Here is a 119411-nt window from a genome sequence, read left to right on the forward strand (position 1 = left end):
GGGGGTGGCAGAGCTATTCTGGCACCCTGCAGCCACCTTTCCCCAGGGCTCCTCACTCTTGCACACGCTTGGGAGTGGTGCATATCCTCGATGCACCCGCGCTGAGGCCTTGGGACACCAGGAAAGGTGGTGTTAGAAACAAACAGCTGCTGGTGGTGATTCAGTGACCTTTTAGCTCATTCGTGGTGGGCCCTGAGGGGTGTGCGGTGCTCAGGGCTGCCGCAGCACCAGGACGCCTTTGGCTCCCGCTCCTTCCTGCAGCAACCTGGGGCACAGCAAAATCGTTCCACCCGCGGTGTGTGTGCAAATAACTCCATCTGCACGTACAGATTAATGCCATCAGCCAACATATAAATGGGCATCTATAAATTGGGTTGAGTACTTCTGCTGAGATAAGGTCAGTGGAAGGGGGTGACAAAATGGCAAGCAAAGAGAACAACTTTTGCAGCAGCCCTGTGAATAAATAAATGCAGGGCAAACGTGTATAGGTCTCACAACCAGAGAAAGGATGTTGCAGCAACCAAGGTATAAGAGAAGGAGAGTCTGGCACAGTTTTGGCTGTGAGGCTAGCTAAAAAAAGACCATGTCTTGTAGATATTATCCAAAAATAGCCTGCAAATCTGAAAATAGCAAGGCTGTATCAAGGTTTAAAAAGAGACCAGAACTGAAGCTTGCGAAGATTGAGAAAGTTGTATGAGATACAGAAAATTACCATGAACTTCACAGCTTATAAAAGACAGAGAAATGGAAATTAAATTATACTAACTCACACTACCATGTCTCAGTCTCCAGTCACCTGAGCCAAAACAAGCAGACAGTTTTATTTACTGGTTTTTAAATTTTTCCTGGGATGTACAACCTGAAGGTGCTGCGTGCCAGACCTCCCATGCTTCTCGTGTACAGACCATGTTTCTTGCTTGCACAAGCCTCGCTCTTCTGCCAGCACCTCAAACATGTGCTTTGGTGGCCACCTCAGAAATTGCCTGGAGGACTGAAAAGGGCAGAAGCAAGAAACTAGCTGTGTCTGGAGCAGAAGGCTGTGTGAATCCCACTGCTTGCTGCAGGTCAGATACCTTCCTCAGGTTTGCAGGGTTTTGCAAAGTATTTTGTGTGCTACTTACTCCTGCTGGTGCGTTAGGATGCCCACCAAACTGAGACTGGTGTCCTGAACAGGCAGGTGCCAATCTGCCCAGAGAGCAGCAGCTCTGGCTATGAACAGGGACGGGCATCTCAAACGGGCAGCTGCCTAGCAAGTCTTGGCACCACCAGGGATGTAGCCAGCTAACTGGGGAACTTTGGGACTTTATTTTTAGTCTCAGGACCCTTAGTCAAGCATGTATCCCGCTCAGGTACCCTAATCTTTCATCTGATTTAACTCTCCAACCCTGCTCAGGGGTATTAAGGGTTTAATTCAGCATTTGCAACAGAACCCAGATAGATTAAAAGCTTAAGGTAAAAGGGCAAGGTAAGTAGAGGGGCTGCAGCAGAGGCTGATTCTTGTCCCATCTGGGGGACAGCACAGAGCCCTGTCATTCATGCTGTGTGCTGCTGCAAGCACCAGACGCACCAGCTCAGCATGCTTTGGCTAGCCCCTGCGTGAGGACGCAGTGCTTAGTCCTGGGAGAGGCAAGGACAGCCGCGGGAGGAGCAGGCAGGCTTGCTGGGGCAGCTGCAGCACCTTCTGGAGTGGCACGGGGAGAGGAAGGGAAGGAACAGCCCTTCTGAAAGCCCTGCTTGGGCAGCCAGAGCCTGTGTGCAGCTGCATGGCCACAACCAGGCTGGAGACCCAAGCCTTCTTCCAGCTGTAGTGGAAGGGTTAATGCCCCAGTCTACCCCACCCCGGCTCCTCACCATTCTCCTGTTAACCAGCACTGCTTTCCCAGGTTTGTCAGCAAAACTGCTCCTATGTGCTTCCTCCAGCTCTCGGGAGCCGAAGCGAGCCGTGCTAGCTCAAGCAGTTGAAACGCAAGGTCTGCTTACATCTAGTTCATTGCTAGTAAATGGGTCAAGGAAAGCAGGCGCGGGGTGCATGTGCTTGAGTGCGGGGAGAGCAGTATCTCTTCAGCCGACAGAGCTGGACTTCCAAGATGGGCTTATACACCTCTGTGGCGACTTCCCCATGCACCCAGAAGCTAAGGCAGCTGACATTTGCTTTCCATGGCTCGTTGTGTTCGGTGTGAGCTATACCGAGACGGTGAGTCTGGTCAGAGAAGCTCCAATTGTGCCCAACCTTTTCTCATCCCCACACGCTCCTTAGCCTCTTCCCTGCCCTGGCAATTCTCTACAGCAAGCACGTAGGTCCAGCCAGGGGGCAAGCAAAGCCACAGGACCCTGTGCACATGGCTGGGGGCACAGTCCCTCCCTGCTGAAACAAGGTGTGAAAGCAGGGGGGTGTGGATGGTCCCAGTGATGCATGGCATGCATGCCCATGCCTCAGCAGGGCTCTAAGAGAGTGGTGCCACTGAGCTGCCTTCTTACACCAGTGATTTTCATGCATCTAGTCGCTTGCAGCTAGGGAGAAATTGTTTCAGTGCTGCTTTAAACCTTTGGGTCTTGGCTTCTGGGCCCTGGCAATGAAAAGGAGAGGGACATGCTCTCCTCATACATGTAATACGTGTCCTGTGGTATAGATGGGTTTGGGGTTGAGCTTATATAAGGGCGCAGAATTTGCAAGTTCTCACCTCTTCCTTCTCAAGCACTCTCAAACCAATATGCCACAGACTCAAAATAAACCACTTCCTTGCAGGCGGCCGTACTACCAAGTTTTATGTAATTCAGAACTGCAAAATCACTTTCTCTGGGTACCTTAGTGAGCATCCATGTGAGATACTCTGCCGAGGGATCCGAGGAGACCTGGCGTTCGCTTCTCTGGATAAGTGAGAATCTTACTCTCTCTAAATAAGATGATTATCAACAGGGTGTTTGTGCCCATTCTTGTTTTTGGGGACTCTCCTTTCCCGTTGCTGCCATGACTCATAAAACTCGTTAAACCAGAGTATGCCTAGCAGGAGAACATTTAATTACATAGCAGTTGCAGGGTAGTGATGGAATTTATGTTTGACAGGCTGACGGCAAGATGGCTTTATCTACAAAGCTGTTTAGGTGTCAGTATAGCCAATTCCATCCATAAGGCTGGGCAAGCCATACCAGGCATCAAACCAGCAAGGAAGGTAAAATACGTGCCAGGAGCAGGTTCGGGACACTGGTGGTTTGCATAAACAGCCTGAAAACGTGCCTGTCATCACCATGTCTGGGTCAACGTGTGGAAACATTATCTGGTAAACCAACAGCCTCGCACAGCACAGTGACCTAGATAGGAAATATGATGCAGCGAGGGAGAAAGTGAGACTGAGCACTGTTGTAACACATGCGTCAAGTTATTTGCTGTTGCTTTTATCGGGCTATAAGAGTTTAATAGTCAATAAACCACTTGGAAACAGGTTCTGGCCTCTCCCTTCCTTCTCAGACACTCTCACACCAGACAGCATGCAGCCAGGCCAATTTACAAACAATGTATTTCAGTACTTAGCAAAATATTAAGAAAACATTCTGCAAACCACTGTACACATCTCAGCGACGTGTGCATCACTTCAAGAGTACAGCCTTAAGGCTCCTGTGAAGCTGCTGAGAGGGATTACACCAACATTGGAGTGACTACTCTTCACATGTTTGTGTAAACAGGTTTGTTTACATGAAGAGAACTCTTTCCACTCTGGCCTTTGAGATTGCAGTAGACCATTAGGTTGAAGCAGGCCTAGGATAGGTTAGGATGATTTTACTCAGTGTAATAAAAAAGCAAAGGGAAGTGTTTGGGAGCTAATGCATGCTACTGTTTGAAATCCCTTCCCATTTGTACATGTTTTCTCACAGTGTACTTAAAAGCCATACATATGACCAAGTAATTTGTCATCAGTTTCAGGTTTGGGTTTTTTTCCTTGTAATTTACCTTACAATTAGCACATTGTATCATACATTCTAGCCCACTGAAGATCATATTGTTCTGATTTTAAAACTCTACTATAAAAATTTTGCGTGCTGAAAGAAGTACTGTTCTGGCATGGAAAGCACATCTCCCTCAACTTTAAAGAAATTGTTATCTACGTGCCACTTTCAGGAAGGCAGAGGGATGATAATCTTGTAGGGCAATGGCTCAGTGTTCCTATATTATCATTTCCATATTATTTTTTGTAACAACAAAATAAAGGTCTTTCTTAACTCTGAAACTCATCTGGCAGGAAAAAAAACATTTAAAGATTACATATCAAAGGTCTTTGAGATCAAATAATAACTTATCTATAGCCCAGTGTGTTCAATATGCAGTCTGTGAACAGGAAAAAGGTTTGCTTTCATTTTTCATTCTCCTGTAAACAGACTGTTCTCCCAAATTAGCCTTGTTGGCTCCAAATTACTGTGCTTAGTCAAAATTCAGCCTCTTTTTTGTATTTACAGATTTTTTCCCCAGAATAATCAAACAGCTAATTAAGTATTCCTCTTTCAAATGTATAGTAACTGAGATTTTGATATTAACCATGAGGCTGAGCTATCAGAAGTCAGAGTGCGTAAAATTTTCCTTTTTCAATCCCATTTTTTAAGTTATCTCTTTTGAAAATAATACATGAAGCTTGACCCCTGACAAAATTTTTGCCCCACATGTAAACTGTAGATAAATCTTGGAAAATACACTGTAGCCAAAATTTGGAAGACAACACTTTTTAACTTGCTGTCACAATCAAGGAACCTACGTTCATGAAAATTGAGAGTGCTAGGACAGACTTTTCTAGCTTCTGTAGTAGTCAGCTGGTTTTCTTCTATATTTACATGTTTTTTAGAACCAAAGTTCCAAGTGTTTTGCTCTTGAGACTTACTCGAGAGTTATATTTGTGATTACTCTGTAGCGTTATTATCTCACTCACGACAGTCCATCAGAACAATTTAAAAATTTCTATGTGGTAAACTACAGTAATTTTTAACACATTTATTGCAATTTTCACTGATACCAGTGAAACCATTTCTCCATTCACCCGGGGGAGTGACATATCTCTTCAGGAGTGTCTCTTGACTGATCGGGGAAATATCAGGTATCTTTGTCATTTGCAGCTCACGGTCGCTGTGGCTGCATTTTCCACTCTGCCAGCAGTACTTTCTGTGTAGGATTTAATGGACACGCATTTTTGTGAAGAGCCTGCCATCTCAACTATTCTCCTCGCAACCTGTCCACAGACCTTATCTCACGTTCAAGCAGATCCCAGTCCCCTTCCCGGTCCCCTTCCTGGTCCCACCATGTACCTCTCCTTCCACTGCCTCCATCAGAGCTCAGCACTCCCTTGCAGAACAGCATTGCAAAACCTCCTCGGGGATGCAGACCTCCTCTATTTATAGAGGGCTGAGGCTGGATGCAAGTTTCCAGAGAGCTTTCTGGAAGGGCTCTCATCTAGCTGCTCTGAAGGCTTACAAAAAGAAATGAGCTTGCTACCTTGGCTTCATAGCTTTGACCTGCATATAGCATTCAGTAAACCACTGCAGTAAAACATATAGTGCACCAGGCAAGCATTTGATGTTACACGTTGGCATTTATGAACCTTTGAAGAAGTTTTCTTCCTGACATGCCCCATCCATATCTGGATTACAAATGCAAAAGCAGAGGTTTAAGGCAGATTCTCCAACATGAATCCACGTTCCCAGTTGATTTTTATCCTAGATTTGCAATTCAGTGCTATCTTAAGATAACAGAGAGGGAGAAATCTTCTTAGCTTCATGCTGTATTTTTTTCTTAAAAGATTCGGTCTCTTGAGGCTGATATTTTTAAATCAAAAATAAGGCTCCGCTAACAAATGCACTGCTGAGTGTTGCTCCACAAAGATATGATTCAGCATTTCTTTTACTCGTCACAAATGAAATGCAGAATATTTCTTAAAATAGGGGAGAAATGGTCACCCTAGCTAAAATAAGGTAGGAGCCAGGCTGGGCACACGTAGTGGGCATATCCACAAACACACAAGCCTTTGTGTGTATATGAGCTAGCCGTGTTTGGCCTCTCACATTATAAATTGCTGTTTATTTTTAAAAAAAAAAAAAAAAGGAGGGGGGCCAGCAAGCCCTTAACTACTTTTGCTACAGCACACGGCTTTTATTGGAGGATATGTTTGCACAAGTGAGGAGCGTTGCCTCCCACCCAAATTTCAACAACGCGTAAATAGGTGTCTATCTATTCTCTGCCTATACCTTCCAGTTCAAGCTCTATCTATATCACACAGTGAGGAAACTGTAATCTGAGGAACTCTTCTAGGAATTTTTTTAATGAAAACTCCCGAACATGGTCCTAGCATTAGACACAGTCTGAGGTTAACCCCTCCACGATCAACCAACCAACAAAAAAGCCTCAACCAACAGCAACAAAAAAGAGAGAATAATGCCAGGGAGAAAATGTAAGCCCAACGAAACAGTAAGGAAAAAAGTGAAATCCACCTCCTGACAAGATAAGCATTATCATCTTCCATTGCACTGTGGGTGGATGAAGAATGTGTAAATTGCTTGCTGACCTGTTTTTCGCTTCTGCATAAAAATGAAAGGCCATTTCTCCTAGTACCAATAAATGCCAACTTATCTCTAGGTCACTAATTAGCTAGCTGGGTGAGAAAGGAACAGGTTCAGGGGTAGCAATTCCAGCAGTGACAAACTGATGCAGCATGATAGTGAGACTCAACCCAGCCCTAATTACAGCTCGGTAGCACATACTATCACTCTGAGAACACACCAAAGATTTTAATAATTCATATTCAGCTGTGTGCCTGCATGAACTCCTTGTAAGTTTAATTTTCCAGGACCTAATATTTAGGTACTGCTTTGTAAAAGCTCTCCAGTGTACAATTCCAGCCTTCTGTTTTACTGGATTCATTAACAGCATTGTGCCATCTGAACGTCCACGGAAAGAGACAAAATGAATAGTGTCAATTAAGATCATGCAGGGAGACGACAAAATTTTTCTCATACTAATACAGGAATTTAAATTACTATATATCCACTACTAGCATTCCTGGTTTAGTAAATATCTGCCCTTGGTATAAGTTGCTTGGGAAGTGCTTTAAAACATGCTGAAATATCTCACTCTGGTATTAGACTGAAAGTATTTGCACAGAGGGTTGTGCTTGTTGGCATAGGAAACAGGAAGACACAGGACACAATCATGAGTGTGCACCAATATCACAGTCTTTAATACCGCATTTGTTCAGTTCTAAAATCTCAGGAACTATTTTAATGAACAGACAGAACCCTTCAACTACTAAAACCTGAAAAATAAAAACGCCAACAAAAACCCCAACACAAAAACCAGCTTACAAAATGTGAGTCCCTGGCATGCTGTTCACAGAATCAATAGCCTGAAACGCCTCTCCCTGAATCCTCTAGCATCAGCTGATGCTAGCCGTTACCGTCTTGGTATAGAATATCCTGCACTTTGGATTTGCTGATTCTCTCAACAGTTTCAAAAGGAAAGGTGTCTCTCTCCATTCGGGAGAACGTAGAAATGGGTCAAGTTATATAATATGGAGTAAAAAAGGGTAAAGTTACATGACATGACTGAGTTAGTTTACCGTTCTGACTTGGGTGGTCCTGCTTTTCGCTCCCTGACTCCTGGCTCTGCTGGTCCACACCCTCTCTTGCACCACATCAAACCACTGGGTAAGCAGATCCAACTTGTTAATCCAACAGAAAACTATTCTCTTGAACTGACTCACCAAAGGGCTTGACAAGCGTGGTGCTGAGAAGCATGCTGCTGGAGGAAGCAGAACCACCTCTTTTGGTGGGCAGCAAGTCAACACCATGACTTAAATGGACTGCAGCCAAAGAAAGCTCTGCAGAAGGGCACAAGAGAAGCACTGAAGGCAAACAGAAGGGCATGGCGTAAAAGCCTGGGTCTTTGGGAAGGACGGAAATGCACAAAAAGACATCACAAAGCCATTGGGATGCGGGAGACCGAGACGCTGAGTAGGACAATGGCAGGAGAGCAGCAGGACATTGCATCCCAATACGCATCGGAGCGGTGTGTGGGGACAGGCACCATCCTAGCAGAAGGGGGAACGAGCAGTGCAGGAGAACATGGTGCTGAGTTGTACTGAGTCCATCCAGATTGCAACGGCTCTTCAGGGCTCAGGCTCACAATGCTTGTGTGCGTGTCTGTAGGCAGCCCTGGCAAAGGTGTGCTCTTCAGGACAGATGTGATATCTTGATAGTTTAACAAAACATGAGCTCTAATATTGTATCCCCATTGTTCAAGAAAAGGGGGAGGACACTATTGTTCTACTTGGAAAGCAAACAAAAATGAAGCCTGCCCCCATTCTTCTCCAGAAATTGCCTCATTAAAAAAAAATAAAAAAAAAATCAAACGCCTAAATCTTATTGAGGAATAACACCTAGTGACTCTTATCAGCTCAAAACCTCCCTCACTATTACCTTTTCCTTCCTCTCTTAAATTACTGAGACAGGTTTCTCCTTTTGTAGCAGCAAATGTTTTAAGCTCACTGTTTTCTTAGAATCTCTCCTACTGGTTCAACTGCCTGAATAAGAAAAAGAACTTAAGAGATACCAGGAATTGTGCTAGCCAGCTGGAGAAAGGGAAAAGAAACTGCATCTTTACCCAAAGATAAGATGTCCAAATGTCCAGTCTTTTAACAAATACATCTTTATGGCTTCAGGAACAGTTCCCGAGTTCCACTCTTGATCTCTGGGTAATAGTTTCTAGGGAATCAGGGAAAAAAAAAAAAAAAGCTGACACTGTAATTCATTAAATAGCAGGATATATTGTAATGCATGGGCTGAGGTGCTCTCAAGCTTCTCAAACCAAGGGGCACAGAGTGACCTGTCCTTCTTGCCCATACCCCAGGGCATCCCTGTTTTTTCCAAATACAAGGCCAGGCACTGGCAGAAAAGAGAACTACGTGCCTGGCAGCTGGAAGACGAGGAAAGAGAAAATACGATGTGCAGTAGATCAGGTACACACAAAATAATCATGGCAGGCCACATCATCGTAACACTGCTCGGCATTGTTTCCACCTTGATGGTCTTTCAGCATGTCATGATGCTGAATCATGATGACACAGGGGCAGGAAGCACATACCAGATGCAAAGTGAAAAGGTCATGTTATGATTGTGGCCCTACGAAGCACTGGAGACACTTTCTTTATGTTGGGGTCCCTGTCTTTACATTGGAGTCTCCTTGTTCTCATGCTGGAAGACTCATCTGCACCAAAATAAAGAAAAGCTTCTGGAGCAGTTCAGATATATTTGACCTACATACAGATAAAACAAGAATCTTGGGGGGGGGGTTCCCCTCCAAAACTGCTTATCGCTGTATCAGTGAGTGGATTTCACATAGTGTTTAAAAAATGTACTTTAAAAGTAACTTTCTGTTCATAACTGCACTTTAGGCACCCTGAGGGCCTGCTGGCTTGCTTAAGTTACAGGCTAAAAATGTACATAATTGTCAATCTTTAGCAAGACGGGGAATTCTTTTCTAACCAAAGCCTGAAATACTCCCTCTGGAGAAACCTCACAAACAATGTGGAAAAAGCTTTTGAACTTTCCATGGTACAAAGTTTGAAATGAGGACAAAACTGGAGTGAGTATTGCGCATTTTCTAAGCTCCACTGCATTTAGCTTTACAGATACAGACATCTAGTAGCAGCATTTTCAGTTTAAAAAAAAAAAAAAAACACACTCTTGTACTTCACTAGCATAATTAATTTTTCTTTAAATATGACTACAATTATTAAACTAGTCAAATATTAAAACACACATAAATCTCTCTAGATCTACACTAACCATATTTTTGGTGTAATAAAAATAGGCAATATTCCCACAGAAGCAAACGCATATAATTTCAGACAGATTCAGGGACTGCAAAAACAATTTTAGTTGAAGAGCCTGGAGGTATCCCACAATATTAAACACAAGTTTTTACAAAGTAATTGAGAATACTTCTCCTTATAATTTAGCCCAACCCTTATAATCCCAGATTATAATGAAAGGCTTTTCCTTTAAACATTACACCATTATGATATTCAGTGATAAACAACTACATTATTCTGTTACTTGAATTTCAGCAAAACCTTTTAGGGAAACTACAATGTCATCAACAGGCACTAAACGGGATGGGAGCTGGTCCAGGGTAACTGCCGATTATTTTCAGGGCTCTGAGCCTGATTTTCTGAGCCATTGTCCCAAAAGCTGTGTGCCACTTCATACTGTGACAGGAGCATACCAAGCTCTTGGCACATCAGAGTGCCCATGCCTGGACCTTGAAAGTGCTCCTCCGTAATGGCTGGGACTAGCACAGCTAGTCAATAACCCTACACCTTCCTGATCACCTCTAGTGAGCGATCCTTTCCTCACTTTGCAGAAACAGGGAGCAGGGGAGGTATTTGGGAGTTGAATAAACCACACTAACCCTTTGAGTACCTCAGGAAAAGAGCACGTATTCAATAGAGGAGCACTTGCATAGCCTTGTGGATATAGAGTTTGTACAGTTTGTCCCGATTAGAAAGGAAGTGAGTTTAACAGAGGATCCAACTCAGACAAACAGTTCTCTAGTTTTATTTGGAAAAGCTGCAAACCTGTTACAGTTCACTTGCTAGTATGAAAAGCAAGCCTGAAAAATGCTGCTGTAGAGATCAGTGAATAATGGTTTAAGTGGAATAAGAGCAGTCAGGCTGAAGAACATGGTGGAGTGGTCGGAGGAAAAAGCAAATGCTACAAGCCCCCAAGTTCTAAATTTTAATCATGACACTGTCATGGACACGTATCTGCCTGATTGATGCCTTACACTACCACCACCGTAAGGAGCATGTGTAGCTTCCAAGTGGCCTTCTGGCAGCAGCGAAAAACTTAGCCTGGAGTCCCAGGGACTTTTTCCTGTTCACAGCAAAACTATCTGAAGATGAGATTACTTTTTATTTAAACTTCATTTTTAAGCTGATTTTGTTCTGTGAATGAAACTTCTCTACTCTTGTTATGCTGCATTCCCCCCTCTCCCTGGGCTTCAAAGATTCTTTTTTGGTTGCTCATACAACCTTACCACTGTAGTACTCAAGATACATAAAGCATATTATAAATGCTGCTATTATTACTACTTAATGAAAACATAAAAGTTATTCATTGGCCAACTCCCTCCCCCCCCTTTTTTTTTTTCATTTCTAATAAACGTATCAAATCCTTATCTCAGTGGTGACAAAAAACTATGACCTTGCATTAAGTTTACCCTCATCGTGACTGGTATCACTTTAAAGACTTTTCATCTGCATTCTCTGCAAAGCAGTATATGTCATCATTACCTAGTCACCAGCCAAGTTCTTGTCCGATGTTCACTGACACAGACAAGAAATTAGCCATCTTGGGTACGCCACATTAGGGAGCAAATGAAGAGTAACCAGCAGAAAAATAAGAGGAGGAAGTCCCATCCCCCTTCAGTTTTAGCAACCACCGTGTTGGTCCTTTTGCTTTGTATACCCTACGTTGCTTTTTATCGTGCTTTGTCCTTGTGCTGTCTTTTAAGGAACAAGCCTTTTGGAAATGAATAGAGTCTTTATATACTTGGAAAACATTTCTAGCATGTTGTAGACACCATTGTAATATAAATACTCATTGTCTTCCAGAGTTTCCTTACCACCACCACCACTCTTTTCTGCAGCTTTGTCACTGGACAACAGCCATCATTAAATTGTTTTGTGCTGCTGTGAAGCACTGTAATCATAAAATATGGCAAATGCTCCATACATCCGAAGATAAATTTTGTTGAACTCTGTATTTCTGTTGACCATGCAGGGGAACAGTATGTCAACACAACCTGAAGTAGCTCAGCACATTAGCAAATGTAAAAACTAAGACCAAGACCTGTAATTGCATCCCAAAAGACATGTGGTAAGGAGAGGGAAAGAACAAATGACTTTTGAAGACAAATTAGCCCATGAATTGATAATTATCATTAGGTTTTAGCCAGGCACTGTATTTGTACCTTGGTCCTTTTCTTATTTGTTTCATAACTGGACTACTGAGTTTCAAACCTGTGACTTTCATCTCTGCTGTTTGCTGAAGGAGTATGCAACAAATGCAAAAGGCCTTAACTCTTCAGTTTCTTTCTAGCAGAATATCATTGTTTGCATTTCCAAAGTTTTTGGAAATAACAGCCTCGACTCTCTTCTCATTTAGCCTGGTTTAACAATGCTGCGAGTCCAACAAATTCAGTTGCATTAATTTCAGTTTAAAGCAAGCTAGAGGAATACCTAGCCTAGTGTTGCTGACATACCTCATATACCTGTAGGTAAAGTAGTAAAACTGTCATTAAACCTAGATTAAAAATCTGTACACTTTATGCTCTGGATTTAAAACCTATTTTTAACCCACTTCCTTCTGCCTCTACCACTGTATTTTCCTCCCTGTAAGAGCAATGAACAAAGAAATTACTAACCTGCAACCCCATCTGTTTTTAGTTCCCAGCTTTTCCAGTTCATTTGGTTCATTTCTATTTTTTTTTAAATTCACCATGGAGCTTGCTGATCACATTCACCTTGAAATCTCATCCTTTGGGCTTTCATGAGCTTGTCCTCTCGCTACTCCTTTTGCCCTTCTAAAAATTCATCCTGTTTCTCCTTCTCATCTTCTGTAGATGCACCACAGGCGTTTGTATCCTTGGCACACTTTGTTTCTCCTTTTAACACCCTTCACATAGTACACACAGTGCCTAACATTCCTCCAAGTCCTACTGCTATGTCGGTTAATTTTAAATCCAGTTCTATGTGGAGACATGGCAAGAACTAAACCATTTCAATTGTGTATATAAAGCCATCTCACTATAATACAAGTATATCACAGTCTTAAGCCTCACCAACAGCCTGCGAGGAGCAAAAGCACTACTATTGCCCTCCCACAGTGGCAAAGAGAAAATGGTTTATCCAAAATCACGTGAAAGCCTGCGGCAGCCTATGGGTTACCAACCAAGAGGATTCACTTCACCTTCCTACCTCCAGATCTGTATATTGGCTCATGTATTTGACACTTCTTGGATTCTTGGACACTTCAGAATGGATTTGCTTAACTTACGGGCAGCGCACAGCAACTGCAGGCGCTACCTCTCACCTGCCCTGCTCTCGGAGCAAACACATGCTGGCAGTTCACCAAATGGCTCTGGGAGCGGGTGTGCAGGAGACCCCCGGCCTGGGAGGAGGCCTTGCTCCAGCGTACCACGAGGCTCTGAGGCTCCAGCCTCCATGTTGGGCTGTATCGCAGGAACCTGCGGAATACACTCCACTGTCCTAGCGTCTCCCACAAGCAAGCGAAGCCACGGTTAAGCCGGACCGACTGGAGCTTACACATCACCTCGGAGGAGTCCAGGTCCTCTTGCGGCTTCTGACAGCCGACGTGACTGTGTGTGGACCTTTGTCCCTGCACCGGCGCTGCTCTGCCATACCCGCTTCCTTTTTCCTGTCAGGGGCTGCGTGCCATGTTGATCACAGCACTGGCCCCGGCTCCAGGCCTCGTTTGCCGGCCACATCACTTGCTCCTTCTTCCTGCTTTTTGCCCTTCTAACCCGCCGGACTCCGGCCTTTTTTACCGGCGACTTCGGTGGCACACAAGCCACAGGTTATTTAAGAGGGAGCCAGCGCACACCCCGCCCCGCCAGCCACCCGGCTGGGGTATTCAGGGGCCTACGAGAGCGACGACACCCGGCCCTCCACTGCGGCAGGGCGCTGCCGCCACCCTCCCCGTCACTCATGGCCACAGCGCCCGGCTCCTATGCCGGGCCGGGCCCCTCGGTGCCGCCGCCGCCGCCCCCCCCGCGGCGGCCGCTCGCCGCTGGCGACAGCGCAAGGCCGCCCGCGGAGCAGCGGCCCACCGTCCGCCCGGGGTGTCGCGGGCAGCGCCGCCAGCACCGTCTGTGCGTGCCCGCCGCCCCTGGCAGCGCGGCTCCGCGCTCCCCGGCGGGCCGCTCCCGCCCGCCCTCCCGCCGCCGCGGGGGCGCCCCGGCCGAGGCCCATCGCTACTCCCAGCGCCGGGGCCCGGCCCTGCAGCCGCGGCGGGGCCGTTCGGCTCCTCGGCCCGGCCTGCCCCGGTCCGGCCCCGCCCGCCTGCCGGCGCGGCCCCGCCCGCCTGACGCGCCGGCGGCGCTGGCGGGCTGGAAGTGGCGTACGTGCAGAGCGAGCCGCGAGAGTGGCGCCTCCTCCTCGCCCCGACACAGCGGCGGAGGCGCGGCGGGGAGAGGCGGCGGCCGCGCCGGCCCGCGCACTGGGCAGAGGCCGGCGGGGAGCGGAAGGCAGCGCCCCCCCCCTCCCCGCTCCGCGCCAGCCGGCTGCCCCCGCCGCCGCTCTGCCCCTCGGCCGCGCCGCCGCCGGCGGGGCGGCGATGAGGCGGTGCTAGCGGCGTTAGCGGCGCAGGGAGGGAGGCGCGGGCCCCCGCGGCAGCTCCGCGCCCGGCTGCCACGAAGGAGGCCGCGGGCCGGCGGAGGCGGAGGGCGGCGGGGGCCGCGGCGGAGCCGGGCGGCCATGATGCAGTGAGCGCTCCCTCCCCGCGCGGCCGGGCGGGGGCCCGCGTTAGCGCCGCTCCCGCCCGCCTCCTTACATAACCCTTCGGCGGCGGAGCGGGGCTGCGGCGGCACCACCAGCGCCATGGCGAATGACAGCGGCGGCGGGGCCGGCCAGGGCGGCGGCGAGAGCAGCGGCGGCGGGAGCGGCAGCAGCGGCTGCAGCAGCGAGCGGGACCGGCAGTACTGCGAGCTGTGCGGGAAGATGGAGAACCTGCTGCGGTGCGGGCGCTGCCGCAGCTCCTTCTACTGCAGCAAGGAGCACCAGCGCCAGGACTGGAAGAAGCACAAGCTCATCTGCCGCGGCGGCGGCGCGACGGCGGCGGCGGCGACGGTCGCGGCAGGGGGCGCTGCCGAGCCCCGCGGCGGGCACCCCACGCCGACCCGCGCCCACAGCGCCGGGGCCGCGGCCGGAGGGGGCAGCCGGGCGGCGGGGTGGGCTGCGGCGGGGAAGGGCGCAGCGCCGCCGTCCCCGGAGGCCTCCGCCGAGGCCGCCCCTCTGACCAACAACTACATCGCCGCCGCGGCCGCCGGTGCTGAGGCGGAGGCCCCGGCCGCGGCCCAGTCCCCGTCGCCGTCCGGGGAGGCGGTGCTGCTGTACCGGGACAAGTCGAACCTGTCCCCTGGCGGCGTGCAGGCGGGGCCCGGCGGGGCCGCGCTGCGCCCCAACGGGCAGACCAAGTCGCTGGTGCCGCAGCGGCTGGCGCTGGAGTACATCGTGCCCTGCATGAACAAGCACGGCATCTGCGTGGTGGACGACTTCCTCGGCAAGGAGCTGGGCGGGCTGGTGGCCCAGGAGGTGCGGGCCCTCCACCACACCGGCCGCTTCACCGACGGGCAGCTCGTCAGCCAGAAGAGCGACTCGTCCAAGGACATCCGCGGCGACAAGATCACCTGGGTGGAGGGCAAGGAGCCGGGCTGCCAGACCATCCGGCTCCTCATGAACAGCATGGACGATCTCATCCGACACTGCAACGGCAAGCTGGGCAACTACAAAATCAACGGCAGGACGAAAGTGAGTGCGAGAGCCGGGACCCCCGGTGCCCCCCGCTGCCGCCGGGGGGGTGGGGGGGAGCGGGGCGGCGGGGCCGTGCGCGCTGCCTGCGGGTGTGCGTGCGGGTGCGCACGTCCCTGCGTGTGCCTGGGCGTGTGGCCCGGGGCCGGCCGCGCTCAGCATCCGGGGGTCGCTCCCCACCTCGGCGGTGTGACAGGGTTTGTTTGCTGGGGAGGGGGAGCCACCTCATTTATATCCCGGCGTTTCGTTAAAACACTTGACCTGGAAGCTCAAGCGCTAGGCGGTGAATACTGGAACGCACGTTCCGCCAAAAAAAAAAATAAAATAATGAAAGCGGTGTACTTGTTGTCACCAGAAAGCGGGGGGTACCGTGTGCTGGGCACCGGCTGCAAGGCGGCCTCGGGGCAGCGGCAGCCCCGCACGAGTGGGTCCGGGGTTGCTGGGTGCCGGCTCCGGGGACGCCTGCCGGGTGCGGGGCTTGAGTGGGAGCGGCGTGGGCAGTGCCGCGGCGGGCAGCGCTGCTGCGGGGAGGCACCGGGGGGTTTACTACCGTCCTGTCTCTTTTCTGCAAAAATCACACTCTTTGAGTCCAGAGAACCGAGGCAAAATTCCCTGGTGTCTTTGCCTAGTTTGAAGTTCTCTTCCAGTTCTTTAAATAATATCCTCCCCCTTGATAAAGGACTAGTAATGAATATTCATCAGTATTCTTCCAGTTAAAAAAGAAAAAGGGGGGGGGGGTAACACTCTTCACAGTTTGCTACCTCTATTAAAACATAAGGAAGCCAGTGAGCTGGTAGCATCCATCGCGCCGGGACGGTTGCACGGTCACAGACGGGCTGTTGTTGCTGCAGCTGCAGCTCTCAGCTGGTGGGAAGCTGCGGGAGGGAGGAGGGGAGAAACTGGAGGGCAAAAAACAGCCTTGGATTTGTTTGGGGCACGGGAAACTCCCGTGATAAGGAAAAGTGGGTGGGAATCAGTTTTTTGCAAATGTGATCTTTACATACCTGTAGTTGAACCAGTACTGCGCTAAAGTCTTTGTAACGGGGATGTGGTCTAGGTTCCCCCTAGATCCCTGTTAGCTTGGACTTTCTAAGCCAATTTATGTTTCAGACAGTCCTAAATCTCTTCAAGGCTCCAAGTGCTTCGAACTTACACTCTAAATGTATCAGTGGCTTTGCTGGGCTTCAGTTTTATGCAGCGAAGAGGAATACAGCTTCTGGTTTTATGTGCAGCGGTATGCTTCTGTAAATAATACTTACCAGGGCTTTAGAAAGGACTTTTGGAATTGTAATCCCAAATCACGCATGTTACTACTCTTATCTTACATTTCTAAGTAGTAACCGATACATTTGCTAACTGTGAAAGAGAGAGAAAAATCTTATCTCTCTTCATGTTTTGCTCTTTTGTGGAGCAACAGCAAAGCAATGGTTTGTTTAGCCCCACTCGTTTTTCAGCCACTGCTGAAATTTCTCAGTATTTAGGGCATCAGGGCAGGTGCAGGGATCAGGTCAGTAAAAGTGCAGTGCTTTACTCCTTGGTGGTACAGAAATGCATTACTTTCTGTCTTCTCACCTTCCCTTGCTTTTATCTCCCCACAAAAGTCCGTGCTAGTAGAGATACAGGGAAGCTCAGTTCCCTGAAGTTTCCGCAGGAGCAGAATGGAGCTGACAGTCACTCTCACAGATTCACCCCTGAGTTGAATAAACAGAAGCAGTTGGTGAGAAGAGATGAACAAGTCAGTGGAAGAGTTTGATCTGTTGAAACATGGGATTTATCAGTGTTTGGGCATGCTTATTTGTAAAGTCAGCAGCGATAGGAGTGATGTGACTTTCACCTTTTCTCTTTTGCACCTATAGAGAACTGCACCTTTGCCATTAATGCCACAGTAAGTTGAATCGAAGGGCTGGGAGGGGAGGTGTTGGGGAGAGAGAGCAGTCCGGCAGTGGAAACTTAAGTACATCCCTTCAGGGCTCCTGGCTGTTTAGGGGGGGGGAAAGGAAGATGTAAAATAAACACACAGACACCTCTTGGTTGTCTGAAGGGATTTTTTTTCGGTACATCTTGCCCTTGCTTTTTCTGACTTCTGATTTTCTGATTTTGATTGTGTTGCTGCCGGAGTCCCGGCATACTTTAATTCTTGGCAGTATAGAGGGGTGTGCAGTGCAGACATTGTAATAGCTATAACAGGCTGTCCTGGAGCTTTTCTGTTAGTGCACTTTGAGGGTGACCACTGCTTAGTTCTTTTAGTCAAATACAGTGTACTTTCAAATCTTGATGGGTATGTTGGGTTTGCTTTCACAGCAAAGACTTTTGAAAATGAACGATCTACATGTAATATTTATTCTTATTTGTTTCATTTCAAGTAATAGGACCAAAATGGGCAAAATGGTAGCACATGTGACCGACTGAGCTCTTACTGAATAACTTTAATACTCCTGACTATGCATGTTTATGTTGCAATACTGTGGTTTGTGTAGTTGATGTGCGGAGAACACAGTGTACCATTTTACTGAAGGTGCTAAATAAACCAATTTGCAGCGTCACTGGTGAGACTTTAATTCCCCAGCATCTGAACCTGCAAAAGAATTCCAGGCCTTGGGAATCCCCCTGCCCTTTCTAAAAAGCTACCAGTACTAGCTGCACGAGGTGATGGGTTGGTACGGTATTAAATGATTGCAGTCTGGTACAGCACTTCTGCAACAGGGGACATGCTAGAATTGGGCTGTGCTCATAGATGTCAGGGATGTAGCTGTGCTGAGGAGAGCTGAGGTGGTGAAGTTTTAAGAGTTTGTTTCCTCAAAATCAGATGTGCAGTGTTGTAGATTTGAAAAGAAGGTGGTTTTGTATTAACAGTTCTAAAGGTGTGGTGTTTTGTTTGTTTTAAGCCTAACTTCAAATTATTTTTTTTTATTAGACTTTTTAAATGAAACCCAAGCAAAAAATCCAAACCACTTGCAGCCAGTCATTTAAAATACTGTTGTTGGGTTCACTGCAGCGTCTTGTTAGAAAACTGACTTTATTTTTGAATGTTGTGCAAGGGCTGGCATTATGTCACAGGAGTCACAGGAGCTTTTCTTGAATCTTTAACCTTTACCAGATCTACTTCAAGCTCTGTAAACAAGCATATCCTATTAGAGGGGATGAATCATAAATAAATCCGCTTCACAGTGTGCTGAAATTCCCACCCTCCATTACTGGATCTTAAAAATAACTGAATACACGTATAGAGTCTTAGCATTTTATTCTGTGTGATTTAACTAGCAGCTGGGTACTTCTACAGAAATAAATGAATTATTGATCAAAGTTTTTAATGATGCTGTTGATCAAGGCTAATTGTTTTTGGTGTTGGGGAAAAAAAGCCATAGATAAAATGGAAGAGATGATACGTAGATTATCACTTCAAATTTAGTTAAGGCTGAACTTGTATACCTGTTGGTGGTGTTGGCATTGAACTTGCCATCACTACGAAGTGTCTAGAAGCAGTGCATGAAAACGGGAAAAGAAATGGGTCTTGAGATGTAAACCCTGCATCTCTTAGCCTGTAAAACTATGGACCACGGAAAAAGCTACATTGTTTTAATGGAATCTGGTTTAAACTGATTTACATTCTCCGGTGTCTTAAGGTAGAGGAAATGAAATAAGGTAAAATGTTGTGTGAGAAACCTGAGGTTTTACATTTGAAAGTCTCTGTTAGGGGTTTTCTCTAGACTAACCAGGCTACCTAGAACTCATCTGCTTAAACTGATGTGGTTCTGCTTAGGTCTGACCATTAGCAGATTACTCTCCAGCCTGAAAGGTATCTGTATAGCAGTAGGTATAAACTAGCCGACCTCTTCTGAGGTGTGTGGTCAGTACACCAGCAGGTGTAAGAGAATGGCTAACTATTTGCTCATCTCAGAAGTCCTGATTTACTGCATTCCTTGTTTTTGTTCTTTTAGTCTCTTTCTTTCCAGACCCTGCTTCCTTCTTTTCTCTGGGTGATGGTGGCACATACTTGCATACATGAGCTGCAGTGTCTTTTCTCCTTCCTTTTATTTTCTAGATATGTCTTCTTCCATCTCTTCTCAAAAATGTTAACGCTCCCCACCCCCCTTTTCTCTTATCAGTTACCATACTTGTACATGCATGTGTTTCTGTTCCCTGGCTGTCCTGTTTTAGATAGCCAGTGGAGGTATAAACCTGCTCATCAAAGCCAGGGAATTAAATCATCCTGAATCTCACCTAGGTGAGGTTTTTTCTTATCTCCTTCATGGAGGCTGAGAAGGGGTTAAGGGAGGGGGCAGTTTTATGATTTTTTTGCTAGGTTTCTCTTTCCCCAGTTCTGGACTCCGCTGATCATCTAAATCTGATTCATATAAATCTGAAGTTTGCTTCCTTTACTGGTATTGCAAAAACATTGGGACATCCCTGTTGTGGACTGGGTTCCTAATAATCACTGTATAAACAGACATCTGATCTGTCAGCTATTCCTTCTGCTTCCATCACACCCAGCTCCACCCAGCTTCTAAGCCTACCCTGTGCCTTTTATTGGTAGGAAACTGAATAGACAGTTTGACAGTCATTGTTAAATCCCTTTTTTTGCTTCATTCCCACTTCTTGTGATAGCTAGAAAAGACCTACAGTTCAAATTGATGCATTTTAATGCTCTCCTGTCTCTTCCAGTAGGCCACTGGCGCCCACTGCTTCTCAGCCACCAGTGGATTAAAAATATGATTGATTAGCTGCACATTGTGCAAGCCTGTTTTACTGCTTTTCTTGGAATTGTTGAATTGCATAATTGCGCATCTCTTACTTTCTCCCAGCCTCCCATCTCAAAATAAACTGGCCTGGTTGTGAGTACTTTAACCGCTGCTTATAATTCCCTGGATGCTCATCAGTTTTCAATATGATGCTGCGTACTAGAGCATCCTCGAGTTCTCTGAAGACCTAGAGGTCTCCGGATTCAAACTAGTCCAGGTGTACCCTATTATATTAGCTTCTTTCAAAGTTAGTAAAGCTGCTTTAGAGAATAATCTTCGAAGAGTGAGTGGATACCCTGCTGTTAGCTTTTCTATAAGCTGGAAAGAAAAGGCTCTCTGCTCTGGCCATTTATTTATGTTGCGGTTTTCCTGCAAACACATCAGATTAATCTTTCCAAGGGAAGAGAAATGGCACCAAGAAGCAGTAATCAGCTGATACAGCTGAAGCTGTTGGCAGCTGTGTAGCACTGAGAAGGGAATATGGGAGGAGGATAGGTTAAAGTCTTGAGTTTTGCAGATGCTGTTTAAAAATAGCATACAGGAGACCCGAGGAAGTTTTCTGAATGTTCTTTCCACTGTATCTTACTCTGCAAAATATAACCATGAGCGTGTGTGGCCATAAGAAGACAGATGAAAATAAGAGAGAGAGAATAAGGACTCAGCAACCAAGCAGGTAGTGTGGGAAGTGATGATGGTGACAAAATGCTGTTAGGACAGTGAGCACAGGGGCGAGTGAGGGACTCTGCTGCCGCTGGTGTGAGTCTCCCACTGATCAGAGGACTCCAGAGGTGTAGCTGGTGATCTGAGCTGAGGAATGTTTGTGAAGTGGGGTAAAATGTCTGTAAAGCATGTCAAATTGCTTGTGGCATGCCCAGTTACAGAGAACCTTCTGTATCATTCTGGGGATTTGTTTCACTATCATGCCTTGAATTTCTTTCTTGGTAGAAAAACTTACCGATCTGATCGGTTCCTAATGGATGATGGTATAGGGTTGAAGTTGTCACTGAGTCGTGGGAAAGTGTGGCTCAGTCTCCCAATAAGGATTTGAGTTGCTTGACCTTGATACAGAATATGACCAATGCTCATCCTTGTCAGTTATTTTCCTTACAGTGATGTTTCTGTTGATGACGGTGTTTTCTTCTAGACGAGCGTGCTGGTCATTGAAGGATTGTATGGTGGTTCATGGATACTCAGCAGCCCACAGTTCTTACATCCCTGTTGGGGGTAGAGCCCTGATGTGTAATGAGCACAGTTTCATTTGTTACCACAGAGTGGTTTGGGTTGGAAGGGACCTTAAAGGTCACCTCATTCCATCCACCCTGCCATGGGGCAGGGGCACCTTCCGCTAGACCAGGTTGCTCAGAGCCCCGTCCAGCCTGGCCTTGAGCACTTCCAGGGATGGGGAATCCGCAACTTCTCTGGCAAGCTGTTCCAGTTCCTTATATACAGGCATTTTGGGTCCCAAATGGAACAGAAGATCAAAAGACTGTCTGTTGTCTCCAGTGCAAATGATCTTTTGATCGAGAAGCACAACATCCAGAAAAGATACTCGTTTATGGCCAGTGAAAATGAAAATGTGAACGTTGCTGAGATTCTGGCAGATTCCCCTACTGGTTTCTGAGGGGCGTCTGTGTGGTAACTCTTAACTTTGAAGTGTGGTATGAATATAGCGTGTGTGAGGGTGCAGAGCACCACTTGTGACTGCTAGAAATTTCTCCGTAGCCCTGTATCTTCTGTATCTGTGTCTTGTAGTGCTCCGGCGCTGCTGGAGAAGTAGTCGCTCTTCTTTGCCAGTGGTTGTATTTACATGGCCATCTTGTGAACTGGTTTGGGGAACTGATCCATCTGAAAAATAAACTGGCAAAAGAAGTGCTCCTGGTTCAGTGTTCGGATGTTTGTGCTGGCACAAGGGACTGGCAGATGGTGAGACTTTCTTTCAGCAGCAATGCAAATTTATGCCAACTTAAAGTTTTTGCCAAACTACAGCCTTAGTTTAACACTTAGGGACTGATTATCCCAAAATTTTGCTCATGAAAATTTGAACACCGTTTAAGAAATCTTTACTAGCTATGGTGTTGGGTTTTTTTTTTTTTTTCCTTAACCTTTCTTTTCTTTGTTCTTCCGTGTTCAGCGTGAGACCGGTTCTTGCCATCAGAAATGGCATTCTTCTGTCCTTCAGGGTTCTTCCCCGTGACAGTTTTATACAGAAGCTTTGCTGGTCTGCCTACCATGTGATCCCATGTAGCATGCACAGGGAAAACCACATTTTCTCTGAATGAAAACTGGTTATTTCTTGGTTCCTTCCCCCCCCAACTTGATTTCTTATGCATGTTGGCTGTCCCTGTCCATTATTCTAGAGATTTATCGGCACCAAGGACATTCTTGCTTTCTCTTTTCAAGGCAGAGCTGGTCTGGCATCCTCTGCAGTGAGTGCTGTGGTGCAGCTTGCTGTTTGTTGCTGGCTGCTGCTGGTAAGGAAGGTCCCTGTTCTGCCACATCCCCTTGTGCCGCATCCAGCGCTCATTCTGCTTCAGGGGCTCCATCTGAAATGGGCAATTTCAGTACTATTTCACTTTTCCTGTCCTGTTTCCTCTCTGTTCCCTGGTGCATTAGGATAGCTCTATGGAATTCTGGTTTGATTCGTTGCTTGGTTTTTCCCAGCTGTTTTTTACTATGCAACTGCAGTTCTTGAGTTGTTGCTGTTCTGGAGATTAGGAACCTGTAGCCTTGAGGTTTGTGCACATCAGTGATTTCAGTGCACTGTGGGTAATTAATTTGTTTTTTTCCTGTCAGGTGTATCAATGATTTTCTGATTGTGTTGCTGCCTTCATGTGCTCGGCACTCTCTCCTGTGCAGAATGGGCTCAATTCAGTACCACCCAAAAATCAAGCAGGCAGCTTCTCATCATAGCTGTACAGCTTGAGAGGAAGAGCTGCCTTCCCTTGCCAGTGGCCTCTTGGACTGAAATTCCTTGGAAGTGATGTCCTGCCAAGTCATAGGACTGTCTGAACAGCAGTTCTCAAATCTCTGGGCTAGTTATATCAGTAACCTTGACTGGGTGTTTGAGAGGTGTTTTCCCTTTTTCTAGATGATGTTTAATTTTTTAATAGGTTAATGCTGCAAATAACTGGTAGCATATTATTCTCTTTTGTGATACTTACCTGCTTTCATGATGTTTGTAATTCAGTTTTGGTGCTTAGACCATCCTGGATAGTACCTGGCACCTTTTGGCTTGAACAGGCTGGGTTGCTACTGGAATTTTCCAAAATGCTGTCTTTCTAGTTGTTACCATGTTGTCTTGTACTGGGTGCTGTTAGGTACGTATGCACACAGTATACTTGTAGCTAGTAAGCTACATTTAGCTTAGTAGCTGAAATGAAGGCTTTCTGCTGCAGCAGAAAGGAAGCTTATTTTATAAAAAGGAAACGGATACTCTGTCTAGAGCAAAAATTTTTTGCCCATCCAGAAACTAAATTGGTTTTCTTTAGGCTCCTTGGAGAGCTCTTGTACAAAGGCAACACAGTTTTTTGCTTCAGAATTCAGTTTGGGACTGTTGTGAGTGGATTGGTTAATTAATGCTTCAGTGGGATGCTTGTGGGGCTCCCTGTCTCTTGTGCTGCTATATTTTGTTACTTCACAGTAGGGGAGTGACTGCGGACAATCCAAGGACTGTGCAAGTGTTTTTTGGAAATAAACTGATTCAGAATATTATCAATTATCAATAATATATCAAGATCTTCATTGGCATGTTTTTTACACTACACTAAGGATATAATATTTTGAAAGCAATATTTTCAGTGAACAGAACAGTAAAGTTATTTGACTTTGCAGCTACTACTGAATGGAGTAGTTATTATTTCTGATACCCTTTTTGTCTTTCAGATCTGTGACTTGCTACTTAGACCCTTCAAAAGGAGAACTAATGCTGGCTTTGTGGCCTTTTGAAAAAGTCATTTGGTGCTCATTAAATCCTTGTAAACTCCTTCCAGTTTTTGAAGGTTGTTGGTTAACGATAGCTGATCAAGCATATTTTCAGGGCAGGCTTGTGCCAGAATTAGCTGGTAAGTGGCAGTCATAAACTTCAAGTCAAAAGTGAATTCACTCCCTGTTCCAGGGCAGTGTCTGTCAAAAATAGAGCAATGCTTTTATGCACGTAACAGCTGCTTACACTTGAAGACTTTCTTGTTCTTTGGTATTTAACTTAAAACTACTTGAGAGTTTTGTTGTTGGTTTGTGGTTTGTTTTTTTTTTTTAATATAATGTTCTAAATAGAACAGGTGGAAATGTGCGTGCCTGCATATGTCTATGGACATTGTGTGCGAAGGTAGGGCAGGTACGTGTATATTATGAGCTTAGTGCTCTAACGAAGAGATGAAGACTGTACTTGAAGGGTAATTAACGGGGCCTAATGAAAAAGACTATTTTATACCCAAGGATTAATTTTACATGTTAATTTAGGGTCAGACCAGCTCAGAGCACGTAGTTTGACCATGAAGGTGCTCTGGACTGTAGGAATGCTGTACAGCTCTGAGGAGGTGCTGCTATGTGGCCCCAGCGTGCTGCTGTGAGAGCAGAGCCGGAGACTGCCTTGCCTTGTTTCTGCAAAAACACGCATTATGTTGAAAATGATACAAAGGTGAACGCAGTGAGGGATTTCAGGAAGCAGTTCTCTCTTTTGGTCCCAACAGGGTGGAGGAATTGTTGCGTTGGTTGTCAGATGAATGTAAGAAGTTTTAAAATGCCATAAACTGGCTGAAGAGTTGAGGGGTTTATATGCATTTGCTTCGTTTGGGGTTGGGTTTTTTCTCTCTTTATATCAAAATATTTTAAACGTGGTTACAGGAGGAGGTTGGATTGTCAATTCGCATCACTTTGTTCTATTGATAGCTTTACATTCTTGGTGAAGTGGCCGGGGCTGTAGGTTTCTCTGCTGGGTGTACTCTTGCAGTGGCTTGCTGGCCTTCTGGTGTGCCAGGGTCTGTTACCTTCCTGCTTGCGTAGTTCAGAGGGCTGCAGCTATACAGTTGGAACAGTCCTGAAGTTCCTAGTCAAATTGAAACAAAAAGTTACAATAACAGCCTAACCTGACTGTTGGTTAATAAGATACCTTTCTCATTGCTGCTCTCTTGTCCTGTTCAAGCATTTGTTAAAGCAGTTCACCCTCGCCATGGATGCCAAGCGCCCTCAACAGCTTCGGCTGTATTCTGGTAGCATGTGGTCTGCGCTGGGCTGGGGCATCAGCCCCTTGCAGTTCCAGCGACTGCTGCATTGTTGCTCAGGCAGCTGGCACACAGCCTCGCTGCTGTGAGAAGGGAAACTGTGGGCGGTTGATAAGGGCATCTTAAACTGACTCAGTTTCAGCTGGCATATTATGTGATGCCCAGTGAAATAACGTTGGCTAATTGTACCTCTGTTTGGCGTAACCTTATTTGTGTCTCCTGTAGCCCGTATGTGACAGAGCATCAGACAATCAGTAGAATTCTTTGTAACAGTGGATTTGCTTTTTCAGGTCGTACAGGGAGAGGCTGAGAGAGCTGGGGCTGTTATGTTGGAGAAGAGAAGGTGTGGGGGGACTGTACCAGTGCTTACAGATACTTGATAGGGGGAGTAAAGACGAGGGAGCCAGCCTCTTCTCAGTGGTGCCCAGTGATGAGACAGTGGCCACACTGAAATGCAAGAAATTCCGTTTAAACATAAGAAGTGCTTTTTTCATTTTGGGGGTGATCAAACGGAGGAGCAGGTTGCCAGAGTGGTTGTGGAGTCTCCATCCTTGGAGATATTTGAAACTCAGCTGCAGGTCCCCCAACCTGCTGTGGCTGACCCAGCTGGAGCAGGGGGCTGGACCAGATGATCTCCAGAGGTGCCTGCCCACCTCAGCCCTCCTGTGGAGAAAGACATACTGCAGTTTGGAGTGGCGGAGGTAAAGAACAAGCCAGTTTTTGCAGTCTGTTAAAGTAGTAGGTTTTTTTTTCTAGCAAAGGCACAGTCAGTAGTCTGAGTCCTCCTAATTGTTTCTCTGGGTGAAGTGACCAGAAGTCTGTCCTCCTACTAGCGGTCATTTGCTTCTTAAAGGAACATTGTGGTCAGATATGTAATGCATGTAAGTAATGTACAGTTTGAAACATTCCTGGCTTGGATCCATTTTGGTCATCCACATGATCACTTGCACTACCGTCTGTGCTGCTGCCTCTTCACTGTTGTCTCCCGTGTTGCCTGTTCTACAGTTTGTATGTGCGTATGTCCGTTACGCAGTACTGTCCTAGGGTAGCTGCTGATCTAAAGCATGTGTACGCTTCAGAAGACTGATTTAAGCCAGATTTTAATCCAAAACAATTATTTATCTGTGTGGGGGCTCATACTTCCTCTCCAAAATTATTTTAAGGTTATATGTGATTTTGGGACGTCTTCTATAGTGAGAGGGCATAGTACATCAGGGATAGCTATCCTTTCTTTGCTAGATGGACAGAAAAGTGAAATATGCTGTTTCAAAGCTACAAACTACCAAAAAGTGCTTTACTTTAATATTTCCCATATTTTTACTTTATGTAGCAATTTTTTAACAAACATCTGGACAAGATTATTTTCAGTATGTTGTAGATATATTTTACTTTTAAAAAAATGCCACCCACTCTAACATTAAAAACAGTTCCAGAGAAGTGTGAGGAGGGAACCTTTGAACAGGTAATAGTCAGGTTCATATCTTTTGCCAGGCTGTGGTATAAATCAAAAGCCTGCAGCTCTTCAGTTACAATCCCTACTCCCCATTTAACTTCTAGCTGTTTTTCTTTCATCTACATTCTCCACATGTACTTGGTGCTGCTGCTCGCTTTCCTCTTGCCTGTACTCCCTTGGAGTCCTCGGGTTCCAGGGGTGCAGAGGACTAGGCTTGCCTCAGTTGCTGCTCTCTGCCGTGTATTCGGCAGTTGCAGGCACCCTGTTGATGGGCTATCCTCTGCATGACTGCTTTTGAGAGATAAAGAGCCGCATGCCTCCTGGAAGATGCCAGGTTGACCATCCATGCCCTATATCTAGTTGCAAATTGAAGCCAGATGGAGTTGTGCTCATCTGAAGTGGCCTTCTGTATGAACTAGATGCTAGACCATCCCTGAATTGTAGGCTACAGCTATGTATTTTTGAAGTGTATCCAGTCTTACAGGGAAAAAAAAAAAAAGTAATTAAAACTTCTGCCTTCTCATTTTGGTAGGTGAGAGTTCTTCCTTATTGGATGTCTCCATTTCATACAAGTATTTGTCATCTGTGTTTATACCATTAAGTATTTATTGTAACTAATCGATAATTGGTGTCTGTATGAAGCTTCAAAATGTACATAAACTGATGTTCCTATATACCATCCACCTTCCGGCAGTTCAGGAACTCTCTGAGCTAGCAGTTGTATGTGGACCACTGCATTCATTTATGTAATCCTGTTTTAGAAGCCATTTGTACTTTTGGCCTCTGCAACATCCTGTAACAGCGAATCCTGCAGTTTGATTAGATGGAAGAGGAACTTTCCTTTGTTTAAGACCTACTGCCTGGTGATTTCAGTGTCTCCTAGACTCTGTATTGTGAAAACTCATTTCCCAGTAGTTTTACTTTCCATGGTTTTAAAAGTCTGGCATTTGCTTCCATACATTTTTCAGCTGGCCCTCTTTCCTTCCTGAACTGAAGAATTACAGTCTTTTTAGTATTTCTGCAGATCAGTGCTGTTCCACACCCCTGGTCATTCCTGCTGCCCTTCTCTGCAGCTTTTCTGTTTCTGCTAACCCTTCTGTTTCTGCTAACCCCACTTTAAGCTAAGGCAGCCAGAAGCACAGTATTTAATGTATATCATGAATTTGTATGCTGGCATAGTGATGTACTCTGTTACCTTTCCCTGCCTAGTGATTTATGACACTTCAGTTGCCTCTGCTGCAGTGCTGAGAACAACCTGTATTTACTACAGCTTTTTCTGAAGTGATGCTGTCCAGTTTAGAAGCCATCACCGTGTATAAGGACATATTTTTTTTTTTTTTTTTTTTGAGCAGGTATTCCTTTGCACTTACTCTTTCCTGAATTTCACCTGCCGTTTTGTTATACAGGCACTTGGTATCATTTTACCTTTCTGTGCACCTTTCTGCAGTCAGGGCCAGGATGGATTACGCAACATATTTCAGTATTGCATGTAAACACTGTCACTCTGCTGCTCGCCCCCTTTTCCCAGGTCACGTATGAAAAGTACAGGTCCTGTGGGGATCCTGCTGGTAACTCCTAATTTTTCATTGAAAGGAGTTAAGTTGTCCGTAGTGAAATTCTTACTGCAGTTTACTATTTTATTGCTTTTTGCTTTGCCTGTTCCAGTACTCTGGAATGCCTTGGAAGTAAGATTCATGCTTAAAATGCTTTATACTTCAAACTTTCTAACTTTTGCATTAAAATTAATGTCTTGACTAAATTTTTATTAAACCTCCGTTATAGATTGGAGAAAATGACAGGTAGTTGCTCCCCAAGGCCTCCTAACACCTGGCACAGACTCAGGAACAACACAGGAGTTCCTAGACTGGAGTCCTGACTTTGTCATTTTCCTTAGTGGAAATAGAAAACGGGAGTGGTCTCTCTCATGAGCCAAAGGCTATGCCAAAATTATATTGTAAGCTATATAGGTAATAAGATAAACATACATTATTTTTACCTATTTAGTCCTATAACTTTATAAAGAGCCTTGTAAACATGGAAAGTAATACTCCTGTGCAGCACAGGAAATGTAGGTGAAGACACCATCGACTAGCTTTGAGTTTAGGCTTCGCATGTAGCAACAGGAATGTTGCAGAGGTGTGTTTGACTTTCACTTTTTACTGTGCCTTTTGCTCTTTCTACGCTCACACCCTGCTACTTCGAAGGTACATACCTATTAAAAGACAAAGCTAGTAACAAATGATCCTTCCTCACCACTGAGGCTTCAGCTTCTGCAGTTCAACTAGTAATAGCCCCATAGTATCCGTAGAGAAAAATCGCCTTTGAATGAGGGAAAATTCCAAATTTCCCCCCTACCCCCCCTGTTTGGGTACGTCTTTCTAGAGGGAGCAATAGAATTTTTCAGGGGCTCTGTGGGGAACAGAATTTCCCAGTGGTGTGAAGGTGGAGTCCCTTTGTTTTCTCCCTTTGAGAAATCTCTTATACTTTATTTTATTATCTGCCCTTCATTTGCCAGGAAGGGTTATGTTGGCTTGGGAACCCCTAATTAAGGGTTTACAGAAGAAATAAATTTTGTTTTCTGGAGTAACTTTCAGTTGTCTTGCTGGTAGTTGCATAGGATTGCTTATGTTGACCCTGGGAATAAAATATATTACAGTCTTTTTACTACTGGCGCTTCAGGGTTTCTGTGTGTGCCAAGCTGGGGGACCAGTTGATACGCTTGAGAGCAGAGCTGCTATCAGATACAGACAACCCAGAGGTAGTTAGCTTTTTGCAAGGCCACTCTATGTGAACATTTTTTCTGGGAGACATATTATGCGAGCAACCTTCTGCACGCAGCGGGTGGATGTGAGCACACGCTACCGTGCTGTGTGTGAAGCGGTGGCATTTTTCTTGTTTTCGGTTGCGATTCTGTGCGCTGAGAGCAACCTCCAGTGTCAGAGGGGTTTTGTAGTGCGGTTGGTTAAGGGACTGGAGGCCACAGAAAAGCAATTGCAGCTGAGGCCTGATGAGGTATCTCGGTCATTAGTGCTTGCAGCTTGATTTCATGGGGTTAGTAGCAGGGCAGTCTTAATTAAAACCTGCGCTGTGGAACCTGCTCCCTTCGTTACCACAGTGTATGGTTGGCAGGCGCCTCTGCCATCCACGGGTGCTTACCCACTCCTCTTCTTCCTCCCTGTTCTTCTCTGCAGCCTTTCTCCAGCATCAGAATTGGTTTTCCTCTTCTTTGGTTGCACATCTCGGATCAAGTGAAGACAACATACAGACTTAAGACATAAAGAGTTCTGGGATCTGTAGTATCTTTAGGGTCATCTACTACATGTAATAGAAGTTAGTAAATCAGCTGGCTGCCCACGGAAAGTTTCCTGAAATGCAGTTTCCTCTTCAGAAACTATTACCCACTGTTAGTGTACAATACTAGATCCATGTTTTCAAAGCTCTGTTGTTTACTTTCAGTAATGATGTAGAAATTTCATTTTAAAATACGGTCTGTGGCTGAACAATACGCTTCTGCCAACCCTGAAATCTGCAGTGATTGCCTGCTGACTTGAAGGGGGAGTTGATTTCTTGTACAGGATTCTGGAATCTAGCATTTTGCAGAATTGCTTGTTGTTCCATTTGTTCCTTCGTTCTCATGGTGCTCAGCATTATTTTCCCCCTTCCACTAATGCAGACTTATGTCAGTGCTGCTGTTCCTTCTGGTGTCTGCTTCTCTTCCTTCATCTTCCTTTCATTTTGCTCTCCATCATCTGTCCGTCTGTACTTTCCACTGCTGTTACGCTTTGCAGATCTCGTGTGCAGGTTGCATAAACATGTCTTACGGAACAGTCCTCATGGTCTAACCTGACACCTCTGATCTAGGTGACTATTGCTAATCCCTGCAATCTCTCCCCAGTGAGTACAGTGGATTGTAAAACCCTAACTGTCCTTCAGTTCTCCGGAAAAGTTCCTGCTGATTGGACTTTTAGGGACATACAGGAAAACCTTTCTGCAGAAACATGAGAGAATGAGGTATACGTGTCCTGTCTTGAAATCCGTCATTTCTGCGTGGGGTGTGCTTCCTTTTTTTACTAAATGCAGCATGTTTAAGAGTATGTAAGTACTGGCAGCATGCTAACTGAGCCGGTGTTAGGATTTCTGACTTTTCTGTGTGAGCAGCTGGGGAGAGATTTCCTGGTTCTGTGCTCTTCTGAATACTTGGAAAGGGGAAAAATCTCAGTGATAAGTTGATTCAGAAAGGCTTTCTTTCTGTCATGTTTTGTACTGTCACGGCATTTCTGCTTACACCATCACTTTGTGTGGAGTTTGGCTTCTACTACCTTTTGATTTTTAGACTGGGGGATGCGGAATTTGAGGTTAGCATCCTGCTTCTAACACTGATACTTGTCAAGTTACAGTCAGTCAACAATGTTGATTGACAAGGACCTTGACACACAGCATGAACAGGTTTAATTATTCACAGAAAAGGGCCAATCTGTAGAGAAACCTACTTGCCTTTTAGGAAGGGTGAATGATTTGATGGAATATATAAAATACTATCTTTGTTATTGAAATGGTGGCAAGGCGGTAGGTAACTTTTTTGCCTGGATGGGTTGTTTTCGTAGCAGTTTCCTAATGCCAAGTATAAATAGACTTGGAACAAACCAGGTGAGTTCCTTTTAATCAATTGGTAGTTGGTAATGCGGCACATCTTATTTTTCCCAAGGCATGAGGGTGGTGGTGGGTATTTCCAATCATGCTGGTCTCTTGGGGCGTAAGTGGCTGTGACTGATGAAGAGTGTGGGAAAAAGCCTGTAGGAGCAGCACCGGGGAGCTCTCTGTTCTCTGCAAGTGGTCCTAACCTAACGATGATCTTGTTGCTCTCAGGCTGTGGAGCCCGATGAATTGGTGTTTGAGGAGGAGATGGGGCTTTTGTATCAGCTAGGAGAGGGTGGGCAGTTTCCTCAGGTGTTTCTCACTGCCTGGAGTCGGCGTTGGGTACATTCAGATCTTTCTTGTGCTCATGTGGCCACATACTCTTGGAGTAAATAGACGGCATTCCTGAGCCACCCTCCTCCAGGAGTGTCACCAAGCTGGCACAGCCTCCTCATTGCAGCAGAATGCCTCCGCTCCCTAACCTGAAATGCTGGGACATACGTGGAAGGGGTGGGTTTTCCAGTCACTTTTCTGACTTGCGTGCTGGTGTCAGCAGTCTGTTCCCAGTGTTTATGGTCAGCCTTTAGCTCTGCATGGCCACAGCTGTTCCTCAAGGCTTTCCCCCGGCACTGGTGGTAGCCTGACACAGCTGGAACACCAGTAGATTTGTATAATGCCTACGTACATTTGAACTGGATACACTGGGTGATCTGGTTAAAACCAAAAAACCCTAAGTGTTATTTATACTAGCTGGGAGAGAGGCCCTATTACGGTGTGATGGTGGGATTGTAAGGAAGTTTTATGTGTGAAAACCCATAAAAACCAGTATGGGCAGAGTCAGCATTTCTTGGATTTAAATGGTAGGTGAGTTGAAAGCATGTTACAGGCTGTTCCTTGCTATTTAGCTTTAAACCTTAGTCAGACTTTGGTGCAGTGTTAATATAAATTAAAGCAGCACTTTGTCTATTAGCATTTCAGTGCATAGTTACTTGGGTTTTTAATTTATAAATAATTCCAAAGAATTGTCTGGACTCTTAATAGGAGGAGTGAATGCTATAGCGTACGTTGTCAAGTTTGGAAAGCTGTGGGCAGGCTGAATTGTGTATGTCCCTTTGCAAATACCATTAGAAACTACTTTAAAAATAATTTTCCTCAACATACTGTTTATGGCAGTAGATCTGTAAACAGTAAACTGGTTAAAATCTAGAGGTGCTAGCTGAGACCTTGACTTTGACTTCAGTAAATGTTCATGTAGATGGCAGTAAGCTTAAGATACTTAGAGTACACAAGTACCTGGCTAACCGTAGTGCTAAACAGGCAGTCCTATTACTGTGTCGTTGCACAACATTCAGATTTATATAAAGATATCTTTCCTGCAAGTTAAATGTCACTTTATGGTTATTTTGCTCCTTAATGCAGAAACAACATTACAGTGTTAAATAAGTAATGAAATAACTTTATATATATATATATATACACATAATCTAGTATTTAGCAAAACCGTCATATACAGTTTCTTGTCTTCTATAGGGAAGAAGTTCGAGGCTTCTCAGTATCTGTAGTTTTGCGGGAGAATGGTAGTGGTGATGAGTGATATTCTTTAAATGGCAAATCTTTTAGCCATTCACTTTCACAGGTATTACAGTAAGGTTTTGTTTAAAAACAAAAAACAACTACCCCTTGCCCATCTTTAATCCTTAGGGTTTCTTCCTCCCCAGTCTCTTGTGGTATTAAGAAGTATAAAAAGTCTCCAGCTTTGAAGTTTGAGCTAATGTGCATGCTTTATTTTTTAAGGTAATGTAAGTTCAGTTTATCCAGTAGATCTCACGCAGCTAAACAAATTCAGTGATCGTGTGTAATGATCTTAAAATAGGTAACCACGCTTTTTCATGTGTCATCCGTCAGTGTGCCTGATGTCATGTGGCTGGCTCTGGAAATCTGGTGTGCACAAACTGCTGTCAGAATATATTTTAAGTGATGTAGCTGAATGAGCTTTAGCTTCTTACTATTTTAGCAAGCCACTGTAAGTTGGTTTTAGTGTTGTATTATTCTTAGTTTTTAAAGATGTTGCTTCTCTGTGGCCTTTCTGAATGGTTGGTTAGTGATGAAACTAGTAAGTTGACTAGTCTAATGCGAGAGCAGAATGTTCTGCCCCATCTTGTGGGGGAAATAGTTTCAAGGTACTTACTTGCTAAATGGTATTATTAATTTCAAAGCATTTATGACATTAAATTAAAAATAGACTCTTAAAATTTGTGTTGATTGACTTACTTTTTGTAAGTCAAATTTTTGTACAGCGCCAAACCAGTGAGTCACCGGTCTGCTTGTCTTGGAGGGAATGGGGAGTTATCCATGGAGGCCAGCCAGTTCTGCAAACACATTTTATATTATTCAACAGTTGTTTGAATCTGAAGTGTACTGGTCAACTTATTTAATCATAATGTAGACAGATTTAGGCTGACACGAATCAAAATATGCTTTAAAACTTTGTCAGCTACCAAGTCAAGTGTTGTGTTTGTTCCTAGGCTTTTGAGAGAGAACTTTCTGCCCTTGGTGGCAGAGCTTTTCATCTAGCTACTGTCTTTGGGAAGCCTCTATTAGGTATATCAGGGGGATTTTGTTTGTTTGTTTGTTCTAGGTTGTTGCCTTTTTTTTAAGTTTGTAGTAGACTTTGAGATCAAAACTATCAGAATGTGTCATGTTGAACCTTTGGGGAGCTATTAGTGCTTTGAAGCACTAGCATGGCTTGGATGTGCTGTTTGTTTGTTTGTTTTTTCTTTCTAATATCCTGTTTAAGCCAGTGCACAATTTTCTGCAGACTTTTTAGATTTGAGCCCAGTTTTATTTTCCTAATAAGCAGTTAGATTAAGTTAGTGGAAGCTAGGCATTCATAGGATTAAATGACTGCAAGGGTACCTGCGCTAGTTTCACTGATTCAGTTTTAAACCAGCACCTTTTGGTTAAACTGGCACAATTTTGAGAATAGGCATGCCCTACCTAGCTTGGCTAGCAGCCTGGAAAATGCCACTGTGTTAAATATTAAAGAAGATACAGTCTTTATTTTTTCCCCTTGAAGCTTGTAAGCTGACTTGGCAGTCTCTTCTCTTTGCCTTTGGAGATTTGAGACTTCCCAAGTGAGGTCCAGGAGAGCAGAGAGAGCCTTGTTAATGTTTAAATGTCGTTATCTCAGTTTAGTAGTGGTGGGGGCTGCAGGACTTCAGCTGGGAGTTAGGAAGTGTATTTTAGGTCTTCCTGTTATGTCTGCCTGCAACTGGTTTCAGTTGCTCGGTGGCTCACCTTTTGAGATGCATTTCTGTGGTGCCCTAAGCTGCTTTCCTCAGGGCTCGGTCAAAGCCTCCATGTAGGGTTCTGTCCCCAGCCCACGGCGAGAATCTCCACCATCCCCCCCCATGTTAATGCCTCTTGCTTGATCGTTTCGAGGGAGCTTCTCTGTCTTATGTTCTCTATCCTATCTAAGGTTGCTGTTTATTAGATGTACTCATCAAAGTGTGAGCACATCGCAGGTTCACAGTCATTTCCTGAATATCAGGCTTGGGCAACTGCAGTTCTGGGTTTTTTCCTCTGCCATTTAAAAGAATTGATGAAATATCCAAACTTACACGTTTCTTCAGCGATCCAAGAGCTCATGAACATTTCTTAGAGCCTGTGTGCATGCATGAACGAAAGGAATGATACGGTGAAATCAGCTTCTTGTGATCTTGCTGTCGAGTGCAATTAGAATTGAATGGTGAAGGGGGAGTACCAAACTTGGTGTAGCTCCAGTGAAAAATGCCAGCGCTTGTTTGCTGGTGGCACCCTGGTTACGTTCAGGCTCTTTGGATCCAAACTCCAGTGCTGGGCTGGACATGGCCACTGAACCAGCGTGAAAGAAAGTTTCCGCCTTCTGATTTGTGTCAGTTTGTTAGAATGTGTGAAGTGAAGGTTGTAAGCAGGTAAATGTCATGTAAAACTGAAAACAAGAGTCAAGCAGTGTATTAATTTGAAGAGAAGTTGGAAGAGCCTGCCACTGAACTGCTAGGTTGGCAAAGGTTTCTCTGAACTTCAGTCTGAGAAGTCAGCACCTGATGGGCAAGTTAGAAATAAGCAATGTAGTAAAAGTATTAATCTGTTGTGTCGAACTTCCGATGGCATGGTATGGTGCTTGATTTTCTGTGCTTATGGAATGCGGTTCTATCGAAGCAGGTAGAAATCTTGTACTGGCCATGTCATTGAAAGCCCTGGGAAGGGGTGAGGGAGGTCACATTACCGTTAGTTTCTGAACTCCCTGGAAGCCCACGAAGATGTAACCCATGTACGGAGCCGCGTGCTGATGCTATTTATAGCATAAGCAGCTATGTCAACTCTCAGTTTTTCCCCTTTGCTTTCCTATCTTGAGTGCATTTTTCATCTCTGTCCTCAGTTTGGTTTGCCTTCCCTCTGGCAGCTCAAGAGCTGGCGGCTTTGCCAAGCCTGCTTCCCTGTTAGAGGAGCTGCTGCTGCTCCGCTCTGCCAGCAGCCACAGGAGAGGGGTGACGCACGCTCGTCTTCCCTGCCCTCTGTTGTGTATTCCTAGAAGAGCAGCTTACCCTGCGCTTGCCAGAAGATGACCCACATAGCTGGTATTTGAAGTAGATGAGGTTTTGGGGGTTGTTTGTTTTTTTCTTTTAATCTGCAGCTAAGTGTTTTACTATATCTGCAGAGAAAAACGCAGCAGAAAATGATAGCTCCTAACTCCTTGGCTGATAGGCAAATTGAATGGCTGTAGTGGTCATATAGTAGTAGGGGAGAGGGGCTAGAGAGAAATGATTCAAAGCTGCTTCAATGTGTCAGTCTCGTCTTTAGGTTAGCTTCTAACTAAAATTTGCAGATTCCTGTTCTCTCCTGGGGACACCTCAACTACTGCGTTGTTTAATTTTTAAGCCCATTAAGTAGTAGTTTGCTTTCCTCTTGCAGGTTCTCCAGTTCACGATGATTGCAAGGCATGGATTTTTTTTTATCAGGGAATCTTTTTAGGAGGTGATGTTTCTCTCCAGCTTCGCTAGTTTCAGCGTCGACTCATGTGAAAGCTTGGTTCTCTGGCCTTGCTTACTAGATCATGGGGGTATCAGCATAAAGTTTTACTGAGATGGAAGTTAGTATGGAAATACTGGGATTAGCCCAGTCCCAAAGAGTTTGTTTTGCCCCTTCCAGCTTCCTCTGTTTTGGGTAAGGCTGACAGGAGTTTCCCCCTGTTGATATTTTCTTTCTGTTGTAAGTTTCTGCAAATTCTTCACAAGCAGAGACAGAAGAGTTAGGAATCCAGGACAAGCCGTACCACATTTGCATGTTTAAGTCAGTAATCTTGATGCTGCTCACACAAAGTAGTATCAATACAAGTCTTTTTTTCTTCCCATTTGATTGTTACTTTGTGTACACCTGGTGAAAAATCTTAGGCTGATGTGCTTAAACTGAAATGTGTTTCCTCAGGACTGTCGTTTGTTAGGGATGAACAAATTCTTGAGCTATATATACATCACAGATGGACCAAACAGCGATGGGTCACATTTTTTTCCCCTCTTCTTTTCTTTGGGGTGTGGCTTTTTCCCTTCTTTGAATAATCTGTCAGATGACCCACGCCAAGGATTTTCAATGAAGTCTTTGTGAGAGCATCTGATAAATTTTGGTAGGAAGTCATTGGTCTTGCATTTAGACATTTTGTTTTGCTCACAGAGATTTGCAGTTCCTTCAGCAAACAGCAAAAGTGACATCTCCTTGACTGATGCAGCTTTCTTTGAGCTAAACAATAAAGTTCTTTTATATTAATAAATTAATATGACAACACATGTCCTCTTTCAGTTTTATGTTTGTGGTTTGGGGCTTCCCCCCCACTTAACGAATTGGACATTTTCATGTAACTTTTATTTTCCCCTCTTTCCTAAGAGTTTGCTATTATTCCTTCCTTTTTTTTTTCTTTTTTTTTTCTTTTTTAAGGAGCAGTACCTAAACTTGCAGGTGTCCAGCTGTGAGAGGGATGGAGAGGATGGAAGGAGAAGCTTCAGTCTGTTTACCTGCAAGTCTTCTTCCTTCTTTATGTATGGGCGAGGCTGTCATACTTCTCTGAAAGGAGGTCGAGGCTACTCCCAAATGAAATCACGTTTTCGGCTGCACTGATGTGCTGGTGCCTCCCAGGGCTGAGCGTCTTAGCTGATGCCTCTTTACATAGTGAACAAAACCATATGGACTGTGGGTTATTCCCTCTGATATCACCTGCGTGCATTTAATTGTTAAGTTAGAAAGTTAATTAATTAGCTGACATGCTAAGGGTGCCGATGCTTAGCAAAAGATCTGTGGTTGCAGTTAGTTCTTCCGTTAACAACTTAAAGTTGCTCGTTTGGGCTGATGGCCTAAAGTAAATTTTCCAGAGTTAAACATTTGCAGGTAGAACATCTGTATGTGGATGAGTGATCAGCAGCTTCCTAAGCCTGTGAGTACATGGGTTTGATAGATGCAGGTGGGCGGATTGCGGAGTGGGGAGGGCGCTTTCATGCTTTCTCGGTTACTCATAAATTCCAGAGGGTATCTCAGGACAGCGCTCATGTGCTAGGCATGAGTGCTCAGGCTAAAAGAGAGTGCTCTGGAGTTGAAGGAGGTTAATAGTAAAAGTGTTTGCGAAGGAATCCAGTGGGTGAACAAATCCAGTGTGTGACTTAAATACATTCTTTGCAGAAATTAAGATTACTGAACGCTTAAAAATTGTAATGCCTAAGAAGCACAAAAGGGGAGACCTCCTTGTCTGTCAAGAAAATACAAGTAATTTTGTTTTTGTAATAATAACTATGTAATGCCTTGAGTTGAATTCATCAATTACTTTTATGGGAAGACTGATGCGACAGGTAGCTCTTTGGTTTTTGAGAGCCAACAACTTTATTGTTCATAATCTAAAATGTTAAGGAATCTTGGATGTTCTGGTCTCAAATGCCTGGCTCTCTTGACTGCTGTGAACAGTGTTTTAAAAAAACCAAACAACCTGCAACCCTAGAATTTTCTCTCTGCTTGGCACACTCCTATTTGCTTGCTTATTTACACTGTAAAACTTTAAAACAAGAAAAGTATGGGCTTTCATTATTTACCTGGGTCACTTTTTTTCCCTTTCTGAATGGGTGGGTGGTCTTACAGTATCTGACAGTTGGACACAAAGTCACTTCATATTGTTTCACAAAGCCATGTATTTCACATGGCCCATAAATTGTTTTGTGACTTTCCTTATCGTAGTTCCGCTGGGGAGGGAGAATTGGCACACTAACTGGCAAAAGCAACATACATTATGCTACACGAGCTGATCTGCAAATTTGTTTGCTTTCCAATTTGCCGCTAAAGGCTGAGTCATTCATACTGTTATAACAAATACGTATTAGGTAAGTTACCGCAGCAAAACTGTTTTTCATCTCTTGCCGTTGATAGCAGACTGTGAAGTCAAAAACAAGGGCTTTTTTTAAACTTTGACAGTATTTTAGACTCAAGTGATTGTATGAAATGCTTTTGACCTTGAATATGGCTGCTCTTTATATGAAGTTGATGGCAGCTGGTGTTTCCCCAGGCTTTCCAAAAAGTGTGACTGGTCCTCTTTTTCTTCAGCAGTGTTGATGCTAAAGATTGCTTTCTTGATTTCCCTTCAGCAAAGAGAACAGGCACCCATTTCAGTACCTTATAAAGGAAACTATAGCAATAGGTTGCAGATTTATGCTTCTCTAATCACAATACTATCTTTTTGACGAACAGACGGCAACCAAGCATGCCCTTGAAAAAAAACCTGTGTTGGCCAGAGAGACCTGGGAACTGTCCTAAACTTTTAACACTAAGTGTTTTAGCTGAGTGAAAGATACTTAGGTCATTTATATGCCCGAAGACTTTTTCATATCTGAGACTACCTCCTTGTGATGTCAGCGAGAAGTGACATGGCTCTAGTTACCAGGTCTCAATGTTTTCTTCATTCTGAATGAGCTTTAGCAGCTGTTTCACACAGATGTTGAACAACAATTAATGTCAGGGTTTAATTTACATGATACTTCTCAGCAAAACCCCCTAAATTAAAACTTCCCTGTTATTAGGAATGCTGTTGCAGGGCTGGACCTGGATCTCCTTTCAGCACTGTTTATGCTCCATGAGAGCTTGGATGGGGTGTACGTGGGACTTTTTTCAAGAGGGTTGGCTTTCAGTGGAAACCAAATATCTTCCTCTTCAGCCCAGCTTCGCTTTTGTTTTGTTCCTTTTTTCTCCCTAAGAAAGGAAATTACAGAACCCTTATTACATTATTTGGTCTCTAACTCACTGTTTTGATTTTTGTGGGTTTTTCTTCCTGCAGCAAAACTCGTAAGTAATGACTCTGCCAAATATTAGGTCACATTACTTGATACATGTAGTATGTTTACATAATGTGAGACCTATAAGGATGACTACGCTATGATTACAGTACAGGCACTGAGAAGCTGAAGTGCCTAATCTCAAAAATATAAGTATATTTGAATTTTGTAGCTTTGAGTACTTTCCATACAGTGTAGTTGTTTCCATCTCATGTGAATGAAGTTTGGCTTAACTTTTAGGGTTTTTTTTAATGACCTTTTGGTCGTTAATGCAACTTCTGGCAAATACTGTGTTCTGATTTCTGCCTAGAACGAGCTACCAAAGAATTGCGGCTTCCTTTAGTAGACTATATATGGAAATAAAGATTTTTGAAACAAAAGATAGCTGTCTGTGAACTTGAGTCTGGAAAACAAGTATTCTTACCATAAGGAGAAGCGCGTGCTACTTAATTATGCACAAGACATTTTTCTTCTCATGTGTTTCATTCAAGGGAGGGAAATCTGAATGATTAGTCACAACATGGGAGCAGCCCCACCTTCCATACTTTAATTAACAGTGTTCCTGTCGGTGTGTCTTATGCTTTTGTTGTAGACATCTGGGATCTAAACCACTTTTTCTGGGATCAAAACCACTTTTTAACTATAAAGGAAACACAGATAAAATTATTTTCCCCTTATTTCTATCTTAATTTTCCTGTTGCTTATATATGAATTACTTAGCAATTAATACAGATAAACCATAGACTTCTTCCCACACACAGAGATAAAATTAATTATCGTGTTTGATTCTTTGACTCTAGGCTATGGTGGCTTGTTATCCAGGCAATGGAACAGGATATGTGCGCCATGTTGATAACCCAAATGGAGACGGAAGATGTGTTACGTGTATATATTATCTTAATAAAGACTGGGATGCCAAGGTATGCAATAATTTCTTCCTATATAACTTTTTTTTTTAAAACCTGTACTTCCTAGTGCACCTTTGCTACAGGTCTTTGTGTCCTTATTTCTGTGCCTTAGTTGCATTCTTACATTACGTTAACTGTGAGGTTGAAGGAAAGTTGCATGTTTTTTGTGTACGTTTCTTACAAGTATCTGCTATTGTCCAAAGCTTCATAAATACCTAATTAGTCAACTTTGCGTACATTATTTGTATGGTGAACACCCATATACATACACAAAGAGTAAATAAAGATTATCTGAAAGATAGCTGCTTTTAGTTTATTTCTCCTTTTATTCATGTTGAATCTTGAGTTTACTGTTTGTGCAACTAGATTACTTAAGTTGCTTCTAAAGAGAAAGATGCTGTAGCTTGGGAGCAGTTTCAAATAAGCCAAGTGTTACAGTTACTGCTGTATCAGTATAGTTCAAGGCAGCACAAGTCTCTGTATCATTGTAGATACAGGGTGTAAAATAGTTAAGGATTTATAACACAGTTCAAGTGGTCTAAGAATTTACTACCAGTGACGTGAAATTCTCCATAGATGTAGTGACTATGATAAAGTAACTTTTAAATAAGGATTTTTCTAACGGTTCAGTGGCATTAGCTAGATTTAAAGAATGGACCTAGCTAACTGGCTGTATTGAAAGCATGAGAGAGTAATGCAAAGATAGCTTTGTTTATTTCTTGATTGCTGTGCAGCTAGCTATGGAGAAGTTTATTCTCATTGTATATGAAAAAGAAAAGATAAAACTACTGATACTTCTGTTGTAGTTGGGAAGTTGCGTGTGAATTGAGTGCACCAGATACAGATAACGCAAGTTGTAGCTTGAGGGCTTTTTTCCTTGGGTTTTTTTTTCATTTCTTTTCTTTTCTTGAGTGCTGTCTGTTTCTTCTGAGAGCTGGATGAGACAAGGAAACTGATAACATACTCAAAATTGGTAGATTGGAAAGCTGAGTCAGAAATTGATGCAGTTCAAGCTCTCTGTTTCTGACTTGCTTTTTGAAATGTCAGATTTGATCCTTCAATTAGAAAATAAATTACTAGCCTTATTTGCCATGATAGCATCTTTGTATATAAGTGCGCTAGATGGGCAGAACATCTTAAAAGGTACCTTTGGGGCATTTTTGGATTATTTATGGTTTCTCTCCTGGAAAAAAAAGAATACATACCAGAGTGTCAAAGTCAAGCAAATTGCATTTTTGCAATAGCTGAAAAATTTACTAGCTGAATATTTGATTTATGAACAAAGGTATTGCATTTCCTGCAAAATCTATTTTAAATTACAAATTAATATGTTACCAGGTGTATTGGTTAGCAAAGAAAGAAGCTCAGACTTTCTTTAGGAAAACAAGTTGATTTGAATTACCGCTTCTCGTTCGCTGATTTAGATCACAATTAAAAAACCCAGTCATTTATATCAACTTACCTTGTTAGTACTTGCACAGTTACGACTTTCCCATGAAGGCCTACAGTGGCTATCTATAGTTGAATCTAACTACATCAATGCCATCACTAGGAAGAAGGTTATATGACTTAAAAATAATTAACCCCACCTACTTGTGCTGTTCTCTAGGCATGCATATTCAAAGCCTGGAAGAGATCTACATTGACCAACAGTAATAAAAATTCAAACTTTAGTTTGAAGCTTCCTAGTCTTTCCTAATCTTCATTACAGAAACATGATAAACCTGTGCTGCTGTTAAATAAAATAATCTCGTTAATGGGGAAGGGTGAAACTTGGATGTGAAATACAATGTTTTATTATGCTAGCGTATTTTTAGCCACCTGTGTAACATCAGTCGGTCTTGTCTGTTTTTTCAAGTAGGTAATGCAGCTAAAAAACCAACCGATCTAAACCCACAGCTGTTTACTTAAATGTGAATGGAGGTTTAATATTTGGAAGCAGTCAGAAATTACTTATTGAAAAATGTGTGAAACACTTTGTTAAATGTATCAACAGAAAAGCCGTAGATTCATAATTTCTGTAGTATCTGATAAAGGCTTTTGTTTTGGTTCCAAGTGTCTGAAATATTTTCAAATGCTATATTTGCCGAGACATTGTTTTCAAGCACTGGTTTTAAATGCTTAATTTGTAGGTAAGTGGAGGCATCCTTCGGATATTTCCAGAAGGTAAAGCCCAATTCGCTGATATCGAACCCAAATTCGATAGACTGCTATTCTTCTGGTCTGATCGCCGCAACCCTCATGAAGTACAGCCAGCATTTGCTACAAGGTAGGACTAATGGACTCCATATATTGCATGATGCTTTTTTTTATCAAGACATGAGCAAATCTTAATGAGAAATAAGTGAAACTGTGAATTATGACCTGATCCCAGGTCTTTCCACATACACTTTGAGTTACATTGTGACAAGACTGTTTTTTTCTGCTGATTCATTAGGCTTTCGCTGTGCTTCTGGGTCGGTACTAATGTCTGATCCCTTATTTAGGAGAAGACATCCTCTTGGGTAGGCAGGAGGGGAGACTGGAAACGCCAGAAGTTTCTGATAGTGTACTTGGCAGAACTGGGTAGCAGCACAGAGAGCCATAAGCAGACCCCACCTTAGCCAAGGGGTGCTGTCTTCATTACTTCTCTGTAATGACTTTACACTCTCCTCCTTTCCCTTTGTCCTGACACCTCCCTGTGTTACTGGAAGATTGACTAGGTACTGCAGCCTTTACCTCCCCTCTTGTTGGGAGGGAGGTGTTAGAAAATAGTGGTATTCAAACTTGCGGTAAACCACAATTTAGTTTGGGAATTGGGAGAGGTCTGTGGGGCAGAAACCACCAATGATGGACCAATCTTTTCTTTCTCTCGGGTGGTAGAGGAGTTGCCCCCAGTCTGAGTCACAGGGGGAATTTGGTGTCTCCTTTGTCCCTCAGTGTAGGGCAGTGGGTGATGCTAAAGGTACTCGTATTCATTGCCCCCACATCTTGAGTGGCGTTTCCACACAGAGTTAATAGGTAAATGGTTGAGTTGTGGATCCAGATTTCCTGTTGCCCATGTCGCAACAGGTTTGGATGGCAGGAGCACTGAACATTGACTGGAGCTGTGAGATAACACAAGTACTTTTGCAAGAAGTAACTTGAAACTGCCATTGGCGCATCCTCTTGGAGCCTTTCCGAGAGGCTGTACCGCTCTCCCCTCCCCCTTTATGCTCCAAGCAGGGTCAGGGAGCGAAATGCCATTTACTGAAGTTCCTTAAAGTCTTCTCTTAGTATCTGGCTTTTCATATGTAAATCCTCTACGGGCAGTGGAAAACCAGAGGAGCTGTGTAAGAAGGGGTGGTTAACTTTCCCTTATGGCGAACGTCCAAATGAAGAGGTTCTTGCAGCGTGACTCAGTTGTAGGCTTAAGTAAAGTAAAAGATGAGGTCACAGGGCAAGGTGATGCAGACAGCGTTACAGGTTCTTGGCAAGAACCCTAGTAGCAGCTCATTGGGGAAAAAGAAGGGTAAACTTACAGCATCAATGTCACTCTTTCAGTGACTGTTCAGACAATACCTACTAATGAAAGAAAAAAAAAAGACGTGCTTGCTTTGTGCTTCATGAAATCTTTCTTCTGTCAGACTGCAGAAGTACCACCTCGTTTAGGTTGTGTTTTATGTCAAGTGCCTCACTGTCTTGTTTTCTTCGTAGTTCAGGAGTTCTTTTTCCATCCGTTTCCCTAGGTACGCAATAACAGTGTGGTATTTTGATGCAGATGAAAGAGCACGAGCTAAAGTAAAATATCTAACAGGTAATCTCTTGTTAGTATCTTCTGTGTTCTTTTTTTTCTGAAAAAATAGCTAAGCCATCCAGCCTCGTTTCCTTGGCCCACCCTGTGCACAAAAAGCGGGAGAAAAGCGGAGTCAGGTTTTATAGGGAAGGTGACCCACTGATTTTGATGCTAGACAGTGACTTGGGAAATCCAGGTCAGTGCCTTGTCCTGCTGACGCTTCCTCTGAGACCTGAGGCTGCTCAGTATTTTTATATGGGGGATGCAGCTTCTCCCTAGTCTTGTCTCCCTAATAGGTGTCGGAGGGTAAACGCACCAGAGACTGGGGCACTGCAGAACCGAGAGCCCTGGAAATAGTTTTGATTAAATATAGTGATTCAGCAAGTGAATACAACTTAACTTGATCAGAGTCTCTATATTGGAAAAACAGAAGTCTAAAATTAAAATCTGGCATCGGAGAATGGAGTTACTTCCTCCATTTCCAATTCCACATATCTAGCATCTGTTTTCCTTTACTGGCTTCTCCCTCAAGAGGAAGTTGATCTAATTTTCCTGTTCAAATTAGCATTATGAGGAGAAATAGCCTAGGACTTCTGTCATGCTTGTAATTGCCATCACGATTTTGTGTTTGTTACAGCAGTTTAAAAATAAACCAAAATCGGGTATACCACTAAGCACACACATCCACAGGGCCAGTTTGTCCACAGTTTTGTCCAGAGCTCTGAAACCGATGATGCTGAAGACGTGTGCCGGTCATTTACGAATGAGGTTTCCATTCATTTGCTGTTCATCGTCTGAAGCTCGTAACTCGCCCCAGAGCTATCCAGTGGCTGCCAGAGCTGCAGTTCAGTCCAGCCCCCCTTGGTGCAGCCGGGGACTTGATGCATTTCGGGAGCAGTAAGAGCAGCGGCTCTGGCCGGGCTCGCAGAGAAACAGTCAGTCCGTCAGTCCGCCCGGGCTGTCCCGCTGCTGGCTTCGCCGGCAGTGGGAATGCGGGATAACACCCGCCTGGTCCCGCAGGAAGCCTGTGTCTGTCTGTAAGCCGGGATTCGTGTCCCACGCGTGGGACTGCGCAGCCCCTGCAGCCAGCCTGGCCGGACCAGAGCTGTTCCGCTGGGCTCTGCGCAGCTGCTGCCCTCAGAGTGCAGGGAAGTGAGTGGGTGGGCTTGTGTGCTGCTCCCCCCCCAGCCCCCCTCCCTCTCCAGGGTCCCCCTAAACTGCAGGTACTTAAGGAAGGAAAGAAGGCTGAGTTGGAGGGGTTGTTTAAATTTCAGTATCAGTTTGCCCTGTTACTTATTTTCATTATTGTACTGTTGTGATTTCATTTTCATTTGCACTTAAAATTGCGTTATTCCTTGCTCTGTATCTGCAGCAAGAACTGTGCAAGATGCTCTTTATTTTCTACTGACAATAAAATGTAAGATTTTAGAATAAAATGTCATAAAATAGGAAACTATTAATTTTTTGCTCAGTGTCAGTCTAACTAAAGCCATGCAGAGTATGTGTGAATTTGTCTTGAATATGAGGTACCACATCTGTTAATATTTTGATGGTCAAACTTTTATTCGAGGGTACCTGAGGTTATGTAGGTAAATTTTTAGAAAAAAGGATAGAAGAGGTTGGTTGGTGGCTTTGTTTACTTTTTAGCAGTGAGTCAAATGGAATGTTGCATTTTAAAACTCCCTTAGAGTTTCGTTACAGAGGTAAATACCCAGAAATTCTGGATATTCCAATACAGCATAATGGGCAATATTCTCAGATTCTCAGTTGATCATTCTTAAAGCTTACCTTTATAAAGGCTGAGATGATGAGCTTCAGAACTGCACGCGTGATGTGAAGCATGCGGTCATCTACTTGGGCAGCCAAATACATGCCTGTTTTTGCAGATGATCAGTAACCACAGCTCGTTAATCTTACTCAGCACAGGATACAGAGCATGCATACAAAAATATCTATACTGCTAGATCATACGTACTAGACAATCTCTGAAGTACTCTCTTAGAACTAATCTGAAAAGCAGCATAGCAATTCTGTGGATTGTACTTTGATAAATACTGAAAAATAATTCTGACTTCCTTTTCGTATTTCTGCAGGTGAAAAAGGTGTGAGGGTTGAACTTAATAAACCTTCTGACTCAGTTGGGAAAGACGTTTTATAAGCCTTTGATTTAGCAACTCCCCTTGCTGTTCTCCCTGATAAATCTTGATGCTATCTATTAACTTTTGAATGTGAATAACAAGATAAAGGAAAATCAACAACAAACCAACATTTTAATAAAGAAGCAAACAGTGTTTCAATGTTGCATCAAATAGAAGGTTCTTTGACTGCTGAAGCATTGTACTATGTGATTGTGACTCCAGGCCTGTGACTGCTTATGTGAAGAAGATAAGCAATCAGTAAGAAACAGCATATGCATCTGGACATAAATAAGTGCCCTACATAGAATTTGCCCATCCTTATATTTTGCCAGACCTGTCATCCAGCTGAATCCAGTTCATCTCTCCCTTTTTTTATATGGTAAAAGTTTGAATTTTGGGTAATTTTTGTATGACCAGGTACAGTTTATCAAAATTGAGTCTTAAAAAAAAAAAAAAAAAAAAAAAAGAAAAACTGAAAAAAAAGGAAAAAAGAAAAAAATTTACAGTATTCTCCAAAATAACATGGATCTATTTTTGTAAAACTGTTCATACTGTTCTCCTCTGCCATGAAAGACCTAATTTAAAGTAAGGGTTGCCAGTAACTGATAATCACTTTAATTTCTTTACACCTTAAGTCAGAAAAGGAGCACTTTAATTACCAGCTAAAGACCTGATTGTTTTATATCATATCTCACACTAATCTTAACTTTTAAAGATTGCTGCTGTATTGTTTTTTTGACTATGTCCTCTTGAACCTTATTAACAGAAGCAAATCAGTATCTCGCTATTAGTAACATTCATTTGTGGTTTTGTATGTTGAGTCCACAGAGGGGAAGTTTCTGTCTCTTCTTTGGTTTTTTTCTTTGTTTGGTTTTTTGTTTTAGGGGTTTTTTGTCTGTTTGTTTTTTTGGTTTGTTTTTTTTAAGTGACTGGCACTAAGTGAACTTGACACTATCGGTTGCTATCATTGGCTTTGGGGACCTGGTAAATACCATCAAGTTACAAGAATATACAAGGGCTTTCCTAGGCTATTAGAGGTACCCAGAACCTCCTTACGTACTTGACAGAAATTTTTGAGCATTCTCCCTTTTCTAAAGAATACTTGCCACCCCCCTTTCCTTTGTGTGTAAGTTAATAGAATATCTAAAATTAACTTTTTTTTTTATTATTTTCAAATGTTGATGTCCCATGCAGTCTGTAAGTTGACGCCTTGATCTGTTATATAGTATCAAGGAGATGGTCAGCACACTGAAGCTGAAGTGCATCACTGTAGGCTCCTTGTGCAACACATCTTTAGGTTTTCACTGTGCTGAAGGATTTCCCCAAAGAGGCACTGCCCTTTGATCAGTACTGAGGTATATATTTAGTAAGAAATCATTTACTTTCTTTTACATTGTTTTCATTTTATCACGGAGAGGGGACATCACAGAATAAAAGTGAGATGTGCAGAAACTTTGATATTCTTATTTTTAAGAAATTGATGTTTTGGACAGTGATTTTTTTTCTTCTTCTTTTTTTTTTTTTTTTTTCCCTGAGCTTTAAAAGCTTAAGAAAACAAAAGCAAACTATGTTCATATTTACAGGAGTTTGAGTGTTGATCAGCTTCCCTGCTGCAGTTTTCTATCTGTCCCTTACTTCCTTACTTAGCCAAAACAATGTGAGTGTACAGAAATATTTCTGTATGTATTACAACTTGTGACAATTTTAACATCTGTATAGTTTGTATTCAATTAGAGACCTTTTCTATGGAAAGCTCAGTAATTTTTTATTAAAAAGATTACTATTGTTCATGTAAAACATGAAAAAGCTAATTGTTTAGTAACAAACTGACAGAAGAGGGAAAAATTCAGTATTGGTATATCATTTAGGAGAACCAACAGAATTCCCAGTTTTGTTTTGATTTTGCTTTTCCTTTTTTTTTTTTACTAAGTTCTTGCCCTTTACAGTTCTCTTCCTCTTTCCTCTTTTCTTCCCAGAAAAACAGACAGGATACCTTTACTGTAAGTGCCTCTGCCAACCTGGCCAAGGAGTGCAAATCTTCATTACTGTCTGGTCTGCAGTGCATTTAGGCTACCAGTGAAACAAGCAAAAAAGCCACCTCTTCTACTTCATCTTCTTTAGTACTGCTTTAATGGAGGTTTGGTTGGTTTTGTTCTAGAAATGTAAGCATAAGCCTTTAAACTCATCTTAGCCCCTGTGTAATTCAAACTTTTGCAGTTCCACGGCGTATCAAATTCTAATCACACTGTAGGTTTGTGCTTGCCAGACAGGTTTAAAAAGTGCTTATTTTTTCACTCCATGTAAGTCATTACAATAGGGTCAACAAATCAGGTCAGCCATTTCTTCCATGTCCTTTAGGAACCATTCATTTCACATCAGTTGAATATTCAGTCTTGAGCATCACCAAGCAGGTCCTTGTTTTAAAACTATTTTTTAAACTGTCTTATGATCTGTATGTGTCTAGTCCTGGTTAAAGATAAAGCTTCATAATGCTATTTTTATTCATGATGTTAGCTGGCTGTGAAATATGAGACCTTTATCTATAGCAGGCAAAGAAATTCAGGATTCGTTTACAGGTTGCCTATAAAGTTGTGTAATTTGAAAAGCAGTGTTCATTATGAAAGAGCTCTCAAGTTGCTTGTAAAGCTAATCTAATTAAAAAAGATGATGTATAAAGGTTCTTGAAAACGATGTGGTTGTTTGTAATCTTTGTAACTTTTAAAACTGCTCTGTAGCCAACTAATTTATAAATGCCCCCTGATAAAAGGGGCATGTGGTTTGTGTGGGTGGGGTGGATTTTTTTGGATTTGGGTTTTTTTTTTATCAGAGCTATTTCTGCTCTGAGTAGGATCTGGTTTGGGTTTGGTTTTGGGCTTTTTTGTGTCTTTTTTTTTTTTTTAAATTGAGACTCCCTACAGTTGCCTGGGTGTGATCATTTTCCTGATTACTTTCTCCCTCAAAAACATCACCAAGTTTAGGCTGGCTGAAGAGTGATGATGGACATAGAGGCAGCTCTGGTTTTTTCACCACTGTGACAGGTATGTGAGGTGGAAAATGAAAGTCTTTTTCAAACAGGATTTGTAAAGTCTAACAGTAGCTCTTCAGTTTTACATGGGTCCCAATGAATTATGAGCCCTTTGAAGATGGCAGAAAAATGGTAGAGTCTACAGATGCCAACCCATACAAGGTGCCACACAATTTCCATAATCTTTTTGATGAGCTTGGTAATGACTGTATGGTTATCAAGGGAACATCTGGCTGGCTGTGCTCCTGTCATTGCTATAACTCTTGTGAAGCTCCTGCTGCGTTGCTTGCTGTCTTGTGCTGGTTCAGGAGGAATTACCTGGATCTTCGGATTAGTCTGCCAGCCTTAGTGCACCTTTCATGGAGCTTGGGTACTTGTCGTGCTCAGTTCTGCTCTGAGGTGATGGTTCTTGCCACTGTGTGAGGCTGAAACCTAAGTGCAGCAGCACTGAGCTGATCCCAAAGTGCTTTGAGGCTTTTTCCCTGCTTCTTACGTGTTCTCTTGAAATAGCCTCTTCCCTGTCTTTGTTTTACATGGAACAAGGAAGCAGCCTTTCTAGCACTTGTAACCCTCCTGTGTAGACCTGATTTTTTTTTTTTTTTTTTTAATTATCACATTGTTGAGCGCGATATGCAGGGGGATTGTTTTGCATAGTAAAGGCAAATACTGCACCAGGGAAAGATGAAGTCTGTCTTGGGTGTTTCTCGAAAGAAAGAGGCTTGCAAATCTGAGGGGAAGCTGGCTGACAGCCTCTGTCTTAAATAAAACATCTGGTTGTGCTGACCATTTGAAGGTCAGGAGTGGAAAGATCACGTTGCTAAGTCATCCTGCTAAGTATAATCAGACTGGAAAGTACCATTTCTGTGCTTGCTGAATGCTTTAAAGAGGAGGGGAGGAAAAAAAAAATGTGCTGTGACAATAGCAAGCTTAGAGTCTCGAAACCCTGGAAGCCTAGCGTGTGTACCCTGCCTGCAGGCATGCAGATACACAGCTGCACATGCTTGCAAATACCTAGTGGGAATTTATGAGTACCGAGCAGCAAAGACTTTGAAGAAGTTCATGGGACTTAACTGGATTTGGATGTCATCAGCTTTTTTTTTTTTTTTTTTTTTAATTGATGTGGTGGTGGTGTATGGAGCTGCAGAAACTTGGGTCTCCCATCATCAGCTTTCATACAAAATACCCAGCTTTTCTGTCAATGTAAAGTAAAGCTTGAATGTAAAGCAATTACTGCAAATGCATTGAAGTCTGTTTGTGCTGTTACACTGCTGCAGGAGCTGTGTTCACTTTGGAACGTCTGCTAAATCCAAGTTGCCTGACCCTGTCTGGTGGGTGTGGACAGCAGCTGACAGAAGCAGGTTCAAGGTCCTCTGTCCTGCCAGACAAAACCAGTTCCAGCGAATTTGCTCTCTTGACTTTTGCTACCACTTAGTGCCATCAATCTTTTCCCCAAATCTTTGAAGTTGAGTGAATATACAGCACATTTATCCCTTTCCGAAATGGGGAGGGGAAAGCCCACAGCTTCCAAACGGATGAGCCAGGGCCTGAGTTGGCCCTAAAACTGAAAGGGCAGGGCAGATGAGATGCAAGACACCGACCCAGTGGGGATAGACTCAAGTCCTTAGCAGGACAGGGAGGAGTTGAACAGAAGCGGTGAAGTAGGATGGGAAGAGGCTGATGGCCAAGAGACCAAGATAAAACACGTATGGGGTGTGTATAAGACACACAGGATGTGCCAAGTAAAAATCCACCGTAGGTGTCTGCTTTGGGGAGGAACACAAAGTGTGAGGAGGAAGAATACACAATGTGTTTGCCTCAGGAAAGACAGTTGATGCATCCTGCCCATCCTTTCTCTTCATGGATGCGTGTTGCAAAATAGCCTATTTTTACCTCTGAAGATGAGACGTTCCTAACTTTTTGCTTCAACGAGGAGCTGGTTTCCTTGTCTGTCTTCCAGCTGTAATTTGTTGGACTTTGGGGATTTTTTTCCCCCCTTCTTAATAAATATGCAGCTTGGGATTAAACTTATCTTGGCAATGGTTTATGGGTTCTTCTGGGGAATTTACTGTAACTACCTTACATATAACATGGTGATAAATGCTGGAAAAGGTGACTGGCTCTTTTAGCCTATAAACCCAGTACCAGCACCTTCACATGGCTAAAAGTTTGCAGGGCATGCCTGGCATCAGGGTGGGGAGGGATGTAAAGCACACTGATGGACCAACAACCTGTCAGTGTCACACACAGCTGACAGGCTATTTCAGGGCAGTGTCTAAACCAGAAACCCATTATTTCTTTCAAATGCTGTTGGAGATGGGAAGTAAAATTTCATCTCTATAAATATTCGCCGTGTGGATCCAGTGCTCCTTGTGGGCCTGTCAGTGTGGTTTGCTAGGGTGGAACCGGTTCCTGACCTGGGCTCATTTGAAGGACTGGTGTGGTTCAATTTTATTTTTGCTTTTAAATAAAAGAAGAAACTGGAATAACTAAAACGCAGAGATTTGACTCCTACTCCCAATCAGGAAGCTTAGTATCTAAATACTGTATTGGGTTGTGAGCTAGTATTTCACTGCCTGAAGAAAGCAAGGGTCAAACAAAAAGTCAAGCAAAGAAACGAGCAGAACTATCTTAAGGCAGGTATCCTGCTTACATTATTGTATGTAAGCAAGATTTATAAAGCTATTAATAAAGATTGCATTATAGCAGAAGACATGGTTGCAGCTCTGTCCTGGTTTCATCTGGGATAGAGTTAATTTTCTTTTTAGTAGCTGGTGCAGTGTTGTTAGAACAAGGAAACTAGAATTTTGGAGCTTGATTAATTGCTGTTGCAATCTTGGAAAGTTTTTCCATACAGTGATGATGGGAATGAACGTGTCAAAAAAACCCACCAAACCACTAGCTAGCAACAAACTAGCTACCACCACCCCTAAACCTGAAAAGGAGAGTCTTGGCTGTTGGTGAGTGCAGCATTCAGTTACTGGAACTGAAAGATATTTCAGAAGAACTCTTTTTTTATTTCAGCACTTGGCAGCCTCTTTGGACATCAATGAGAAAATATTTCTCTAAGGAAAATGTGACTGTGAACACTAATGTTTGGCAATCAGGACCATGGGTAATAACAGAATCTGTTTTCTGAGATTAGAGTCCAGTTGATGATGTTCCTGAAGCAAAGAGCAAGGTTTGAGCTGTCACACTGGGCATGTTTATTTTCCCTTCGCTTCCCCTTCCCCAGCCACGACATAACAGTAAGTGATATGGTGCGGGGCATGTGTTCTGCAGTCATATTTTAATGAACAAGCAAAAGCTGTGTTAACTCTGTGGTCCTAAATTTTTGTTATATGTTAAACTTTTCAATGGGATGTAGGTAGCAACTTCTGAACTACTTTGCTTACTTTTATTTTTCCCCACCTGCACTATGACAAGTTTAGGTGTTTTTTTTTTAAAAAAAAACACCTTTAAAATAGCACAAATAGGAAACACGTGTAGATAACAGTTGCTGCAACTTTATAACCATGCAGTGTTATTCAATGACATAACCAGGGAGAGCATGTATTTATTTTACGGTAAAAATTAGGCTTCTGAAGCCAGGAAAACAGTAGGATGCAGGGGGTGCTGTGTGGTCCTTGTTGTGGGAGAGGCAGGGATGCTGGAGCACTGCAGGCACAGGGATGCGGGAGTGCTGCCAGCCTGCTTCCAGGGCCAGCGGAGGGCAAGGGCGAGTGGCTGGGTCCCCCTGGTGCCATCACCAGGATAAGACGTCTGTCCGGGCAGAAAAACGTCGTTGGTGTCCCGGAGATGACAAAGAGACAAATCGCTCTATTTTAGGTGGAGGATGTTGTGCTGCACAAAGAAGTTATTTGAACTCGTAGCTATCAAAAGATGTGTGTTTTGGTTGGTTGGGAGGCTTTTTTTGCTGTTGAGTACGATGGTGTAAGCTCTTGTTTAGATGCTCGGGAGGCAGGTTTATGTATGATTAAACATCTACCAGTGCAGGGATGGAGCAGGTGAGGTGAGAGGTGGTTGGGTACACCTCCAGGGCTTGCCATGGGTTTGCAAATTTTCTCTTTTCCTTGTGCGAGAATGCACTGAGAGAGACAGCTCTGCTACTGCCCTGCCTGACACTTCCCCTGCCATTCCTGTTCCTCTCCTGCCCCTTGCTAACCCCACGCGTTCGTGCCCTGCCAGTGGGCTCCCCCAGTGCTGTCAGCCCGCTTTGGTGCTATACCCTGGTGTGAGCATTGGATTAAATTATAAAATACTTGGCTCAAGAAAATGTTTGGAATTCTTGCTCCGAGGCAAAGGCTGGCAGCAGCCCGGTGCCTGCCTTTCCAGGTGGGATGCTGCTACCTGAGCCCTTGGCTGAGAGTTGCAAGAAATGCCTGGAGGGGAGCAGCCAAGCAAGCCATGGCCAGCGTGGTGGCCTCTGGCTGCTGCCGCCTGCCCTGAGCTGGTGCTGCTTGGCAGAAGCTCAGTGTGACAAGCTGCTGACTGTCTCGGGGAAGCAAACTGATCTTGAATTGCTGAGGGTGCTCCTCCTCTTTTGGCAGGGGTGACGGGATTATACATGACACAGCTGAACCGTGGCAGCTCATGGGACGTGCCCTTCAGCTGGCCCCGAGTCAGTGTAACTAACCACGCTGGCACCACCCAGGAGCAGCTTCACGCCAGGCTTGGGTAGTTTTTCTGTTGAAGAAAGAAAAGGGAAAGATGCAAGGAGACTGGAAACCAGCGCAGGATTCACAAACACGACACCTCCTTGTCAGTCTCCTGAAAATGGTATCACTTTGACACAAATCCACAGCCACAGGTGAAAATACGCTCGGGGCTGGGCCGGACCCGTCATTTAACAACTCGGAGCTGGGTGAGGATGCTTGTCCAACAGCAGAGGCCTCCAACCCCTCTCCCTGAAGAAGTTAAGGCAGTGTTGCCCTCAGGACCTGCTGCAGGGTGGGCACGGGCTGGCTGTGACCCAATGCGTGGCTCTGGTGCTGAGGGTGCAGAGCGGTGCTGTGCTGCGGGGGTGCCCCGCTGCAGGAGGGACGTGGGAAAGGGAACAGCCCTGGGGCCTGTAAAGGGATTAAGAGGAAGGCTGCATCAAGGCAACTTGTCAGTGTTTTCCTCCAAACTGAGGTCTCATTCCTTCAGGGGACGCTTGTGTCCATAGTGCCTTGCAAACAGCTCCACAGGTGTGGCACCACTTGAGATGGGTGTCTGCTTTGGCAAAACTGCCAGATTTCAACAGCAGAAAATAAGGATATAGGATATGACGACAAAGATAACTTCATGTTGCTTCCTGTGCCTCCAGCAAGGCTGCTGCTTTGAGTTGGCTTAACAAATTTCGAGACCCGAGCACCAGCCCAGACGTTAGCAGGAACACCTCTTAGGTGGTGTCCCCTTAACTCTGCCAGATCCCCTGGGAAACGTTGCCAGCTAGCTTGAGTAGTCTCTTAGGGTTTTGCAGTGCCTGAAATACCTCCCCTTTCCTGTCATCAGATGCTTTTCCTGCCTTCTAGGTTTCTTGTAGGTACATTCAGAGTTAATTACGTCTGAGCTTTAATTCATGCCATCTGCAGGGCTGATAATCCCGACCCCCCCTGCCCCCACTGTGGCTTGGCAAGGAAGCAGCAGTTAAAACCTGCCTTTCCAGGGCAGGCTGGAGGAGGTGGTGACCCAGCTACCTGCTCCTCCAGCCATCGTGGCAGGGCATCCTCCTGCCTGTCTTCTCCCTTTGTACTGTAGCATGGCCCTAGCTCCTGCCCGAAGTCCCCCAGTCTCTGATGCATGGGATGGGGAACACACCCCTCAAGGACACGGTCTGGGTGGTGGCAGTGATGAGAGCTGCCCTTGCCAAACCTTCCAGGGTGAGGAAGAAATGCACAGCTGGAAACAAGTTGATGGTAAGAGGTGGTGCGAGCACTCCTGGGCTGGGCCAGCGCAAGGGGAGGCAGATGGATCTTAACTGCCCTCTGCTGTAATTTCACTCTGTCCTGATGTGTTCGTGGGGTTGTTAGGCAGAAACCCATGGTGGTGGGAAGGGGTTCCCAGAGGTGGTCTGGTCCAGCTTCCCTGCCCTTGAGCAAGGTCACCCAGAGATGGCTGCCCAGGACCTTTGGGGTTTGAGTGTCTTCAAGGATGGAGGCTCCACAACATCTCCAGGCAACCTGTTCCTGTGTTCGACCACCCTCACTGTAATGAAGTTATTTCTTAGAGGTATTGCTAAATGCAAATCAAAGGAATAACTCGATTCTTAGCAACATATCCTGCAGAAGACAGCAGATTTAAGACTGAAGTCCCTTACTCGCAGCTTTCCATACCCCACCTGGTGCAGGTGCCATCTTCTCTGAAGTCCCTGGGGTGTTTATCCTCAGGATGACTCTTCCCTTTGGATGCGTTTGTTTGCCATCTGCCAGAACAGCCCTGATTTTGTATCGTATCCTTCTACCACTGCGTTATCTGGAGCAGCCTGTACCAAATTGCGTGGTTCTGTCACATCAGGAAGTTCGCCTTGCTGTTGGTTGAAAAACAGCCAGTGTAAGATGTGCTGTGCTCTATGGATAGCACAGCCCCTGGGTCTTGGGAGTAATGCCTGTAAAATAGAAAGTGTGTGCTGGGTTACACGTTAAACAGGCCAAAACCACTGGACTTGGTATGCAGTGCTCAAAACGAAGGGGCATTTGAATTGGTAAAAAAACCAAACTGCTCTGGTTGAATTATTTCTTGCTTCTGAGAAGTGCTGCCCTTGAACAAAGCGGCCAGTGCTTCCTCAGGGCAGCCTGCGTCTCACCGTGCACTGGCTGTGGGCAAGTGCTGCAGGGGCTGCACCAGCGTCTGCAGGTGGGCACCTCCCCCCCAGAAAGCATGTGCCTGGCTTTTTTTGCTTCATGCCTTTCTCAAAACGCAACACACGCTCTCCTGGTCAATCAAAACCCACTTACAAATGGGTGGCAGCACACCCACCGAGCGGAGCCTCCTGGGAAGAAAGCAGGTAATTACTGGGATGCCTCTGGGGAGAGACCAGGGTGGTCAGTGGGAAGGCAAAGGCAGGGGAGCAAAGCAGTGGGGAGGAAGCAGAGTAAGAGCAGAGAGGCTCCATGGCTGTTCCTCCCGTCAGTAAGTTGCCAAATGAAGCTACTAGAATTACAAACCCCAACTAAACCATATTCCTACAGCTCAGACACGGGGACTTCACTGAGCTCTAGCCCACAGCTCACCCCAGACCTTCTGTGCAACCAGTGACAGCTCCCTGAAGGGAAAGCACTTGCAGCCAACACAGAAATTATGGTCCAAAGGTTGATGTCATTTAAAGAAAAAGATAAAGTATTTGCCACTTCTAAATTAAGCAATAGGGGAGCCAAATATTTGGCTTGTTGGTTTTTGCTCCTCCAAACATTGTTATGCGGTTTATGAAACGTCAGGTCTAAGATTTATTAAGCCAAAAGAGCAGATGCAGCGATGCGAACGATAGGGGATGGATGGGCCTGAGACAGGGCGAGCTATTCAGGCCAAGGTGCTGCACCTTCTTAATCCAGTCTTAAAGCAGCCTGGCCTGGCAGCAGCTAAAAGGGAACGGAGGGATTAAGGCCATGGCCATCTCCCTTTTAGCTGTCACACCGAGAGCAGCTATCCATCCCTCGGCCTGTCACACCGCTCCCGCTCCCCAGCTTAGCCGAGGCGCAGGAGTGAAGTTTTGCGGTTTACAGCCCACTCTGACTTCCTACAGCTCTGTCCTGCCTCTCTTGCAGAGCTGGGCTGATGCCAAGCAGTGACAGAAAAACAATTTTTCACACAATGGATGCAAGCGGTGCGGTAGGTGTAGATGACAAAACGATACCTTTTGGGTTATTCACTGAGCCTTGGTCTAGAAAAAGGAACTACTGCCTCCTCTTCTAAGTCCCTCTTGCCGCAAAGCTGAAAGAAACACAGAAAACCCCGTTAGTTCCTTGTAAACTGACTTTGCATCCCAGCTAGTGGCAGCCCTGCCCCCGCACCCCTCCACTCCCCCTCCTTTACCCTGCCTGTGGTCCATCAGTGTTCCCGCTGATCCACCTTCAGCCCGGAGCGCGGCCCTGGGGGGGGATACCAGCCGGCTAATTCTGGACTTTCTGTTCCTTCCCTGCACAGGTTGGGAAGAGGAAGAAATAAGTATTCCTTAAGTGCAAGCATTGCCACCTAATGGCCTGTGGGAGAATCCCAAAGCTCCACCCCGCCTGGTGCCTTGGTATTTTTTTTCCATATACACAAGTACAGGAAAACGCACAGAGTGTATTTTCACGCATACCGAAACACAAACCTCTTTCACAGCCTCTGTACCCATAAACCACATTTGAAGGGTAATTTAACGTAGAGTCTTTATGGTCATATGCGAACAGTTGTTTCTTTAAACTCAAGACTCCAACAGCGGCAATAATCCAAATGCAAGTAAGAACTTGGGTATTTTAGTTTGGAGTGTGAAATTCACGGATGCTGGTGAGCAGGTAAGGCGCAGGCGCTGGAGAGTGGCTGTCTCACTGCTGTCACGGCTGGGTCTGGCAGCAACAATCACATGCTCGTAGGGGAAGAGAGGTCAGATGTAACCACAGAAGGTGGGAACTTTTAGTGGCCTTTCCATTCAAGGTGGCGAAATGCGACAGCTGATGCACAGACACCGCGTTCGAGGCCGAGCGGATCGAGCAGTGCTGAAGCAAACAGCTGTAGGGGCAGTTTCCTGGCATTCTCCAGCCAGAGCAGTCTGCACCATCCCATCATCGCCACGAATTGCTCCAGCTGCTTCAGAAGAGATGTCCGTCTCACCTTTTCTCAGAAACTCACCCTTCCTTCTTTCTCGCTGTTACCCTTCAGTACAGTGGAACTTGCTTTACTTTAAGGATGTATAGGGATGCTGTGTGCACGGAAAATACCACAGAACCAAGGGACTCTAGAAGAACACGAGGAAGAAGTAAACCCTTACAAGCCATTTACTCCATAGCACATCCTACTGCTGCAGCAAGAGAAGCTTCAACAGCTACTTTGCATTTCAGGAATTATTCACGAGTTACCCAGTTACAACTAAGCCCTCTCTAGCCTTTGATTTCATGAAATATTATTACCTCGTATGCTTTATTACTAACACCGATCCAGTGGCAGATAGAACAGCCTGTTCCAAATGAACATGTAGTTGTTCTCTTGCGAAACGTTCCTAGAAAGGCGGCTCAGGTAACTAATTCCTACAGTCCGAGCAGCAGCACCTGCCCTGCCTCAGTAATGTACTTCCACGGAGACATAAATAGCCTGCTCTCAGCTTAGGCACAGGCATTAGGGTTGGACTTGCTGTAAGAATACATTTCCCACACGACCTAGATATCCCAAGTGAAAACAAACAGTGGTTGGACTACTGGAGATGGTAAAGGAATGCACATTATCACTTTTAAAACATGTTATAAAGCACACTGCTACTACGTATCTTCTTGCAAGACAAACTCATTTTTCTTAGCCCAAAGGAAAACTCTACTTTCCACTCTTTCATCAGAACTCATCAAGTATTACAAAACCTTCTTAGATAAATATTTTCAAGTTGTTTTTTTTTTACTTTATGGAAATGTTTATCTTCAAGATTCCTTGCCTGATAACAGTTTCAAGGCAATCAAAGAGCAGCCTTTTATTATAATGATGAAACAGCCAAGTAACCCTCACTTCTATAGGTTAAACTACCTAAATATCATCCGAATCATTCTGAGCAATTCCAGTAGGTCACCACAGAATGGGATTGGTTTTGCCCTCAGTTTGCACAACAATCTGGTCACAAACAGCACGCGCACATTTGACCTTGCCCATATCCCATTTGTCTCAGAAATGAGGTATATTATCCTGTTTCTTACGTTCTCGATCAGGCAACTTATTTCACAGATCAGTGAATCACATCTGTTTGTGTTGTCACAGACAGTACCTAAACTCACTCAGGACAAAGTCAACTGATAGAGAAGACAAAATTTCTCACCTTTCACCCAAATGTACTGGTCCATTTTAAAAATATACTGGTAGTCATTGTTGTAACTGTGGGAAGGACACTGTATTCAAGAACAAAAACTTACAGAAACAGCATTCACAGTAACATACCTCGAAAAACAAGGCCATGACCTGTTAATAATAGCCTGCAATAGGTAACAACCGCAAAGCCTGTCCACCCTGCTCTTTGTCACATTTATCTCTGTATAAAAGAGATCTTGGCACCATACTACTTCATTGTAAAAACACGCATGGGCAGAGGTGATGTTTTTCCACAGCTGGTCCAGAACTGCTCAATTGTTTTGGAAACAGATCTATTTTAGGCCATTTGTATATTTGAGACAGGACTTGCCTATAGCTTAAGTTCCCCGACCTGCCTGCCCCGACAGGCTGTACTATTCACTGAATTCTACAGGTCAATTCCCCCATTTGTTTTCTATTTGTTGTTCAAATGAACACTATTGATGTAAAAGAAGACATTAGGAAAAAAAAAAAATAATTCATTTAACAATACCCACAATCCTCCCTTCTCCATTACTCTTATTGGTTACAGTGGGAAAGACAAGTGAGGAAACTGATGAGAACAATAGTAAAGGAAATAGCTCTCAAAAAATTGCTTCACAATGTGAGACCATTCATGATGTGAATCCAGTCCTCATCTTAAAAACATATGACAGTACAAATACCTCCGAGTCACACCGTCCTTGTAAATGTCATGTTTCACTGGGAACATTGCCAGATACTGCCATTTTTAGAAGGAAGTATCGAAAATTAACTTGTCAAATTAAGTTTTAGAATCAGTACTTGTAAAGTCTTCCACAGAAATGCAACAAAAGTGAAACTACTAAAAATATGATGGAGAAGGCAGAGGTTGACACAGTCAACCAACACCTGTTTTTACAGGGAAATCTAAGAAGGAACACTGTTAATAAAGGAAGGATCTATTAAACCAGACTTATTAGATATACAGGTGAGCCCACTGGTGAGTAACACAAGACAGTGACAACTGCCATGTGAAAATTTAAACTTATAACTGCTTAATGAAAATTTAAAATTAAGTACCAATTTATTCAGAATATACAAGAACAAACATTAATTATCTGTAGCATCAGTGTTCACAAAACACCTTAACTCTTTTTAAACACTGGTGTATCATTTGCCAAATTTGCACAGCAGTTTATTTCCCAATTTTAAAAGGAAGCAGCAATTAACGGATTATACAGAGGCAAATACATGTGCATCCCAGGCTAATACAGCCATTTTCAGTTGTAGCAACAATACTGGAATTTATATTTTCTGGTAACAAAAATACTTATGATTAGTTTTACAAGTACGGAAACAAGCTGTTAACTGTTTAACCAGTTAATACTTTCAGTGCAACTAGAGAATTGTTAACATTTCAGAAGGTTTATACAGAATAACGTTTCACAGCATAATGGTTTTTAGCACTCAACTGAGCAGCTTGCTGGATACTAACCACCGAGCTGGCTGGCTTCCAGAAGCCAAATAAAGGCTGTCAGCTAACGTCAATTTAAACTTCCAGTGCTTTACAGGTTAAAACAGCATCAAGCGAAAAAATCACAAAGGCTTTTATGACATGGCCAAGAACAGTCTTTACCAGTATTGCTACCAATACTCCTCACAACTTTTACTTACTAGTGTCAGGATATGGGGGTCAGTTACTCGTAGGCACATAATACCTATACGCTAGAAAACGAGAGAACTTTCAACAGTTTGTGCAAGCCATCAAAAAAAGCGGGTGGAGAACCCAGCTGGGACCCTGGACCAAAAAGACACACGAAACGGAAGTTCATCAGCTTCCAGTTGACCACTCCAACTTTTAACAGTGTACCTAATTTCTAAATCCTTTTTGAAAAAAACTCCTCAAAATGATTTATTTTTTTTAATTGAGCCCTTAAGTGTACAGCCTTCTCATCTGCCAAGCATCTTACGCTTCATTTCCTAGCACTTCATCACCCTTCCGGATTTTCTCTCTTCCTGCAACAATCTACCCATTAATCCTAAACGGATGCTTTGCTATGTTTTTGATGACTGTCCATCTCCCATTTTTGACAAAAACTCGTATTGGAGATTCTCACTCATCCATCTTTTCAAAAAGGTCACAGGTGAGAAGAACCACCCGAGTGTAATTGTGGCTTATGCAAAATATTTACTATTCTAAAAATACATGCCACTTAATTACACTGCAGTAAACAGAAGAATTCTTATCTATTATAGGTGGTTAACTTTAAGAATTGTCAAAGACACTTAAAAAAAAAAACACAACACAAAGGGGTCCTGAAAACAAAGACAAATTAGCAGGATTAAAAATGTCTTAGTTTTAAGAACTGCCTCAAAACTACACAGTTCAGCAAGTATCCACCTTCTTATTACCCAGATAATGCAGCAACAATGTTGGCACAACCATCCACCAACTAAAACTTGAGTATTTCATTCTTTGGAACACAAGTAGCAGCTAGCTTCCCAGTCAGCACTGATGCATAACTCCACACAACTTGATGTTCAGCGTGCTGACAGTATTTTAAATTCCAGTTTGCAAACCTTAAGCAAAGCAGTTTTCAAGCCATGTTTTCAGCCCTGGTTCATCTTTTTGAGACAGCTTTCTGAAAGTTTTTATGCAAGACAAGAATCAAGGTGTTCATTTATTTCAGACTCGAAAACCTCAGTCTGGCAAACAGGACAACTGACTTTTTCATTCTGCCTTACAGCAGTGCTGGAACTTGCAGAGGACACTGTAGATGCAGCTTTGGTTTTCACAGGAGCATTTACACTTAAGGTGACATCAGTACTCCCTTTTTTAATGAAATAGTTTTCAAAGGCAGTTTTGTCTTCCATTTTTGGCCATTGCTGTAGTGCATTAGTACATTCTGAGCGTTTTTTCTCAGGTACAACCTGAGCTGTTGCTGTCTGCTCAAGACAAATTTGTTTCGATGGCCTGTTAGAAAAAGGCATAACCCTCTTGCCATTTGCAGAACGTTGGTTTGATTTTTCTTCCACAACATGAGCAATTTTAACAGGCGATCCACTAACATTCTTGTAAGCTTTTGCATTAGCGACAGAGGGTTTGGGAAACTCATGCTTTGAGGCTAAGCTGATTTTCTCACAGGCGTCATCAGTGTAAAGTGGAAAGAAGATGCCATTACGGGGTGATTTTTCAAATTTTATCTCGTTTTTAGGGATTGGTATCGTCCTTACTGCTGAACGATGCTGTGAACTAACATTGCTGCTGAAATCTATGCTTTTTTCTGAGAGTTCACCGTCTCCCCCAAGCCGATAACCCTTTCCACTAAAAGGCATCAGATCTTGTGTATCACGCATTCGGGTCTTGCCTGCAAAATGAGAGAAGAAAATAAGAAAAGTTAGTAAGTTTTTCAAATATAAATCAAGGGCTTAGTATTTACGTACTTCACCTGAAAAATCTGCTGCTTGGAAGTAGTGCAGCAAACTAAACTTTTTGCAAACAATTGAGAAGGAGCCTAGAAATGCACAAATACAAATGGGCCCTGTTCTTTGCCTACATCACAGTAATGGCTAAGCAAAGTTTAGTGGTTGATCTGTATTTGTTCAAGGAAGTGTTTGGAAAAGAAAAAAAGAATTATTTTACATACCTTTGTTAGTTGACTTGGACTTCGGAAGTTTTGCTGCCCCAGTTTGCTCCTTGGATTTCTTTGAGAAGTTCTCTGGCTCCTTTACTTTTGTGAACGTACCTCCACACGTCTCTTGATGCTTAACCCACCAAAAGTCTCGTGCCGAGGGTGCTCTATTTGTTGAACGTTTCACATATCCAAAGTACGGTTTTCTGTTTTGACAGGGGCCATTGCATCGCCACCAGTGCTGGCGGTACAAATCCACCTCATCGTGAAAAGTATGGTAAATCTAGGTTTAAAAAAAAAAACAAACAAGCAGTAATTCAGAAAGTTTCTAATTTTATGTGAATAGCTCTACGATTTTTTTTTTTTTTTTAAATGTATTACCATTTAATTCCTTCCATTACTGCTGTGATTTTTACAATACCAGTTAAAAGAGCTGAATCTGGGTATAACTTGATCAACGTTTAGCTACCATTAAAATAAAGCCTTAAAAAAAGACAGGATGTGTAGGAATATGGCTTATCTTGTTTGAACTGCAATAAAATCACTTTCAAAATCTCTCTACACTTTCACCCCAATGACATACTGTTTAGAATGCATTGTAAATACCGGTATTGTAATCTCCCTCCAGTTATTATCTCAGTTGATGGTATCAGATACATCATATCGTCAACCCATTAGCCTCTACTCCCATAAATCTTAACTAAAAGAGACTGCTCCCAAATATTATTCTGAACACGGAGCTATTCTGTCCTTAAGATGTTTCAAATTCAAACAAAAGTTTAAAGGAAAGTAGTTACAGAGAATATACTTGAAAACTGTATGACTTAACAATTCACCACATCTTCCTCAACCTGTTTGCACCACCATCCCCAACAAAATTAACCATGGCACTGGCATACACTTGGATGCAAATTTGTACTGGTACCAACTGTGGAGTGTCCACCAGGAGTAAGTTTATTACTCACACCACGCCAGGCATACTAAAAAAAAGATCAGGAAGAAATCTTTATTAAATTAGGTTAAGTGGATTATGCTTACTGTGACATTGGCTCCAGTCAAGCGATTAATGCGACGCATGTGTTTGCAGAACTCTGGTCCGTGAGATTCACGATCTTTGTCATTATTAGTAACAAAAAGCAGGGCATGGATCATTTCATGCAACAGCGTCTGAAACGATGCAAATCATTACCTATTTACTGAAAAGCATTACATACAGTTTCAAGATTAAGCTGGGAGTATTTCACTCCTCTGCATTTATCTGGGTACTGATCTTATCTTCAGGCATTCGTATGTTCAGTCTGGGTCATAAAAACATAATACTTATTCTACCTGTCAAATCAAATTACCTCTATTCCCATACCAGCAAACCATGCTGGAGAATATTACAATGACAATCCAAAAAGGAGAAATAATCCTCAAACTTAGAGTCAGACCTTTGAAGAGACCATCCCCTCTGCCACTGGGGGGGGGGGGGGGGGAAGACACTTGTGGGAAAGTTGAAACTGTACAACATTTTGTTCATTAAGAAAATCCAAATGTTAAGCCAACTCAAAGCAGCAGCCCCAACAGAGGCACAAAGTTATGTTTATTGTCATATCCTATATTCTTATTTTCTGTTGTTGGCCTTTTGACCTAGAAGATGAAACTACAGCCATTTTCTGATTTCAGCAAATGTTTGGCTTAATATTAAGAGGATAATTTAGGTATAAAAAAGTTGGGTTTTTTCTTTATAAAGTCAGTAAAATAAACAAATTACTTTAGACTCCTACTCAGAGTTGCCCATTTGGAAACATAAACCAAATATTACCATGATACTGCAACACAAGCAACACAAATGCAATAATAAAGCTACTGCTATTTTACAAGCTGTTTTACAAGCTATTTTACAAGAATCCCACTATGAAATGTAAAATGTTTGTACAAAGTGGTAGGGTAGATGCAATACATTTTATGTGGAGATTCACGAACAGTCTTCAAATACCTCAACGAGATCCTTCCTCGGCCTTAACTTTAGGAGTGGCTCACTTAGACGAATGGAACACATTCCACCTTTTCCTTCATATCTACACACTCCAGCACAACTGAAAGAGACACAGGAAAAAACAAGTATGAAAAGCTACTTCCGTAGTACATGAAGAAAGTTGAAAATTGAAGTTAAACCACCATCCCTTTCCAACACACGCTCGGTAACTCACATGAAAGAACACTTTGAGCAGTTACTTGAAAAACTCAACAGGATTAGCAAAAGTGAAACTATGATTTATTCAATTTCTTGCAATCACTTAATTCAAAGATAGCAATCCTGGGGGAAAAAAATGAAAAAAATAAATCACAGTGGACTGTTCCAAGCTGATTTGTTTAGGAGGCAGAGGACTGTTTTCATTAGAACTCCTGATGGAGCACACAATACGTAAAACAGAGGCTGGAGATTCACAACAGCTAACACCAACTTAACCACTGGTTGCTGCAATTTCACTCCTCACCCTACCCCCAACTTCTGGCTCTTACTAAACCTTCACATATCATCACTTCTGCATGCTAATCCAGCAGAAAGCAGTTGTGTTGTTTTGGGTTTTTTTGGTTACCGAATTAGTCCTCTACCAATTCAGTATCCAAATATTTTCAAGTGCCTCAGGAACACTGCAACCATTGGAGGACAAGAGGGCGGCAGGACTCCAGCAGGCAGCAATTGCATCAGCTGTGTGCGGCAGCACTGCAGCCTGTGCTTCAAAGCTGTTTTTTTCTTTCATCTCAGATTTCCTGTATAGTCCCCTTCCTGGTTTATTCTAAGTCTTGTTAATATAACATTGTAATTTCATACCTGCCTCTCTGCCATGCTGCAAAACTATCATAAAGACCAAGAACAAGAAAAACGACAGCACTATGAGTGTGTTCTTTTAAGGTTCGACAGACACAGTTCAAGACCAAGTTACTTATTCCAAGCCAACATCTCTCCAGTTTTGCCTGCATCATGCAAAAAGCCATTTACGGCTGCCAAGGGCGACAAACGAAGGGCAACACAGTGACAGCGATCAACCCACGACCTGGGGTATGAACTATGTCAGAAAAGCAGGACATCCAGATATCTGGAAGAGAAGCTGTGCCACTGCTATCCCGCGCTACGAAGCCAGAGCTGGGAGCAGCCCCGAGGGACAAATGACAGACTTTCCTCCCCCTCCCCGAAACCCGCTGGACGATGGACCCAGTTGCTGCTTATGGGACGGCTCACAGCCTGTCCCGCAGCTCTGGCCCAGCACCGGGGGCCGCTCAGCGCCAGGCGGCTCCTGAAACCCACCGCCCCCCCCGCTCCCGGCGCCTCCCGGCTCCAGCTGGGCCGGGCCGCCCCCGCTCCCCTGCCGCCCCCCGCCCCGGCCGGGTCACGCCCGCAGGGAGGCCGCCCCCCGGCCCGCTCCCCCCCGCAGGGCTGCCCTGCGAGCCCACCCGGCGCCGCTCCCCGCCCCGGTAGCGTACAGGGTCATGCGCGGGCTCCACGACACCTCGACGGCCGCCAGGCGCCCCCAGAAGAGCGTCTCGTTGAACTGCAGGAAGAGGCCGTGCACGTCGGGGCTGGGGTCCAGCAGCTCCCAGGCCTCGTCCACCACCGACAGCGGGCGGAGGAGCGAAGGGTCCGGCGAGGCCTCGGGGCACGCAGAAGCCGCCGCCTCCTTATCCTCCGCTTCCCACAGCGCCTGGAGCTGGAGCGCCAGCACGAAGTCCTCCTCCTCCGCCGCCGCCGCCGCCATCCCGCGCAGCGCCGCTGCGGGCCCGCCCCGGCGGCCAGGCCCTAAACCCGCCCGAACGGCCGGCGGGGCCCACGGCGCATGCGCGCTGCCCCTCCCAGCCCGGCGCACGCGCGCGGCGCGGCCATGCGTGACCCCGCCCCGCCGGCGCCGGCAGCCTCCGCCTGCGCATGCGCGGCCGGCGGGCGATGCTGGCGCAGGCGGCGTACGGGCCGCTGTGCGCAGGCGCGGCCGCGGTGTCCGCGGCGGCGGCGGCGGCGGCGGCGGCGGCGGGGCGGGCGCCCGGCGGCGGGGCGGGCGGGGGCGCGGCGATGGCGCTGTCGCTGGGCGAAGGCGGCGGGAGCCGGCTGCGGCGGCAGCTGGAGTCGGGGGGCTTCGCGGCGGGGGAGTACGTGAAGCAGCTGTCGCAGCAGTCGGACGGCGACCGGGACCTGCAGGAGCACCGGCAGCGCATCCAGGCGCTGAGCGAGGAGACGGCCCAGAGCCTGAAGCGCAACGTCTACCAGAACTACCGGCAGTTCATCGAGACGGCGCGGGAGATCAGCTACCTGGAGAGCGAGATGTACCAGCTCAGCCACATCCTCACCGAGCAGAAGGGCATCATGGAGGCCGTCACCCAGGCCCTGCTCCTGCAGGCCGACCGCGACGACCCCGCGCTGGGCGCCCGCCGCGCCGCCTCCACCGACCCCTTCCTGCCGCTGTCGGCCAAGGAGGCAGCGGCCAGCGAGGAGGGCCGGCAGCGCACCCTCACCACCCTCCTGGAGAAGGTGGAGGGCTGCCGCGACCTCCTGCCCGAGAGCCCCGGCAAGTACCTGGTCTACAACGGCGACCTGGTGGAGTATGACGCCGACCACATGGCGCAGATCCAGCGGGTGCACGCCTTCCTCATGAACGACTGCCTGCTGGTGGCCACCGCCCTGCCCAACCGCCGTGGCGCCTACCGCTACGACGCACTGTACCCCCTCGACGGGCTGGCCGTGGTCAACGTCAAGGACAACCCACCCATGAAGGACATGTTCAAGCTGCTCATGTTCCCCGAGAGCCGCATCTTCCAGGCCGAGAACGCCAAGATCAAGAAGGAGTGGCTGGAGGTGCTGGAGGAGACCAAGCGCAACCGGGCCCTCAGCGAGAAGCGACGCCTGGAGCAGGAGGCTCTGCCCCGGCCTGCCCCGACACCCCCCGAGTCCACCAACCCCTTTGAGGAGGAGGAGGAGGAGGAGGAAGAGGAGCACTCTGAGGAGGAGGAGGTGGTCGACCTCTCTCTGGAGTGGATCCAGGAGCTGCCTGAGGACCTGGACGTCTGCATTGCTCAGCGGGACTTCGAGGGGGCGGTGGACCTCTTGGATAAACTCAACGAGTACCTGGGGGACAAGCCCGTGAGCCAGCCCGTGAAGGAGCTGCGGGCCAAGGTGGATGAGCGGGTCCGGCAGCTTACAGACGTGCTGGTGTTTGAGCTGTCTCCAGACCGCTCGCTGCGGGGAGGGCCACGGGCCACCCGCAGGGCCGTGTCCCAGCTCATTCGCTTGGGCCAGTCCACCAAGGCGTGTGAGCTCTTCTTGAAGAACCGGGCGGCCGCGGTGCAGACAGCCATCCGGCAGCTGCGCATCGAGGGCGCCACGCTGCTCTACATCCACAAGCTCTGCCATGTCTTCTTCACCAGCCTTCTAGAGACAGCAAGAGAGTTTGAGACGGACTTCGCTGGCAACAATGGCTGCTACTCGGCCTTTGTTGTCTGGGCCCGCTCCTCCATGAGGATGTTTGTAGATGCCTTCAGTAAGCAAGTATTTGATAGTAAAGAGAGCTTGTCAACTGCGGCAGAGTGCGTCAAGGTAAGAGGGTCTGAAGAGAGGGTGGTGTGACATGATAACCAAAGTAAAGGCTGCAAAGCTTATAAAATCCTCTTTTCTAACCCTAGTTCAGTTGTTGTGGGTCTCCAGAGAGGTTTCCTTAGCTGAAAGGTTAATACTCATTTGGGATTGGTTTGGGTGTTTTCATTTTAACAGAGGAAAACATTAAGATGAAAATACACGGCAAGAAAAACCCTGCCCTTAGATTTACGTAAGCTCCATCTGAATGATGAATATTTGAAGACTTTCTGTTTGTTTTCCAAGCCTGTCCTGGACTACATTTCCATAATTTTTTTCAAGACTAACTTTCTCAGGTTATGGTTTCTTTCAGCTGCTAATAAGGGAGGTGGGGGGTGCGGGTGGAAACAAGTGGGTGGGTGCATGGGTGGGGTTGTAATGTCATTGTCCAGCGTATTTTTGACAGGCAGGGTTTATCTTTCAGTTATGGATTTCTCATTAATAAGGAATTTCTTCAAGCAGGAGAAATAACTGACTAACACTTCCCCGTTTTGTGAGAATGACAAATTTGTTAAGTGTTTAAGATGTAAAGGGGGCCTGCACACTAGTAACACCTTTCACTTTTTGTTAATTCCCAAGGTAGCTAAAGAGCACTGCAAGCAGCTTAGCGAGATCGGGCTGGATCTCACCTTCATCATTCATGCCCTTCTGGTGAAAGATATCAAAGGTGCTTTACAGAGCTACAAGGATATCATCATTGAGGCCACCAAGCACCGCAATTCTGAGGAGATGTGGAGAAGGATGAACCTAATGACTCCGGAGGCGCTGGGAAAACTCAGGGAGGAGATGAGGAGCTGTGGGGTAGGCAATTTTGATCAATACACGGGTGATGACTGCTGGGTCAACCTTAGCTATACTGTGGTAGCTTTCACTAAGCAGACTATGGCCTTCTTGGAGGAGGCGTTAAAGCTTTACTTTCCGGAGTTGCATATGGTTCTTTTGGAGAGTCTTGTGGAAATCATCCTAGTGGCTGTCCAGCATGTTGATTACAGTTTACGGTGTGAACAGGACCCTGAGAAAAAAGCATTCATTAGGCAGAATGCATCCTTCCTGTATGAAACTGTCCTTCCTGTTGTGGAAAAAAGATTTGAGGAAGGAGTTGGAAAGCCAGCCAAGCAGCTACAGGATCTGAGAAATGCTTCAAGACTGATGCGTGTAAATCCAGAAAGTACCACCTCTGTGGTGTGAAGTGACCTAACTGTTCTGATGAACAGAGTGTGAAAGCACTTAATGAAAATGTACATTGAATATATGAACTAAGGGGAGTGGGGTGGGGGGGTGCTGAGTCGCTGAAAAATGCAGAGGTCTTAACTGCTGCATTCCGGAAGCTGGAGATTTACAACCAAAGCCTGCAAGGATGCAATGCTTTTCTTGGTGGATTGGGGGTAGGGGAGTGAGAATTAAGGTCGAGGTCACACTTCCTTAGGCAGAATATCCTGTAAGAATGGCTTGTGTAGTGTTTGTGACTTGGGAAATACTATAATATACAATTTTTGGCCAAGTGTTTGCGGAAGTCTTAAATATACGTACACCGTATGGCAGGAAATGATCACTTCTCGTGACATCACTGTAGGGATTCTTTTTTAAGGCAGCGTTCTGGTAGGAGGGAAGTGCTGAAACCCTCCCAGGGTGTGGTATTCGGTGAGGCACATCCACCATCGAGATGTGACTCAGCACTGCAGATAAACAACATGGATTTGCACAGTCTGATTTGTTTGGTAGCAATGCAGACTCTTCAGTTTCTCCAGCGTTCAAATTCTCTTCATTCACTTCAGAGGCAGATCTAAAATAAAAAAAGATTTTTGTACAGAGTTTTTATGTTTGGGTGAAGGGGCTGCTTCTATTTAATAACCTGTCAGCTTAAATTACAGCTCTCTGGAAACAAACCTTCTGCTGTCAGAAACATTTGTTCCCTTCAGAGAAGAAGTGAGAATAACTTTCTTCCCTTCCCTTTTATGCTCACCTTCCTGGTTTTCCTTGTTTTCTCCTGGACTTCATTAGGGTCAAATTCATTTGATGAAGTGTGCACCCTTGCTTGAGGTGCTGTCATAAATGCATTATGGGCCATTACCTACTGGTAAGAACCATAGTGAAGAGGCATAAATGGTCTTGCAATGGGCAGGGCAGGGAGAGGGTCTGAAGGTACTTTCAGTTTGGAAGAAACAGAATGTAAGTTTTGCTGTACAGAAGCAGCTCAGGATGAAGAGACTGGGTGTGTGGCTTTTTGTAAATGATGTGATCTTCAAAACACATGCTCTGTCTCTCCTGCAAATATTAGTATCATTCCCTGTAATACAGCAATAACCAAGAAGAACTATATTTTTTGCAGAAAACGCAAGGGCTGTGTTTGATTGGGAACTCTAATGTAGATGAGGGAAGGTTACACAAATGCCTGTACGTTTGGATTGAATGATGATGGCTATCTCGTTCAGTGTGTGGCTTTGAAAATAAAGTAAGCTAAGTCCTGTATAAAGGCTGGCTGAAAGAAGGCTGTCAGCATCATCTTCTAACCTGTGTAAACTTCTTCCCCTTTGGTGCAGACTTCATTAGTTGTGAGAAAATCATGTTACAGCTAAGTAATCTTGTATTAGGCTCTCAATAAGTGTTCTTAACTGGAATAATTGAGTGTCTTAGTCCTCTCGCACTTTCAAATGAAAGCTTTTGCATTTTGTATCGTGGTAATGAATGCCTTGTGACTGCCTGAACAAACAAAAGATACCGCTAGTAAAACATCCTGCGTAACTGCTGCTTACACTGGAGCTTCTTCATGTCTGCTTACTTTCACAGTGCTAGTTCAGTGCAGTTTTCACCGTAGTGGCCAGTTTTTATTGTCTTGCTCTTTGGATGCCTTTTGAACTGACAGATTTTGGAAAGCATCCTGCTGTCTCTGCTCACTTGCTTTCCAGCGTTTGGACCCTGTGCTAGCAAATCACAGGAAAAAAACATACAAAATGGTTTTAAAGGGTAACTCATTACTCTTAACTAAAACTGATTGAAAACCACTGAAATAGCTATAGTTCTATTTAAAGGCACAGGGACAGTGAGAATTAGAACTTGTGTGAACATGTTATGTCCATAGAGAGCCACACAGGCTTTTTTTCACTAGTTAACTATTTTTAATACCAGAACCTAGTGAAGTATATCGAAGTAATATATTCTCTGTCATCCGTTGAAAGTGGGCGAAGGTAGCAACCTGGCCTTACTTAATCTGAGAAATACTTTCAAGTGGATTACAAGTGAGAGCTCTCCATAATGACGGGTATTTTGGAGGAGAGGGAGAAGGGAGGGCATTTTTCCTCTGAAGACAGATATATTTTATTGTTTTCTTTACAGCAGAAGAAAGCAGTGTATTAAATATGGATGAGCCTTATGTAATTTATTTATTTTTTTTTGCCTGTGCAAGAGAACGGTAAGCTATGGAACTGCAGCTCAATGCTCTTGATTGTTGTGATGCTTGAGGATTTTGTGTAAGCTGAATTGTAGTTTCGTGATTCCCAGCTCTGGGATAAGATTGAATAGGAAAAGAGCCCTCGTCACACTTCTGCTGCAGGCTGGTGTAGCGCATTTTATACTAATCAGAGGATGAAATACAGAATGTCATTCTGCCATGTGCTCTGTTACACCTCTGTCACCGCTCCTTTCATCGATCTATTTACAGCATGCAGGGCCTACTGATTTTGTCTCTGCCATCATCGATGGAGCAGGGGACTTTTGTGGATGTTGGTTTTAAAGGATCAGGGAATGTGGCCTTTCATTTGGGTGATCTAATACCGTGTTTGTGTGCCTGTCACAATTCAGGCACAGGTGTGGATTTATATAAACTGCTGTAGGTAGCATTGGTATTTTGTAACTTGTGAATCTATTCAAGTCATAATAAAAGACAGTAACTTAAGGGAAATGGTGTGCAATTAAATTGATCATGCTTTGTGTGTTAATTCAGTTAACAGGAAAACTCAACATATGCTGAGAGTCATCGTTCAATAAATTTCAGATTTGCAGATGGTAATTTGGAATGGCACTTTTCTTTTCCTGGGCTGTATACTTGTGGGGATAGTGTTCAAGTTGGAATTTGCAGTAACTACTGATAGTACAATAGCAGTTTTCTTGATTTGAGGAAAGACTAGTGGGTTGGTTTTTTTCGTTTTCTTCTGAGACAATTGCATATAAAATCTGGTTTTCTTTAGCTGCTGTGACAAAATTGTAATGTGTAAAATGAAGGTGGGTTGTTGTTTTTTTTTCTAATTCAGATGAATTTATGTATTAGAATTTAATGCAATAACTTTTCTGGACAGTGAGGATCATGTATTAAAACTTTTGGACATACAACACTAGTGATGTGTTTCTGTTTTTATTACATCATCATCAGGAAGAGGACGTTGGTTCAAAGTTCAAGTCCACTAATAAAGCTTCAGGTCAGTCGTTTGTGGGGGAAAGGTAAGAGGCAGCCAGGTGATGTCACTTCTGTTACATTCTTACAAAGTCGGTATGTGGCTGAATAAGTTGAAGCTGGAAGCAAATGTTTCTCAACATTGTATCTGAGTCAAATGGAGCAGAGGCCGTACTCTAAGGGGACTTGGGGTAGGTAGGTGAGGCTGTATCAACACCGGGGCAGTGTAGCTATAGGGTTTGTTACATTGCAGAGATTATTTTGTCACTGGCTTCCATTCATACTTCCCTTGGATGCTGAGTGTGCAGTAGAGCCCATCTCATCACTAGGTGGAGTTTTGTCCGATGAAACTTAAGTATGCCATGGGCAGGCACAGGCGTTAAAGCTGTGCTGCCTTGCAGTGTGGCTCAGGATGTTTTTGTAGCGTGCTGGGGAACGAAGATGCTGCACCAAATAATTCAGATGTTAGGGTCAACTCTTTTTCTTCCTTGGTAGTGCTTATTTTCTATGTTTTCTAATTTTAGTATAGTTAATTTCTTAATTCTTCATGTTTTCCTTTCCCGCTGTGTTTCTGTACCCTCTGCAGGATGCCTGCAGAGGATCTCAGCTTTCTACTTTTTCTAAAGGTACGTACCAACATGTGATTTCTGTTCTGCCTGAGAGACATGCTGCTAGACTGCAAGCCCCTGCAGGGATGTGAAAAGTCGCTTGTCCCAGCTTCAAGTGTCTTGTGTAAAGTGTGCAGCTTAATGACTTCTTAAAGTCAAGCTTGTGTGACTTCTCGTCATTTTACTTCAATATTGGCCTGAAATTCCAATGAGAGCTCATGGTCGTAACACAGCTTTGCACACCAGTACAGTAATGCAGAAGGTCCCCACCACCAATCCTCATAACTTAATTGCTCTTTACATTCCCTTTGCTGCACAGATGATAGTATGGTGGTGGTGATGATGATGATTATTATTATGGTTACTTTCACTTAAAAATATTCATCGTTCTGCAAACTCTCCGTTTGTTTTCTCTGAAGAAAATCACACCCAGAAGGGGGCTTGTCTATCGAGGAGCTTTGTGAGCATAGCCTGTAGACACATCTTTTTCCCCAGAGGTTCAAGAGCTGTGATATGCATTCACATCTCTACAACCTCTGAAAGGTGGTAGAGGGAGAAACACTGGGAACTGTGGTGAAAATAGATTTACACCCTTTATAATTACAAGGGATGCTGACTAGAGTAATAGATCAGAATTTGAGTCATCTCGGACACAGAGTAATTGCCTCTGGAGTATTTAGGAAACTTTGCTAATACAACTTCAGTGGCTTCAATGTGCCCTGTGATACAGGTCTTAACTTCAGGGTTACAGGTTGAACTAGATTCTGTTCTACAGATGTGCTCTGTTTGCTGCAGCAGAGAGAAATTACTAGGAAGAGGCCTGGTCTGTGCAGGCTCCTGAGCAGTATTCCGCTTCCCAGTGGTTTATGTGACTGGTCAGGACAGCTTTCAGGCAATTTTAGATCACCTTTCTGTGACCCCGTAGTATTTACCCTCTCTCCCTCCCCATACAGTAGCTGGATCACAGGTGCACTCTGTTCCATGGCCTGAGCAACCCATGTCTCGCCCAAACAGAAGATAATATGGGAGGATGGAGAGAACCTTGCTCCCCAAATGACGAAGAGAGCTGTGGTGGCACATGGTTACCAGCGGAGGTCCCACAAGAGCTTTGCTTTGGTGAGCATCACCTCAGCGCAGGGAAAACAGGCATCCCCTAGCGTGTGCAAGCAGATACGATTGCGTTCAATTGGTTCTCATAGAGCAGTACAAGAGCGAAAAGCATGTATGAAACTCTTCATGTTATGGCAGGAGCTGGACTCTCGGGCATTGGCTTAGATTACCCAAAACATAATTTGGCCTTGCGGCTGTTGGGAACCTTGTTCAGATGTGCATGTGATTATTGAATGTATTGCACTAGGGAGGTAGACCAGGGAGACGAGCAGGTAGCGTTAACTTCACTGCTGCTTGGGAAGTCCTTGGAGATGCTTGGATTAATGATCGTTTCAAGTGAATTTAAAAAAATCAGTCATGCAGCTCTTTGGCTAGTTGCACCAACATACTCAGTTCTTTCTCTGTCCTCCCGGAAAGCTGATCCAGACAAAATCAAAATTATCATGAAAGTGAGAGAGAGTTAGCCAAATCCTTTGTGATACAAGGCATTCTGAACACCTGCAGACTTGGGCAAAATTGGGATCTGGGCTTCAGACACTCCCCAGCCTGACTGTGGGCTGAGGGAAGACTTTGCCTCAAACACTTCCAGATTTCAAGTTCTCTGGGCTTTGAGTCATTCCTACTGTTTCTAAAAATCACAATTCATAGACAACTGTCTGTGTGCCAGTCAGATTTGTTAACTAACCTGTTTTGGGTTTTTTTAATCGCAGCTTTACAGCACTGCTGCAGCCTGGGGACTCCTGTTGTTATGGCCATTTTCAGTTCTCCAGACGCAGTTTTCACAATAGGAAGGGGCCCAGCTCCCTGCCCCAGCTCCTGCAGGATGGGATTGTCAGAAAAGTACTTGGAGCTCTGCAGAGAATCCTTCCTTCCTCGGGATCCAGGGAATTTTTCTCTCAAAATGCAGGTCTCTGATAAGCAGCTTCTGGTTTGCTTTTTCCCCCCTCCCCGTGACTAACAATTGGCAGGATTGATTTTTTTCCCACTCCACAATGTAACTGCTCCAGCAGAGGTGCCAGATCGGCTTTGTGGAGGAAGGAGGCCAAACTGCATGTTAAATTACAGTCTGTGCATCTGTCTTAACGTAATTCAGGCCATATACCTCCCTGCTGCCATCGCTAATGACAATGTATGTGGGGAGGAGAGGGGCTGAGAGGCTTGCAAGGAAAGGTCTCTAATCTTTGTCTCTCCGACTTCCACCCAGCAAGGTGCTTAAGCACACAGTGAAGGGCATAATGTTGCCCTGAATTTGAGAGGCCCACTCCTATACTCAGAGCTAATTAGATGTTAAAGTGGTTTTGATGTGTGGAGCATCAGTAAACTTCTGAATTTCGAAAAACCAACTGGCAAAGAAGCAATAGGGGGGTGATGCTAAAGCAACAGCAGCACATGAGCTAACAAAGCGTGTGTTTCTGTGACGCCTCAACTCTACTGTGACAAATCATGGCCCAAAACAAAGCCTTCCCCTTCTTCAGCAGGAGCAGTAGGCTCCATAAATCACCAGTGTTGCATCTTCCCAGGAGGCAGCCATAATGGAGTTGGACGTGCTGAAATAAAGTTGCTTCATCTGACCAGGTGTGATACCTGGCACCGCATCACATCACAAGGAAACGCCCTTGGGAAAACTGTGATGCTAAGGAGCGGTGCACAGTGAGGCTGGATCAGCTGCTCTTCCAGGATGTGGTTCCACCTGAGCCTGACAATGGTGCTGGCTGGCACCAGGAGCAGCAGTCCCAGCCTCCTGCTGCACCCTGTCCTGCCTCCTGTGGCTAATCTAGAGCCCCCCACCCTGCACGCTCCTCTCCTGCTGCCCACCGGGCCTGAATAGGTCTCCTCCTTCCTGGTGGGTTTGAACCCCGTCTTGTTTGCTGGGCGCCCAGTGATGTGCGCAGCAGGCAGAAGGCCCCTGCCTGGCATCTTCACACCAAATAGCCCCTCTCCCGGTGTGCCTGTAATCAGTCACCATTTTTTGTTTTCCCCCGAAGTTTATTACCATTTAAATAGCCTTCCAGCCTGAGACCTCCTGTGGGGTTTCTGACTCTGCTGCCTCACACTGTGAAATTAATTCCTGTAAGATCGTGTCCTCACAGGAAAATGGTACGGGTTCAACTAAACTGGTTTAGAAACTGTTTCAAACCCACGCAGGACCTTCTGTGGCCCTTTAGTTTTGACTGGAATACTTTCTACGTACTTGGCTTGGGGTATAATACGCTTAGACAGGGGAGTGTTTATTCCCAACCAAAATTACAGCGCTGAATCCTGCTGTCTGGGGCAATGTTTTTGACTACTGTGGGCAAATTCTGTATTTAACCCAGTCTGTGTTTTTAGGCTTGAAGGTTTAAGGGCCAGACTGCAAATGCCTTTAATCAGGAAGCAATTAATTGCACAAATTTCCTCCTTGCAGTCAGCATAGCGCCCAACCAGGTAATACGCCCTGCGAGGCGATGGCTCATGCCTGTGCACTACTTTTATTACTGTATATCTCTGCTAATTAGTTCCTGTTAGATGGTAGGCCAGGTTGCTAGAGGGGGTTTAGATAAAAGGTACAATCAGTTAAGACAATCTAAAGATGAGCTTTAAGGAGAAAAGCGAATGGTTTGTTTTCCTGCTGAGCTCTTTTTTTTTTTTTTTTTTTTTTTTTGCTATTATTATTCTTATTTCTGAAGAAAACTTGCAAGCAGGATTCATGCTTTTGATGGAAGTCAGGACCAGGTTTGCAAGGGTTGTTCCAGTACCTTGATGTCGAGCACGCTGGACTGGAGCTTTTTCCAGAGTGTCCTGGTACTCATCCCAGACAAAGCCCAAGCAGGAAACACCTCATTTGTCTGTTTTGCACCCAACTCCATGCAAAGGGTCACAGTCCTGGTTCTCTCTCAAAAACAATGCTCAGCTTCACTTTGAGAGAGGTGTATGTGTAGCAGGGCCGGGAAAGCTGGGGAGATGTTTAGCCTTCACGGACAGCCCCTGGGGCAGCGTGTACACGACGTCTCACAGGAGGGGAAGGCTTCAGCTGCCTCTCTGCCCCTCGTTCAGGTCAGGGCCGTTCCCCTCCCCCGCTAATGCTGACACCAACCTTGTTTGCTTTTTCAAACACAAGCCACACATCCTTCCTGTCCCACATGCTGGCTAGAAATGACAAACTCCCTCATTATGCTATTATAATAATCTACTAGCAGAAACCTTCCTCTCTGCACACACAGCTCTTCATGTTTGACTATTATAATTGTATTTTCGAAGTCATAAATAACACATTAGTCTGGTTTATGTGTTCATGCAAGTCAAGCTATAAACTGGCAGATGAAGAAATTAACTGTCTCCAGAATTCACATTCCTGTCACTTATTCAATTATTTGATCAACATAATTGCTTAGAGCAAGAGCTAATTGGAAAATGACATGCATTTACCCTCTCTATAGAGGAGGAGAGGTTTATCGGGTATTTTACTGCAGGCACTTTCATTACTTCCAATATTCTAGAAGAAACAAGGTTTTTAAATGAGCCAGGCCCAAACACACAAAGCTTGTTTGCTAGCCAGATGCTTTCCCACCCTTAAAACAGTTCCAGTGTTTTGCAGTGCAAGGGTTTGAACACGTCCATACTGCAGTGGATATGAGTACCTTGGCACATGCGTATGGGAGCCGCAAGCCAAGCTTGCCTCCAGGAGTCTACAGCACTAAATGTGTCCTTGCTTCTCTCTATCTGTATTCTTGCTGGTGCTGCAGCTATACGTGTTTGGTTCTGCCTGTGACGGGCTCCCATCCCTGAGAGCTGATACGGGGGATAGCGGTTGGCTGAGGCAGAAGAGCCTCTCAGGAGTAGGAAAGGCAGAAAGTGACTTTTTTTGTTGCTGATGTAAAGGAGACTAATTCCCCACCTTGACAGCTCAAACCCTGCATCAAGGCCACAGTTTGAAACACTGATGCCTTTGGAATGATTTTTTTGTCCCATGGCTCGCTCCGAAGTTCTGGTTAACATTGTGAGCCTGCACGCACACACACATCCACATGTCTGTGCACTTTGTTAGTAAATGCAAATCTAAGAATCGGGTGCCGGAGCAGAGGGGTGGGGATGGAAAGGATCAGGAGGTAGGAGCCTCAAGTCCTAAAGTGGTCCCTGTTTCCGTTGTTAGCTCTAGCATTGTTTGGGGTTGGAATATTTGATTTGTTTAAGGAAGAGACAAGCAAGCACTTTTCCAGGCTGTGTGGAAGAGGAGGAAGCTCATCTATCAATGCCAACAGTTTGCAACCTATTGTCTGCAGGCCCTGCAGGGATCTGTGGGTTATCTGTAGAGAAAAGGGAGCTAAGAAAATCAACCCTGTTGTCTGTTGCTTTAAATTCATGACAGATGGTCTGCACCTCCGCTGGAAAATATTAGGGTCTGCAAATCAAAATTGGATAAAAACCGGTGTGTTTTCCTCCTGCTGTTCATGATCAGTTCAAGCATCAGGTTTTGCTTGCTTAAAAAGACTCCCAAAGTGGTCCACAGAGCATGTGAGGGCTGTGAAACATGCTGTACTGGATCTTGCCCCTAGAGCTCTAGCTGTGCCGCTAACACCGCCAAAGTGGTACAGGACAGCTCTGCGAAACTTGCTGTACTGCACGCAGCGTCCTAGGGGCTGGCACTGTCTATATTTGATGAGAAGTAGTTAACCAGGTGAGTAATTATTTAGTTCACCCAAGAGGAGATGAAGAAATGAGTGCAGCATGGCCTGTTTGTACTTACACCAGGACATTTCTGATGGTGGAGGTTTTATAGGGTAGGAAGCAAAAATGGACAATAGGTAAATAAACCCCATCCCCATGGTGGGGGGCTGGGGAAGTTTGAGGTGCTTGTATAAATGTCCCGGTGGTCCCCGAGGGGGGGAAAAGTCAGATCCATCCACAACTTCATTGTGCTGCTTAATGGGGATGCCCTGCAGCTCGGAAAAGAGGGGTGCTGAGAGCACCGGGTGCCATTCCTGCCGGCAGCTCTGCCACGCACAGGGCCGCAGCGTGCCAGGAGCGAGGGTGATGCCAAGGTTTGGTGTCCTGTGAGTGACGCCAGCGGGTGGACAAATACCCCCGAGCGTGGTGCTGTGATCTCTAAGCAGTGACTGACGGTGTAAATCAGTAACCTGCTGACACCACGGGACACCTCACACGGAACAGGCAGGCTCCTTTGTCGCCAGCTGTAGGCGCAAAGGCGGGGGAAATAACCGCGATACGTCGGGATTTTGCACTTTCAGGCCGCTGCTAGGGCCGGAGCGGGGGGCAGGGGAGGTGCGGGAGCTACGGGCAGAGGGGGCCGCTGCCGGGGCCGGGGGAGCGGGCGGCCCCGTAGCCTGCCGGGCCGCACGGCCAAGGGGCGGCGCGGGGCCCCGCCCCGGCAGCGGGCAGCTCCCCGGGGAGCGCGGCGGCCGCCGCACTTCGCACCGGCTCCACACCGGCGTGCGGCCGGGAGAGGCTCCCCCGGTGTCCAGGCTGGCACCGGCACGGGCAGCGGCGCGGGCACCGGCACCGGCACCGACACGGGCACGGGCACCGCCCCGTCCGGCCCCCGGGCCGTGGCCGGGCGCCGCGGCGGCACCGACAGCAGGGGGCGCCATCCGCTGCGGCAACCCGCACGCCGGCCCGCACGGCACTCCGCACCGCACCCAGGCGCGCACACAGCCCCGCACCCTGCTCCGCACCCAGCCCCCACCCCGCCGGCCCGCACCCAGCCCCGCACCCCCTCCCACCTTCAGCCCAGCAGCCTCACAGCCCCGCACCCAGCGCCGCAGCCCCCCCGCCCAGCACCCTGCAGCCTCGGAGCCAGCCCGCAGCCCTCCAGCGCATCGCTCCTATGTGCCCACCACCCAGCAGCCTCACATTGCCCCAGCTCAGTGCCCCAGCAGTCCCACAGCCAAGTCACCAGCAGACCTGCATCCACATGTCCAGTTCTGCAGCCCTGCAGACCCACAGCCTAGCACCCAGCCCCAAATCCCCGAATCCCTGAATCCCAGCATCCCACCATCCCAGCATCCCTGCAGCCCTATGGCCCGGGAGTCCTGCAGTCCCGCAGCCCTACCGCCCAGCATCCCCACAGCACACCAGCCACAGCGACAGCCAAGCTGCAGCGGAGCCCCAAAGCTTCACAGCTCAGCACCCCTGCAGCCCCACACCCAGCAGCTCAGCATCCCGAGCAGCTCCGCATCCCAGCCGAGGACATGCAGCAAGCATGGCTGGCACAGTGCTGCTGCTCGTGGGTCTACGTTTTATTGTGATTTCAGTCCTCAGGGTGAAGGACAACTGTGACTGTGGAGGTGGCTGGAGTTATACTGTGGCATTTTGCCTGAAGCCCTGTTATAACCCATACTGGCAGAGGTGCTATTTCATTCCTGGGAGCTGGAAAAGTCTTTCTAGTGTGGGCTTGCCGCAGCTTTACAAACGTGCAGGATGCAGCCCAAGTTACCAGTGCACTCCTGGTCCCACTGCTGTGCAGGGCTGGAGGCAGGCATGCAACGTGAGTAAAGGAAGGCAGAGCTGCCTCTGCTGCTTCTTGGGGTGTTACAGCCTGGTACTTCACTGTGAGCTTTGTCCCCATCAGGAACAGTCCCTCCCTATGCACAATAACAGATTTTTCTGCAAGATTTTAGCATTAGAAATGAATGCTGGAAACCTGGCGCTTTTGTTATGCTAGGACATTCATCCTGCTGACTGTGAATCGAAGTGATTGCATTTCTGCAACTGGAAAATTCAATAAATATTTGCAGAAAAAGGATTCTTTCCCAGTTTATGGATTGTTCCTATCCACTTTCTTGTCCTGCTGAGCCTCACACTCCTTGCAGGAGGCCAGTAGGATGTTTGACCTGATGGAGCGCTCGTCTCCTGCCTGACTTACAGCAGAGCCTCGCTGTATACCCGAAGCAATGGCACAGGTGTGCTGATCCTCTGTGAACATGTTCCAAAGGCACGTTGGCTGCCTTAGCTGGAACTTCATCCTAATTTTTTATTCAGGCACAACATATCTGGTTACTATTTCCGGCGGAGAGAAGGTACTTGAAATGGAAAAAGTCCCTCAAGTCACAAAATAGGATAGAAAATCAAGCCATGGAAAATATGTGCAGGCAAACAATAAAAATGCAGTTCAAGTCAATGGAAACATTTCATTTCAGTACTTTCAAGCTGATTTTTTTGATCACTTAAAAGTAAAATCATTTAAATTGTAGAAGGCATTTGAATAAAGAAAACACTAATCTAAATGTCAACAATGGAAAACCGTGATGCTTTGATATTTGTAATTTCTTTTTCTTCTTACTTTTATTTGAGAAACATATTGGGCATGTTTTCTTTTGTAGCTCCCACAAGAAAAATAATAGTTTTAAGAAATCGGTATCTTTCAATTAGAAAATATTTTGCTGAAAACTCCTATCTGGAAAAAAGCTGGAAATAGTTAGTGTGGAAAGTCTAGCTGGAAGCTTTTAGTTCCAGATGTGTTGTTCTGCTTCCCCTGGTACGACAGAGGTACTTACAATTAAAGTTCAAAGATGCAGCACCAGTGGAACTAACTACATATTTCCTGGCATTTGTGCCTGTCAGCACAGGGGTGGTTAGTCAGCTATTTACAAATCCAAACTGAATTCATTCTCATACCAGAAGGAGCAATCAAAACCTCGGTGATTCCCAGAGAGAAATCAGGGCCAGCGTGCGGAGGTTTTCTCCCATCTTATTTCTGGCTGTGCGGTGTTCGGAAGGAAGATGCACATAGCAGAAACAGTCCAATCCCAGCCCTTCTGCAGTGAGTCAGAGTCAGCTTCTTAGGTCTTACGGATCTTAAGTCAGGAGGAAAGGATGGTCTTGTGGCTTAGAATAAGGACTGTGAGTCAGAAGAGTTTATTCACGAAAGAAAAATTGCTCTTTTCATTTATTAGCAGATGTTTAGACCAGCCTAAGCAAGTTGCCACTAGAAAATTTTCAGCTGTAGGCATTTTAAAGCTGGAGGGGGTAAAAAATACCAAATCCAATTGACATTTGATCATTTATGCAGCAACACTACATTTATCCATAACCAGTTGTCCTGGTAGGAAAAGGACAAGCACCAGGGTAAACACCAAAAATATCCTGATTTGCATTTCAGGCCAGCTAAACTCCTGTTGATTAAGCTGGGAATGTTGATTAAAGACCTCAAGCTGTGACCCCCAACAATTCAGTCAGGTTACTCCTGCTGCTTAGCCAGGCTTGAGTTAAATTGCAAAGCAGAATAGAGCCTCAGTGAGTTTATCAGCTCTGAGCAATGTGTTTCTAGGCAGATAACCTGCAAGTACGTCCCTGCTCAGCCCTGGAGTTTTACAGGGGATTCAATAGGTTGTCTGTGTGCTGGTGGGAGATATTAAAGTCCTTCAGAAAAAAAAAAATCAAAAACCAACCCAGCTTTGGACCAATCCTCTGGAAATCAGTCATTCAGTCTGTATAGTTAATGATCAGTTGGTGGGTTAATAGCCAAACATGAAGTCAAGGGTGATTAAAGCTTAAAATAAAATTAACTGCTCAGTGACTATAGTCAAAGACAGCATTTGGGTATTTTTTGGTGGTTACTTTTCTGTCTAGGCTCCCATGCAGGCTGACAAGGGATATTTTAACTTGTCAAGGCAACAGCACCATAGCAACAAAACCCTAAGCAGCCCATCAGTTTGGTGCACAGGACCTGTTTTGCATACCAGGCTTTTGATCTTTAAGTGTATTTAGTATTGCCATTTTTTTATGAGTGTAGTGAAAAGGTGAAATAGGTCCCTTGTTTGCGTAGGACAATTTATTATTGTCATTTGGCTTTTGAAGGACAAGCCATGCAGAAGAACTCCAGTCAGGGGAGAGAGGCCTTGAACACCAGAATATTTACGCTTGGGTTAACAGGGAAGCAAGCTGCACAAGGGTTTGCAGAATCCAGTCCTTACTGCATTGGAAAAAAAATGAGATTTTTATTAGTCCATCTTCAATTCATGTTTCCTCAGTTTACTGACAAAAAAAATAAAATTAGTTATTTGCACTACAAAAACTAAAGCAGTAAAGATAGGGCTGCTCCCTTCTGCTTTGTGCCATGGCAACAAGATTGTTGGCCAAACTTTGACTGAATAACCTATGATGCTGTGAAAAGCAGAAGGAAATCAGACCAGTTTTGAGGGTACCAGTTGAGTCTGTTGATCCAGCAGGGAAGGAAAGAGGAATCACTGCAAACCAAATGGGGACGCTTCCAGCCAGACCATACAGAGATGGTGTGATACATGTAAACTATGTAATGTAACTAAGAACAACTGCTGCTTCCAAACACTAAACTGTAAGAGGCAAGTGCCATTTCTGCTTCCTGTGATCTTTCTCTGATAGAAAGCAACCCCAAATCCAGGACAGACAGCACTTAACAGAATCTAGCTGTACTCCTGACAGCTCTTGACTATGTCTTCTCGCAGGGTCTTGGGCAGCAGCCGGTGCACGAGCGGGGCAGGGCTCTGCTCAGCACCAGCACCGGTGTGTGCCTCGCTCATCGAGACGAGCAGCGCCCTGGCCACAGGCAGTGCCTGGTGCTGGGCAGCCGACCGCGCTTGCACAGGGAAGGGACCCAAAAGGGCTCCCATGAGGATGTCCAGTCCTGTGGTTTTGAGGCTGTGCTTCAGGGGCACACTGGTCATCCACAGGACAAGAGGAGGTGGTCAGTGAAATTCATGGAGAAAAAGTGAATGTACCAAGGAGCATCTACTTCCACACCTGTAAACAAATGTTATGGAGAGGGAGCAAGACCACTGAAATGTATCCCAGGCTTTGTCTGGTTTCCTTTCTGTTGTCAGAGAAAATCACCGTGGAGCACTGCTCAGTCCTTGGATCATTTTCCAAAAGTGAGGTTGGAAGAGCAACTGTCAGGAAACACCTTAAAGATCATCTACTTCCAACCCCGCTTCCATGGGACAGGGACACTTTCCACTAGACCAGGTTTCTCAAAGCCCCATCCAGCCTGGCCTTGAATTCCCTTTCTCTTCAGTGTGGCGAAGCCGAATTGTGCCCAGCTCCAGCTGTTGGTACGGCCCTTCGGCAGGGGCAGCCCACCCCTCCTCCGCCTTGCTGCCTGCCCAACAGCCGGCACTGACCATTCGCCCCAGTACAGCACAGCAGTGGCAGTCTCCGCACCTTTCCTTTTCTGGTGCATTGGTTTTATTCAGTGCTGCCTTTCCAACCTTAACCACCCGCTGGATTTGCCTCTAGTTTTCAGTCCCTCTCAAGTGCTCATTCCCACCACTGAGCTGTGTTATCCAGGAGCAGCCAAAGCACATTCCTGTTTCCTCTGCACCCGCTTTACTCCTTTGCTTCCCTTCCGCAGGGCTGCCCTTCCCTGCAAACCGATGGGGACCACCCCGCACCCCCACCCCCCTGACATGCAACCAGCTCCACATTAACCAAGACCTAAGATAACCCAAAGCAAGAGAGAAAAAAAAAAAAAAAAAGAAAAAGAAAAAAAAAAGAGCTCTGTGTATAATCAGTACCTGGAGCTAAACAGAGATATTCTACCCCTCATATTTTTTTGTTAATTGTTGCTCTGGACATTTTTGTTTTATCAGATGGGGAATGACACTTGAGATGTAACTAATTTGTGCCTCTTGTCAATGGCTCTTTGTTTTCTTTTAGCTTTTTTTTTCTCCTTATTTTTCCCTGACCCTATAATCATTTCTTTGTTGCCTTCAGTAAGCTGGCCGCTTGGAGCATTACATCCCTGCAAGGCAGGCTTGTCTTAAGCCTGGCCGTATTATTATCCGTAACAGCAGCAGCTTCTGCTGGGATGGCAGCGATGCATGGCAGCCACGGCTCCCTCTGCTAGGCACCGCACACAAAATCACACTACCTGCATCAACCAAACCCAGCCCTGCAGTGACCAGGACAAAAGAGGTTGAATCCCAGATGAGAAAGCACCTTTTTCTTATAAAACCAGGTGAAATGCTTTGGACTTTTCCCTCTTAGGCACTTTATTGCCCTTGTTAATGGCCAGCGCTCTGTCTCTACTCGTGTAGGCTAGCAGCAAGGTACTAATAAACTAATAAACAAAGTGGAGGCAGGGCACAGGCCCAGGCGGCTACCCGTACAGTTAAATGGTTGGCATTGTCCTCGCAGGATTTTGTCCCAGACCAAGCAAATACTCCCACAGCTGATGCCCAGGCATGTTTCAGGAGCCGGGGTGGGCCAGGGAGGGTTCCCAGCAGGTGGTTTGAGCACAGCTCTCCTGTGCCGGGGAGACAAGAGCTTGTTCTTCTGGGGATGGCTGGGCATGCTGATGGGTCTCGGGGGCAGAAAACATTCCCTGGCTTGTCCTATTAATTTCTATAACTGTAGCCTTGGTGTCTCGGCACTGCACAGCTTTTAATGGGTTTACTCATCCCAGTGTCCCTGTGGGGCAGGGAAGTGCTGCTCAGCCTCTGGGTCTGGGGAAAACCAGACCCATGGGGACAGCGAAAGGGCAACGTGGCTCCAGGGAAGCCTTCAGGTCCCGCAGCTTGCTTGTTTCCCAGCCCCCTTGCCCCATCCCCAGGGCCTGAAGCCCCTTGGGCTGGTGAGGATGAGCCAGCCAAGGAGACCTGCCTCAGGTCTGGTGGGGATGCTGAGCTGCCTGAGACCACATGGGGCAAGACAGGGTCACCTCCTCTGAGCTCTGCGGCTGAGGTGAAACTCAGCCTGGTGAGACTGGGCGGCTTAAAGCACACACCGGGCAAGTCTGGTCCTGAGAACAGGGTCAGGCTTACGCTTAACTTGACCCTTAGGGACCTACAGAAGCTTAGGCAGGGACCTGGCTCCTCTACCCTGTATACTTTGACTTACTGGGACGTACAAGGCCTTGGGGCCACTCAGAGACCATGTATCAAATCCATACATGTCGTTTGCGTAGAGGAAATTGGTAGGGTCAGGAAGAGCAGAGGGTGCTCAGCGCTTTAACAGCCATGTTGCCTGAAGTTCCTCTGCTGAGAAAAAGAGAGGAGTTCAGCATCATGAATTTTCCATGGTCATTTTCCCCATGCCTGTGTTAACAGGGAGGTGATCAGTCTTTTAGCTACTGGGTCATCTGTCTCTGCTCTTGGATCACACCCATCACCATGGTGTCAGGGACTTCAAATACAGATAATTGCTCATTAATTAAGGCATTATATGAAAATGCACTGGTTTATCTACAATCCCATTTTGAGATATTTTTATTTTGTAAGCAATACCATTATTTTGGTACCTGAACAGTCACAACCAGACCTTTTGACAGAGCGCCTTCAGGTTTCCACGGCCAGCTGCCAGGCACAAGCCTAACATCCCTGCAGAGCCCTGCGTGCCTGGGGTGAGGATTTGTGGCAGGAGGGAGGTGTCAGGAGCTGCAGGTCCCCCTGGCAGCGTGATGGGCAGCCCTGCCCCAAGCCACCCACCTGCAGCGAGCCCACGCCTGGCCGCAACCCGGCAAGGAGCTTTGCTCTGGCCAGTAGCCAGCCTGAGGCTCTGTGGGGCAGGGATGGATCCAGGGGCCATATGGGTCCAGGCTGTTCAGCTGTATTTATCCCAGCCTTTTGCTCTCCCCGGCTCACCTCACACTGACACCGGCACACCTCCAGCGTGGTGGGAATATTTGTGCCTTTCCCTGCTTCAGTGCACGGACAGCAGAGGTGCAGCGAGGGCCCCTTGCCCACACAGGGTGGGGTTGCAAAATTGGACTCCACCGAGGAGGTAAGACCTGCTCATGGCCTTTGCTTAATTACTGTTCTCCTTGCTGAGTCTTCTCCTTGCTTGGTACTGCCTCTGGTAGGAATGATGTTTTTTCTTGTATTATCAAAACAGCTTAAAAGCAAAAAGAAAACTCAGCAAAATGAAAAGTACCACCAACAAAAACCAATTCACACAAGAAATCTGGGCCTCATCCACCCTTCTGTTAATTACTTTTAAAGAAAACAATAAAACCAGAAAGCAAAGCAAAAGCTGACAGAGGTAATCGGGCTGGGCTGCTGGAGAAGCAGGAGCTGTGGGAAATGGGGAGATGGCTGTGGAGAGCATCACCTTGCAGAGAGTCCCAGATTTCTGAGGTCTGCCTCTCCCCCAAGTCCCATTTCATGGCAAATCAGGGTAGATGGGGTAATTATCGCAGCTGTGTTTTGGGCTGGTTTAAGTGGTCATACTTTCCCTGCCTTTGGAGTGCAGCAGCAGTGGCAGACAGCATTCCTGCCAGCACAGCCCGGCTAAAGCCTCTGAAAAAAGCAACCAACTAGCCTTCTGGAAGGAGTCGCTGGGTGATTGTTGCCTGCTCATTTTCAATGACAAGTTTCTAAGGAAAACAGTAGCATTTTAAAACCCACATGTACAGCCAAAAAAGCTTGTGGACTTTTTCCTCCTCCTCTCCAGCAAATACTGCGCTGCCTCTTTTACGATGCCATTTCTATTGACGTAAAGCAAAGATAAGAAATGTTTGCCTGTGCTGCCTTGCTCAGTTTTCCATGTGTGGCTTCTGGCTAATTTGCCATGTGTCCCTGCTGAGGTCTCAATCCACTTTTGACTGAAAGCGTCTGGGTCCTTGCTTGGCTTATCATGCCGATACAGCTGGCAACCTATTAATCTCCTGCTCCCGATGCCTTTACTCCAGTGGGAAAGCTCTGGTGCCTTTTAGTGGTTTGTATTTACAGCTAACAGAGGCTGGTGCTCAGAGCCCCTAGGTCACTTCTCCGTGAAAACCCCTCTCCTGAAGTGCTGGCGCTGGGGAGGTTCAGCATTTTCATCTTTCTTGCTCTAGCACTCCCTTTCAAACATATGGAGAACTGTACAGCTGCAGGAGAAGTAGGGTCTAAGCTAGGAACACATCTTCTACCAGTAATGCTTTGCCCTTGTTCACATCTTTAACCTGAGGACTTCAAGACATCTAAGAAGTATCTTCTCATATACTGATAAACTGAGGCTCATTTTCCACTCAACAGAAGTTTTCCTGTAGAGTGATGTTTTTAGGCACATGAGCTTTGCCTACTTTCTCCCCAGCTAAGAGAGGACACTAGTCTGGCAAGGTTACCCAGCAAAGGACCCCTTGGAATCTTAACTTTGTTTAGAAAATGGTTTTAAGCCAGGCTGGTAAAAACACATTTGCATGAAAATAAACCGCCCTGAAAGGGTTTGCCTTGTAGAGCTGTGTTAGTAGTACTGTTCTGGCATCTCTTTCTTTCTAAATCCAGCCCTATCCTCAGGCAGAGGGCAGTTTGTGAGCAGGAAAGCGGGGACTAGAATGGCAGCTTCCTGAGCCGGGCCTTGTACACTGACCAGGCGACACTCTGGCTGCTAACAAAATAGTTAGCAAGGGACTCACAGGTAGAGACGGGATGTTTGAAAGGGAGAAAATAACTTACATTGTGGCTGGCTTCTATGTCTGATTATGTATACCTATTGTGGCTGAAAAGTTCTGGCCTGAAAACCTGGGAACTGAAGGTTTTCATCCTGTCTCTGAAAAAGAAGAGAAGCATCATGCCTGGGTAATTGCTTTCCAGTATCCCAAACCTGCTTACAGCTCCTCTCCCAAAGCAGATTTCTGGTGGGGTGAAGCACAGTGTGCTGAGATGTACCTGCTCCTGCCCAGCTACGGCTGCCAGCTCCAGGGTGGTGGGCTGGACTCAGCGCTGAGCCGGCTCAGCCAGGCTGGGGATCAGGGAGCACGTACAAACACCTGAGCCAGGACAGTGCAGATTAGGACAGCAAGTTTTGCTCTGCACCAAGAATATCATGTTCTTTGCTTTCCAGCCTTTGTGTTACCATGCAGCACAGAAAAAGCTGTGGCTTCCCCCCCTCTGCTAAGCTGCCCCAGAACCAGCCTTGGATGCTGTCCTGCGACGTCCACCCTCGGAGTCAGGCAGCTATCAGGGAAGAACAGCCTGCTCACTTTCAATAAAACTGACACCTGTGCTGACTCGTTCCAAGCTTTTTAATCCCCACCAAAAAGATCCCAGCAACTACTTTCAGAAAAGATCTTTAAATGTGGAAAGGGAAAAGCCTTTTCAGCAGTGGCCATGGGGTTTTTCCAAGTTTGATACCAAGAGGAAGTGGTCGGCTCCGAGATTAGGAATAAAGAGAATAGGACTAATCATTGTTTTTCAGATTTTAAGAGTAACCAACTAAAAATGCACAGGCCAGACTGTCCAAGGGGGCAGGTCAGCACAGATCCACTGACTGGGGCAAGCTTCACTGGGGAGGGTGAGTGCAGAAGCAAGCGTCAGCACGTACCTACAGAGCAGACAGGTCTCTCTGCCCCACTCATCTCCCAGCACTGTTGACAGAAGTCCCCTCTTAGGAAGCTACTCTCACCCCCTCCCCCCAGGGAATGTGAGCTCATGCAAGGACATGTATGGCCCAGGGAGAGGTGTCCCTGGGGACATCCCATGGTGGTGGGGAGGCAGCAGAGTTCTCCAGGGAGTACTGATCTCTGTTCACCCTGGCTAGTGACAATTGCAGCTCTATCTGGGCATATTTTACAAGCACCGTTCAGCATTATGAGGTTATTCAGTGTCCTGGTTCTCTATGCCTAGGGGAGACACGGACTGTCCACTCCCTTGCATTCCCTCTCCTCTCGCAATGTTTGAATTTGGGTTTAAGGCATGCAAAACCTGCCTCCTTCCACCTGCTTCATTGCTGACCGTCTCCCTCTGTGCTCTGTCCCATCAGCCTGGGCTCTGGCTGCCTTTTCCCAGTCCTCCAGCCAGGTCTGATCGCATTATCCTCTGTCACAACTCATTTGTAAACTGGGACCTTATTTTTTAATACAGCCCCGCATCCAAAATGCAGAGATATCCCTGCATTTACCTTATCAATATGTAAAAGCATCAGCATTTTTAGGTCTGGCCACTGAGGACTCCCTGGTCCAGACACAAGCTGTGCATCTCCCATTGTGCAGCTGGTGTCCCCCTGGCACCTCCCAGCTCCCCCTCTCCAGGTCTGGGAGATCAGGCTCCTTACATCTGTCATGCCACTATTTCGGGGAGGAAACCCCAGGTCTGATAGGCTGCTTTGGAACTTGGCTCCCCTTTGAAGCTGCCCAGAGGCCTGAAACTCTGGTGAAATGAGGGGCTCAGGTACAGCCTGCCGGTGGGGTGCACAGAGTGTGGTGATGCACTTCGGTGCACACAGGCTGCTGGGGTTCCCCATTCAAAAAGACACTGGGTGTCTAACCATTGTGAAAACAAAACAGATGCCTGGCATAATCCTGAGAGGAAAACTATTATTGAGGTCTTTTAGCTTGCTGAGAAGTGAAAATGTATCTGCTCTACAGAAAATACCTCTGAGATACAGATGACTTCAGGAACACGGATTACGATGCGGAAGACTGGAGTAGGAGTGTACACAGGAGATGATGGATTGCAGTCTAGGCTTGGGCATGAAGGCCATGAAGATCTATCTGTGGGGTCATGCAAAGATGCCCATGAATGCAGGTCACCTCAGCTCAAGCATGGGAGAAGAGAGTGCTCACAGCAGGCATGAGAGCAGGGCTGGAGCAGGAACTGGCAGAGGCAGCCAGGACGGTTCTTCCTAGGGTTCAGGGTTTCTTCTTTTTAGGTTCAACAAGAAGTGCTGGGTCCTGCACTTGGGTCACAACAATCCCATCCTACAGTCTTGGGGAAGAGCGGCTGGGAAGCTGCCTGCTGGGCAAGAACTTGGAGAAGGCTAAGAACATCCTGGCTTGTAGCAGACACAGCGTGGCCAGCAGGACCAGGGCAGTGCCCATCCCCCTGCGCTGGGCACCGGTGAGGCCGCCCCTGGACCCCTGTGTTCAGCTTTGGGCCCCTCACTGCAGGGGGACGTGGAGGGGCTGGAGCGTGTCCAGAGCCGGGCAGGGGGCTGGGGCAGGGGCTGGGGCACCAGCCTTGTGAGGGGCGGCTGAGGGACCTGGGGGGGTTGGCCTGGAGAGGAGGGGGCTCAGGGGGGACCTGATCGCTCTCCGCAGCCACCTGACAGGGGCCGTAGGCAGCGGGGGTCGGTCTCTTCTCCCGGATAACGAGCGACAGGACGAGAGGAAACGGCCTCACGTTGCGCCGGGGGAGGTTTAGGTTGGGTATCGGGAAAATTTCTTCACGGGAAGGGTGGTGAAGCGTTGGGACAGGCTGCCCAGGGAGGTGGTGCCGTCGCCATCCCTGGAGGTGTTTAGAGCCCGCGTGGATGCGGTGCTGAGGGCCGTGGGTTAGCGCTGGGCTTGGCAGGGCTGGGGTAGCGGCTGGACCTGATGAGCTCAAAGGGCTTTTCCCACCTAAACGATTCTGTGATTCCACGATTCCCAGGGGTGCTACAAATGTCAGGAAAGCTGTGGCAGAAAAGTTACCCAGTAGTCTGTCCTGACAGGGAGGGGGTTATGTAGTAGGAAGCAGAGTTTTTCCCAGCTGCTAGAAAGAGCCCCTAGAGATCAGGAGCGTGGCGCAGACCAGGATTTTGACAGCTGTTTTGGGAATCCACCTGGGGAACTGGTGGGGTTGTGGGAGCTAAGGAGAACTAGTAAGGGGATTCACATGTGGGCTGATGGGCAGTGTGGCAAAGAGCATCTGAGCTGCAGATACTGTGCCTGTTTTGAATGCTAGCTTCTCGGCCCCTGGCTCCTCAGAGGCAAGCTGTCCTTTCCCTGCTCAGCTCTCTCCTTTGCCACTCTCACCAGCCCTACCAATGTGCAGCATATTGCCCAACCATATTTTCTTCTCCTCCAGCTTCGTCCTTGATTTACCTCCTTCTCTCCAGATTGTCTCTGTAATCTGGGGCTCCTGGGGCAGAAATGGCATGGCAGGTTATAAATCCTAGCAAGCAGGAGGGCAATGAAATGTGGTATATCACAGGGCATGGGCAGTTCCTTCGTCCAGTTTGTCAAAACTAGTATCTTTGCTATTTTTCTTACCAACCTGGATCTCACCCAGCCTGTCCCCAGCAGTGCCCAGGTGACCTGCTGGGGTCCCCACTCAGGGCTGGCAGGGAGAGCCCTGGGAAGAGCTCCTGCCCCCAGTGCACCCGGAGGGGTGTGGGGCAGCCCTAGGGCAGTGAGAGGCTTTACAGGACAAGCAGGCAAATTGGTGACCATCACACAAAATACAGGACATGCAGCACTTCTCAGCAGCTGTGACCCCAGATCAGCTGAAAAGGATTTTGAAAGCGAGATAAAGGGCTCACCTCCCACCGTGATTCCCCCTGCAGAGGCAATGCAGATAGGAGGTTAGGGTTAATTTGTTTTCTGAATGAACTAGGAATTTGGGAGGCTGGAAGCAATTGTGCTTTGTTTTGGGGTTTGGTTTTTTTTCAGGTTTATCTCAATAATCCTTTTTGCCTGTGAGTTTTTGGGAGCCTCTTCTCAATCAGAACTTAGCTGGAGGGGTGGTGAGAGTTTATTGTGTTAATAATGTGTGCCGCTCACTGACGCCTTTCCCCAGGTAGTGAAAACTTCCCTGAGATCGATATCTTGGGCCATGAAAATGTTCTTTAAAAAAAGCCCTGGCAAATGTGTGTATATATATATATATATGTTAATTACAGATCAAATATATAATAAAAGCAGCAATATTTTGTACTTCTTTAGCCCTTTTCCTTCCTAGTTTTCAAAGAACAGCCTCAAAAGCATTTCTCTGGAGTCAGAGCAGGTCAGAGGCATCCTTTATACAAGCTGCCTCTTCTTTCCCAGGTTGTTGCCCTTTCTTTGCTCCCTCTAACTTCCTCTTTCTTTTCTCCCTGCCTCCCCTGCCGCTGGCCAGCTCAGCCGTGTCGCTGCAATTCTGTCCTTTGGAGAATGAAGGGGTGCATCACAGATGGGTTATTTCTAGACCTTGGGGTTGGTCTCCTTGACAAAGAACAGGATCTCGGCGACAGCCTTGCAGAGCAGGCTGTACCCTTCCCTTGAACAAGCAGCAGCGTATCACGTCATGCTTGGGGTGTGCTGCCTCACTCCCTCGCCTCTCTCCGTGTCAGGCTTTTCAAGTTTCTACAACTGAGAAAAAGAAGAAAGCTTTCATTCTACAAGGCCAGCATCCAGTTTGTATTTTTTATATCGTAGGGAAAAAGATAAGCCAGGATATAACAATGACCTACTTCACGTCTTGATAAAATAATTTCCTCTCTCTGTCATTTTTCTTGAAGAATAATATTTGACTAACACGAGCATGTAAGATAGAGCGAGAGCTTTTCTGTGAACTGGTTGATAATGTGCCAAATTCAGCCCCGAGACAGACAACTGCCACCCTGTTGACCTACGTGGAGTTAAGCCTGTTTATCCCCCAGCTCAGAGCTCTGAAAACAATTGGGTTCAAACCTGTAAGATGTGTGCGTGTGATAGGGTTGAGGCTGAAAGCTTCTCGGCTATCTGTGACAGCATCCCTCCATCAATGCACCTTCACCCCACCGCCAGCACGGCTGCCCAGGAGCTGCTCTGACTTGCTGCTGTGGTGCAAACCGCTTTCCCCCCCCCCCCCCCCCCCCCCCCCCCCCAAACAACCAGTTAGCTCATCCTCTCACACAAAAGGCTACTGTATTTGGTAGGGTACATTACAGTATAGGGCAACCATGCAGCTCTGAATCCACTCACGCCCCCCTCCCCGAGCACAGAAACAATGCAGCCCGTTATAGCTATCTCACTGGAGCCTACTTAGCTCAATGCATTGACTGTATTTGTCTGCTGAAGGTGTTTAAAAATGTGCATGTGGCATTTTTTGCTTGCAGCATTTGCATGAAGAGCTTTCTCACATCATCTTTCAACGCCGTTCAAATGGGTTGTCACCCAGTGCATATTGCCCGCCCTCTCATCTCCCACCTCCATCAGTTTTCCTTGTGGTTGTGCATCTCTTCTCTTAATGAGCTCTTATTGCAGCATTGATACGGGCCATGGATTTGCCATTTGTCACTACAGATAAGAGGTGACATTGCTCAGGTATTCTTGTGCCCTCAGCTGGGTCATATTCCATCCTGGCGTCAGAGACTGCAGTACATCTGCTTCATTCACTTGGCACACTGCCCAAAACGGACAGAAATTCATCTGCTGTCATGATTTCAGCATGCTGTGACACGCTGCCCAAGGTGGCCAAAGCCAACCAGCACACAGTACTTACCCTATTTACCGTCAGTGTATTTACTGTATGCCGACTTCCAGCATCACATGCCATTCCACAGTACTAACACGGTACCTAATTTATGGGATGCTGCTGAGAGTAAAATACAGTTAAAACTTAATTACAGTATTCCTTTTTTTTATTTCCTTGCATAAATGTGGTATGAACCTAGACTGGTCTATTGACTTTTCTCCAGTTTCTTGTTCCCCCAGGTGGAAAGTTCCTCTGGATTTCTAGAGATGGAAAACTACTGACTGCTGGGCTCTGGCAGGAGAAGACTAACAACCATCTGGGCATGGAGGTGGAGACTCCTCTTGACAGCTCTGCTCCTCAGGCACAACACGCCTTTCTATCAAAGCTCATGTGTGTGGGAGACAACTTTCTTGGGCACTGCTCAGAGCCTGAAGAATAAATTCTCAGAAGGAAACAGCCTTAAAAGCCATACCTTTTCCCATCGTACATGCCTTTCATTCGCATTGCCCTGTCTTGTGTAGAGATGCAGCTATGTATACATTCAGAACCATACAGAATAAAAATGAGACAGTGGACTGAAAACGTGGCTCTGCGCCCTGCACAGAGTAGTAGGGAGCTAATGCATCAGACATAACAGCATCTAGTGTCCATGCTCCGTGCAGTTCTTCAGAAACGACTGAAGATGTTCTTCCTTGTCTTGCATAGATCCTGACTACCTTCCCAGTTTCACTGAAGTGATCTGTTTTTCATTCAGAAGAAGGGACACATGTCTCTGCAATTTATCTGTTTTCTTCTTGGCTCAATTGAAGGAAAAGAAGGACCTAGAACAATTTTTGGTACAGGGATCAGTACCTGATTTTGATCAGGTGTGTGATTTGTCATCTGTATCACTCCTACTGTTCACTGTTGAAAAAGCATCGCTGCTAAAGATGTTACCACACTACAGGGAGCTCTGAGGCCCCTCAACCATTACAGTAGAGCAGCCTCACAAAGGCTTCTCAGCCCTTTCAGAGACACGTCTGCTGGGCTGAAGCTGCCTAATACTGGATCAAATGCTGTGACTTTGCAGCCAGGTGGCTGTGAAGCACATAGGCTTTAGGGCTCTGCTATGGAGGGAGCAACTCCAGGAACCAGTGTGGCAACAGGTTACCATGGTGGTAACCTTTCAAACAGCCACAGCTGTTTTATAAAGTGAGCCTGCCCCTACACACATGATGTTTTTCCCTTTCCTGACAAAAATTAAACATATTAGCATTATCCTGGCACAACTGCATCCATACTGTGGGGACAGTTGTAACAGTATTGTTAAAGCAATTCAGCTTTTCTAGGTAGACAGCCTATAATTACACTAAATTAAAATAGAACACTTTTGTTCTAACCTAGGCATCCCCATGAGGACTTGCACCAAAATAACCAAAGGTACGTATTAAGCCATTTCTGTTATTGCAGTACATGCCTGAGCACAGGCAGGCTCCCACTCCAGTCCTTCTGGCGGTGGATCCTGGCAAAGCTCAGCTGCCTGGGTGATCTCCTCTTCTCAGGCTTCAGCACAGGGAGATTAATATGTGAAAGCACCTGATGGGGAAATGCGTCTTGGTTGTAGCTGGGTGCCCTGTAATGTCTCTCTCTGGCGCTCACTCCATACAGCACTGGCTTTGTTCATTTATTCCCATAAATTCTGCAGAACGAGGGAGTCCCACGGAAGGGTCACTGGCCCCTGTGGGTCTTGAGCACGAGGGTCACCACTGAGCCCCTGTGCTCTGCTGGCTCCTGTGCTCCGTCCCTGCCTGGCTGTGCTCCTTGCAGGGACTGGAAGAGTGCTGCCGCCCTGGGGCAGGGGTCCAGGGGGCTGTTTCTTTCGCCCCCACCCCACGTCAGCTGCATGCACAGGGCATCCAACCTGGGGTCTCCCCAGCTGCCCTGGCTCTGGCCCTGCTTTGGGGTGCCCAACATCTTGTCTAAGTGCAGGTGTGTCACGGCCCCATGGAGAGCCACGGCAGCTGTTCCTATGGAAGAGGCCAGGGCACGTAGGAAAGCAAGATCAGCTGTACCAAGTGCTGATTTCCGTGAGGCACAAGCCCTGGCAGGGCCTCTGGTGCTCAGACCACGCGGCTCCAGGGTTCGTAGAGGCAGGAAGATGACAGCCCCATAGGCCTGACATTTCCAGCTCCTCCAGTGAGCGTGGGCCAGGCAGCCGGGGCACCAGGGGCAGCTGCAGCGTGCACAAAACCAGCTGCATCGTGTGGGTTTCCATTTCAGGGAGGGAAACGGGAAAAGAGCGCTAGGGACTCAGAGGTGCTGAAAATGGTGAACTGAAATCCCGACTCCACCAGAGGCTCGGCAGCACTGATCTGGGCAAGTTGTTGAGGGCACCTGCACTTGCTGTCTGAAAAACGAGGATACGGACACCTGTATCCCAGATTCTCCGGGTGGCACCGCCGGTGTCAGTGCGGTGCTGCCAAGCTCACCGGAAGAAACATCTTAATAATGATCCCAGTTAGGGCAGAGCCAAACTGTTCAGCAGCCCCTCGTTGTCTGTGCTCAACGGCAAAACTTCCCACGGCGCTAAAAACGTCATCCTCCCTCTCCCACGGCACGTGGCCCAGTTAGCCCCCCGCCCCTCCCCCCCTGGGCCTGCAGGTGCGCCCGCCGCTTCCACGGCAAACACGACCCGTCGCCACGGCTGCGCGCTCCCGCGCCGGTGACCCCCGGCTCCCCGGTGCCGAGGCGGGCGGCGGGCCCGGCCGGGAAAGGGCCGCTGCCGGGGGGCGGGGCCCCGACAGGGCGGGCGGCGCGCCCCCGCCGCGCCAGCCAATGGCGAGCCGCGGCTCGTCGCCGCACTGCGCGGCGGGGCGAGCTGGCCAATGAGGGGCGCGCCCGCGCGGCGGCGGCGGCGCGCCCCCTGCCCGCCTGCCCGCGGCCGTCGGGGCGGGCGGTGGGAGCGCTGTGGCGCCGCCTGCCGTGCCGTGCCGGGCCGTGCCGTGCCGGGCCGGGCCGTGCCGTGCCGTGCCGTGCGGCGCCGGCTCCTCCCCGCGCGGCGCTATGTCACGCGGAGGCGCGGGGCCGGCGGTCGGGACTCGGTAGCGCGGGGCGAGGCGAGCGCAGCGCAGCCGGGATCCCGCCGCCGCCCGCTCCGGGAGCCGCCGCCACCCGCGCCCGGGAAGAGTCAGCGGCGCCGGGGCTGGCTTCGCGGCGGTCGCGCCGCGCCTGCCGGCCCGCCGGGTCCCCCGCACCGCCCGCCCGCCGCCGCCGCCGCGCCCCGCCGCTCCCCGGCCGGCGGCCCCGGGCCGCGCACCGCCCCCCGGCCGGCGGGGCTCTGCGTGGCCGCGCGGATGCCGCCGCAGCAGGAGGGCGAGGCGGGCTACATCAGCAAGCCGGTGCCGGGCGGTTGCGAGGTGCCGCCGGTGCCCCCCGCGCAGGGTGCGCAGCGGCCGGGCGGCGGCGGCGCTGGGGGCGGCGCTGGGCGGCCGCTGCCGGGCGGCGGGGGCCGGGGCTGCGGCGGGGGCCGGAGCCGGGGCCGGAGCGGGGAGCGAGCCGCGGCGCAGCATCAAGTGCGTGCTGGTGGGGGACGGCGCCGTGGGGAAGACCAGCCTGGTGGTGAGCTACACCACCAACGGGTACCCCACCGAGTACATCCCCACCGCCTTCGACAACTTCTCCGGTAAGGGCCGGCGGCGGGGACCGGGGCGGCGGGAGGGGGGTGCCGCCGCCGCGGGGAGCGGCGCGTCCCGCCGGTGCTGCTCCCCGGGGCCGTTACCGCGTCCTGTGTCTGCGTGGGGCAGGACCCGGGTCGGGCGGCACCGGGGCTGGCTCGGCTCCGACGGCACCGGCCGATCTCCCGTGTAACGGAGGCAGGCTGGCGGCTGGTGCCGCGCCCGGCCGGGCAACCGACGCCGAGCTTTAACCGTGCGCTCCCCGGTGTAAAGCGCGCGGCTCCGGGCCGGCAGGGCGCCGCCCGAAAGGGAACCTTCAGCCCTCGCCTTGCCTCACCGGCGCGGAGCGGGAGGTGCTGGCGTTTCGCCGGGGTTCGGCGGGGGCTTTTTGTGTCCCGGCCGTGCTGGAGGCGGCCGGGGGGATGACGGTCTGGGGCCCTGGCGGCTGGAGCGGGAGCCGGCCGCCTTGGCTGCCCCCCCCGCTGCCGGCCGGGGGTGTGAGCGCGGTCGCTGCCCGCCCCGTCGCTGCGGGTCGGAGGGGCCGCGGGGGCTTGTGTGTGCCCGAGTGTTAGCGGTGGGTTCCCCGCCAGCGCTGTTAAGCTGTGAACTCTAAACTAATTGAAGGGAAGACGATAAGAGAACTGAGGGATAGAAAATCTTATTTCCTTTTTTTTTTTCTGTCTTTTTTTTTTTTTAATGGAAAACGTGTAAAGTTGGTCTCACCACGCTTTTTCCCCCTCCCTCCTCCTTTCCCTCCAAAGCTGTCGTGTCTGTCGATGGCAAGCCGGTGAGACTTCAGCTCTGCGACACAGCTGGTCAGGTCAGTGAAGCCACTTATTTAAGTGACAGCGGGAGGGGAGAAGTTGTTGGGCAAAGTAGTCCTGCTAATGACTTCATGGATTTGAAAGGATTCCCAGTGTTTGATCATCTTATTAAACTGCTATAATTTTCACTGCTACTTAACCCGCTGCTTTGCCCGCTGTCTGTGGAAGGGTGGGGGATGTTCTGTGTAGGGGCTGGGCCCGGGCTGCTGCTCTGCTGGCTCAAGCTGCTGTTTCCCTGAGCCCGACTAGAAGGGCTGAACATATTGGGGATTCAAGGGCCACCTGGTTTTCTCTTTGAGTGGATGTCACTGTCTTTATTTTTGCTAAAGAACTGCGGGCTTAAGAATTACAGTGTTTGGGATGTACTCATGCAAAGCATCCACAGCTGTAGGTGTCGGGAGACAGAGACCGTGTTTTTGAAAGGGGCAGAAGCTTGAGGGAGAAAAAAGTCCTATTGGGAGTTGCCTGTGAACGCTTCGTATTTGCCGTTCCCACCCCCTTAAAAAGTGCTGCCGCCCCAAAGTCGAGGTTTGCAGTAATCTTAAGTCCTGAAGCGCTGAGGGTGACAGATGCCTCTCAGCTCCTAGTTTGCCTGGTACATAAAAAAAGCACATTTCTTACCGCCTTGTATTTTCTGCAAGCCCCTGGCTTCTACCACCCTGAGCAGCATGCAGCGCTGCTTGCCAGGGGTTGAGGTTGAGTCTGGATAGCCAAAAGCAGCTAAAAGTATTTTGTTACCTTGCTGGCATTTGAAGGCACTGGGAGTTCGGTTCCTGCTCAGCTTTGTGGATCTGGGTCCACGCCTTCAGCAAAACCACGCTGAAAAATCTCAGTAGCCTTAACATACAAACCTATTTAGATGAGTTGTAGCTGGGCGCCCTACTTAGGAAAGGAGTTTGAAGGGCTGTGCAACCCTAGACAGCAGTGTAGGGCTCCTGTGTGCCCTAAAAAACGAAGCTAAAATCCTTCAAGCGGCCTTCTGTGGGTAACAATACGAGGTGAAACAGCCAGAATTTTCCCATGATTTTGTGCCCTGCTGAAGAGGCCAGGTTGCACCGCAACAGCCTTGGCTGTGCGCATTCATATGCAGAGCGTGGCAGGTGGAATTGCCATCGGGTGACAGCCTGTGGATAGGCAGCGCCTGTGGAAACGCTGCTGCGAGCTGCAGGGGAGGGATGGGCAAGTCACCTCTTACCTTCGCTGCCACTAACGGTTAAGATGTTTGCTCTGGCTGCTGGAGTGCAGCTGGAATGGGTGGTAGTGTCGCTGCCTTAAAAATGAAGAGGTTATCTAAACTGACAGAAGTCATCCTGAATAAAAAGATACCTAGCTGGATGCTTTGGTAAAACTGCTGCTGTGAGATGGCTGCTGAAATCTGCAGCTAAAAAAGCATGCCAGGCAGAGGGAAGTTGTATTTCAGCATCACTAGCCCAAAGAGGTGCAGAGTCCCTGCAGGTCACGCACCTACCGTTGAAACTGCAGGAGGGTACTTGGGATATAAAGGGCACTGTTTCATCTCGGCAGAAACCCTTAAGATCTGGGTTTGGCTTTCAAACCCATTGAATCGAGCCCTTTTGAGGTTTCTCACTTAGCAAGAAGAGGCAATTACATGGCAAGGTGCCTTTCTGTGAACGGCCCTGTCCTTCAGAGCAGCATCTCTCAGTAAATGCGGGGTTTCTCTTGAGCCACGCGGTGAGAGCCTGGCTTCCTCTGAGGCTTAATCTGAGAATCAAGAGAGCTAATGAAGCTTGCTTTCTTGACTCGTGTTTTATAAATCGCTGTCTCTCTTGGAGATACTGCTGGAAGAAATGCATTTGAGCAGAACAAGACTTCTGAGGCTTCCAGGGGGCTTTAAACTGCATATCCTGGGCCTCCAGAGGCTTTAAAGCAAAATTTCACATCTGGAAAATTAACGTGGAACTTGCAATTCAGCAGTAAACTGCTGGTACCAGAGAGATGTTTTCAGCTGTGTGTGTTCTTTGCACTTTCAGAACACGGTCCGTTTTAATTAAAATGTCACTGCCGCTGAGGCAAATCCTACCTGTTCAGGCTGCTAGTGTTACTCTGCTTTTATCCTGCTGTCAGCATAAAAGCAGCCTGCCTGGAGTTAACCCTTGCTTCTTGCTGCATTCTTTGCTGAGGATCAGCACGCCTTTGTTACCATGAGGTGTTTGGCTTTCTTGTGGCTAGTTCCTGAAGCTGCAAAAGAGCCTTGCTTTTTGCTGGAGTGTGCACTAAAAGGAGGAGGGGGGGGGGTAAGAGGTAGCACTGGGAGGGCTGTTTGCAGTTTGTTTGATGTGGCATGGGTGGGAGGGGAAGGTAAAGCTCTCACTCTGTGCCATTGGCATGTTAAGCCTGCACATTGTGAGTCATTATTGCTGCCATCAGATTTAAATCCCTGGGCACAATGGCAGGGAAATTATTCCCAGTTCCTGTAGGATGTTGTTAAGTAGTCAGGGATTCCGGGAAAGGTGAGGTTGCTGCTTCTTGTCTGCTTTGCTCTTGCCCTATCTGGAGGTAGGGGTGTTCACAGAGCAGCTTTGAGGTACGCAGCTGCTCCTCATCGGAGCAGCTCACTGACTCACCCCTGGATGAGGTGGACCTGTAGAAAGTACTTTCTCCCTCCCACACTTTGATTTTTGGCTTCGTTGCTCATGTGCCGTAACCTGCTTCCCGCAGCATCGCTCCTTTGCTGAAATAGAGCAGAAGGCCTGTGTATAAAGAGCGAAGGAAATATTTAGGCACTCGAAACAAGCTGTGGTGTTAGTCAGAAAACCATCAGCTACTGAGGAAAGCCACCACCTTTGCCCTGTGTGCTTGACAGTGGCAGGGTGCCCGCTGGCTAGCAGCCCTGAGACCTCAGGCTGGGTATGGGCAACTTCTGCTCATAACACATCTGGTTGGGTGGTCTGGGTGCTTGTGTTGAGGTGCTTCTTGAGATGGTGATCCTCAGCTTCTCCAAAGGTCAGCGGCAGGCTGGAGCTGGGAGCATACCAGTCCTCCAGGGCCGATGTGCTCTTCCGTGGGGTGCTAACGTGGTTTCGTTCTGTGCAGGATGAATTCGACAAGCTCAGGCCTCTGTGCTACACCAATACGGACATCTTCTTGCTGTGCTTCAGCGTGGTGAGCCCCTCGTCCTTCCAGAACGTGAGTGAGAAGTGGGTTCCCGAAATCCGATGCCACTGCCCCAAGGCTCCCATTATCCTGGTTGGGACGCAGTCGGACCTCCGGGAGGATGTCAAAGTTCTCATCGAGCTGGACAAGTGCAAAGAAAAGCCGGTCTCGGAGGAGGCTGCGAAGCTCTGTGCCGAGGAAATAAAAGCTGCGTCCTACATCGAGTGCTCTGCTTTGACTCAGAAAAACCTCAAGGAGGTCTTTGATGCGGCCATCGTGGCTGGTATTCAGTACTCGGATACCCAGCAGCAACCAAAGAAATCCAAGTGTAGGACTCCAGATAAGATGAAAAACCTCTCCAAATCCTGGTGGAAAAAATACTGCTGTTTTGTATAGGGGTTGCAAGGACCTGAGTGCTGCTCTGAGGAAATCAAATAGAGGCTATATTAGCTGACATCTCATTCTGTGTTGTCCCGAGTGTATAGTGTAGATCTGTATGTATGTGTATATGTTGCTACTGGATATCTCGGTTGCCCTTTCGAGGGTGGCGGAAGGATTCTTAGTTAAATAATTGCTATAAATCAGGTTTGGCATCCAGTTCCGTGACTAAAACCTCTTGTTAAGGAAGAAAAGCACCACATGTCTGTGAGGCTGGAAGGATTTGTCCAAAGGATTCAGCTTCTTGCGTTGCAAGGTGTATGTGACAGGGAGGGGCACACCAGAGGCCTTTGTTGCCAGGGCTTCACAGGAGGAACACGTGAGCAGCGGTGGAGACGTAGAGCTCTGAACATGGACGATCAAAGGGAAAAATAACACTGTGCCTCCTAACTGACATTTGTAGCTTTAAAAACCCACTCCTGCTCTCTCCTCTGTGTCTTCCCAAGCCGTTGCTCTTAGGGATCGCTTTAAAAAGGGTATGCAAGAGGTGTAAACTATACGCAAATGCCATGGCTGGAAAGGTCATTAATATACCTTCAGCATGTGGTGAGGGAACCTAATCCCTTATGGAGCTGACATCTCGTTTGTCACCTCCTGACTTCGTGAAAGTCCTTTCTGTCCTCCTTCCCCTGCCCTTCCCAGGAAGCTGAGTGGAAGCCTGAGAACACGACCGAGTTTTACCTCGCTACCTCGAGCAGTGGCGATTTCCTCTGTATTTTTGCAGACATGACGACAGTTCATCTGTTTCAGCTGAAAGGAATGTACGTGCTGTTGTGTTGGAGGATTATTTTTTTTTTAATTTTTATTTTTTTTACAGAGATGTAACAAATACCCCTGCAGCAGCATATAAACCACATCTGGGTTTAAGTCTACAGCCAAGAATTTCAGGATGCCCCTCCTTACCTTTTAAGGCTGCTAAACAAATAACAAATCAGGCAGATCAAGATTTATAACAAACCGGACTCTAGAAACTGAGGCTGCTGTGTCCTCTTCACAATGCTGTTTTCAACCGAGTTAATGTTTCCTTTCCAAAGGCAATAGTCACTTGTGGTTAAATCTTCTGCAAGCTCGTAGTTGTGAAATTGGCTGAGTCCACCCCAGAAAATTACCTGATAATTTTTTTCCCCCCAGATCAGTCCAACAGATAAACTGAAATGTGCCTAAAATGTAGCTGAGTGATGAACATAGTGCAGACCTGAGTGTGACCTGTTCTCTGACTAAATCTGGTTCCTACTAAACTAAGCCTAGTCCCAGGCCTGGCGAATTCCAGAGACTGGAGGGATAACATGACTTTCTGCAAGAATCAGTATTTTAACTTATTCTGCAGAGGATATTTAGTTTGTGCTGTCTGTCTGTCTGCCTTTTTATGGCCCTGACTACTTTTTTTTTTTTTTCTCTAGATATTTCAAGATCGGATTATATTTTATTTTTTGCCCCTTTGGCCATAGCCTTGAAGTGACCTTTTTCGTAGTCTTAAACTAAACTGCAGTGACAGAAATTTCGGAACCTTTTTTTCATCAGAAATGAATCAATGCCTGATAGAAAGAACTGTGGAAGCCATTTGAGTTGATAAAGCTGACCACAGTTTACCTCCTGGCCCATAAAAGAAAATGACACTATGTAAATGGATTCTGGGCTGTATTGGCATAGGCTCCACAAGCAGTATTTTTTCCTCCTCTACAGCAAAAGGAGTGCAGAATGGGTAATGTTCCATCATTGAAAACTCAAAAATGGGATGGAAACCTTTACCTAGGGCCTAATTCAGTAAAAATGTGTTGGCTTCTGCACTGGAACAGCCTGGAAAAACAGTTTCCATAGCACAGAAGCTGGATGCATTTAACTTGATTGCATCTGGTTGGTAATGGTTTAATGTTTACTGGTTGTGAAGTTAACATCTGAGCCTTTATATTTCTTTCTCGAATGCTTTGACACGATTTCAGATATGCAGTCATACCATCATCTCAGAGAAAAACATAAAGCCACATTTCTCCTGGGTGCTTTGCTTCTCTGTAAAACGGTCTCAGTCAATCAAAAATGTGGGTTTGGGGAGGAGACAGGCTTGAATCTGTGCAGCTTCCATTTGCAAAAATAACAAAATTTCTTCTGCAAGGTCATATTGCTTTGCATCACGCCGTACGGGAAGCAGTAGGTTATATTTTATAAGCAGCCTGTTTCATAGTCTGGGGTAGCATTACTTTTAAATGTAGCCAGCTGTGACTGTTTCTGAAAATGTGATGTATATACAACTTGTTATAGCCCTTTACTAGGTGTGTGTAAACTGAGGTCTAATAACTTTACGAATACTGCTCTACACAGGGCTACACAGGGTCTAGGTTTTAGAAATATTACTTTTAAAATCACCAGTATTTTACGAGCGCAAGTGAGGGGGAGATGGCTCTATGTAGTCTATAATCTGATGTGCCTTATAAAAAAAAACAAAAACAATAACCTCTCTTCTGTTTTCTAAGTGTAGGCTATATTCTGAAAGAAATATTTCATGTGAGAATGATATAAATGAGGTATTTGGAAATAAATTCTGACCTGTGTATGCGTCTGCCTCTGCTGCCTGCTCGGGGAGGCTGGAGGGCAGTCCCTGGCCGTGCACCGTGCTGATACCCAGCATGGAGGAGGCAGCCGCACCACCAGCCCGGGGCTGCGCTCCCCGTGCCCCAGCAGAAGACCTTGCGTTAAAAAATACAGACTTTACTCTGCATTGCCCCATGCCCAGGGGGCTGGTCTGGATGGGAAAGGTGGGATGGGGGGGTTCTGCCTCCCTGGCAGCATGGCAGCCTCTTGCTGTGGCCCTGCAAGGTGTGGGCAGGCTGGTTGTGCCTGGCCCCCAAAAGCGGGGCGAGCAGCAGAGAAGCACAGCCTGGCAGGGGACAGCCGGGGGGACACTGAGACTGGTGGCGTTTCACCTGCCACACGTTGTGCCACACATGCCCTGGGGAGCCAGAGGACCTTTTTGGAATGTTTCCCTCTTGGCACCAAGGGTCTTGTCACCCGCTCTCTGGATCCTGTCCCTCATGCTAGGGCCCAGGCATGCGAGGCTTGAAGTTGTTTGTGCCCAGGGCAGCCCATGGGTGGCCATGGCACGGGGGCCTTCTGCCCTTTGGTGCCATGATGGTAGCCCTGGGGGAGTGGCGCTGAATGGGGAGCATCGAGATGCCTGGGCATCCCTGCAGAGCCAGTGGTCCTGCTATGAAACCGCTCCAGAGAAGGAGCTTTGCTCTGGACCAAGGTTTGTAAACTGTCACCATTGCATTTGTTTTTCTGGGAGGCGAGAGGAGCAGGCACACTGGGGTGGCATACTGGGATGCCCTCCTGTGCCACCTGTCTCCCAAGTCATACGGCCGATGCATTTTGAACCATTGAAATGCATGCTGCCTGCACGAAGCAGAGGAAGGAGACTGATGTCTGTTCCTTTTCCCCCTTGGTCGATTCCTCACTGAAGCAAGATCTTGGCTTCTCTTCTGCTTTGTTAACCAACACACTGGGGACTGGGGGGAGGCTTGTTCCCCTAGGCGTGCCTGTGGCACAGCAACATTGCCCATGTGCCCGAGCTGCCCGCGGGCTCCGTTCTGGGCAGTGCCGGGGTGAATCAGCATGGCCATCGCTGATGCCTTTGAAAAATCGCTTCCACTGGGTCTGTGCACTGGGCAGTGGGAGCTCTGGGTGCGCTCGCTGGAGACTGAGTCACCCCACCTTCGCCCACCGACTTTGCAGGAAAAGGGGCTGCACTAGGTGAGAGCCCAGAGTCTGCCATTGCCAAATCCCGGCAAAAAAGTCCTTCTGCTACTTGTGGGGTGTTGCTTTTCTACTGAGGCGGGCTGCTGTCCTACACATCCCGACATCTGGAGAGGGCTAAGGCCGTTCAGGTCATCTTTATGCCAGGGTAACTTTGTGGATGTGTGCGCTGCTATGATCAAAAGGCTCCTTCGGCTGCCCTGCTTCAGACACTGGATGGGCTGGCAGCTGAGGCTGATAAGAGCGTACTGAAGTAAGCTCTGCTGTACGTAAGGTTTTCCAGGAATGCTGAAATCACTGCTGCTTTGTGATGGATGGGAGTTCCCAAGAGAGGATTTTGTTTTCTTTCATATCAAATTAAAGTACTCTGGGAAAAATTGATCTTTTTTCTTTATTTCATTGAACTTTACCATTTATCCCCCTGTATTTTGTGCATTGGACATACCTCTGAGGGTTGACTGGAGCTGAGACATTGACAGACGCAGCAGTTTTGAGAAAGGGTGTCTCTAAGGAAACTTCACACTCTTACTTTGCTTTTTATTTTCTTGCTAGACATCAGTTACTGACCACAGAAAGGGCGAGGCTGCTGCAGGAGATGGCCCTTTTGCACAACCACATGCAGCTGACCTAATATTGTCATATGTATTATGCTTAAACACTGAACCTCACTGAAGCATGTGAGTGCCCTTACAATTGAGCAACCTTTCTGAGCTCTAGTAGGTAATCGACGTGCTCGGAGGTTTGTGCAGAAAAGACCTCTGTCAGCTCCTGCCTTTAGTGTTGCCCTGGCATATGGCAAGGTGGGGAGACGGGAAAACCAACTCGTCAGGAAAGAGTGAGACATAATAAGTCTCAGAAGAACTGGCAAAGGGACTCTTGGGCAATGGGGAGTGATAGAAACTCCTTTTACCTGCTTTGGGCATAAGCAGATGAAAAGTCAGCGAAAGCTGTGGGGAAAAGAACAGTCCCAAGGAGGGCTGTTAAATACCAAAATACAGCCTTTAGGGAGTCAAAGCTGCAGATAGCTGGAAGCTGGGGGAAGGATCACTGCACACTATAGGGAAATATCACAGCGTTTGCTCCGTTCTTGTACTCTCTCCCCAAGCATCTGTGCTGGCTAGGGGCAGGACGTGGGATGATGTGGACGTTTGGCATCAACCAGCACTACTGTCCTAAGGTATGTGATGTTTTTGAAAGCAGGGTGGGTTTCAGGCCAACAGCGGGGCCCCAAGATCCAGTAGGACCTTCTGAAACTGGAGCTTCCCACATTGCTGGCAGCCAGTGGTAAGATGTAATGTGATGAGAGTTGTTCGTTACCCATTCAGTGCAGTCCTCTACGGTATAACCTGGGGAACAGGCAGTTGTGTAATTCAATGAATTTTACCATTTGACGCGGAGTATTCTTCAGCGTTCCTGATTTATTTCCCCTCCCAGTCTTTTAATGGGATGGATAAATCTGATGTGTATGAAAAAAAGCATAAAGCCCCAGCTTTTTTAATTCAGGCCAGTTGTTTTTTTAATTCGGCAAGGGAAATGTGTCTAGTGGAAGCCTGAGGAGCAGCCCTGCTGATCTGCAGGGGACTGCAGCAACCTCCTGAGGAGCTCCTCCAGCTCTTCGGCACAGAGCGAGACCTGCAGCAGACACCGATTCAGACGCTAGTGGTGGGTGCAAGAGTGTCCCCAGGTGTCTGTTGCTCTTTAGGTCTTTACATTTATGTTGGATCCTGATCTTATTATTTGGAAGCAAAAGAGGGATCATTTCACCAAGGTCAGCAGAGTAGCAGACCTGTAAAGCTTTATCTAGCCTGACAAAGGCTCGAGCAGGGATCCCTGTTAAGCTTTTGGAGTTGCAGGTGTGCTTGCAATGACGTTGCCTCTGCATGGCTTTTACCCCCAGCTTCACTGGGAGGGGCGAATATTGATCCTCTACTGCTGCTCAAAGTCTTGCTCATCTTGATGGTCCCCTGGGTCCAGCCCACCTCCTTCAAGCCCCCTGTATATTTTAGCCTGCCATTTCTGTGCATAACCATTCATTACCCAAGGGAGCTAGTTTCGGTGTCTGCCTCACAGTCGTGTAGGAGTCCTTTGGTTATCGTTCATCAGAGGACAGGCTTAATCACTTGGCTTATGCAATCCCAGCCCAACACCTCTTGCAAATTATTTTGCTCACCCTTTCTAAAAAGTGTGTTGTCATCACCCATCTCCCTGTGTACCTAGCTGATTTTTCTGACTCCTGGTCCACAATTGATTTGGTTAACTCCAAACATCTCTTTAAAATCCTTCTCTGGGATAGTAATTTTAGCAGCAGTGGCCTGATGGAGTTAATATGGATGAGATAAATAAGACATAGGATAAAGCAGGCCCTTGTTCAGACAGCTGCTACTTTCCCTGTCACGGTGGGACATCCCTGGCTGTGTGTGTGCCATGGGGCCTCTGTGGCCACCTCACCTGTGTCCCTAATGCCAGCCCCTGTGGTGATGCTACTTGTTAACGGCGGCAGAAAACAAGTTCCAGGCGGAAATGTGGCTTTTATGTTTTGCGTTTCCATTTTCAAGTTGCTGATGGAGTGAGAACTGCATGCGCGGAGTCCTGTCTTTTGTCCTGGCAGGCACTTGGTCTTCCGTGGTTCAGCGGGGGTGATAACACGTGGAACAGCTGCACCGCTTTCCTCTGCCTCACTGCACCTTGTGGTCTCTCAGTGGAGGAATGCCAAACAAGATTTATCTGAGGTGAGGACAGTGCTCAAACAATAGCCCCCCCCCCCCCCCCAGTCATTCTCTTTTTCCACAGCTGCCTTTCCCCCCGCGTTCCCCTCTCTATAGGCAATTTTCTCATTTATTTTTAATTCAAAACGGCGCATTGCCCAAAGCCTGGTGCTCAGCATTTTTCTGCTCCCTATGTCCCATTCTTCCATCTTTTGAGCTCTGTCATGGCCTTTCCACATTTTAATTACAAGCTCAGCAGGCTTCGGGCTTCCCCGTTCCTCAGGGCTGAGCAAAACCACTCCTTTTTCTTTCCCCTCATTTTTGTAATCTACCACAACCAAGCTGGGTGAATCCGGAGGGAAGACGGCCAGTGTATCGCGGAGCCAAGACAGAAGATGGGGTGGCGATAGCAAGGGGGTGAAGGCTCTCCTGCTGCTCCTTGTTGCGGTGCTGATAAGGCGGCACTGAACGCCTGCCGGTGCGGCCGCTGTTGGCTTCTGCTGGGCTACAGGCAGAGCCCTGGCCATTTTCAAAGGGCTTTGAAGTACCCTCTGACAATCTCCTCTGGGAGATAAGAGATTGCAAGGAGAGGAAGGTGTTCCTGGAAACAGTTTCGGCAGCACGTATGTTTGTCTAGGCTGGGCAACCCAGAAGGATGTCAAAACCTGGGCCACTGACACCCGAGAAGATACGCAGGGATTCAAGCAGAAAAATGCAAAGTAATGTGAAACCTCGGGTCTTTAAAGTTTAAATTAATCAGTTTTCTAGCATCTGACTCCGGCCTGTAGTTGTACAAGGCTGGCATTGGTGGGTACATCCCTGCCTGGTCTTTTCAGTATCTGCATGGAGCTCTTATTCATGAATTTGCCTTCTCCCTCACCGATGCATGCACCAGCCCCAGAGGTCCCACACCCACTGCGTAAAGAAGTATTTGTTTTTCTTTCTTTTAAACCGAGTTCCCGTTCATTCCATCACATGCTTCCTAGCTCCAGCATTGTAGGAGGTGGCAAAGAGCAGTTTACAGGTAAATAGGTGGCCAGATGACCAGCTAAACAGTGGTGCGACTTGTTCTACTGCCTTCTCTGGTTTGTAAACCACCCTCATACTTGCTTTTTTCTGCCCCAGCTGAAGAATCCCAGGTTTTTTTAGTATCTCCTCATAGGACAGTCACTCTATCCACTTGATCATTTCAGTTGCTGCCCCTCTGGGTCTCTGCTGACCTCACCATCCCACTCCTGAAGAACAGAGAGCAGAGCCACGGGCAAAGTCTAAGCCCCATGTTTTGTTCTTCAGCACCCTTCCTGGTAATGCCCAGCATTTTATTGGCAGTGTTTCAACAAGCTTTGGTCTTGAATATTGTAAAAAGCTTTCTGGAAATCCAGCCGTATTGTGTCCCTGGGACCCCCGCTATTCCTAAGCTTGCCTTCACCCCTTATAACAGCAGCAGCATTCCAGAAGGATTTCCCTTCAGAAAAGGCAGACTGGCACTTTCCCAGCAGACTGTATTGTCCACGTGGTCCATTATGTTACTCTTTATTGTAGCATCTACCCTCCATGTGAACATAAGGGAAATTGTCTTTTTTTGTGAGAGCAGTACTGCTCTGGGAAGGAGAAACTGCCCAGCGGTTCCTCTGATCCAAATTTTTCTATGGATCTGTGATTTTACCAAGTATGAAAAGTCAAGCTATTGCTTTCTTCATCACCCCCTCCATCTAGAGGACATGGATAATGAAAATTCCTATTGGACTGGAGTACCATAAGGCTGCAGTACGCCAACCTTATTGTTCAACAGGTTTGCTGATCACCGACCCAGTGGAAAGCAAGTACCTTTATCATTTTATTCCAGGTCTGATTGCATAAATCCTCAGTTGTGTTTTGCTCTTAGGAGGGCACGAATCCTTGAGGTGCCTTAGGTGGGAGGCAGAGCAACAACCAAAATAATATTCTCCTGCCAAAGTACTTTGAGAAAGGGGTCTCCATGTCCTTCTTTAAAGCATAACTTAAAACTGATTTTGACTCACTGGACAAGTATTTTGTGCAGAATGTGTCATCTATGCAGTTAGAATGGAAACTCGGTAAATTTTATCAAGGTGACATTGAAAATGTTCCCATAATAAATTTGGTTGTGAAAGGCACTTGTGCACATGTAATGTTTGTAGTGGGATCACAGAGAGCAGATTTGGCCTAGTCATTTTAAAATATTCCTAATTTTCTGGGAGATTGTGATCCCGGGCTTTCAGCAATGTATATCTGCTGTTGCTTGACTTCAGGCAACAGGGATGCTTGGTACACTGTTACTCCAGGTTAGAAAAAAATGGAGTATGACATTATTATAACTGCTACCTTTACCAGGAAAATGCAAAAGAAGCCAGCAGGTTGGACTCCAACCTGATTTTTAAAGAGGTGAAACTCCCACTTGTCACATTGGGAGCTTACTGTCAGGATGCAAGGTGCAGCCTGCAGAGATGGTCGCGTATTTTACCCCTGTGAATCCAGAGAAGCAACTGTGACACTCAATGCTTTTGGGGACAGCAGCATCAAAATAATGATGAGAAATGGACAGGAGGCACTTGGCAAGCCTGATGACAGAAGGAAGCCTTGATAAGCACCGTTACTCTTTGGGATCCAGTCCAGATTTTTGGAGTTCTTCATCTGAGGGGTCAGCTAAAGCAGTCACTAAACCCCTTTAAAGTGCCACAGATCAGTCCTAATTGGGACCAGGTTGTTCTGACTGGAGGCTGCGTTGGCTGGTTCAAGCTTTCTGGCGTGAACCAGGGCTGGCCGACCAGGAAGCAGCCCCAGATCCTCATCGATCTGCGACAGTTCAAAGGGAATCGACATGCCACAGCAGCTTCCTTATCGGTCCTTTGTGTCACACTGCTGCGCAGCTGAGAGTCTAAACATTTATGAGGCTTGAAATTTTGATCTACACTTTGGGCGCAGAAGACCGCAGAGGAGAGAGGGGCGCAGCGAGAGGAATGGATGTGGCAGCGGGCAGAGTCAAGGCTGCAGCCGAGCAGTGCCCTGGGGCTGCTGGGGCCCTTCACAGCCCTGACAATTGTCATTTCTGTCATAAACAGGAAAAAAGATGTTTGGGGCTGGGGCACGCTAGATTCTAGGGCCCAGGTTTAATGCAAGCCCCCATTTGCTTCATAGCCCAGTCTGTTGGTTTCGGAGGGGTGTTTCCACAGCGAGAACAGCAGTCGCTGAACAGATTCCCATTCTTTCTCCCCTGACACTTTGTAGTTCTCACCCAGGCACTTCTGTTTCTGATTAATTAGCAATCAAGGTGTCAAAAAGATAGCACAATCTGGTGTTTACAAATAGCTTTGTCTCAGTGGGTGGACCAGAGTGGAGGTTCTCAGGACACGTGGCCTGTAAAATCCCTGTGATGGAAGGGCTTGGTGTTGCTTTCCCCCTCCTCCTCCTCCTTTTCTCATCCTGGTTTGCAGAGTTACTCCCAAAAGCGATGTTGCCCATAATTTCCCCAGGTGCTGCAATCAGGCTGCGACTTCTGCTTCAAAGGCTATTCCATTGGCTTACCCAGGTCCCCACAATCAGCCCACATTGCCTTTCCAAAGCGAACACTTGAGTGGGAAAATGCGTAATAAATGGAATAGCAGCACTGATGGTGCTCATTTGGAAAAGGAGATAATCTGCTTTGCGCTACCACATGTTAACGGGTGAAGCATCTGCGACTTTTGCTCAATAAAGCTGGCGCTGGATTTGTCTCCATTGCCTAAGAAATCCCCTTTAATCTTGTGAAACGCTATCACTGTAATGAGAAGTATATCATGACTTGCATCACTTTGCTTATTCCCCTCTATTGTCTTGAGCCAATTTGCAAATATTTAGTTAGATTAAAGCATTAGGCCTGTGTGAGGGGGAGAAACGTCATGAAATGGGTAGAGAAAGAGAGAGAATTGGTTGTGTAAATGTTCTTCCAAACACCTTTTACTCAACACTTGAGTCTTTTGGTTTTATTTCTCCTCCAGTAAGCTTTGCACCCCAGCAGTTCAAGCCTTTCCCCTCCACTTTTTATAGCTGCTGATAAAAATTAGGTGTTGTTTGGTCCTTTGGGGCTGCATGTTGCCACATTAGTTAAATAGAAAACCTCATTTATCTGTGATCCTTTTGGCTTTGCTTGAAGGCGGGATCGCTCTGGCCGGGTAGCCTGGGATGGCTTAACTGTGTGCTTTTCTGAGCAGGCAGATGGGGCTGCTTATGTGGAGAGCCAGAGAGTTTAGGTGAAACTAAGAGGGGGAGAGGTGGGATTTTCCCTTTGTGCTCTGGTTCTTTGGCCTGCAACTCAGGTCCCAAATCTGCTCCCAGTTACTCCAAAGACAGCTGATTTACAACAGCCCACTCTAGATTTAACTCCAAGTAATTGATAGCAGAGTCTGGTCCTTATTATTCATTCTGCACCTAGCCAGTTTAAAGGGTCAGGGAAAATATCTGAGGAACAGAACTGCCTTTGATCTTGGGTTTAATATTTCTGCTACATTTTACATACACAAAGAGCTATCGTGGCCTTTCGCTAAGAGTTGTTCAGCAAGGAGAGGCATAAGAAGCGGTCCCTGTGACGGTGAGGAAGCTTCTGGGATGTGCAAAGTGTAAAGTAAAAAGGTGTGCAAGGGAGAAGATGGGTTTCTCCCTCTGTTATTCCCACTAATAAGGCCATATGCAGGTAGGAGAGAAGAAAATAGTGAATACACAGCCTCTTTATTAGATCTTTTAATTTGAAATTGTTGGTTTGCAGTGTCAAAGAAAATGACACTGTGAACACCAACACTGTCACTGTAATACGTAGTGGGGTAGTTGCACTCAAGAATTTACATTTGCCAACATATACCCTACACCTGTGCTACCTAAGTCATTTTTCTAAGTATAGTGGTAAAAAAGAAAGAAAAAAGAAAAAAAAAAAGATAGGACATCTCAGTTTACTGTTTGCACATGCTGGCTTTTGTGACTTCAGTGCTAATATTTAATTTCACCGCTGGCCCAGAATATAGCAGGAAGTGTCAAGAGGGTTTCGGAGAGGTGAGACGTATATCTGTAACATCTGTTCCGGATACTCACCAGGGCCCGGTTAATAAGTTGTATTTGACGCTATCTGAGCATAACTTGCTTTTCCTCTTTGCTTTGCAAATCACCTGTAGCAAAACAGTGGGATGGAGACTTGAGAGGTGCTTTTCAACACCACTCATTACGAGAAGCAATGCAGCGTGGCTTCCTCGGCGTGTCAACAGCTCGGGTTTTCCTTTGGAGACCCGTCCTCTCCAAATCAAGTTATCAGCCATGCAGAGCAACCAGCGGTCGGAGGGTCAAGGATTAGCCCACAGGGACCATTGTAGCTGGCTTCCAGATATGCCAGCAGGTCTCCAGGCCAGCCAGACTGCGATGACTGCTATGTGTTTTGAGGGGATCAAAAAGGAATGAAGACCTCTATTAGAGCTATTGAAGTTTGTTAAGTCAGGTGCACTTTGTGCAGATGAATTTCTAATGGTCCAGGGGCCCAGACCTTGACCAGCAAGGTGGGAGCGACCATGAGGTGGGAAGGAAGACAGCACATGAGCATGGAGTCTGCTATAGGGAGAGAAAGCCTCAGGTAGTGGAAGGGATGGCCATGGGCTTCAGAAATGTTTTACTTTTAAATCCCTACTCCTGGTTAGGGAAAAAATAATTACCATTCTATGCTGAAATATCTGGGGGGGAGCTGTCTGCAAAATGGTAGTGTCTAGAAAAAATATCACGTGAGCATACATTCTCAACAAACTCCTTGTGTTGAGATACTTACCGATCTGAAAAGGAGGCTGTCTTTATAGACTGTTCCAGACTTTCAGCTGCATACATAAAGGGAATGAAGAGCACTTCAGGTTTGTATTGACGTTTTTATGCAGCGGCATATAAAGCACTGCTGCCCCATAAAAAATCGGTGTATCTGCTGTCTGTGTGCAAATGTTGCCTGCTTTTTGCATATTACTTCCACGACTTGTTGATGTTCAAGCTGACGCTGTGGAAAATTGGCTGTTTTCACTTCTCACAGGGAATTAATTATACTTTTGCCATTCTGACTTGCAGAACTTGTGCCAGATAGTTTTCACATAGGATTAGGGTACTGAGCAAACCTATGAAAAGCCAAACAGCATCAGCTCCGTGGCCCTCGCCATATTGAGGGAGAGGCAATTAGAAGCCAATTAACGTCCCCAGGAAGGTTTATACATTTTGGCTTGCATCCAGGTGCAAACACGATAACGACTGGGAAAAACACATTTGTCCACAGACTGTGACAACTTTTTAGCCTGAAGCCCATTCATTGTTCCGTGTGTCACAGGATGACAGGACATCCCCATGGACAGATCCATGGGTCTCCACTCGCAGAGCGCCGGGTGGGCAGCAGCAGGCCTGCCAGGAGAGCAAAACGCCTGCAGCCCTGCCCGCTCAGGTGTCCTGCAAAAACACCCCCATCCTGCCCAACCCAGGAGGGACTGTGGATATTTAGCTGTCAGCAGGATGTGCCCAGTCTAAACTGCCTGGATCCCTGCATTACAGCTACACTACACAGGGGACAGGGATGAATTCCCGAGCTCCCTGCTCCCGGTGCCGCCCCAGCTACACCCAGTCCCTGCAGCACTGTGTGACCCAGGACCCCCCCGGGGCTTTCTGCAGCACACACCCTGCCCACGCAGCACAGAAGATGACTGCATTGCCTCACCTGGAAATACCTGAAATACCTGTGGGTTACACGTGCTTCCTCACTACAGGCTTCCCCAGCACCCCCAGTGACCTCCCCTCCCTGCACTCCAGCTCTTCGGCTCTGCCTCCTCACTTCTGGTCTTGCTTAACCTTGGCAGGGCAGGGGCTCAGCCCTGGCCTCCCCTCCCAGGGAAAGCACCTCCTCGCCTGGACCGTGCAAGGGTTTGGCTTTGGGCTGAAACTTTGCTTTGTGGGGCTATCGCTACAGTTTTGGAGTGGATTTTCCTTTCCCAGAATCTGCTCTCCAGTACAGGCATAGAGCAGATATTTCCTCTTGTAATTAGTCTGTGAGCTTTAGCAAAAATGCAGCTTTTTAAAGGCGAAGGATTTAAAACCCCTGACTGAAGCAAAGCATCCAAGCTGACCCGCATTTTGGTCCTACTGTCTCAGCAGGGTCAAATCCTTCTTCCAATGGACTGTAACAGGAGATTTGGTTTATACCTACATGCTCAGAAAATGTAACCCAGACCTTCCCCCTCACCAGATGAAACAAGTCAAGTGTCAAAAACCTCTCTTTCCTTTGGTGGGTGAAATGCTCTTTCTCCATCCTTGGGCAGCAGATCTGTTCTCAGAGGTGGGAGCTTAAGTCGAAGATGAATCTGAGGTATAACCTTGAAGTGCTGTCGAGCAGAAAGACCAGGTGTGTGAGCAACATGTGAAATTTCCCTTTCAGCAACAGGCAGCACCACGGCCACGGCAGCCCCTGCCCTAAGTCGTCCTGCTGAGACCACCTGTATGGTTGGTGATAACACAGGCTTTGGGTTCCACAGGGAAAACCTGCATTTGGCAGGGAGGCGGGAGCTGGGGGAAGGCATACGTCCTAGTAGCATTGCACAGGGAGCCCTGCCCTTTCCCAGGGTGCCCAGGCAGGCAGGAGCTTGCCACAATCCTGCCCCAGGGACGAGGTCTTCCCACGGTGTGTGGCCATCGCAGGGTGGCTCAGAGCAGAGGGTGGCATGGGGGCAGGGAGGGCTCTGGGACAGGAGCTGTGCCCTGCCAGGGTGATGGCTGAGGCAGTGGGCATGCCCTGCACCCAGCACCTGGGATTCCCCGAGGGAAAGCTGGTGGGTGCTGCTTTCTTAGAGTGCCTTGAGCCTTCCAGCTAGCAGTAGAAGACTCCTCCAGGGTGACCAGGTCTTTGCAAGAAGGTAACGCAACACCTGGACTCATGTGCTGAGGTTGCACTGCAGGGTTCAAACCTGGGATAAAGCCTGTAGGAGCATCTCCTCTGAGTTTATAAAACACGGAGAGCAACCTGCCTTTCTTTGAAAAAGGCAGGTTTCAGTCTCTAAGTTTTTTTATTCCTCCCGTCCAACAGACCTTTTTTTTACCACTAAGAGCAATGTGGGTTTTATGTCAGCTTTGAGAAACCTTAATTTACCCTTTAAAGAACTTTCATTTACCTTCCAAAAACCGACCTTATAGTTCATCCTGGGGGGCTGAGCAGGATTTCTCTTCCAGAATTCCCAGAAAACATGCTTCCACCTTTCTCACAAGGATTTTGAACACCCTCCAAAGAAGGATCACAGTTTGCAATAGAAGTGTTACATAGGATGTTGTGCTCTGAGACCCTGCCCACAATGCAGACCTGCCCTGTAATCCCGAAGTTTCCATTTTCCTTTGTTTAACTTGGATGACTGGCTGCTTGGGGCACACGAGCCTCCTGGCTAGCAGTGCTGCTCAGCCAGAGTGTGAGTGTGGAGGTTTTACAGCGCTTTTGTCTTTGCAGCCAAGTATCTGTGGGATGGTCCAGCCCCTGCATCACCTGAACAGCGTTCAGAGCCCTTGCAGGGCCAAGCACCCAAACAGTCAGCAGGCATCCCCAGGCATGTCGGCCTTTATTTTACTGAGCAAGGAGAAAACGGAAAAAGCTACAATCTCCCTGAGCATGCATGGGCAAACATACCCAAGTCACAAGTGAGTGACCTGTGCAGGAAAGTCTCTCCCGACCCTCGCAGGCAGAAGTGGCCGGCAGTGATTTAAAACTGCTGTCTGCAGAAAACAAGGGGACGATGGCAGAAGAAAACAAGGGAGCAAGGGAACAGCTATCGGGCTCAAGCGGGCATTGCTTTGTGTCAGCTGTAACCGCAGGGTCACAGGAGAATTCTGTTATTAAAGAAAATAAATTTGGGTAAGTTGGTCAGTTATTCTCCAGTGAGCTGTTTGAGACTGATTGATTGGACCACAACTGGTACCAGGGACGTGCGGGCTCTCTGACCAACTGCTGCTTTTACAGCCATATTTCTCCTTCTCTCTTCTTTCCACTTTGTTTTCTTTAATAGATGAGGAGACTAAAATGCAGGTGAACTCTGTGAACTGCAAACAATGGGAGCTCAAAGCTTTCTGAATTGAGATGTCCAGGGGCAGCGCTGTACGTACTTTGTGCTGGGGGGGGCTTTAGTTCCTCTGGAGAATAGAAGAATTGAATTTGAGAGAAAGAAGGAAAGAAGGAAGGAAGGAAAGGAAGAAAAAGAAAGAAAGAAACAAAAGAAAGAAAGCAGGAAGGAGAGAAGGAAGAAAGGAAGGAAAGAATGAATGAAGGAAGGAAGGACAGAAAGAAGGAAGGAAGGGAGAAAGGAGAAAGGAAGAAAAGAAAGAAAGGAAGAAAGAAAGAAAGAAGAAGAAGAAAAAGAAAAAGAAGGAAGGAGGGAAGGAAGGAAGGAAAGGAAAAAGAAAGAGAAACAAAAGAAAGAAGGAAAGAAAGAAGAAAGGAACAAAAGATAGAAGGAAGGAAGGAGGGAAGGAAAAACGGAAAGAAGGAAGGAAGGAAACAGAGAGAAAAGAATGAAAGAAAGAAGGAAGGAAGGAAGGAAGAAGGCAAGGTGTTGCAGGGGGGTGCTGAGATGCTGAGGGGACCCGTCCCCTGTGTCAGGACTGATGGCCTGCAGTGTCCAGGTGTCTGTGAGCTCTGGCCTCGGTGGCTGTGAGCAGGGAAGAGAAATCGACCACCCCAGCCTCTGCTCGGTGGCTGCAGCATGGCACAGCTTGGAAGGAGATAACAGCTGAGGAGCTGAGAGGGGGGAGGCATGTATGGGCTGAGGAGAGGAACAGTAT

At 46.6% G+C, this 119411-nt stretch overlaps 4 protein-coding genes and 1 long non-coding RNA gene across 8 annotated transcripts; 3 read left to right on the plus strand and 2 right to left on the minus strand.

Annotated features, from left to right (window-relative positions):
- Positions 1-14217: 14217 nt before the first annotated feature.
- EGLN1 (egl-9 family hypoxia inducible factor 1) lies at positions 14218-49457 on the plus strand. Of its 4 annotated transcripts, none has more exons than XM_055811205.1 (5): positions 14222-15581; positions 40767-40886; positions 43007-43143; positions 44582-44649; positions 45319-46715. In XM_055811205.1, exons 1-5 carry the CDS (start codon positions 14652-14654, stop codon positions 45351-45353), a joined length of 1290 nt encoding a protein of 429 aa, XP_055667180.1. In that variant the 5' UTR covers positions 14222-14651; the 3' UTR covers positions 45354-46715. The 4 variants fall into 4 exon arrangements, with proteins under 4 accessions (XP_055667181.1, XP_055667180.1, XP_055667178.1 ...); XM_055811203.1 differs by lacking the exon at positions 45319-46715 and adding an exon at positions 48743-49457 and having other exon boundaries at positions 14224-15581; XM_055811204.1 differs by lacking the exon at positions 45319-46715 and adding an exon at positions 46722-49457 and having other exon boundaries at positions 14228-15581.
- LOC129784934 (uncharacterized) lies at positions 47616-57793 on the minus strand. Its single transcript, XR_008748227.1, has 2 exons — positions 57623-57793; positions 47616-56377 (listed from the first exon to the last, which is right to left on the minus strand). It is a non-coding gene; the product is annotated as an uncharacterized LOC129784934 (long non-coding RNA).
- A 3020-nt stretch (positions 57794-60813) lies between these two features.
- Positions 60814-67211, minus strand: SPRTN (SprT-like N-terminal domain). Its single transcript, XM_055811202.1, has 5 exons — positions 66858-67211; positions 65368-65467; positions 64425-64553; positions 63402-63669; positions 60814-63122 (listed from the first exon to the last, which is right to left on the minus strand). Exons 1-5 carry the CDS (start codon positions 67127-67129, stop codon positions 62407-62409), a joined length of 1485 nt encoding a protein of 494 aa, XP_055667177.1. The 5' UTR covers positions 67130-67211; the 3' UTR covers positions 60814-62406.
- Positions 67212-67335: 124 nt separating this feature from the next.
- EXOC8 (exocyst complex component 8) lies at positions 67336-73319 on the plus strand. Its single transcript, XM_005239176.4, has 2 exons — positions 67336-68955; positions 69571-73319. Exons 1-2 carry the CDS (start codon positions 67438-67440, stop codon positions 70177-70179), a joined length of 2127 nt encoding a protein of 708 aa, XP_005239233.2. The 5' UTR covers positions 67336-67437; the 3' UTR covers positions 70180-73319.
- Positions 73320-98380: 25061 nt separating this feature from the next.
- Positions 98381-105695, plus strand: RHOU (ras homolog family member U). Its single transcript, XM_055811075.1, is given in 4 exon segments — positions 98381-98527; positions 98529-98781; positions 99535-99593; positions 102652-105695. Coding segments are annotated over 4 exon segments (843 nt in total). The 5' UTR covers positions 98381-98452; the 3' UTR covers positions 103108-105695.
- The last annotated feature ends 13716 nt before the right edge of the window (positions 105696-119411 follow it).

This window comes from Falco peregrinus, chromosome 7 (genome assembly GCF_023634155.1).
Source record: "Falco peregrinus isolate bFalPer1 chromosome 7, bFalPer1.pri, whole genome shotgun sequence".
NCBI classification, from domain to species: domain Eukaryota; kingdom Metazoa; phylum Chordata; class Aves; order Falconiformes; family Falconidae; genus Falco; species Falco peregrinus.

Coding starts and splice junctions, on each gene's coding strand:
- EXOC8 (XM_005239176.4), top strand. CDS start 67,438: ATGGCGCTGTCGCTGGGCGAAGGCGGCGGGAGCCGGCTGCGGCGGCAG. Junction 68,956..69,570: donor CTGCGGCAGAGTGCGTCAAG/GTAAGAGGGTCT, acceptor TTAATTCCCAAG/GTAGCTAAAGAGCACTGCAA.
- SPRTN (XM_055811202.1), bottom strand. CDS start 67,129: ATGGCGGCGGCGGCGGCGGAGGAGGAGGACTTCGTGCTGGCGCTCCAG. Junction 65,468..66,857: donor TGGAGCCCGCGCATGACCCT/GTACGCTACCGG, acceptor TGTCTCTTTCAG/TTGTGCTGGAGTGTGTAGAT. Junction 63,123..63,401: donor GTCCAAGTCAACTAACAAAG/GTATGTAAAATA, acceptor CTCATTTTGCAG/GCAAGACCCGAATGCGTGAT.
- EGLN1 (XM_055811203.1), top strand. CDS start 14,652: ATGGCGAATGACAGCGGCGGCGGGGCCGGCCAGGGCGGCGGCGAGAGC. Junction 40,887..43,006: donor ATAAAGACTGGGATGCCAAG/GTATGCAATAAT, acceptor CTTAATTTGTAG/GTAAGTGGAGGCATCCTTCG. Junction 44,650..48,742: donor TAAAGTAAAATATCTAACAG/GTAATCTCTTGT, acceptor TTTTCTTCCCAG/AAAAACAGACAGGATACCTT.